This window comes from Neopsephotus bourkii, unplaced genomic scaffold (genome assembly GCF_033783945.1).
Source record: "Neopsephotus bourkii isolate Nb327-2 ecotype Australia unplaced genomic scaffold, CSIRO-AGI_Nbou_v1 NB_107, whole genome shotgun sequence".
In the NCBI taxonomy this organism is placed as follows: domain Eukaryota; kingdom Metazoa; phylum Chordata; class Aves; order Psittaciformes; family Psittacidae; genus Neopsephotus; species Neopsephotus bourkii.
The window spans coordinates 16,677,881-16,799,776 of NW_026900624.1; the positions used below are offsets into that span (position 1 = coordinate 16,677,881).

Consider the following 121,896-nt stretch of genomic DNA (forward strand, 5'->3'; position numbering starts at 1 on the left):
ACCCAGAGCCTGCCAAAAACACAGCACCATTTTAGAGACTCCCACAACAGTGCTTGTATCATAAAATCATAGAATGGTTTGGGTTGGAAGGGACTTTAAAGATCATCTGGTTCCAAACCCCCATGCCATGGGCAGGGACACCTTGTATGCAAAGTTTGTTGGCTGTTGTGGACTTGCAGTGCTTTTGGGTTATTACAGCCCTCTCAGGATCACTGCAACTGCAGTCAGGAAGCACAAAACATGGTCAACAACTGGCAGTCAGTGGGGCCACTCTGAAGGCCAAATACACACCAGCCACAGTAAAGAAAAACATCACTACTACACAAAGCAAAAAGGACTAGCACTTTACAACTCAGCCTGGAAAAGTGGGATGGCTTCTTATCTGAACTATTGAGACAAGCACTGTGAACAAGAGTCTAAGAGCTGAGGGATATATTAATTTATCTCAATCAGACATAAAATTCTGACCTCCTCTGCAAGCTTCCCCTGCTCAGAGCAGGGGAGGTGGACTAGAAGACCTTTGAAGGTTCCTTCCACCCCAAACTATTGTATGATTCTATATGGATTGCGTAACATATTATACATCTACGCTGAGAACTCTGTGGTATCTACAACCATCCAGACACAACACTAGAAAACAGTAGGGAGGGACTGATACACTGTCCTGCAAAATAGTTCTGAGAGAAAGGGGTTAGGTCTGTCAGCAGAACAGCATTCTTGCATCAGTAAACATAACTACACAAAAATCCATGTTAAAGACTATGGCTTGATAATGCACGCTGCATGCTCCAAAACCCAAAGATGTTACTCTGCTGGTCAAGACTGGGATTCTTTCCTTCCCATTTACAAGGAAAGATATAATTAAATGTTATCTTAGGAAAGTTTTATTCCTTCCTGGCACTGGGAACTAGGCATTCCAAACAATCAAATCCCTGCTCTGAGATCAATACCTAGGATAAAACAAGATCTTACTTTAATGCAGGGCATCCGGACATAGAATCACACAGTCACAGAATCATAGAATGGTTAGGGTTGGAACAACCTTAAGATCGTCTAGTTCCACACCCCCTTCATGTAGGGGATACCTTTAGCTATCTTAAACAGAGCTGTTAAGGATTACAGTCATAAGCCCCTAAATCCCCTATTGTTAAGAGAGATCCTTTAATCAATTTTCTTCAACTACAAATGCACTATTCACATGCATTTTGCTGTGAAGATGCTCAACCTCCATTTCTCAGAAACAAGTCCAGAATTAATTATATGCTGTACACTACACACAAATGGAATCTGTGAAGATAACACCTTAATCCTCCTTACATACGCTGGTATTACTTAACACTGAGATAGGCAACCACTGAGCAAACAAGCTGCAGAGATGATGTCTGGTCCCTCCGCTATTTCATAGCACTAGTGATTCATGACAGTGTTCCCCAGACAGCATTTATGGATCTCCAGTTTCTAAAACGTTAAGAACAAATGTGTGTAATTCTTAGGATGCATTCACTGTTTTCATGCAAACAGGCAAGGAGCTATTTTACAATTACAGGGCAGTGTGTATAGGGAAGCTGCAGAAAGAGAGTATGCAGCTGTCATTGTCACAGTGGTGGTACTCACAATGCAGCTGTACTCTTCGTCATCCATCTCTTTGACTTTCAGGCAGTAAGACTTTACAGAATTTAAAACAGAAGGAAATATTAAAAATTAGAAGTGATTTCGTCATCACCCATAGCTATACAGGTGTACCATTTCAAGCCTTCCTTCAATGCTACAGCTAGGGGCACTGGGGAAAGCACAGTGGGATCAGAGTATATTAAACATCCCTAGTGGAAAGAAAATCTGTTTGGAGAAAGATGAGAGAAAACGGTGGGGGGGAAAGAAGGTGCTTAATATTTATATTACAGAAGCAACTACTTTAGATAAGTATACCCTAGTAAGAGAAAAATCCTGTGCTCATCTACTGTTTGGGAAAACACAATACCAGAAAAGTATGAGGAGGGAGTAAGTAAGGAGGGAAAAAGGAAAAAAAAAAGATGAATTGTGGGAAGGACTGATGTGGGAAGAGATGCTGCCATATTCACTTGCCTTAGGGCTGCAGCTCCAAATACTCCTCTCAACTGGTGAAAGAAAATAGATTCCTACAGTTATAGAACAGATGCACAACCCCATGCTTTTTGGGTGCAGAAAACACGGGGCAAGTAGAAGAGAAAAAATAAAAGGCATGCTCTAAATAAAAGCAATTATGCCTTGACAGTTACTTACTTTAGCTAATGAAAAACAATCTAAAACTATCTGAAAAATGAGGACTGGAGAGCTTTTTTGGGGAGTCCAAGAGGTCAGGCTATGATTCCACAAAACTTCATTTCAACCAGCATTTAAAAAGCAAGCAAGCAGCTCACCAAATACTCAAACTTGACATCCAGGTATTTTTTGATAGTCAGCCTTGTGTCAGGAATGGCTTTATTCAGATACGTATTCAAGTCAGTAAGCATCTGCAAGGGAAACATCCTGTTGCTGAATGTATGACCAAAAAGCATGACTACATTTTATCAAGTACAACCTTCGAATCAGCACAGGTCATGGGATTGCCTCGAGTTAACTCTTTTTTTGAACTACAGCACATCTGAAAGAAAATGTCTGATCTTGACTCAGAATTATCACAGTCAGAGCATCCATTATTGCCACCGGCAAGTAGTTCAAGTCTCAGAAATGCATGCCTAACTTCCAGCCTGAATTCACCTTCTTTCAACTCATCTTGTTTCAACTGGTCCTGGAAAACACCCTCCCTGATTCAAAGGCCCACTACCCAGTGCTGTCCATTCAATACGGCACTGAAAATGGTGCCCAAATCAACATCTAATCCTCTACTAAAATAAGTGGACAGATCCCCTGGAGACTCTAAATTACATATACTGATCAAAATCCTGAAGTTATTACTGGACTGTTTACCTAAACTCTTTTACATTTAGTGACATCTTTTAAGTATGGGTACCAATATCAGGGAAAGGGCTCTAGAGACTACACTGATCAAACTACCCCCTCATCCTCAAAAGAAAAGGAGAGGAATACACTCATGTGCAAAAGTCAAAGGGACAAGATTGACATATTCACTACACTACCTCTTAGGTTCTTTATGAAGAGAGTTCCTTGAAGGAAAGCAATGACAGCTTTTCCTACAATGAATGATCTTTAAGATCACACCTTCAAAGGCAGGCTTCTGTCTTTCTAGGTTCCCCTCTTCCCCAGACCCTGTACTCCTATAGTTATATTCTTTACCGGCTTAATTGTTTTTAGCAGGTGAATCCCAAACTTCTCAATGTTGCGATGGGCATCAGCAAATTTCACAAAGGCTTCACTGGCAGCTGGTTGCGGCTCCCGTACACCAATGACAGAGAAAACATCTCCAAATGCTGGATGAGGGTAATAAATAGAAACACATGAAGGAAGAAGCTGACCCTGGAGAAGAATCTTGCCTCCTAAAGACCAGAGGTCTGCAAGGCATTATTTCCATGTCCCATGTGTAAGACTGCCAATGCCAAAGAGCAGCCCTTCCCAGCTCATTTCCACAACACTCAGTTTTCTTTGAGCAAGGGAACCATACATCTATGTACTGGCTAAAACTCCTGAAACTAGAGCCAAAGATTTCTGCTCCTTTCACTCAAGATTCTTTACCTCTGTGCGTCTGGGATAGTTCAAAGAAAGCCCTGAGAAGACTCTTGGTGTGCTCTGTCAAGCCTGTGCCAGAAGCCAGAAAAAAGCATTCGAGTCATTTCACTGCAACATAACTGAGGTATCCCTCTCCCCCCTCTGGTGTTTAATGGAAGAAGCTGTTTACCTTTGTACAACTCTGCAGTCCTTTCCAGTTCGTCTAACCTCTTCACTAGTCCATCTAATTGGAAACAAGAATCAGAATACAGAATTAGAACAGTCAAATCCATTGCATGGTTAAGACCTGATCAACTGGAAAAACAGTTTCATGCCTCTGGTTCAAATTTCCCTCACCTTTTAATGCCTGTCTCCTGGCCCAGCATGAGAAGCTTTTAAAACAACTGCAAACTTATTTTACAGTGTGGAGTCATCACCTATTGGCAATCGCTAAGTGGTTCCCCACTTTAAATTAATTTGACCCTAGCTAGCATAAGTGGCCCCAGTGACAGGATATATCACTCAGGATGGGCAGAGGCAATCACAACAGTGAGGCAAAGCAGAAGAGAAGAATTATGAAGGAATCACGTGGGCCATTCAAGTAACAATAAAGAGCAGGTAAGCACAATAGGGTAAGTGTTTCCTTAAGAAAATGTCCTCCTGGACAATACTTACCATTGCAAAGTATGGCTCGGCTTAAGCCCAGGGCATCCGCTGTCCCTGAGCTCATGTTCTCTACCAGCCGGTGCTTTACCTTCTTCAATACTAAAGGCCAAAAGAGAGTTGCAAACCAGGATCAGGGTCATTTCCATGGGCATGAAAAGCTCACTAACATACTTCACTGGTTTCTCAGGCATTGAATAAACTGTACTTAACTCACTATTGAGGTAGCAAGCAAAAAAGAAAGAACCCAACCCACCTACATAGAAACTAGATTTTCAATCCAGCTGTGTATAGCACATCTGCTGTCTTGTCTATCTGTTCTGCTCTCACATCCTATATACTCCAACCAATAAAGCTCCAGCACTTCTTTTGGAAGACTATTCCAGTCAATAACTTTGCTATAAATCACCTATCATGATACTTGGAACTAAACTTTGCTTATGCTACTTGCTGGTTTACTTAACTGAGGTCAGGAGACAAGGCTGAAAGCAAGACAGAATTCATGGATCAAAATTAGCCCTTTGTTTGCTTTTATCTTTTGGATCTCAGTTAAACCCTTTTGTCACCTCCTGATGGTGCAAATTACTAGAGACAGTTAACAACCTCTTCAGAATCGGATGACTTAGCTACATTTATTTAGAGGCAAACTTGCAGGGGTGCCAAGTGCCTGCAGCTTCCAAGAGTTCGGCTGAAGCCAGTGTTCAGCATCTCTGGAAAATGCCACATTTTCACCACACTTCTGTTTCCCCAGAAATCCATCTCACTCCTCATGATTTTCCTGAACCCCTGCAATTCATTAGCACCTTAATCACCATAAAAAGAAATGAAAGCAAAAAGAATAGATACATTTATTTTAGGAAAGCCAGAAAGGTGACCATATAAAGGAGACAACCGTGAAGACTTAGTTCAAAATACACGCTTTGTTTTAGAAATAAGCCTCTCTCCTCTCCTATAAAGTTTATGGTTGTACAAAACTCAGTGCAGATAGGTGTGTTTCACCACTGTCTTCCAAGGTTAGAAATTGCAACCAGTACCTTCTGACAGACACATTTCTGCGTACCTCATTTCTGTGAAAATCTCAATAGTCAGCATGACTTACAGGTATTAAAAATAAAATTATTACCTAGTTGAGTTTCACCATCCATGCTAACCACAGAGAAACAAGCCTCCTGTAACAAGTCATGCCTCACCTTTCAAGACTATTCCAAGAAGAAAGGCAAGGATTTTTTTTTCTAGACCTGTAATTCTCTTTGACAGCATCCACTTCAAAATGACTGATTTAAGAGGAAGAATGGAACCAAAGGTTTACTCTGGTTTTAGCTTGGACCAGTCTTTCACCCATCCATGTAATTTTAACACTATAAGGAGAAAGAAACCAGTCTTACCAATATCCAAAGACTTGCCCTGCTTTGGGTCGGCCTGCAGTTTGTTGTAGTGTATTGTCACTTCTCCCTGTAGAAAGAGCAAATCCCAAACTGCTGTGCTGGAAGCAAGCAGCAGTGGATTCTTTTACCAATGGACAATAAACTGTAAACTATGACCCAGAAGCTCCCTTGGCCCCCTCCTACCTCTCACCTTTACCATCTGTATCATCTTGGCCACCTCCACCTTGGTTTTTCCCTTGACGGACTTCCCATTCACTCCTGTGATTTCATCACCAGCTGCTACAGTGCCATCTAAGGCTGCAGGAGTGTTATCAAATACCTGGTGGAGAGGAGAAAGAGCACAGTTAGGCTGGAATCAAGAGGAAGAGCAAGGTGAATAGAGGGCTACTGAACAAAAACCCAGACAATTACATTCCTCCTATTTAACTCAGTTGTATTTTGTGCATGGTGAAGCTGTAGTTTTTCCCCTTTCATAGTAAAGAGGCAGGCTGGTAATACAGTTCCCTCAGGAAGTTCTTGTCTCCAAGACATACGTCGTCAAGCATACGACTTCTTCACATTGAGAAGGTCACACTGTTCCCCCGTGAATTCTAAGATGCTCTCCAAGAAGGATAATTTCAGAAGTCTCTTACATACCCATTAGGTACTAGGGCAAGGAAATCTTATTCACTGGAAAGTGAGATGATGTCTCCCATTTTGAGGAAAACAAATAGTATGGGACTCTCCACGCTTTCCATATCTGAGATGGAAACTGTTTTACACAGATGGTTTATTCATCCTCCCTGAGTGCCCACCTGGACAATGTAGAGACAGGGGCAGTACTGTGCTCCTCCCCCAATGCTGATCCCAATCAGGTTCTGAGAGTCCTTCTTCAGGGTCACTGTCCCAGGTACAGTGGGAATCCCCCTGTAATGAGAGAGAGGGAAATGAACAACTGAACATGGTAGGCAGAGCTGCATGTGTATGAAACAGCTCTGGTTGATACAAACTGAAAAACTTATCTCTTCCACAAAGTCTAACAGCATGGGCCATAGTGCTAGAGAGAGAGGAAGACTTGCACAGCATAAATGAAATGCAAGACAAGTGCTACACATTAAATTCATTGCTGATCTAATCAAACCTTTTACTTGCTCAGGGAATGCCAGTGGTTTTCTCTTTACAGACCTAAGAAGTCCCAAGTTTTGTCCACTTCTTCTTGCCTCCTATCCTCCTTTATAGACATTTTTCCCTCTGGCAAAGGCCACTAATTTCCAGAAGGTTTTTCTGCACTGCTTTGCAATCAGGAATGCAGAATAGTTACCCCAGAGCAACAGAACACGTTCTCCTTTGCTCAGCAGCACAGCAATGCCCATCCCCAGTCTCCAGGGGAAGCAAGAAATCAGGACTGAACAGCAAAACTGACTCTCCAGCACAAAGCATCAGGAGCAGGTAAATTTATCCACTCCCGTAAGGTCTTGGTTGCAAAGACTATTTCTAGTGTTAACAAAGAACAGGGAAAGATAAGCAAAATACTCACAGCTTATCTTCCTCAATATCATAGTCCAAATCTGCAAACATTGTTTCGGTTAAGCAGAGCCTCTTTGTCTGAAACTGCTTATTCCAAACTCCCTGGGAAGAAAGAACAGAATAAACCCCAGTAAACCAGTGACCTCAACAGAAAACTGCAGAGAATCAACCATCACCCTTGCCAGCGCCCTTCTTCGTTTGTCTTTTTTTCAATGTCACACCATGGCCTCTGTTCTTGTACCAAAGCTGAAAAACATGTCAGGTGTCTCTGATTCTCTGCTCTGAACGAAACAGGAGAAAGTCCTCAAGTTTGAATGACACCTGCTTCAAAACCCACATATGTGCTTTCCGCACAGTGTTTCCAAAGCACAGAACTAAATGTGGTCCTTTCTGGAAGCTGCTTCTCCACACACTCTACCTGCAACACAGTTGCTAAAGATACTTAACAGTTTTATCCCCTTCATCATTACACATCTCAATTTTGTTCTTGACTTCGTATCAATTTATGAAGTCTACCTGATGTTCTACTTTCTGGCATTCTCCTCTTACCTTGGGAGGCTACACAAAGCTTTTCCCAAGTTGTTTTCACAAAAAGCCCCATGTGTAAGTGGCTGTGCTTAAAACCCATCTGCCATCCCATTCAGATGGGTATGTCTGTGTGCCTTAGCAGCACCATTATGGAGACTTGTTTTCCTCACGGGCTTTTTGGTAGTGTGACTGGGATGTTGGTGCCAACAAGCAATGATGGATGGGGCTTGGAGCACTCTGGTCTAGGGTGAGGTGTGCCTGTCTGTGGCAGGGGGCTGGAACTGGATGATCTTAAGGTCCCTTCCAACCCAATCCATTCTATGACTCTATACCCCCCCCCCCCCAAGCCCCCATTTCATTTCCTGTCTAATTTGGGCAGTAATTAGCAGACACGCTTTGCTTCTGCTCATCCTTCGGCAGCATCAAAGCGCCGGTGACGCCGCCCCACACCGTTGCAGCGGTCTCCGGAGGCAGTTACCACCGCATCCAACCCCACCGGCCGCCAAAGGGCGAGGGCTTCACCGGCACCACCCCGCCACACCGCACCCCTCCTGCCAGCGGCCTCGCACCTCTCACCGGGCCGGGCTGGTGGGCAGCAGCGGGGTCTCCCGGAGGCCCGACACCTCTGCCCTCAGAGCGGGGGAGGAGGGTACACCAGGCACCGGCGCGACCATTTAGGGGGTGTCTCCCTGGCAGGGCTCGGTGTGGGGATGAGGATCACCGGCACCACCGCTGGTACAACGGCGGGGCTCGGCCCTGAGAGGGGTGCTTGTGATGGGGGGGGGGTCCCCGAGCTCACCGGAAGTGGCCGCCCGGCACGCGGCCCCCGCCGCCACCTGCCGCCCGGTGCTGTCACCCCGCCGACACGTCACCGCCGGGGCCAGCCCGGAAGAGCCCGCTGTAGCCCCGCCCCCTCCGCTTGCGCCGCGTTGCTATGGAGACGGGGACCCGCGGCGGCGGGGCCAGCCCGCTCCTACCGCCATCTTGGGAGCGGCGAGGAATGGTGGCGGTGGCGGGGGCAGTGTGGTGTGAGGGAAGGCGGTAAGGGGAAGGGGACAAGGGAAGAAAGGGGCTGGCCTCTCTCCTGCCAGACATCCTCCTCTGGTGCGGCTGGTTCAGGGAGCTGCTCCTCGGAGGAAGTGTCTTCCGGTGTGTCGTGTGTCCCCTGGAGGCCACAACAGAGCGGAGAGGAAAGGCTGGGAGCTCTGGTGGAGCCGGGCCTGCAGCCGCCAGCTCAGGTTTTGGGCTGTATCCAATTCCGCTTTAGGTTTCTGAGTTACCTATAAAATCGCAGAATGGTTTGGGTTGGAAAGGACCTTAAGAGCATCCAGTTCCAGCCCCCCTGCCATGAGCAGGGACACCTCACTAGACCATGACAACCTCTGTCCAACCTGGCCGTTAACACTGCCAGGGATGCAGCATTCACAACTTCCTTGGGCAGCCTTTTCCACTGCCTTACCACCCTCACAGTAAAGAACTTCTTCCTTATATCTAACCTGAACTTCCTCTGTTTCAGTTTGAACCCACTACCTGTTGCCCGATTGCTGCATTCCCTGATGAGTCTAAACGCAGGGAACTGTGAGACAGAGCCTTTATGTCAGTAGGTGGCAGAGGGGGAGCTGCAATGCTGGCAGCAGCTGAAAATGTGGATGGGAAGTGCTGACTTGAACAGGTTTTGTGGCACAGCATGAAACAGGAGTGTCGTGGCTTGTCCTGCAGCTCTTATTAGTGGATCTTGGTGAGCTGTCAGCTGTTCAGTCACCAGGAGGGGCATCCAAAGTGTGCCCACCTCAAGGAAAAGATGCTCTGTTGCACTTAGTACTTGGAAGGAGACAGAGCTGTTGTTTAGGGAAGGTGATGTACCCTGCACAAATATGCCCAGTACCCAAGGAAGGGAGCATTTATTCATAAAGACATTTGTGAATGTGAACACGTCCCAGACTGATGATTCAGTTGACAGTGGGGACACAAAGAGCTTTGAAACTGGTTGGCACAATCGCCTGTACTGCTGGCAGGCCAGCGGTGAGCTGTGGAAGCAGTGAATTGGAAGCCAGTCAGCACAGCTGTGTGCAAACCCACTGTGCTGCGATGTGTATGGCAGGGTCACCAAGCTTCTGCATGGTTTTCTCCTTTGCAGTGTGTGATGGGGTTGTGGCTAGGTGTTTGGATGAATTGTATGCCTCCATCAAGATAGCACCATGACTGGGAGAATGCTTTGATTTCCCAGAAGAATGTGATCGCCTGTCGCATTATGTGTCATCTCTTGAGTTGCTGCTTCTGAGCAATTACCCGTATGCCAAGTCTGGCTTACTGACACAGATATAAAAAAGGGAAAAAAGAGAGAAAATGGCACTCTTTGAACTTAAAACTCCTTCATGACCAGGAATAAGGACTGGCAGATGACAATAACTTCACTTGCTGACTGAGAGGGTGGTTAGTGTTTGCAGCATGCAGCTCCATGAACTGTACGCATCAAAACCGACTGAAGCTACCCACAGTGCTGACGTACAAGGGCAAGAGCGTGTTATTAATAACTGCTTTGGAGTGTTGGGTTTAAGACACTTATAAATAAATGGGTTTTCATAAAACCCATTTATTTATGAAAGGAAGCCAAATGAGAAGCTCATTCCTTCAGGTGGGAGCTCTCTGAAGAGACTGTCATCCTGACCCTTGATGCTGACAGGGGTTTTACATTGGTGAAGCACTAGAACTGATGATCCAGACCCTGATCTCTGCAAATGAAGACCTTGCTGGGGCTCAGCAGTGTAACATCACTTGACTATGACTGAAGATGATGCAGAGAGGACAGCGCCAGGCTCTTCCTGGGACTTTCACACAGCAAAAGGCAAGAGGCAAGAGTTGCATGTTGCAGCATGAAATTCTGGTGCAATAAAAGGAATAAACCCATCACTCTGAGGGTGGGAAAGCACTGTTACAACAGCCCAGAGCAATGGGGGAATATCCATTCCTAGAGACAGTGAAAATTTAACTGGACAGATTCTACAATGCTGTGGTCTCGCAACACCTGGAAACATTTTCCTGTGTAATTCCTGGATCTCTTTCAAATTATTGGATCAAAACAACTGTCCATAACTTTCTTCCTCTTAGAATACTTACTTTGGAATGCATTTTAAAAAATCTCTCCCCTGGTCCTCCTCAGAGCGTATAAGTTTGCCATTGACAGCTAGGAGTTAAGATATTTGTGATACAGTTACAGTGCAGCCCCCTCTGAAGTCCAGCCCCTGGCTAGCTGGACACTTCCAAACACTGAGGAAACCCTACAGAACCCTCCCCAAAGCTGACAGCTGTTACAGACAAGAGCTGATAAAGCCAATGTCAAACAGCAGATCTTCAGCAGAGGCAGAAATCGAGACTGCCGTCTGTCCCGTGCCAGGGCAGAATGCTCCATGCACTGAGTTAGAGGGCCTGGGAGTCCCACACACAGTCCCTGTGCTGTCTCCTGCTTCGTGCCCATGAGCTTTGCAGGATCACCCCGAGGAGATGACCACCAGGCCAGTAGTGAGCTGGGCTTCATTTCTGAGACGGAGCTCCACCGTGTGGGCGCTGCTGAGAACTTCTGCTGCAGGAAGGGAGCCTGGATTCAGGTGGCCTGGGTTTGCAACGGTGGGATATTTCTCCTATTTTACTGCAAGACGAGGCGGGAAGTTTACCCCACGTCTAGGAGAACACCTGCGTAACATAAATCAGCTGGTTGTGCCCAAGGGGATTGCTCAGAGCCTTGTGGATGACTGGGCAACATTAAAACAAGCCCTGGGACCTCGCTCCTGTGTCCTCTTCTGCTACTAGAGCTGGGGGGGAGAAGAACAGGCAGTGAATGACTCCTTTCCTGGCAGCTCCTGCCATTAGAGAGAAATACAACAGGCAGAATTGGCCTGAGATGATAAAAAAAGCCCAGGCCTGCTGACACAAGGCCCAAACCTATAGGTGTGATGTGCCTTGCATTTGTGCTGCTCCATGTGTGTGTCCTTCAGTATCTTCCCTGAAGCATCGGCCTTTGTATGCATGTGCTGACCCTGCCTTTTGTGTACAGTTGCACTAACATGTCCCAGATTGATTGGATTCTCTTTGTGTGAGATAGAGAATGAATCTGCGTGTGCCCTAAAGCCATGTCTGTCTCAACATTGGAAATCCAGCCAATCACCTCCTCCCAAAGGAAGAAATCATGAATTACTGATGAAAATGGTTATCTAAAATTCAAAAAACTAAGGCTAGCTAACCTGTAAAAAAGAAAAATAATCCCAGGAAGCTGTTAATTTTCAAGAATAGGTCTGATTAATCATTGCATCAATAATTTGAAACACAGCTTTATCCTGGGCTCACTGCTTTCAGTCTACCAACACAGCTTGGATAAAGAGGGCTCAGTCTGCAAGTGCAGACACTTTTCCACCCCCCAAATAGACAACCCCTGCAAAGGCAGCCGAGGCCCTGCTACTTTAACTGCCTTCTGCTTGTCTTTCATCACATGTAATAAGGAATCTGTGAGCAGATCACACATAGCATGACTGGTTAGCTTCTTGGCACTCAGGTGCATCTCTCTGTACTGGCTCTCTGCTGAATCTTGTGTTTCTGGCTGCTTTTCTGCTGCTGTTGTCAACGGAACTAACGCTGAGCTGACAACATTCTCCTTGACTCCTGTCCCTCCAGCCATGTTGTCTGGATTTGGGAGAGCTTTCAGTGGCTAAGTATGGGACTGTATTCCCTGCCCACCACTCCACAGCCTGCCTTCCGTGTTGCTGCTCCACTTCTGCTGGGTGCTCCAAACTGCTGCAGGGACCTTTATATGGTGTAAGTGGAAGATGGAGGTGGTGGCAGCCTCACTGAGGTGGAGTAGGGGACAGTCACACAGGGGTACACAGGGGTGGTTTATCATACACCAGGGTGGGTGTTGGCTGTTAACACTTGTATCCTGGGGCTACCAACTCACAGAGGAAGGGGTAAGAAATATTGAAAACATGGCTACAAATGACCTGACTGCTTGTTTCCCAACCTGTACATCATATCACTGCTGTATTCAAACTCTTCCCAGAATGAGATGAACCTTCAATGCATTTGGACACTGTGGAGATATCCTTCCCCATGGGGGCACCAAGCGCTGAACATTTGCCCTATAGAGTTTCAGAGAACACAGTATTACTGTCTTTTGGAATTCAGGCTGACTTAGTGAAATTTCACATCTTTCCATGTGAAAAGCAGGGTTTTTTTTTGCATTATTTTTTTTTCTTTTGCACTTCCCTTTCCCATCCTTCAACACCCCCCCCCCCCCCCCCCCCCCCAATGTGTGTTTTTATTGTCCTTCCTCTGAAATTTCCCCCATTTAGGATTATAAGAAGCTTATCTAGAGGGAAGAAGCCTAGTGAAATGGACAATATTCCATGGTCAATGCACTGTATCCCACAAAGAATCATAGAATGGTTTTGGTTGGAAAGGACCTCAAGATCATCTACTTCCAACCCCCTGCCATGGGAAGGGATACCTTCCACTAGACCAGATTGATCAAGTCCATGTCCAACCTGGCCTTGAACACTGCCAAGGGATGGAGCAGCCGCAGCTTCCTTGGGCAACCTGTTCCAGTGCTTCACCACCCTCACAGTAAAGAACTTCTTCATTATATTTAACTTAAATCTACCCTGTTTAAGTTTAAACTGATTATATGCACCAAACACATTTGATTCCCCCTTGACTTTGTCCCCACAGATTTCTCCTAGTTGAGGAGATAGGTCTCAGGAGCATCTTTTCTTACCTACCACTAATATACTGCTTAGTGCTGTCCCCCAGAAGGTCCAGCTTGCACCTATATGAAAGTAATACATGCAAAGGCAGCATTTACAGCCTGAAAAAACAGCAGCTTAAAGCCTGGCGGGTTTTCTGAGCCGCTGCAGGTGGAAAGCACGAGCCCTGGCTTGGATTTAATTTTTAAGGCAACTTTCAACTTTTTCACATGAGGGACATGTCCACAGGCTATGGCCCATCCCATGAGGACTACCAGTCTGGAGAGGCAGTATCAAATCTCGTAGTCCTTGAGTTTAGCCCTCAGGGTGTTGAGCCCCACAGTGGAATATTGAGAGGGACCACATCTCCTGAGCAGTGGCAAAGTGGAGGGTGGGAAAGAGGCAGAGATTTGCCCTCATTATGCATGGGTCTAACATGCCCAATTACCCCATCCTCTCCTCACCTCCATAATGTAAAAGACTCTTGTTGAGAGTGGTCATAATTCACGGTGAACACTCTGCTTCCCCCTTACTCCCTTCACACCCACTGCTCTCCATTTTCCTTCCAGAAAAAAACGTGTCTTTGATGAAATGAAATGGCTCAGTCAAAGAACCCCTCAAATGGTTGGGGACCCCTGCACTTGGCCACCCTTGCCCACTTCCCAGCTCTATTTCTGGCTGAGTTTGGAGTTTAAGTGGGCTGACCTTGTGCCCTGACTGCCCCGGGGGTCAGTGATGAAAGCGGATGGAGGCTTCACAGTCAGGTCTCTTGTGTGTGACTCTTTTGTTCCCAGGACAAGGGTGTGCAGTGCCTGGGACAGTGCTTAATTGTTCAGGGGGCATTGCTTTACCCGTCATGCCCTTCCCCGGGTGGCCCCAGCCCTTCTTGCTCATGAGTGGGAGGGAGGCAGCTTCCCCACTTGGGGTAGGGAGCAGGAAGCAGAGTCTGAGTTGCTCGGCATCCTTTCTGGATCTTTATCAATCCGTGTAATAAATTTTGTGGAGTGCCACAAAGCCAAAAAAAAAAAAAAAAAGGAAAAAATATAAAAATAACTTCCTTACAATTTGTGACTCTGGTCTGTCACTTGATGCATCCTTCATTGTCCCACCATGCAGGCAAAAGCAGTATCAGCAGGTCTCAGCCAGCTCCTGCATCCATCCGCTGTGCTCCCTGGGGTGCACTCTGCTACCAAGAGCTCCCTCTGCCCTTTTGCAGGTGTTTAATGAAGAAACCTTCATGTGCCAGGGCTGAGGCAGTGTGCTTAGCTCCATTGGAGGCGATGGGTTCACACCAGAAGCTTTGGTTGGGGCATATCAACCAAGCTGGGCTGTAGTGTAGGGAAGCAAGCCCAGAGATGGATGTATTGAGGCTTCTGGAAGGCTTTGTTTTCACCTGAGCTAGGCACCCCCATCTAGAAATGCCCTGAGGACACATAGAGGAGGAGTGGGTTTACTGTCGATATAAGAGGGCAGGGAAAAGATGCTAGACAACCTGTGGGTGTGGTGATAAAGAGCTGAAGGTTTACAAAGGTCCCTGATGGAGGTAGGTCAGCAGAGCTCAATGTAAGCATGTGGGAAGATTTGTACTACTCAATACCTCTTTGGCTGCCCCCTCAGCATCTTTCTTCTCTCAGTGGGTCTTTCATGTGCTTTACATCTTCATTACAGCTGGAGGCTGGGGCAGGAGCCTCCACAGCACGCCCTCACCTCTCCTGTTTTGGGAAGTGACTGCGCAGAGGAAATGGATAAAAGGAGTGGAGGGTCAGGGTTTAATTACCCCATTGCGTGCAGAGACGAGTGATGGACAGAGACTGTCAGTGGGTCACTGATTAGCTGCCATGGAGCAGACAGAGGAGGGGGAAAATGTGATGAGCCCCCAGGACAGACCAGTGTCAGGGAGTCATGAGGTACAGAGATGGCAGCTTGTAATGGGAGACACTTTCTTCTAGTTGTTCCCCGAGTCCTTCATCCCCTCCTTGTTCCTGATCTAACAGGACCAAAAACCTCCTGCTGGGCCCTGGCTGCTTCACTGGTTAGGGACGAGGGCTGTTGGGGTGGAATGGAGAAGAAGGTGGTAATCTGCAGACTGTGTTGAGCTCTTGTCTTACTGTGGGGAGGCAGTAAAGAAGGATGGAGGGAGTGAGGGAAGAAGGGAAGGAGGAACAAAAGGGTAGGAGGGAAGGGAAGGAAGAAGGCTTAAGGAAAAGGCTGCTGAGAGGTGAGGTATAATACACACAAAGTGCTCCTCTGTGCAGGTGTGAAGGTTTCCTGCACAGAGATCAGCCCAGGCAAAGTTGAAACCAGGCTGCCTGTCTCCAGCCCCACTGCCTCATTGCTGCCTCCCTTGGACATGGCTGAATGCCTCAGGTATTATATCTTTCTCCCTGTCACATTCCTATCATCTGTTTGCTCTGGGGGTCTGAGAAACCAAGATTATTCTCTTGGCAGATTTGGTGACCTGGTTTTGTGTAAGCAGAACCTCAAAGTAACAAGTTTCAGTAAGTCGTACCCCTTCTGCTCCCAGTCCCATAGGTGCTTCTCCCTCCTTTCCTTCACACACTCATATTAAGTCCTTGTTCCTCATCCCACCACACTGTTTCTGAGTCCAGCCCCCCATTCCTACATACTTGATAACTCAGTCAACTCTTATCCCTTACCCTGCCCTCAGTCCTTCCATACAATGTCACACCTAACCTTCTTCCACCAGGCCTGTTACCCTTTATCTCAAGACTTCTTTTTCTTCTCCTTTTCCCTACAGTCCCTGTACACATCCTCTTTTGGATTCTGACCTTCAGTTTCTAATGCCATCCACAGTTGCCCTCCAAGGTCCTGCTTCCCATATCCCCTCTCCCTGTTACTCGTACCCTTTCCTCTCCCTTTCTCTCCTTTCCTCAATCATTCTTTACCCCTCTTCCTATCCCCTTCACCCCTCATCTCCCAAGGTTGTTTGCATAATCGTCTGTGGAATCATGAGATCACTGTCTTTTTCTGTCTCTGTCAGTGGGAACATCACATTAAGGAGCGTGGATAAGTGACCAGGGGCCATTGGGGTGACTCTGGCACCCCCTCTCCCTGCACTCCCTACATCCCTCTTCTTCTGTATCAAAGGAAGCTTTATTGTCCAAAAGCAGAAAAAGAAAAGCAGATAAAAAGGCGGAACATGTGATCTCATTGGCTTTATTTAGCCATCCAGCTATCCCTCCTCTCTTTACTTGATTCATCCAGAATTATCCAAGAATCCATAATCCATCCTTGGGCTTCTCATCTGTGAAAGAGATGGTGGTAGATGCTTTTTTCCAAAGGGACTTCAACAGCTGACCTCTTGGTCTCCACAGCGTGCAAAGACGACCCTGATGGGGCTCTGTAGGCAGTGTAATGCCTTTGACTAGATTAGTCTCCACTGCAGGACTATGGGATCCCACCCTATGAAGAAGAATTGGAACCAGGGAGAAGCAAATCCTTTTCCTTTTTTCACCATTTCTAAATGGGGGTTTCTAAGGATGCAGCAGTGCATTGCTTCATCAGGGGCACTGCTTGGTGGGGAGGTTTATGTAGCATTAGATGAACATTAGAACTGTTGAGTTTCTGGGGTAACATTCTTCATCTCAGGCTGCTTCGGTTGTCCTTTGTGATGGAGGTGATCCGTGTTTACCTACTGATCACCTTTAAGTGATCAGTAGATACTGATTTAAGGCTGACTGTACACTTCTGATGATCACCTGGTATGACAGAGCTACTGTGGAAGCAGTGAGGCCCAGCTGGGATTGCACTGAGGATCTCTGTGTCTGTGCTGGGATTCATTTAGATGCTATCAAACCAGGATGCAGGAAAAGGATTATTGTGTATTCGTTAATTGTTACATATTAGATGGTTTTTGATGCTTTACAATGAAAGCTGCTCTGCATGCAGTTTCAAAACAGATACGGTTGACTTAGCACAAATCTTCATTGTGGGTGCAGTCATATAAGGAGTTGGCCAGTGCACCGTTTTCATGACGGTTTAACCAGCTTGGTTAAAATCCACTAGACAAGAAAGCCTTCTAATGTGGGAATATAATGGCCCTTTTATCTGTATAGTCCATTCCCCTTCTCTACAGGAATAAAATTTCTGCAGATAACGCCTTACATCCACAGCTTTGTGTGCATGTGTGCGGGAAGTCACTAAGGCTGCAATCTGAAGATTGTTTTAAGGGCCTTTCAAAACAGTTGAGGCACTGGATGGGAGAAGAGTGCAGAAAGCTTGGCAGATGGAGGCAGGAACCTTACGCCGTGTTCACCTGAGGCACAACACAGACTGAGATGGACTTGGGACAAAGGGTAGTCAGAAGAGTAAAAAGGGTCACTAGAGAAGAAGATGAGCAGAAGGGCAAGATTTGCTTCAGGTGAGACCAAAGAATTTTGTTTTCTTTCAGAAGGCAGTATCAGTGAAGAATATATCCGAATGCTGTAAAAGGTAGGGAGGTGGGAATTTGGCTGGGGAATTGTTTCTGTTTCAGAAAGGTCATTGTGGAAGTTGCAGTGACTTTAGTGTCATGTGAACTTTTACATATCTATGTACGTACGTGTAAACTAACTCGGTGAAGCAGTATGTTCAAGGAGAAGACTATAGCTAGAAGGATGCCTGTGGGAATGCCTGATATATAATTTTAATGGTGTGTGAGAAGACAAGATGTCCCACGGGGATTTGCAACAGCTTTTTTGTGGTAGGAGATCATGCACAAAAACATTTACGTCAATCGTGTGGAGAAAGTAAAGGCATCACAACCCATCCAACAAAGAGTGTCTGCTCCAGCCTACAAACAGCTGAATCAGTAAATGTGGAGGCAAGAAAGCAACTTTTTTGTGCCTCCCATGTGTTTTTTAATAAATGCAGAGTTCCTATAAGAATCTAGAGCCATTGAAGCTGCCACTGGAGTCCTGCCAGTTCTGGGTCCCTATCATTTGATTTTCCCAAAACAGGCACCATGACTCTATTCGCAAGACATTTCCATTAGAATGTTGGGCTGATTTGACTTATATCCTGCCCTGTTGTGTCTGACTCATTTTTCCCCATCTCTAGGAGAAGCCCGAGGGAAGGCAGAGGGCCCTTCACATAGATGCTCAAGGTCTCTATCAGATAATAGCTGAAGAAATATTTGCCATGACTGCGCTATGGTCATTTTTTGCCATTCCTTAGTCACTTGGCAGCCAATGGAGGGAAGAGGCAGAGCAGGGTGGGGGAGAGTAAATGAGACAGAGGGACAAGAGAACAAAAGATTCTTTTGTGGTACAGAGAGAAAGAAAAGGGAAAGCATCACCAAATGCCCAGAAGCCATGTTTGTAACAAGAGACCTATTCTCTCAGCTACTTGGAAAACAACTTGGAGTAAAAAGCCCTGGTTGAATTAACCCTTCATGGAGGCGATGTACTGAGCGTGCAGGAAAGAGGCATGGCCATGGGAGGCGTAATCTGTGTGGTGAAGTAGAGATGCTGGCTCTTGGGCAATTTAAGCTAAGGATTTATTGTCTGGGAAGAGGAGGTAGGAATGACGTTTGGTGGTTTGACCATACCAAAGTCTTAAAATGTCAGATGTCCTTTTTTCATAGGAGCTTTGGTTTTGGCAAAGATCACCGGAGGCTTTTTTTGCAGCATATGAGGTGATAAATCTTTTCCATAGACATTTTTATCTAGGGACACTGGTGTCTCAGGCTGTGAAGAGAGAAAACACCAACCATAAAATGCATTTTTTACTGCAGCATTAGCTTGTCCCATCACAACTTCTGTTAATTCAGTTCCCACTGTTGGACTTCAGAAACTGTTCTCACACGCTTGCATGTCTCTTGCTCACGTCTTAGACCTCCCTTTGACTGAGAAGAGCAATTTTATTTGATATGGGGTTCTCTCTACAAATGAGTTGAAGGTAGGTGAAAGTCTCCACTCCCAAAGAAACAAGCAGCTTTATTTCACTGCGAACACTCTCCCTTACCCTCTTCTCTCCCCTTTCTAAGGAGGCTTCCTGTTTTATCGAGCGAACCTTTGGGTGAAAGAGGACTTATGTGATGATGATAAGAAAAAGTTCTACCCAAGGGAAGAGAAGCTGCCCCTATTTGAAGAACAAAAGTGGGGTATCAGCATGCACCATGTCGGTTTCTACCTGAGCTTGCTTCCAGGTGCTCTGTAAATTAAAAGAAGCAAGACAGTCAGATCTGAAATCAAAGCTTTTTCTCCCCATGACAGTACAGAAAGGACAACACCCTGCATCTGGAGCCTCCTCTCACAGAGCCAGGCAAAGGGAAAGCAAAGAGCATTTGGAAAATGGAAGATGATCCTCCTCTCTGCTTCCCCACCTCGCCAGGACAGGAGCAGTGTCCACCCATCATGGGTCACCCATCCCCCTTGGCTGGATGGCAGAGATCGGGAGGGTGCAGGGGGGGCCCATGGAACCCACAGTCAGGTGGGCTGCCGAGCGGATGTGAGATGCACACAACATTACGACTGTGCTTTCATAAGTAAGCAATCACATGGGACTTGTGCTTGTGTGTTAAGAGTAGTGCTTTGAAAACAACCAGGAAAATCATGTGGCCACAGAAGCCTGCAGGCTTCCAGCCCTCCCCCATTCTCCAAACTTTTCCCTCCTGTTCCTCTCCTTTCTATCATCTCCCTTTTTCTGGCTTATGGAGGTGGTAACCACAAAGGCTGGAGCTGAATTTTGCTCCTTCTGGGGCTTTGGGATGTTTGTGTTGGCACCTGTTCTTGGCTTCCAACCTGCCTGTGCCACTCAGACCACCTGTGCTGTGTGATGTGCCCTGCAGCCCTGCCAGGGCACATCACACAGTGATGTTCAAGTTCAGTCTCCTACAGGGGAATGCTAAATACAATTAAACCCGTTGCTCAGTGGGATTTTTCACTATAGCAGCTCCAATTCCATCTGAAATCGACTTTTTTCTTGGCACTATGGTTTTAATACCTGACTGGCACTTACTGGAGTCACTTGTAAAGTCAGAAGGGCAAGTCCTGGAGTTTGAAATGAAGTTGGGAAACTAAGAAGGTCAAAGTTCTCCACTGCTCCCTTACACAAATCATTCACAGTAGCACAGCAAGGCAGGAGTCTTAGAGCATTAAGATCTCAGTTGAGCTAAGATCAGGTGGTGTTCTGTGTGGAACAAGTGCCACCACACTAACAACAAATACATGTCTTTGAACCTTGGCTCCATTAACAGACTGCTATTGTCACTGAGTTCTTACATCCATACAGCTACCAACCTTGCTCAATGAGGAAGGAACTCTGGGATATAGTGGGCTGTGCCAGGTGAGGCTTGACCTGTCCCACTGTCCTACCACTTGGCTGGTGTTGCCACCTACACCTTCTTCTACTGTATATTCCTCTGGCTATCACTTCTTCCAGACTGGCCTTTCTTAGCTTAGATGCTCAGAATCTTAGTCTCCAGTCCATAAGACCTTCAACTTTTCCTGCATTACATGATTCCCGAAACCCTTCCCTTCCCTCGCTGCTCTCTTCTCCCTCTTTTCCTATCTATTCTTAAAAGAGATGGAATAATTTCAAAACAAAGTCCTTTTTTTTTTTTTTGCAAGAGATCCATCTGGATTCGAGTCAAGAGGATCTGCTGGAGGCAAAATAATAGGGCACAACATGTGAGAAAGAACTGAAGAATGGGTGCATCTGTATGGGAATGGTGTGCAGGGTGTTTCAGGGGGACCGAGGCTGTTAACCTGTTTGAGATCAAGTGCCACAAGCTCTTAAAGCCATGATGATCTCTGTGAGATACAGACATTTCTACCTGAAGACACAGTTCAAGTGTCTCAGAGCTGAGCTTCTGTTGCCTTGCAGCCGGCACATCCTGCGTTACCCTCTTACTGGGTTAGACTTTGAGTGCAACTGGACAGGCTGGACTATACTAATCCCTGAATGGAGCATGGCTTGAGTTTGCTCAGAATGGCCTGGGTATGGCTGGCTTGGCCTGAGTTACACTGGCTTTGATGTGACTGAGCTAAACATACATGGACTGAGTGCAATCTGAATGCAGGTTTGAGATGGCATCGATATGGGCATGTTCTGGGTAGGCTAGACCTGATGGGATTAGCTGCCTTACACTGTGTTGGACTTGGAGATGAAAACAAGACTGCTTTGAACTGAGTTAATATTCATGGTGGATGAGAGTGGGCTGATGGGAAGAGTTTGCCTGGATACAGTGCTGCAAGTGACTTCGCTGGTTTAAAAGCCTCATTTTGCTTTTACCAGAACCTGTTGCACCATTTAGGAATCCATTTGCTGGACCAACTTTCCATGGGTAGGAAAAAGGTTATTCAGCAAGTGCTGAAATAGGATCCCCAGAAGGCTGACAAAAATCTTTAGCTTCTCAGTGTCCAACAGCTCTGGGCCATCTCCTTCTTCTACAACCCGTGAGTGGTTCATGCCAGAACATCTGCATCTTCTTCCTGAAGAAGCCTTAAAAAGGAAAATGCTCGGAGAAATTCCCAAATGAGGGATGGCTGCTGGTGTTTGGAGTGAGTTAATAGGACCTGAAAACCTCACACATGAGGTTTTATGAATGACTGGGTTGCCTCGATAGTGCAACATTTTGTGCAATCTAAAATAGTGTGTGTAATGCATTGCCAGTGTGACTTACTGAAGTGATAACATAAATACTTGGACACAGGATTAAGCCTCAAATAAAGGGAAATTCGGGCTGTTTCCCAATAAACAATGTCTCAACATAAAATACTGTACGTGAACGACCTGGCGAGTCAGTCTAGGTGGCAGTGCTGCCAAATCCCTTCCCTCCCCACTTGTTCTGCCTCTGCTTTTATAAACCAGAAATGTGTAGTGATGGGTAGGAGATGGTGTTGTCCCAGGGAGAAGCAGAGCCCCATCTCCTTACACAGCTAGCAGAGAGTGGAGCAGGAGAGCGGAGGGTAGCACAGCGCTGTACAGCTGCAGGGCTGCTCACAACAGGGCAGAGCTCCCGGAGAATGTGCTCTTTGTTCCCTGCCTTTAAAGGGTAAGAGAAACACTTATGCATGGCAAATTAGCCCAAAAATGTATTTCTCTAAAACACCCGATTGTCTGGCCAGCTCTGCAGCTGCAGGGAAGTTCCAGGGAGAGAAGGGGGAGGCGGCGGGAAGGAGAAAGAGGGAGGCAGGGAAGGAGGATTTTGATGGCTGTGGGGGAAAAGGCAAGATGATTGTGTGGATGAGGGACAAATTCTCATGCCTCGATTCAAACAGAGCTGACCAGTGAGCAGGGGACCCCTGATGGAGGGGCCACATTGGTGGCCAGGGGACCATGGATGCTGTGTGGTCTTCTGGGGGGGTAGGGAGGAGAGGGGACAGAGGGGACAGGAGGCAGCTGTGCTCCAGGCAGTGCACTGATGCAGCCGGTGGTGCCGGGGAGTCCTGGTGCCCATCTGGGCCAGGATGCTCAGCAAGCAGTGCCATGCTCCTCTAGTCACCGTGGCCTGCATCCCAGGGGGCAATGGGTTGTGACCCCTCTGCTTCAGAGCAAAATGCACAGGGTGCAGCCCTCTGTGGAGGTGCAGGGGCTGTGCTGTTCCCAAGATGTGGCACGTGGGTTTAAAATGCCCTGAATGTACTCTTGATTAGGAACTTCATCTGGCCTTGTTAGGAATGTCCAGCCTAATGTTGATAGTAATTTAAAAACTCCCAAACCATCACTGGCGGACAAGTGATGCCTTGAACTTCCCTGGGGTTCGGAAAGCAAAACCTAATGGTAAGATCCTTGATAACCGCTCAGACAGGGAAGTTCATGGCGAGTGCCACTGTCCTGTCTCTGCCCCAGGGGATGCCACTGATAGCAGAGTCAGGCCCACCATGAGCACAGCGGAGATCTCAGTGTCTGAGGAGAGTCTCCCACACTGGCTGGGATGAGAGGTCCTCCTCGTGTGCATGATGTGCATGATGAGGATTTATTTTCTCTTCCATTATCTGTTGATGTGGAAGGAGAGGTGCTCCCTGCTGCAAACAACAGTGCGTTGCAGGCACAGCCTGACCAGTCCTCATTACTACCTGCTGAATGCTCTTGAGGTCATCTATGGTGTGATCCAGATGCTGTTCTCTGGTGATGCAGCTCAGGCTAGTCTTTGTCTTTGAGGACACTCAGGGATGCACTTGCCTGCTGTATATCCAGGTTGCAGAGCTCCGTCCTTTCTGTGATGTGACATGGCCTACTCTGGGCAGACAAGAGCATCTCCTTCAAAGTCACCAGTGCCACCTGCTGTGGGGGCTGGTGAGACTGGTAGGTAGCCTTAGGTTAGGCAAAATTTAGACTGCCTACGAGGAATATAGAGAGATGACAGTCTCAGAAGAGGATTTGGCTTTGATATATCCCTGTGACTATCCAGCTCAGGTGTAGGGTTAATGGTGCCACCAGTTCAAGCTGGCACAAGCAAACTTTACTGTTTCCAGTTGCTAAACTCATTGTGTGAGGAGATTTTTTCAAGGAAAACCTTATAACTCTTTATATTTGTAACCCAGAAGTCCTATGAAGTCCCCTGGCACTGGACTGGAGGAAAGGAAGGACAAGTTGAAACTGGCTGTTTCATCTGAACAAGTAGTGATCCTGACTGCTGGTAGGAATTATTCATTCTTTCTTTTCAGAGGTTACATGAAGATGCTTTGGATGACATTGGGTATGGAGGTACCTGTTGGATATCTGACTGAGGGAAGACAGAATTAAGTCTGGGAACTTCCTATAGTGGAGAAGCCAATCAGACTTGTGATAGGCAAAGAAAGTGGGGAGCTGAACGCTCATCTCTGTGTGGCCACTGGGGTGGTTCAAGCTCTCATTTTGTGTTTACATGGGAAAAGAGGGCCTGAAAAACATTGCCTTTAATCAAGTCAGCAATATTTCTCAGTTTTGACACACTGTGTTTTCCACTCATGTGAAAAGGATTGCCATGCATCCCTGCAGTAAGGGAGAATCTGTCCCATTCCAGCCCCTCCTTTCACTTCTACAGCCTCAGACCTTCACAGCCCAGCTCCTTACATGTCCCTTTAGAACCACCTTAAGCAGCAGCCACACAAACGTGTGACCACATTACATGAGTTTAAGCCTCTAGTTTTTAAGGACTCAAAGCTAGAGCTGTGCCAGTGCTGGGCTTCACACCTGACCCTCAGGGAACGGGTGGCACAGGCTGATGGCAGGCCTGCCATGGGTCCTGACATCACTGGAGGCAAGGTGGCACTTGGGGGAACTAAGGATCCAAACACATTCCAGCACCTTGTGGAGACCCTGACACCTCCCAGAGATGGCAAGGATGTGGCATCAGCCGAGGGTAGGAACGACTGGTATGGGGGAAGCATTTATTGGTAAATGATTTGCCAAGAAATGGGTCTTCAGGGGAACGAAACCAGTTGCAGATCCAGGCCAAATTTAACAAGTACTGCTGGCTGGAATGCAAGTGTGGGAGGGGGACGTTTAAAATATTAAACAATTTCATTTCAAGACAATCTTCCTGAGTTATTCTGTTTTCTAAATGCCAAAATGTTGTGAATGGACATTTTCAAAGGAAATTCCTGAAATTTTATTTGGAACCAGCATTTTACATGTAAAACTTGACCCAGGCTGAAAGATGAGAGGTCAGACACAACAGCCTAATAACCACCAAATAAAACCTGCCATTTAAAGTTCAGCAGAATGTTTCAATCTCTGAGCTCCTGTGCATGTGTGGTGCCCCCCATGCAACAGCTCTAAGGTGATGGACACACTGGAGCAGAAACGGTTGGTGTGGTTGGGTTAAAACCAGTTCATCCTGAGATGAACTAGAAGAGGTCCTTGAGCATCCCAGATAGAATTTTACTCTTATCTCAATAAATATCACTCTGATCTCAAAAAGGCTGTTTATGGTGGGACGTGCACCTCTTAGGGGTGTTTGCATCCATTCAGCTCCATGGGTAGCAAGGCAGAGCATGAGCTGTGGCTATGTCAGTTTTAGCTGTGCTGTCATCTGTCTTTAGGCAAAGTAGTGACCGAAGTGCCACCATCTTCCAGCACTGTCCTGCTGCTCCCTATGAAAACCAGTGGAGCTCTCCAGGGGCACGTGTCCACAGGCAGCTCCAGAAGAAAAAAATGCAAGTGTAAGCAAGATCTGGGTGCAAGAAACTGGAAGTTTGGGAAGGGGCACTGGTACTTCTCAAGATGGGTGGGTAGGTTGGGGGATGATGACCAAGTGGGATGAAGGATGCTGTCAGTGCTTTGAGAAGATGCTCTGCTCCCCCAACCGCCTCTTCTGTACAAAGGCAGGTTCAGACCCAGGGATGTGAAGAACAGCTTTCCTTCCCCTTCCCTACCATCCCCAGCCCCTCGCTCCTGTGGCATGTGGTCCCCGCTGTTGGCCCAGGTGGGTCCAGCCTGAACCACTGGGGCTCGCAACTCCCAACCTGAATAAGCAGCATAAAGGCACAGAGCAGACCCGTTGTGGCTCCATCCCGACCCATCCATCCTCCCCAGCTGCGACAGCATCCGCTGCAGGCCCAGACTGGCCATTCTTACCAAGTCCTTCTGTGCCGTTTGTCTTTCTCTCCCTCTCTCGTCTCCCCCCTCCCTTCCCCCTCTTTTTTATTTTCTTCTTTTTTTTTTTTTATTTAATCCCCTTTTTTTGAACATATCATTACAGGAGCAACAAAAAAGATGGGACAATACAGCCATTGATGAACTGCTCTCGTCCTCCCATCCCGATCCCCCCCACTCCCTCCCTCCCCTCCTCTGGTGCGTGCCAACACTCTTTCCACCCGCCCAGGGCTGGAGCCAGCGCCAAACAACCTCTGCTAATAAACAAGAGGAACCAGATAAACCAGGAACACAATAGAGGGATTTGTTGCACTTTAGTGATGGTGGGAACAATGTCAACTCCGTGGCGCAGCTGCAGGGACCCCCTCCCGTCCTCTCCCCCCACTGCCTTGCGCCCCCCGCTCACTTGCAGCCCAACACTGTGATTTATGAAAGGCCAAAGGTCACTGTGCATTAAAGAGCTCCTTTCTTGCATCATTTATTAACCCCTCTACGACAAGGCACGCTCATTGTGGCGGCAGCGGTGATGGTGGTACCGGGACCAGGGAGGGGACAGAGGAATCCATCCCAGTACCACCATGCATCTCTTAGAGGATGCTGAGATGTGCTTACAACTGGTTTTGCCCTGACCTGGTGTGCGTGGGGAAGAAGGGAAGCTTTGGTGAGATGCATTTTGGCCAGCAAAAGCAGCTCGTGCACTCCAGCATGGCTCTGTTTGCATCTCACGCAGGTGTGTCTGCCTGAACTGAACTCACTGCCAGGCTGGTGAGCTCAGATCACACCCCATGCGGCAGAGCTGAAGGCCCCATTGTCCATATCCTAGGGTTGAACATGTACAGCACCAGAGCCTTGGGTCATCTTGTGCTACCAGGCGTAGTTAAGCGGGCCTTCCGTGATGCAGGCAAAGAGGAGGTCATAGGACATAGACTCCAAGGTCTTCTTCTCATCTCGTAGAGATGTAGCCAAAATCTCTGCATGTCTCACTGGGGCTGATTGCCACTACAGGCAACACTGCAGTGTCACCATGCAGCACTTTCAAGCCTTCCTGTGTGGCCGTGAAGCAGCACCATGAACCATTAGTGTGGTAACTCCTTGACCTGATCTTTTTCTCCTGAAATTGCAATGACTGAGTTAGTTTGGGCAAGATGATCCAGCAGCAAAGGCTTCAGCACTGAACTTTGTGCTCCCCTGAGCTACTACCCCACGTCCCCTGCCGTGTTTGAGGGCTCCCTGGAAATCCTTTCCATGGGCAAGCTTGCTTGGGAGGACAAACCCCATGGTCATCACAGGCTGGAGGCTGCAGAGGGGGTGTCTGCTGGAGTTCATATCCACAGTGAGCGCAGTGGGGTTGTGCTGGCGCCTGGTTGCCTGGCCCAGCCCTCCAGGCTCAGCGGTGGTGATGGGTTGGGACATCTCCCCCCTTCCCAATACAAAGTGATGGGTAACAAGGAACAAGCTTAGGTACTGATGGAAGCCCTTCGAGAATGGGTGTCATGGTAAGCCCCTGCACAGGGCAGAGGGGACATGGAGGCTGGGGTGAAGGGGTCCTGCTCCCCAAATGCCAGCCGGTAACGCTGGTTACCAGCCAAACTGCTCCTGCCCTGGCTTTGGTGCCTCGGCCTCGGGCTGTGCTCCCTCACTTGCTCTCCCTCACATTCCTCCGGGAGCTGATCAGGGCTTGAATGACACCCCAGATGACTCTTTGCTATTAATTCCTGTGAACAGAAAGGGCTCCTTGTTCTCCCAGTCCTACTCTCTGGAGGAATTACAGGGGCCAAGGCAGCAGGCTGAAGCCTTCCTGACTTAACCCTTCCCCCGGCTCCCCAGGAGCCTCCCTGCAGCCAGAGAACTGGCAGAGGGCGAAGACCACCCGGGTCTGCTTCAGCCACCCATTGGGGTCACTCATTGCTGCTACGGCCACAGGTCCTGTCGGGAGGGTCCCCTTTTCTGGTTGTTCTGCCCTGTCTTGTACAATTCCCTTCCTCTCCCCTCTGGGCATCTCTCCTCTCTCATGCACACCAAGAGCACCCTCCATTACATCACACAGGATATGCCAGACTCCATGTGAGAAAAGGCAAACCCCATCCATCCTCTTCTCCCCCAGCTTCCCACCCCTTCGGTGCTCACTTTTTGGGGTCCCCTTGTTGGAAGTACACCTGGCCTCTCCGGCAGGAGACGATGGGGTTAACGGCCAGGGAGGCTCGTGCCACCCATCAAAGGAGGTAGCAGACAGATACGCTTGCCCCGTTCCTCTTTGATCTTCCCAGGCCAGAGTAATGCAGGAAAATTGTCCCATTTAGCCACCACAAGCCCTCACCATGCTCATGAAACACTGGGCTGGCCAAGAAGACAGGACAGGAGCTGCCTGGGGTCTTTGCAATGCTCAGCAGTGATTCTTCTCTCTCCTTTTCACAAGGTTTTCTCTGCAGCTCTCCGAAGCAGCTGGCACCATAACCCACTGCTTTAAGAGCACAGAATGCTACTGAACAACATCTCCTGCTTGGCTGCATCAAGGCACACACACCAGTGGCAGAAGTGCTGGGGTTCCCTGCACCTGCATCTCTCACCATGCCTTCTTTGGACAGGGAACAAGGTTTCTCCTACTCCAGAGGCAGGTGGGACTCTGCAACCATGTCCCAGTCCCAATCCCAAACCGGCTTCCCAAGGACTCCCATTCCATGCTGGGGTGATAGGAGCACGGGGTCATGCACTGATCGGCATCACCCTGTCGCACATGGGGATGATAACCCCTGAGGAGGGCAGCCACTGCAAGGCTTCTTTAGCTGTCCCATGCAGGACACTGGGTTGGCAATCACACTGGTCAGGTAGTAACGGACTCCAGGCATCTCCTGCCTTTTGCTTCCCCTGGTACCCCATGACAAGAAGTCCTGCACACCCACTGCAGATGGCTGTCCTGTAACCCCACCGACACAGTGTGGTGCTGCCAAACCCAGCTCTTTGCTTTCCCTGAGGGACCCCACAACACTTTCTCCTTGTGCTGCCTCATGGGCATCCAGCTCACATCTGGCAAGGTGTAGGACCCCTACTGGGAGCATCGGTGAAAACCAGTGAGGTCCCTGGGCCCGTCTCCCTGTTGGAAGGATGCCTATAGCACAAGGCAAATTGAAGGGTTCTTTGGAGATCACAGCTGCCACAGAATCATGGAGGGTAACACGAATATGGGCTCTGGGCACTCTCTGCTCCTCCTGATCATGTAAGCAAGCTACAGGCTGGGAGCCTGGAAGGGCGGTCGTGACGTTGGATTGGTGAGGAATTTGAAGAGAAGGGCATGAGGAAGTGGCGGAGACAGGGCTGGGCTCGGGTGTTCCAGCAAAGGGTACGTACTGGTCCTGACCTCTCACGGGCTGCTATCAGTGATGTCCCATGATGTCTCACGAGTGAAACCAGCTGCAGACCCATAGGTTTTCCAAGCATTATGGTGGCCTCTCCCTTGACTCCTCCCCTCTTTTCCTTGGAGCATCACCCGCAGGCGATCTTCAGATGAAGAGAATCATCTTTCGAAACCTTGCTATTTTCCCAGTTCTCTCCTGACTTGCTGTGTGGATGGTTCAGGCGGTCACGTGGCCATACCCTCACGAGCCTCCATTTCCTCCCAGTAACCAGCTTCCCAGCTATTTTATGGTCATGCTGGTCAAGTGTAATAGGGCCTTGTGGCATCTCCTCACCAAAGGGGGCATGCAGTCCTCACTGGGGGTGTTGGATACACTAACTCTGGCCAGGGCAGCAGGACTTCCAGTAAGGGTCAACTATTGCTGCCAACCTTCCCATGACTGCCTGGGTTGCCCTGTCCTCTCCCTTTCTCACTCCTAGGCCACCATGGGACTGAGCAAATCCCTTCAGCTCTCCCTGCACCACGGCTCGGGCAGGGAGACATTCCCCCTTTCCATCAGGAGGGCTGGCCACCCTCCTCTTCCTCACCAAACTCTCCCTTCCAGCCTCACGCTGGTGAAGATGCAAACCCCACGTGGGAGCCAGCAAAGGCTGAGGGCTTGGCTTTGGCGCTGGAAATCCATCTTCCCTCCCCATCAAGGAGACAAGAGGAGACTTGTGCACCTCCCTCTCTGGCTTGATGTCGGGATGGTCCTTCCCAAAGCATCATGGCCAGCGCAAGCCCCCACCAGCCTGCCCAACACAGGCAAGTAGGCCTGCGTAAGACCCCCTCCAGCCCCCCAAATCCAAAACCTTGCCCCCCTGCCCCCCTCCTGCCCCTCATAGCCTCGCATGCCCACCTCCATGGGAAGGGGATTTTGCACAGAGGCTGCGGTGCCTGCTCGTCCATCCCAGTGGCTGTCCCCATCAGGGCCACCGCTGCCGCCTCAGCTCCTCCTGGCCCGGGTGTCCTCTCCCGTCTTTGGGTCTGGAGCAAGCTGGACGCTCTTAAAAAGCCTGTTTTTGTGTGTGTGCATCACATGATTGCCGTTCACCTGTATCCCGAACAAAGACGGCGCACTGTTTGAGGCCCAAACAAGAAAGAAGGAGAGGGGAAAGGGGGGGAGGGGGGTGTTGGGAAAACTGAAGGGGCCGTTGAGAGAGCGGGCACGCGCGGGAGAAAATCCTTATCAAACTCCCAATTCATGGGTCTCCCTTTCCCTCAGCACACTGCGGGTATTGTTTGCCGGGGGGGTGTGTGTGTGTGTGTGTTTCTGACTGTCTGTGCCGTTCCCCCCTCGCTCCCCTGCTCTGACGCTGCTTTACTGTATGGAAAGATTTCACAGGGATCCCCTCCCATTTTCCCAGGCAGGCCTGGGACAATACCAGTGCTGTGCCCCCGGGCTGGGCAGGGGACAAAAGCTGGCCCTGGCTCTCATGATGCTGGGGATCCTGCTGCAGACAGGCCTTCCCCTCTCTTACTCCTTACTATACATGCATAGGATGGATACCATCCAGCAAAATCCATCCCCAGCAACATCAGTGATCCCACCATGGTGGTGAAGGTGTCCCACCAATGTGGTCCCCTCATTGGAACCCCACCTGTCCTTGCAATGATGCAACAGCCAAGGCACCTTTCCTATTGCCCTATGAGCAGTGCGGATGCAGGGGCACCGCACGTGGTGGGATGCTTCCACTTCCCACACACATTCACCCCTCCCAGTATGGCTTTATGGAGGAGAAATCGCACACTAAGGCCCAAAGGATTCATTTCACTGACGTGTCACAGGGAATTTGTGGCTGAGCAAGGTCTCAGGCTCATGAACCACCCTCACTGGTAGATTCTCCATCTGCAAAGGATTGTCCCTTTTTATGAACCTGGAGCACCTCATCCATAGAAATATATGTTGAATAGAAGGGCTGGAAACCTGTTATATCAGTATTTCCCCAGGGAACAGTCATTAGGAAGACTTGCATTTAGAATGGCCACTTCTGCAGTGTTAGCTGATGTGGCCAGCAGTGGCTCTTGGAGGGTCCTGGTCTCTAAAGAGGACTCCCAAGGGAAACTGAAGGAAGAGACATGCCACAGCAGTGATTCCTGAAACAGGGATGGTCTCTTCTAGTTCCCCTCTGTCTCCTCACCTCAACTGCGGAGAAAGCATCACACCTCTTCCTGTGGCAATAGAGGTGCATTTTCCACAACACTCTCCTGCATCTACCTCTTCGTTGCACAAGAGAAGAGATGACACGTGGACAGAAGAGACTTGGAAAAGGATATACAAGTAATCAGTGCTGTGGGAGGGAATGGAAACAGGGGAAAAGGCACTACAGGGAAAGAGCACAGAAAGGAGGCAAAAAGCGAAGGAGACACGAAGCAAGAACTGGAGAAAGGCAGAATGAAGGGAAAAACCCTTCCTTGCCATCTAAATGTGAGGAGACTGAGGCTGCAAATGCAGAGGCTGCGTAGCCTGTACAGGGGCTGTTGAGGATGTCCCTGTCTGCAGCTCTTCAACATGGCATGAACAGGACCTGGCTCCTGCCTAGCAGTTGGCAGCAGCCCCTGAAGGGGATGATGAGCAGTGGGACAAACACCGCTCCAGAGCCATGTGGGTTGCTGAAATCCCTCCTGGGTTTGATCCCATTCTTGCCCCCATTGGGAGTGGTGAGTCAGATGCATCTGCTCACCCAGATCCTGTGGGCAAGCAGGAAGATGTGAGCCCCAGCACCTCACTGTGTTACCAGGGTCAAGCACTGTCTTGTTCTCCCTGCAGTCTGCCAAGAGGCTGCTGCATTGGAGTACGACTGAGCAGGCTGGGAAGCTCCTCTCAGTGCCCTGTGGGGCTCCTTTATCTCCTGATGGGGATCTTCTCCATCAAAGTGCAACCTTTAAGCACCTCTGCCTGCTGGATGCTGATGGAATGAAGCCATTCCCTCTCTGCTCTCTTCAGTAAAAACTTCTCACTGGGCTCTAGTGAGGTTTTCCCTGCAGACATTACATGGATTCAGAGCTTTACTTACTCCAGACAACAGCAGACAGGCAGGGAAATGGCCAGGTCTGCAAGGACAGCAGCCAGCCCCAAAGATTTGCTGTAAGGGCTTTAGCTCAGTGCTCAGCACCATCCTTTGCACTGATTCCCCTACGCTTCATGTGGTTTTGGTGGGTCCTTCAAACATGAAGTTTCTTGAGAGTAAGCACCCACCACAGGAGTTGAAAACACTCTTGAAATCCCTTGAAGCTGGTTCCTGGGTCACATCCATTCATCTCGTTGTGTTCTCTGCTTTAGCACTGAAGCATCTTGAGGCTGGCTCTCCAGCAAGGAGCTGGGGCAGGAGCTGGGTTTATCTCATTGCGCACTGAGGAGGACCCGTGAGGATCATCAGATTTCTTGTGTGTGACCTCTCATGGTTACAGGGTTGGTACTGGTCTGTGCCAGCCCTGGTGATGCAGGAAAGTGAAGAAGCCAACTACCAGAGGCATCTGGGAAGGAAAGCGAGGTAGAAAATGGAAGATGTGATGACATCCTAAGCCACTGAGTGCTGAGATCCTCTACATGTCCCAGTGCACAACAGCAAGGATGAGTAAGTGAGAGTCCTTCTTATCCAGAGACCTCCCTTTCCTCATGCAAGACCCCACATTTGCCTTCAGGAGCAATTCAGCATGTTGGAGGAAGCAAACCCTTGGAAAGACCCTGCTGAAACGAACACCTGATGAAACCATCCCTTGGGTGCTAAACAAGGTTCAAACTGGTACCCACATCCAGCAGCACAGTGTTTTCCTTGGACCTGATGTCCTCCATCCTCAGGCTCCTTCATCCCCTTCCCCAACCTGCACACTAAGGTGTGAACGAGGATGCCCTTTCGGCAGCATCTTGACCCCAGGGTCCTTGGCCAACTTGTTGCAACACAGCGGGGTCCCTATGAGGCTCTGTGACAGGGACCAGGGCCTCATTTGGCACATGGGGGCACCAGACTCCTCAGGAGCAGCGGGAAGGAGAAGGGAGGGAGAAGGACTCCAGTCCTGGGGTGCACACCCACCTCCCCAGACCACCCCAGACCCCTTCCAGCACCCCACCACTCAACCCCCTGGGGCTGGATCCTCCAGCACCATCCCTTGGGTGGACACGCTGCCCAAGACAAGCAGCTCCCATGAAGAAGCCCACACCAGGGCGAGCGGGGAACATGCCCGACGGCCGAGGTGGGGTTGGGGGCTGCCTGCGTCCCCTCCCCGCCGTCCCCCACCGAGTGTGCTCTGGCTGTGAGGAGCGCTTGGCTCCACCTTCCGCCCTTCCCTCCCCCGGTGCTAAGCGGCAAAGCCAGCGAGAGGCATCCAGCCGGGGTATTAGTAAAAACCAAGCTCCCTCTAGGAATGGCACTTGCCTGAGAGCCTCCCTGCGCCGCACGCCCCGACGCCACCGGGGCTGGCAGGGAGAACAAGGGGGCCATTGGAATACAAATCACAGCCCTCGCAGGACCTGCCCGCCACCCCGGCCAGCAACGTAAGTCCCTACCTGAGCCCGCTCGCACAGGCGCACACCTCCGCTCCTGCTTCTATCCCCCCTGCTTGTACTTTATCCAGTGTCTGCAGTGAGGGTCTGTGCCACCCTCTGGAACTGGAGGGATGGATAGCAACCCTTGCTCTGCTGTTTGCCAGATAAGCCAGAGGCACGCTTCTCTAGCCCTTCTTTTTATCTTTTCCTAGTTTCTTTCTTCTTTTTTCCCCTATTTCTGGATGGGGGGGGGGGAATAGAGAGGCCTTTATTTTTAGAGTGTTTCTTTCTCCAAGGGGGGAACTTGTTGCACGGCAGCAGGGACTTTTAGAGGTGACTGCAGATAGAAGGAGAGAGGAGGAGTGTGTGGGGCAGGCAACCCATAGCCCAGGCTTGTCTCAAAGTTAAACTTGGTTTGTGTTTGTACCTGTAAATAGATGTATGAATGTGAATATGTACATGCAGACATGCACATAGATGGGGGGGTGTGTGTGCAGCGTAGGTGTATTTTAAGCCTTCGGTTTATGAGCTGCAAGAAGAGGGTGAGGGATGGGGTGTCCCCGCAGCCGGGATCAGGCACTCCGAGTGCGAACCCAGAGCCTGGGCTGTTTTTCCTGCCCGGTGCTGCTGCCTGCTCAGCTCCTCTGAAATCGATCCCTTCTGGTTTATGGATACACTGCTGGCGCTCTCCCTCCCGTCCCTCACCCTGGACACTGCGCTGGCATTTCACTGCACACCGTCACAAAAAAGGGGCAATGCCCCACACAAGTTTTGTAGCTCTCCCCCTATCCCACTCCCTGTGGGGAGCTGCACCCAGGCAGGATGGTCTGTGCTACTCTCTCCTCAGGTCCCCAACCCTTCTTATCCCTCTGCCACAGGCCCCTCCGCACGTCAGCTCCACGCGATGCAGAGATAGGGAGTGATATCCCAATTAATCAGGGGCCCCGACCCATCCCAACCCCCATGGATCACGGGTTCTGCGGTGTGCACGGCAATCGCTTTGCTTGCGCTTTTATTGAGTGGCCCCTGCCTCGTTGGTCAGCTCTCCAGAGACCCTGGAGTCCCTTTCACATTTGGTGGTTGCTTCTCCTTTTCTTTCTTTCTACCCCTCTCTTTCTTTCCTTTGTTTTTGTCTTTCTCCCTCCCCTCCCCAGTGGGAAGAAGGACATCAAGAAGGAAGAGGAAGAAGGGTTCGAGCGCAACCATGGCTGACGACCAAGACCTTTCAGAGGTGGAGATGAGCCCCGTGGGCTCTGAAGACCACCACTGCCTCTCGCCAGGACCCTCCATGGCATCAGACAACTCCTCGCACCTCACCGGCTCCGGGAATGGGGACATGGGGAAGGTCAAGAAGGAACAGCAAGACTCGGAGGCGGACGACGACAAGTTCCCCGTGTGCATCCGTGAGGCAGTCAGCCAGGTGCTGAGCGGCTATGACTGGACTCTGGTACCCATGCCCGTCCGGGTCAATGGAAGTAACAAGAGCAAACCCCACGTCAAGCGGCCCATGAACGCCTTCATGGTCTGGGCACAGGCTGCCCGGAGGAAACTGGCTGACCAGTACCCACATCTCCACAACGCCGAGCTCAGTAAGACCTTGGGGAAGCTCTGGAGGTAAGAGTGGGCAGGCAGAAGGGGTGCACAAGGGTTGAGGTTTGGGGGTGTCCCAGAGAGATATTGTGGTAGGTGGAAGGATGGAGACTTAGCAGGGGCTCCTTGGTGGTGACAGGGCAAGAGTGGTGGTTGAATGCATGAAGGTTTCTCCAGCACAGCTCACCTCCATCCTGGGTAGCAGCTCTTTCCATGTGTTTCCCACTAACTTCCCCTATTGTTCCTGATCAGGACGCTCTCATTCGGGTCCTCTCCTGCCTGACTGCCAGGGTAGATCTTGTTTCCTTGGCTCACCCTCTCTGTTGGGCCAAGCCATGCGCTAGAAGGAACCAGGCTGAGCCCCATCCAACTTAACGCACTGGTGGCTGCCTCAAGCCTATTTGAAGCTGGGTCCCAATGCTGGGGTTATTTTCTGCACAGCACCACAGAGCAAGCAGGAAACCAAGTTATGGTCAAGGAGGAAGGGCAGGGGAAGGGAGCCAGGCAGTCAGAGCCCCCCACCAGTCCTTCCCAGGACAGTCCCAGTTCCGGCAGGCAATGCAGGTGCAAAGAGATGGACAAGGAGAGACCCTGCTAGAAGGTGGGGCTGAGGTTTAGCAGGAAGAGACCTGCAGAAGTCCCAGCCTTAGCAGGCTCTCTTGCAACATGCCGGCTGAAACCATCTCCCTTTGCACCCGGTGAGACGGCTCCCCTCTTGCTGGCACACCCACGCTCGTCCTTCTGGCCCCATCACTTTGTTGTGCCTATTTTCATCCCTGGATCTTTTACGTACCCTCCCCAGCCCGCTCCTTCTTCCTCCACAGACCAACAGGCTGCCCGCACTGATGGCAGCCGGCCCCTGGGCGTGCAGACAGCCCACCGTGCCCAAGCCAAGCGAGTCATGCTGGCTGTGCCACTTCTTTCCCTCGTGGTGGTCTCTGCTGATAACCCCACCAACCTGTTACAAACACCTTCTGCTGCAAGTCCCCACCACCATCCCCCTCCTCGCATTGCACCAAGCGGCCCAAACGGGCCCCCTCATTCCCTTTCCAGCCCTGACAGCATCTCCTGGAGGAAGCCCTCAACCTGGGGTGGGCCAAGATGTATTTTTCCAAGCAGAAGCAAAACACACACCCCATCCAACCGCTGATGCCGAGGTCTCCTCCTGATTTCAAACCTCCTTGTTCACAAGGAACTGGGGTCTAACTTCTCCCTCTGCCCGTTTACCCCAACCCGCCAACTTCAAGTGTAACTCCAGCAAAGGGATTTCTTTGTGAAGCAGAAGGCAGGGTGTGATTGCAGATGTCTCATCTGTTGCTCTTTCCTGCTTTGTTCCCCATTGCCTTCCCTTCTCTTTACCACTCTGCTGCCCGCCTCTGGACTGTGAAGCTGTGCTGGAAGGCGTATGTGTACAGGGGGAAACCACCCTTTTAATTCACAAAAAGTGTTATTTTAAGGTATTGCTCCTTTATTGCAAAATATTGCCAGATTTTAGAGCAACGGCCTTGCTCCAAACATTGTATTTCCCTTGAAAATACAGCAGAGCAGTGAAGCTCTCCGTAGGTATTGCATTCAGAGCACAGGGAGATACAGCTCCCAGCCTGCAGCCACATTTATGCACCCAACTGCCTCCCTGCTCCCAGGGCATGGTTACCATTACTGGATGCATGGGATTCGGAGCAGGGGGACAGTGCCGCTGGACAGCAGTCTCGATCCCCTGGTGTTTCTAGGGGAGCATGGGTCAAGCAGAGAAGCTTGCAGGCTCAGGCCTGGGGTTGTTGTGTGCTGCAGTTTGCCACACAGCTGCTTTCACATCTCCTCTCCGAGTGTCCCTAGTGCAGGCTGTGGCTCTCTGAGCTGTCAGCCCCAATGGGGGCCATGCAGCAGAGTAAGCTGGCTTATGGGTACAGTCAGTGTCTGGTCTGGGTAGGACCATGTGCGTGTGTGAGGCTGGGGGAAAATATCAACCAACAGAACGCCGGGAGAGGGGGTCCAAAGGTTACCAGGATAGTAGACCTGTGGTCTTCCAACCACGGTACAGTTGGGTCTGCACTGAGGTTCCCATTGCCCACATCTATGCTGTCCCCTAAGGTACAGCTCCTACACATTGGTACAACTGCAAGCAGATAGGTTTTGCTCTGGACCGTTTAGTCCCAAATATCTGATGAGGGTCCCTGCAAAGGGCCCTGGATGTTTGCATATCCTCACCCTTACAATGCGGCCACCCAAACCCTACACTGCTAGATGCTTTGGAAAATGCAGACAACTCACATTGCCACACGGCTGCTCTGGGCTTACACAGGTAAAGGGCACGTTACTCAGAGGGACAAGTGCTGGTGAGCATGGAGCCTGCCTGCAGATCACCATTAAACCAAGCATGCCCACAGCGATCGGCGCTGGGTGGGGACAGCAGAGGCTGGGAGACCTTGAAAGGCAGTATCAGAGTGATCGATAACCCCAGTGCTGCCCCATTTGCACCTCTGCAAAATGGGCTGCAATGGCCCAGCTTTTTATTGAAACCTGGTATTTCCTTCATCTCTGTGCCATCCCCATGTCCTCCACGGGCTCCAGTCCCCATTGGGAAAGGCTGCAGGACATGCCCTGATGGCCACGCTAGCACCACGTGCAGTGCCTGGGGGCTTATGGCCCCATACATCTCCCCCAGTCTGTTCCAGCTTAGGGTGTGCGAGGGGTGCAGTCGACAAACCGAACGTGGACCAGAAACGATGGTTTCTGTGCTCGGTAGTCATGAAATCTCGCCTTGGCTGCTTTCCTTCCCCGGGTGGGACAGGGAGCAGCTCTCAAATGGAGGCTGGCTGCTGAAAATGTCGGCATGACTCTCAGCCAAGATGCCAGCCAGCACCACCTCCAGGGCCGAAAACAAGAGAGGCATAGGAAAAAGAGAAGGCAGGCTCAGCAGGGAGGAGCGAGGGGACCCAACGGAGGGCTATTTGCTTGGGGATGGCAGTGCCAAGGAATAAGGTCACATCCACAAAATCCAGGGCCATGGACGTGCAAGGGAGCCCGCCTACCTACCTTCTGCTCACAGCCAGCCCTTGCCTTGTCTCAACTCTGATGCCTTACCCCATCACCACACTGACTCATCGGCAGCTGAGTCCCGGCACAGGGTCAGGTCTCTGGGTGCCGTGCCGGTCGCCATGCAATACCAGGCGGCAGCAGGGAAGGCTACGAGAGGTGGGCAGACAGATTTTAGCCCTTCTTTCTCCTCCCGGAGCAGGGCACTGGATGGTTGCCCCTCTCCCCTCAACTCTGGCGTGAGCACTCGGTGTCGGGGAGGGTGGTGAGGGCTCCGTTAAGCCCCATGAAGGGCTTTGCTCTGTGATCCGTAACTTCTCTGCTCGTGCGAGATTCCTTTGCATTACAGCCTGTGGGGTGTGGGAGGCAGGAGGGGGAGGGCAGGAAGCAAGTGAAATCCAAATCCCCCCAAATCTTCTGGCCTTTGCCTGCTTGCACCAGTTTCACTTTGCTAAAGCCGATTTGAGCTCTTATCCCAGCCGGGGGGGGAGGAGGAGGGAGCAGGCAGCTTTGGAAAGAAGGTAAGGGTGTGGGGAGTGGACTTGTCACTGTCCTGCTGGTGCCACTGCCCGTGGCCTACAGCGCTCTTGCTCCAAAAGGTGCCCACGTAGAAAGAGACCTCTCATGCCCAACCACAGCATCTCATTAGGTGTAGCACCATTCGGGTTGGGCATGCAGGAAGCCTTGAAGTGTCCTAGGTTGCAAGGCTGAAGGTTTTGCCTGCATTCTCCATCTCCCGTGAAGATGAGGCATTCTACAAGGATGAAGGTTTTGCCAAGGCAAAGTTGCCTTCCGGTCCACAATGCCTAGAAGGGCTGGCCATGGTGTCCCTTTGGAAGGCCATCTGGAGCAGCACAGGCTGCAGGATTAGAGCACTCTGGGATATGTGAGCACAGTGTATGGTGGCAGGAGGGAGACAGGAAAACTGGTGTTGGATTCTCGGTGGCTCAATTGCTTTAATCTCTGGGATTAAGGCAGTGGAGGAATGTGGTGTGTGGCCATGACCTGTTCAGGCTGCCTGGACTGAATCCAGGTCAGCATCGTTATGGGCTCCAGCCCGTGCCATACACCTCTGGCTGCCAGCTGAGGGGATGCACAAGGAGCAGGGTGAAAGCCAGTGCTTAGGAACCAACTCAGTACTTGCTGGCAACCCTATATGCTCCTTGAGCCATGCCTCCCCTTTGTCTTCTTTCAAGCCAGTTCAGGCCTTTTTCCTCAGTGCTTACAGCTTAACAAAATTGGTCACATTTTAGTGCTAAGGGCTTCAGGGGCATCGAGGTGCTAGCAAAACCCCACTGCCAGGTACTTCTTTTGTTGGGAGAAAAAGGCATGGACATCCCATAAATGGAGGAGGTTTTGCCATCTGGGAGCCCTGCCATTTCTACCGGCTGTTGGAGTTGCAAGTCATGGGAAGACTGGTTCCTTCTGAGAGCACTGGTTTCTGGCTGGAAGCAGGATGACTTTGAGTCATAAGAGTATTTGAGGGGTAAAATCATAAATGAAACTGAAGTGCTTAAAGCTAAGACGCTGCTAGAGGCTTGAATAATGAGGCTGATCTCATCTTCAAGTGCTCTGAGCCATCCTGCCCGCATGTTTCACCATTTCCGTGGAAAGCCCGTTTTAACTAGAGCAGCCCATGACCTGGCAGGAATAGAGAGAAGGAGCTTATGTTTCTGCAGTGCTTTTGATCCAGAGACCAAAGCTCATCTATTTCTATACGCCTAGCAATGTAGCAGCTAAATTTTTTACAACTGCTTGGCTAAATGCAAGAAGGGCTGGTCCTTTGTGGTTCATCCTTTTGCATTATCCATATCTAAGGTGAGCAGGAGCTCCAGGAGCAGCAGAATGCACTAGCTTCCTGCTTTGAAGTTTTCTTCAGTTTCCTCTTAGGATACTGCAAGATGCTCAAAGGCCCAGCAAGCTCCATAGAGCAACATGGGTACGGGGAAGCCAACACCAGTTGCTGCCACTTCTGCTCAGCAGAGCCTCAAACTTCAAGCAGAGCATATGGAGGGGTGGGAGATTAAACTGGAGTATATACAATCTGGGGAAGAGCACGAGACATGCGGGAGGCAGGACCAGAGGTAGCAAGGGTGTGCCACACTGCCTTAGTCCGAAGGATGATCCCAACTGCTCTTAATTTGCCCAAAGTCCTTCGAAACATATCTTCCAGCCTTATTTTACACAGCTATGAAAGGCTGCGCTTTGCTTTTGGGCAATGTAAGATGGAGGTGTTGAACTGACTGAGGTGAGAAGCATCACACAGCTGGAGCAGGGGGACCCAGTGCTGGCACTAACCAGTGTCAGGGCTTAATAATTAACAAGGAGGATGAAAACATTGCCATCTCCACTGAAAACACTTCCAAACTTTCCCTATTGTTCTGGGAAACGCCCTCAATGGTGCAACACCCTGACATATGCATTTACAGTGTCCCACAGTGCTGTGTATAGATGTGGGAGGGGTGCTGACATACCTGCCCTTCTCCTTCCCCTCTTCTTTACCTCCTTGGCCTCTGCAGGCTGCTGAACGAAAGCGACAAGCGGCCCTTTATCGAGGAGGCGGAGCGCCTGCGGATGCAGCACAAGAAGGACCATCCCGATTACAAGTACCAGCCCCGCCGGCGGAAAAACGGCAAGGCCACGCAGGGCGAGGGTGAAGGCCAAGTGGAGGGGGAGGCCGGTGGGGCTGCTGCCATTCAGGCCCACTACAAGAACGCCCACCTGGATCACAGGCATCCTGGCGAAGGGTCGCCCATGTCCGATGGTCATCCGGATCACTCCTCAGGTGAGTCTCAGGTCTCTGTAATCCTACTGACAGGTTACAGCCTACTCAGAGGCTCACAACAGACAAGTCATCAAGGTGAAAGCCTCAGCGATGTGCTGGAGGCTCAGCAAACTGCTGGAGCCAGCGGTACAGGAACGTGCTTGGGCTTCACGGGTGCGTGCATTCCTCTGGCCAGGCAAGGTATTGCTGCACTCTCCTATTTCTTTTCACAAGATTATAGAAAAAGGTTTGGTTTTGGCTGGCTGCTTCTCTCCCTCCACTGAAGTCTCCAGTCTAATGGTTGCTGGCATACTGGGAGGAGTGGAGCTGGGCTGTGTATAAAGCCAGGCCTAAAGCAGTAACTCATCTCTTCTCCCTCTTTCCTCCTCAAAATGTTTTTCAAGTTGCAGGTCAGAGCCATGGGCCCCCAACACCTCCTACCACCCCTAAGACCGAGATGCAGGCAGGCAAAGCCGACTCCAAGAGGGAAGGGCGTTCCCTGGGGGAAGGGGGAAAGCCACACATTGACTTTGGCAATGTGGACATTGGAGAGATCAGCCACGAAGTGATGTCCAACATGGAGACCTTTGATGTCAACGAATTCGACCAGTACCTGCCGCCCAACGGACATGCCGGCCACCCGGGCCATGTTGGGGGCTACGCGGCAGCAGCGGCTGCTGGCTATGGCCTCGGGAGCGCCCTGGCTGCAGCCAGCGGACACTCTGCCTGGATCTCCAAGCAGCATGGAGTCTCCTTGTCCACTGCCACCTCATCGGTGGTGGACTCCAAGGCCCAGGTGAAAACGGAGGGGTCTGCTCCTGGAGGTCATTACACCGACCAGCCCTCCACCTCCCAGATAGCTTATACATCCCTGAGTCTGCCCCACTACGGCTCGGCCTTCCCCTCCATCTCCAGGCCACAGTTTGACTACCCGGACCACCAGCCCTCGGGACCCTACTACAGCCATTCCACCCAAGCCTCTGGCCTCTACTCAGCCTTCTCCTATATGGGACCTTCCCAACGTCCCCTTTACACTGCCATCTCTGACCCTGCACCCTCCGTGCCACAGTCCCATAGCCCCACACATTGGGAACAGCCCGTGTATACAACTCTCTCCAGACCGTAGGGAATGGGGAACAGTGACCGAAGCAGCGACGGAAAGGCTCCGAAGAATCAGCACAGGCAGAAGAGCCTCCGAACTCCGAGGTCACTCAGTGCCATCCAGCCACCAGAACCCACTGAGTATATAGAAGTGCCTTTCTTGACCCCGGCTATCGTTGGCTCACCCGCCTAGAGGAAGGTTTTCCGTCCTTTCGCCCTGTACCAATTCCACGCACGCAAGCCACGTGATTGGCTTGCAACACCTTATTGGCCTTCTAGATGAGGAGGATTCTAGACATGGAGTGACTGGTCCATGGTGGGTTTCGCTGTGTGCACCCTGGACTGTACGATGAGAGAGACTGTCCTTTCCTTCCCCTCCCCAGACTGCTCCAGGGAGTTAGCAAGTGTTTCCAACAGGCCACAATGGCCAGCACTTTCTCACCTGCTGCGGGTGAAAGGTGGTTGCTCAGCCTTGGTGAACTTGTTATGCGAGGAGTAGTGGGGAGGATGGCATGGCCGGCTTCCTTGTGATCAGTGTTGTGCAGCAGTCCTGCCTAAGATTCACACATGCATGAATCTTGAACTTTGTTGGAAGACCAACCTACGCTTGCTTCCCTGCTGATTCCCACAGCTGCATCCTAGTTTTAATTCCCACCTCTTCTCTCCATCTTCTCTCTGTTTAATCCCACACTCTTTCCTGCATGGAAATGTTAATGCCTGCCTGAACAACACATAGGACTCAGGAACCCTAGTGTTACTCATATCACAGCCCGCGTGTTCATGTGTGGAGGTGCAGAAGTGGGGAAGGACCAGTGAATCACTAAGGTGCTGTGGATGAATCCTGCTTTTTTACAGTTACTCTATATTGTTCATTTATGTCTGGCATTTCAGTCTTTTCTCATCTCTCCCGTATCCCAAGTGACCTCTAGACAAACTTTGTCCTCGCTCTTCCATGTCTGACTGTGCACTGCCTGAAACGAAGAGGCACCAAGAAAGTTACTATGCGCTTGCCAACACCCCAAGTCGATTCCAACACTCTCTTTGAACGCCCACTCCAAACTCAGGCTGATGGGCTGTGCATCCCCACGTGTTTGTTCACCATGTCTTCCAGTCAGCAACTCCCTCCTACCTATGCTGAGGATGGAAAGATACTCCTGCAGCTTTAAGCAAGGTACATATGCATCCAACCTTGGACGAGTGTAAGGAAGAGAACCCTATTTAGGCGCAAAGGAATTTGATTTCCCCTTTGGCTTTCAAACTGGAAGCCCCCAGCTCTTGCAGTCAGATCAAGTTCTTGTTTTCAGCCCAACACCTGAGGACAGTCTGCTTACTTCTTTGTCACCTCCAGGACTGGAGTGGTTTGTCATGCCAGGGAGTGAACTGGCACAAAAGTTGCTGCAGGAAAAGATGACTCCTGGCAACTGATCACAGAGACATGTCACGAGACCTTCCAATGGATATTCCAGTCTAGAAAGACAAAATACCCTGACCAAACGTGGACTGTGATCGGTACCACTGTACCCTTCTGCTGACATGACTGTCAGATGCTTTTCCTGCCTCCCTTAGCTATGGATGACTTATCCTTGTGGTGTCTGAAAAGATGTAGAATGTTTGCTCCTTGTACGCATGTAACCTCTTCCAGCCCTGTCCCCTTATTTATGCAAGTAGCACCTTCCTCTCCCACCTCCCTTTCCCCAGTCTTATGCTGTCCTAGCACCATTAACTCTGCATTAAACATATGGAATAATAAACTTAAAAGTTTCATTTTCATGCGTCTGGGTTTTTTTGACCTCTTTCATGCAAGCCTCTGTTTTTTTCCGGTAATTGTATGGATGGGTGATACCACCACCATACGGATCCCGTGCACAGCCTCCCTCTGCCTGTCATGAAAATGATACAGGCAGAGCTCTGCCTGGCTTTACCAGACTCCTTCATGGAGATGAAACTCCTCTTCTGTTCACACCCCAGCTCCAGTCATTTCTTCAGTGAGAGATGTAGTAGCACTCACTTATGTTCTTCAGCTAAGATTCAGCACATGCAATTAGGAAAAGCACTGTTTTGCATGTGTTTAACCCATGAATTTCTTAGTGTGACTGTAATAGGAGCATGGGGTTTCTTGTCTTGTTTCTTTCCTCATCACCGGGCGGCAGATGGCATGCTTTCAAAACTCCCAAACCCCAAACTTCCCCACAAATGCAAATTCATGCATTTTGGAAGCAACCATTAATTTCTCTGTAGAACCTCAACACCGTGGCCTCTTGCCTTCCACAAATGAGAACCTAAATACAAATGCTCATACACAGTATGTCAAGAATAGATGCATACACCTTCTTACTTGTTGAAGAAGACATCCTGGGTGTAAAGTCCTGGGAGGTTATCTGAAGACATTTGGAAAGAAAATGTACAGCAGATTTTAGTCTGCTTAAGAACATCTCTCAAGGCCAATGGTAGCAAGGTAGGATTCCAATTAACACACACATTCCACAACAATCATAAACTGATTGCAAAGAGTTTCAATGCTGATGCATGTGATCCATCCAGTGAGTTTGTGTTCACTGAAGGTGAGTAGAGTAAGAAGGATGTCTAGGAACTGCTGAACACGTTCAAACGTTTTTAAAACTCACAGCACTATTTGGATGAAGTCCTGTATAGGACCAAGAGCAACAGCAGAATAGCTCAATGCATCTAATGAGGGTGATGCCAGCTGAAGAGCTCCATGCCAAATAGGACTGTGGCCATTCACTGGAGAGGAGGATAAACCTCTACCCACAAATTACAGGCTGTGGGAAGAGTCCAGAAGGGAAATACTGCACCCCTGAGCAGGTCAGGAGCATGTGGGGGAAAGAAGGGAAGCCGTGGTGGAGTTAAGAGGTAGGAGAGCTGATCACAAGGGTGGGAGAGAGAAGGAACACGGTATCAGTGAACAGAAGAGTAGGAAAAGAAAGGTGTTAACCCCACACAGGTAGCCTTCTCCAGCTCTTCAAAAAGCACATGAAGAAAGAAGTGAGTGAGTTCTGCCTCAACCATTATCTAATGGAGGGGGATGCCTCCTCTCATCTAGGAGTGTCCTAACAACTAGGACAGGACTGAGCGCTGCTGGTAACAGAGGGGTTAACCACTCCTCTTGCAGCATAGAAGGAGCTGGCCCGGCATCCTTCCCTATCCCTTTAATCGTATCTGATACAGATGCAAGGCTGGGGAGGGGAGGGGAGGCGGGGAGGAACAAAGAAGTAATTTAAAAAAAAAAGTAAAAAAGGACAAGAAAACGACCCCCGCGCTCCATGGCAGACGCCAAAACGATTGCACAAAGGCACCATTTCAGGGCTGAAATTTCACCGCACCAACGTGATTAAAGGATTCCATGCAGGGTGGGGGGAGAAGGCTGAAGGCCACAGTGCTGCAAATTAACCTTTTCTTGGTAAGGATGGCCTGGACCATGAAGCATTTGTGTGTCTCCCAGTCAACCCCCTTCCCACACCTGCAAGCATCTCCACATTCCCTTTGACCTGGGACCCATTCGGCTCTGGCATTTTTGCCTCTAAAACCAGCCCCTCCTGTGCACACCAACAGAGGAAGGATGGACTGTGGTTTTACAGGGAGCAGTAAGAGAATGACATTCATGGTTGGTTATATGAGCCGAGCTCCCAGGCAGGTGGATGTACACTCCCTTTGGGACATGGATGCTCATGTGCAGGCAGTGACTACACACACAGTATGGAGAATGCACATTTTATACAGACACACAAGCTTTAACACAAAGTAGTTGGAAACATTCTTTCTGAAACAGCATAAAGAGAAAAATTAATGTCAAGCAGAAAGCATAGGTGAGGTGCCCAAGACCACTTTTTAATACAGCAATGGAGAAAGACTCGGCCCAACAGCTCAGATCTTCCTCAGGCACAGCGAGAGCCTTGGAGCACACAGATGAAGAAATGAAAACTAGGTAGTGGCTGGCTGGAAGCCCCTGGAGATTGTAATGCATCCACCCAACTCTTGACTTAAGCATATAACCTCTCCGCACATCAGAGACAAGAGTGCAGGCACCTGAAGAGGACAAATGACTGATCTTCCATTATACTACAGATTAAAGGAACTCTAGGATTTAACTACAGTTGTGCCACTGTAAGAGCCACCAGAGTATGAACAACTGAGATGGCTGGAGAGCACCCACACACCCAGGACCATCCGTTCCACCACGTGTCAGAGAAGGGCTGTACGAGGAGCAAGCTCAGCAACAACCTACAGCTGCTGAACTGGTGGCACCGTGAGTGGTGACCACGCTTCCGGCTGGGGCAGTGCCACTGAAAGGGGATCCCCACTTCTGATAAGCAGCAGGAGCAGGGAAACAATAGGCGATTTGATGAGAGCTGCTCTATGATACTCCTGAGAAGCCCCACAGGCAGCCCCAGTCAGAGAGGAAATTGGGGGTTTCCACAGCAACCTGCTGAGGGCACAAAGGCCCAACTGTCTAGAGGGAAGCAATGGAGGTGTCTCAGCACTCATGTTTTAAGAAGGGACGCAGTGGAAGGCTGGAATCTTTCTGAAGCCAAAGTACCTGTAAGAGCACTTTTGTACAGCAGGGGCTTAATTGTCTCTTGGTCCTATAACCAGGGAGGAGCAGTGCTGAAGGAAGAGGAAACAGTTACTGCAGTCCTGAGCTTAGCTAACAGGTATGCTCAAGACTGCACCTTATCAGGTGAAAAAAAAGCTGCACTTGGCTTCCAATCTAATAAGATTAGCATAGCCCATGACACAGAAACAAAGAATGATGACCAAACTGGTAGAGAGAAGTAAGGAAGTCTTCTCGTGGGCATGTAAGACTGAGATGAAAGAGAAGGCGTGAGGAAAAAAACCCAAACACATTTAACTTAAAATAAGGGGGCGTGTGTCATAATTTATTTACATAGATAAAAATAGAAGCATCTCTGGAGAAGGAAAGAACCAAAACAATAGCTGGAGGCTGCTCAGTCTGTGATAATTAACTCATCCACACCCCAGTCTTCGTAGCTCCCATCTGGTAGGTAACGACGGATGATTATGGGGATCTTGCGGGCTCTGAAGGGAGGACAGAGATGTGAACAGAAATGCCAGAGCATTTGCACGGTACCACTTGAGCAGGCAATGGGAACTGGGGTGCTTAGTGGCTTCAGTAAACTCATGAGGTTTAACTGAGAGATCTGTGTAGCAACAGTGATTTGACATTACACAACAGAGGGAAGTCCCAGCAACCGTCTCTCATTCGTAAGTGCAAAGCACTGAGCACTCTTAGACTCAAAACAACCAAAGACCTATGGGTCAGCCCTCTATTGCTAATGCAGGAGTTGAGCCCTGTGATCTGAACCCACTAAGAGGCAGCACCAAGCATCTAATACAGATATGGGGGGAGGGAACCATAAGGGGACTTGAACAAATCCACTTTTTGTTTGATGAAAGATTTTTCCCCACAAGATGCTACAAAAGTATCAGAACTGTGAGAACCTTTGTAACAAACTGGTATTCACAGACTATTTTGCACCCTGAGGGCATTGGTTACATTTTAAGAAGGATACATGCACTAAGGACTATTAAGGTACCAAAAGCTGGTACAGCTGAGGTAGAGCACAGCATCTGCTAACAGTGCTTCCAATTACAAAGCAAGAAAAAGCTAAACAGAATTAAACTTAATAGAAATAGACTTAAGTCAGCAGAATGCCTCAGACAGTCTGGAATCTAAGCAGGGCATCAGGTTTCAACCATATCAGGCTTGCAAAGTGATATAATTTATTTAGTGATCACATTCAGGGCCTCTGTTTTTCCAGTAGCAAAGTAGTTCCCTCATGACGATAATTACAATGGGATTTTGTCACAGAATAGGATGCCACTATACTTTTGTCACACCCTGACTTACTGCTAGAGCTCACGATCAGACAGCGACCAGAAACAACTCTGGGTGAGCTTAGAGATCAGGAATGTGACATGAGTAGGTTTTGGCAATGATAAAGGGAGCTGTAATAGATGTAAAATCTGCAAGAGCAACTGCAATGCACTGAGGCACTGGGGGAGCAAAGGGACAGTTCAGTTCAAGAACAGGGACTTGATCAGTAAACAGAGCCCAGTTGCTCTACTTGAAGGATCCTTGCATGTGATCCAGGTCACTGACCATGCAGGACAACTGCAGGCCACCTGGGAGCTCTGCTGTGGAATGGTGGGCCTGTAAGTAATGATCCAGAAGCTGCCTCTGCTACAGTCAGAAGGGGTTTATTTATCTTTCTGTAAGCAGGGGATGTGCCTCTCCACAATAAGCCAAGTGTACAAAGGTGTGGGAAGAGAACATTCTTAGGAGGGTCTCCACACCATCAGCCCAACCCTTATTTCATTTTTTGCCAGTACTTCATTTGAACACAGGTCTGTTCAGATGGCTGCTTCAAATTAGTTCCTTTCAGGAAATTAAACTGATTCCGGAAAGATGAGGACATTGGGTTCTCATCAGAGAAATAAAGAACACTTGGATTCCAAAGTAAATGAGGTGAAAGCACTCATATTATCACTGCTTTGCATGAGCAACTAGGATGGGAAACCGCAGCCGCAAGGCAGTCCCAAGGTGAAAAAGAGGATGGCAACTGTAGTGCTCACTGTTATAAAAAACAAAGTGTACCAATAGCAGCATTGTTATCAAAATCAATGCTGTCTTGGAATAAGCTGCTAAATGCTGGGATGAGGAAAAGACCACTGGTTTTATGGAATCAATACACTCACCACCAAAGTCTAGGACTTACTTGAGTTCTTTCATGGCAATCAGCAAGGGGTCTGTCTCTCCTTCCAACTCCACCATCACAGGGGCACACATCCTGGGACACAACATCAGTAATCATTAGTTAGAACATCAACAATCATCAACACACGGGGGGGGAAGAGAAACAGCCAAGGCTTTCTTTGGGGGAAATGAGAAGCTGAATTTATGATGCACTCTACTTTTAGGAAGCAAAGATTAAGCGTTTTGCAGAGGGTGGTAACAACCAAGCAAACGTGGGTGACCACATCTGCCCATCAGGCAGCAGCAGCAGCAAAGTTCGTTCACGTTATGTGTGGGCAAGACCACTGGGGGCTGCTGCTGGCCAAAGTTCAGCATTGAAGGCAGAATATGTAGGTGAAGCAGAACCAGGGGCCAAAGTGTTCTGGATTAAACACATGGCACGGGCCCATCTCACCTCCCCCATTTTTCTGGCCTTCCACCAGCGGAAAGAACGCGCATGAAATAGCTTTACAGAATGCACACTGTGCAAAGAGTAGCTTAGCAAAGGAAAGATCTGATCACCACCTGTGAGCTTCTAAACAATGTAGAGGAGAAGCATCATTCTGAGGGTGGATCTAACCAAGATGAAACTCAGAGATGTGCTTTCAGACAAACCTTGCTGTTAATAATCCTGCTCACAAGTTGGTTCTTCAAAAAACAAAACTTTTTGAGATGCATTATTAAAATAAGTCTAGGCAGGTAAACAGATGAAGTTGAGAGCAGCCAGTCTTAGCAGCACTTAGACTAGGATTTAAACGTTACATATTATAAACGAGACCTTAACAATTCAAATACGTGAAAAAACATCAGCTTGTCACAATGCAACTGCACTCAAACAGGTTTCAGGTTGGTTATTTCATTCCCAATTCCTATGGCTGTGTGGTAACAACTGAAGATATTCTGGAGCATCCCTTCCCTCAACACTGGCTGCTGCAAACCAGTTCTCAGCTTTCCAGCCCACACTGGCTCCCTCAGAAAAGCCAGAAACCAGGATCTGCTTGTCACATTCCCTACTCATTTTGCCTATGACCTAGGAAAGTTCACTGCAGCTAGTGAATACTCCCATCTCTATGCACAAGTACCACGCTCTCAGCCAAGAAGAGCTAGAGAGCCTTCAGGTGCAACTAGGAGCTCCATCAAGATGGTGATCTGCAAGCTCATGTAAGGGACCATATAAGACCTGTAAGTTTTTAAGGAAAGAGGATGCTCAGGATACAGAGGGAAATACTCACGCTATCTGGAGGGCACGCGTGCCCAGCACTCTGGCTCGCTCATACTTGGTCATGTAGGGGGTAGTGATCCTCTTCTGGTTCGCTTGCTGCCGCTCTCCGGACGGCAGGATCTCCACGTTCTCCTGTCCCTCCTGCGAGAAGCACACCAGCGCCGCAGCTCAGCTGCGCCTACCACCGCGGCCCGAAGGCGATGGAAACACCCCGAGGCCTCCCCAGCCCCACCGACCGCCCAGACAGGCAGAGCGGGGCACCCACCTCCTCCGCGTTCTCCAGGTCCTCCAGGCCCTCATCCTCCTCCACATCATCGAAGTCGTCCCCGTCAAAGCTGCGGAAGACACACGCACGTCATGGGCCGGGTCGAACAGAGCCTGTTTCCCCCCAGCCTCGCTTCGCCTCTTTTCCTTTCCCGTTTCCCTTCCCCGTCCCTCCCGTCCGATCCCGCTCACTTGTCCTCGTTATCGGACATGTTGCCTCCCCTCCGCCTCCTCTCCCGGCGGAAGTAGAAGCCACATCCGGATACTCGCCATGACGTATTCGGACGGCCTCTTGAGGCGCTGTTGCCATGGCGACGCAGCACGGAGCCGCTCCTGTTCCTCCTGCCGTCCATCCTCGCCGCCGCTGGCCGCTACGGAGCCGTTAGAGCCCGCGGCTAACGGCTGAGCCCACGGCGGCACGGCCCGCAGGCATGCCGGGAGGCGGCGGCCCCTCGGCGGTGAGGGGTGGTGCAGCCGGGTACAGCCCGGGCACCCGGGAGCTGCTCAGAGGTAACGGCAGAGCGGGCTGCTCGGCCTGCCCTCCCTGCGGGGGGCAGACCCACACACCCCCCGAAGTGAAGTCCCATCGCGGTCCCCCGGGAGAGCGGGGGGGGGGGGTGTTGGGGAACGGGGCAAGCCCACCTTGAGTCTTCTAAACCTACATCTGCCCCTTCGTGTTTGGGCTGTGAGGGGGGAGTGCCCCGGGGTGGGTTCCCCAGCCCCTGCCCTGGCTGCCGTCTTCACCCTATGTCATGTTTTCCAGCGATGATGGAGGAGTCGAAGCTGACGCATTTCCAGAGGCGATACCTGATGGAGTGTGTGGAACGTGAGTGGTGCCTCTCTTGCTGCTGTGCTCTGGTGAGGAGCTTTTGCAGCTCACCCTGGGGATGCGGCATTGGCCCACTGCCTGGGTGGATGGGCCCGTGCTGTAAAACAGCAGCATGGCCCTTGCCAACACACAGAGTGAAGGGTCCCCACAGTCAGCCAGGTGCAATGGAGAGGCTTGGACCACAGCCGGTGTGGTGTCAGGGCTCACCAGCAACCAGGGTGAGATGTATGTGGCACCCAGGGTCTTTACTAGTGCTGCTGCAGTGGATCAACAGCCAGATCTGATGGCAGTAGCCCAGGGCCGTCTGTCCATCCATCTATCCATCCATCCAGACTTCATGTTGGTTTTGGTTTATTTTCCAGGAGGAGATACCATGCCCCTCCGGTGCCACCCCACAACCAGCAAAGAGCCAGCGCCTGCTTCCTCCCCACACGCTCATCAGCGGAGCAGGCTTTCAGCTAAACCCCATCTCCGACCTGCCAGCGCCTGCCAGGCGGGAGGTTCCTACATCCGAGAGAAATTCAAGCCACGGGCAACACGTAAGTTGGTAAACATGGCTAATAAATAAATGGTGCCACCCAGTCCCTCCTTTCCCCTTCCATCCATCCCCTGCCAGCAGTCTCAGCAGAGGCAGGAGGGATCTGAATTGCTGTTCATCCTCACACTTTAGAAATGGATTTCTGAGGGAAGATCTATGGTAAGTGCTTGCTGACTTCTGCCTGCTGGATGGTGAGTGACAGGTAATGATGGGGAATGGTTTTAAACTGAAGGAGGGTAGATTTAGATTAGGTATCAGGAAGAAGTTCTTCCCTGTGAGGGTGCTGAGGCCCTGGCACAGGTTGCACAGAGAAGCTGTGGCTGCCCCATCCCTGGCAGTGCTCAAGGCCAGGCTGGACAGGGCTTGGAGCAACCTGCTCTAGTGGAAGGTGTCCCTCCCCATGGCAGGGGTTTAGAGCTGGGTGAGCTTTAAGGTACCTTCCAACCCCAACTTTTCTATGATTCTATGACTCACATACTCTTTGCATAAGATGGGAGCACTATGTGATTTTCAAGCTTGCAAATTTGAGTCAAACCTCTGAGGGCAGTCCGGCTGGCTCTGTATGCCCGTGCAGTGCTTGTGCAGTTCAGTCCGTCGTTAACATAAGTGCTTCCTCTGGTGTCCTTAGGAGGGAAGTGCTGTAGCCAGGCTCCTCTGTGAGGAGGCAGGCCTATGATCATTTTTTTTCTCCTTGGCATTCACAGGAGATTTGGAAAAGGAGAAGCAAAGGCTCCAAAACATCTTAGCAACAGGGAAGGATGTGGTGGAGCACAAGGTGAAGCCAGTGGTGGTTCAGACCAAGGAAGAGGAGAGCCCTGAGCCTGACCGGTTTGAAGAATGTACGTCTTACTGTTCCCTGGAGGAAGGCAGGCGGGAGGCCTGGGAAGTGGGCTCCCTCGGAGAGCTGGGCTGGCAGGCCATGGGGCTGGTAACATGAAGCCCATTGCTGAAGGAGGCACAAAGCCCAGTTTCCAAGAGAAAGGAATTGGTGCTATGGTGCTGTGACCCCGCCATCCTCACTGAACTTACACTGCTGGGAGTTTCAAGCTCCCTTGGTTTGCAAGCCTCTTTGCAAACCTTGCAACAGGTTTGCTGGCAGGTTCAAGCTCTCTGTGCTGCCAGGGAGTTTCCAAGGGATGTGCAGGGAGACCTGGGCGGGAAGCCTATGTAATGCCTGTCCTCCTTCCAGCCAGTATAACTCAGCATAGGCTAGGATGCTCACCAGCCTGCCCATGCTTTGGGCTCTTTTCTTTCACTTCAGCCGAAATGTCAAGCAGAATTTTAAGAAGTGATGGACTTTGGCTGCAGAGTATTCTGGGATGGCAACACCCTTGCCTAATACCTGTGCTTAAATCTTCAATGTGTGTGCACACCCCAGCCAGCCCTTCACTAGCCAGGGCAGCACAGAGGTGGCCAACACTAGGATAACACGTATAGAAGGGGTGCTTTAGTTCCTGCCACAGAGAAGCCAGTCTGGCTGGCTTCATGCCTGCCCTCCATCATCTGAAACTTGTTGCAAGATGAGCATTGTCCTTGGCACATATGAAATACCCATGTGCTTTGTATTGAGCAAGGTTTGGACCAGCTGACTTCAGGTCTGTGCTGCAAAGCAGCAGCTCACGTTCTGTGCCTGTGCTAGGCCTGAGGGCAGAGATGGTCGCCATCACTGGGTGATGTGTGTCAACTAATGAACCTCAACAGCTTTAGGCAGGTTCTGTCTCCATCCACAGACTGGTTAAATTATCCACAAGTAACAGAGAATTGTTGGTACAAAGAAAATTAGAAAGCTCCCATTCTTACAAGATGGGGAGCGGTAAAAGATGGGCAAGGGCAACATTTTACATTGCATAAGGGACTACTGAGGTATTTTGATGACATGAGCAAGATGGGCATTACAGCAGACATCACCCTTCCCCTGCTGGGACTGCTGCTCAAACAGAGCTAGGAAACTGGGGGTTCAGATCTAGGCAGAAACATGTTTTCTAGCTCTTCATCTGAATCCTGTTTCCAGTGTTTTCTCTTATCCATCAGTGGTGAATGAAATTCAGGAGAGAAAGGAGTTCCTGGCAGAGATGGATGCTCTAGGACAGGGCAAGAAGTATCGAAGGATCATCCTCACTGAAATCTCACAGGTATGTGAGGGCCCTGGCGGCACTGGTTGTACAGTACATTATGTGAACCCCTGCTGTCAGAGACCTTAAAGCAGAGTGTCCTCCAATACCTGAGTAGATAAGTGGGCAGAGGACTGTCTCCCTTCATGGCATAGGACAGGCATGAATTTGGGGATGGGGGATAGAGGTCTTCAGGCTTGCTTTCCATCTCTGCGTGTAACTTAATCAGGGAAATAGCACTTCTGTTCTTGGGATTGGCAAAAGAATTAAAAAGCCCCAAAGCTTGCCAGCTTTCTCCCTCCTCAGCCCTTCCCCTTTTTGCTTTGCAGAAAATGCGTGAGATGGAGATCCTTGACAAGAAGAGAAGTGAGGAAATGGAAGAGATCATGACAAAAGACTTCGCTGGTGGGAACAAATCTGATCCCCATGACTAGGCCAAGGGAAAACACAAGTGCAATTTGTTCCCACTTCTTCTTCCCAGACTCTTAGAATCCAAGTCTCAAGGGCTGGTTTGTGCCTGTGCCCAAAGAGGGGGCAGCACCTCCTGCTGCCTAAAGCCAGAAGCAATTTGTACATAACCGGTGCCAGAAGAAAGCTGTTATAAAATCCTGCCCTGGAGCATGATCCCTTACTGCTTAACAATATTAAAGATATGAAAACACACAGCAGCAGCTACCAAATGTGACAAAGCTGAGCCTCCTTTTGCCTATGGAATGCCTCAGAACATGGCAATCCATCGACAGTAAGTCACTCCTTTCCATCCATCCACTCAGAGGTGGAGGTTTCTTGCAACAGTACAATGCTAACACACATATTGCCACCCACATTATGACCTGCTCCTGTCCCCATGACTGGGAATGGCTCCAGGGAAGAAAGATGCAGCCACGTGGCCCTGTGCAAGCACTATCCTCTAGCATTGCTGCAGGTCAGTGTGATTGTGTGCATTAGCGAACTTCTCACTGGCAGCTGATCTGGAACAAAGGTGAGGAGGCAGAGGGGACTTCAGCCCATGCCTGGCTGTTCGTTTTTGTTCCTGAGAGTGCACTATGCAGAACAGTCACCCAGCTTCCCACAGAGCCTGGAAATGGCTGTTTGCTCACCTCATACATAGCCCGCCTCTGCCCCCTGGCAGGCTGACCGTGCCTGCCCTGCTATTCCTGTGTAAATCCCAGCATAAAATCCACCTTCCACTTTTGTTAAGATCCCATCCTCTGCCTCTTAGCAATACTTGTCAGCCATTTCCCAAAGCCAGGCAGCACACCCTGTCCCTGGGACAGCACGAGTGCACAAAAGAATCGGAAACCTAAGCTGCAACCAATTTTTCAATCCAATGTTTCTTTTATTTCTGTTCAGGTGAATGGAAGTCACAGAGTTAGTACAGTGTAATTCCCAAATCAATCCCCTGACTGGGCACAGGGCCGAGGGGCGTCAGGCTGCAGCGATCCCGATGGCCTTTGGCAACAGTGACCTGACAGCAGGCTCTTTGAAGAAGAGTTGTGCTTTGGGATCTCCCCTCCCACTGTCCCTCATCAGCCTGCTGGGGTATGGCAAGAGTGGGATGGCATCACCAGTACAGGGCTGAGCTTGCCACCTCCCAGCCATGGCGCCTATGCTGGCACAGAGGAGGGGCTGGATCCCCCCTCAGGGAGGGATCCCTTTCCAGAATGCTATGGCAGCCACCTTGCAAGGCACTGCTCTGCTCTGAGAGCATTTTGGCTAAAGCCTGTTGGGTTTTGAGAAGGGACTGCAGCAGACTGCTTGGGGCTTGTTATGTCTGGTTTGCAAATGAGAAGGCATGATGAACCAACCACCTGACCAACCAAGCACCCATGAAACTCTAATGCAGACTGATCTGACAATTCAATAAATAACTCCTCGCCTTGGAGAAGGTGGGAAACAAAAATGGAAGGAGGAAGGGATGGTTGGAAGAACACTGCCCCCCATTCCCTCCTCCGATGTACACACACACACAACAAATAAAATAAGGGGTTTAAAAAGCTTTCAGGTGGGTTTGAATTCATCTAGTAAAGGAGGTGTAAAAACCAACGAGCCCACCCCTGCACACTTCTAAAGCATACACAGATGAAGCTGGGTAAAGGTCAGTTGTGACTGCGCCTCTCTCCCCAGCCGCTCAAGGGTGGCATTGGTGGGCAGGAGCACTAGCTCAGTGCCCCTTGCTGGCACTGTCTTGAGTCTTTCCTGCCCTTGCCTGGAAAAAGGAATGTTCCTCCCTCCCTCCCTCCAATGGCAGCAACGTCAGTGGTGTTTAGCAGCAGTGTGGGGTAAGATGTCCTGAGTAGGGCACGTGAGCTATGTCCTAGCAGCTGTACACCATCCCCTTGGGTCCTCTCAGCCCAGTAACGGAGCCCACCCAGCTCTGGTGCTCAAGGGAGGGGACAGCTTAAAATAAAGAGGGCACCAGTTATGGTTTTGGCTGTGGCTCTAGAGCCTTGTGATGTGGGACTGTTTTCCTAACAGTTAAGTTTAGGCCACTAAAACCCAAAGAATCCTGGCACTGATGCCAGAGTTTTCTCCTGAAGTTAGAAACAGGACAGAAAGGGGACAAAAGCAGGCAGGCAGGGAGGGACAGGCAGGCCCAGTCCTTCCCTGGCTGAGGTCAGAGGCACGTGGAACTGTCACAGTTAGAGCGGGAGAAGGGACAGGGAGGGAGCAGTTAGTGCAAGTTTTCCCACAAACACGAAACTCCTTGGCTTGCTTCTCAGTGAATGACAAGAACACGCAATGGGGTAACGTATCTGAAAAGCAAATCCATTTTCTCCTCGCCTCCTTAGCAAGGCTTCACAGAGCGGGAACGGTCATGCTCCTCCACAGCCTTGGGAAGGGGAGTGCTTTGGTCAGAATCCCTGACTCCAGGCAGAGGACGGGCATCTCCCCACGCCAGCAGCTCCAGTGCCTGGGGAGGGAGCATGGGGAGAGGCGAGGGGAGAGGAGGGAGACAAGCCCCCTTCCTGGCATGAATCCCAGCTAGCTGCAGGGAGGCCAGGGCAGTTGGGCAGCACATCCTTCCTGCTGCTGCTGATCCCCTGCTCTAGCTTTTCTCCTTGGGCGACTTGCTTTTGGAGTCATGCTTGTTGCCCAGCAGCTTAAGCACCTTCATGGGCTTGAATTTGCCTTTCTTCTTGCTCTCGGTCTCTGTCTCCTTGTGAAATTCTGGGGTTGCAAAGGGAGGTTGTTATTGCAGGGTGCTGATGGCTGTACACACACATGCACAACAACAGGGGCAAGACAGCCATGAATGAAAGCCCTCCACACCGTGCATAGTTCATTCTGTGATAATAGGGGTGCACAGCACAACTGTGCCCCAGATTTTAACAGCCCTGCAGGAACAGCTCCAGAGTCTACACAGAAGAGATTCTTTCCTGCACAGTTTCATCAATGGCTTGTGCTGCCCCTTGCTGGGGTCAGCAGTGAAAACATTGCTCCGAAGATCTTATCCAGTGTTTCTTACCTTTCCTTTTAATCATGGCTTCCAACATTTTATCTTCCTCCTCTTCTCTGAAAGAAAGAATGGGAAAGAGGTCAGCAATTCAGCCCTGAAAACAGCTGCTCTATTGTTTGAGGCTAGAGAACCTCCTACTTCTAACTCATGGAGGGGCAGATCCATCACTGTTTTGTGAGCGCTTGCTAACAGCAGGATAAGTCTGATGTGCTGCACATACTGCCCTGTCTTTCCCACACAAAACATTCAAACAGGCAAGGATTGGGAAGCTTGGGAAAGACATCAGCAACAGGGACATCTCAGAATACCCCCATAGGCTGAATCAGACAGGCTGTGTTTCTCCCCCTCCCTCAGCCACCCACTCCTCACTCACCTCTGGCGGTCCTCATCGAGGCAGTTCACAATGGCATTCCTCTGCTCAATGATGGTCACCAGCTCCTGCATCAGCACCTTCTCCCTCCCTCGGTCCTCATCAGTCCAGTCCTTCTCTACACAGCCAACCCCCAAGGAACAACAGGCAATTAAATGGCTGAAGGAGCTCTGAAATTCAGAGCTTTGGGGCAGAGATCTCCTAGCATGGTTCCCTACTATCCTGCCATGTTGCAGGCCTGCTTGGGCTAGCAGTGTTATGTGGGAGAGCACTGTAGGTGCCATCCCATGAGGCTAAAAGAAGCACGTCCTTGCACAAGCCTGGGATGGGCAATGAGATGAGACAGTGGTTCTAGAGGCAGCTGATAGCACTGGCATCCCTACAGATCCGTCTCTCTTCACCTGAGGCCCACGTAGACAGGGGAGATGATGCCCGGGGTAAAACAGAGATTTGCTTTACCTGGCTTGTTGAGGAGGCAACGTAGTTCGTACTCCACATCTGATTGCCGCTGCTCCAGATTCTGCTGCTTGAAGCTGCAAGGGAAGGGGTGCTGCTGGGATACTGCCAGCCTCCAGAGAGGCAGAACATCATCCCAAAGTACAGGGTGAGCTTGGAAAAAGCCAGTAAGATGCTGATCTTCTCCAATATAGCCAGGGAGTGGCTGCAGATGATGCTGCAGTGGCTTTGGTGACTCACAGTGGGTCAGTTCTGACCGTGTTTGGATGGATTTATCTGCTTGCACTCCTTCCCTCCCTTCTCCAGGCAAGGAGACTGTGTCAGGCTTCCTCCTGGAGGTAGCTTCAGGAGGGCTGAGACAGGGCTCCCTCCAGGAACACCTACCTCCCCACATACTTACATGTAGATGAGCTCCGATTCATGGCGCACTAGCATGTGCTTCTCATGGATGAGCTTGAACCAGTCCACAAGCAGGCTGTCCTCTGGGCTGTCTGCCAAGCAAAAGGACAATTCAGAGCCATCCTCAGCCCTGGAGGATCCCACCACCCTGCAGCAGGCTGTGCTCTGTCCAGCCAGTGGAGGGGCACTAGAGCAAACCTGACCCAAGCCTCTTCCTGAGCCCCTGAGAGATCTTATCTCTTCTCCCACTGTTCCACCCTCAGGACGTCTCCATGTCCAGGGTCTGGCTGTGATCGTTCCTTGCACCCAGCACAGCCCCTTCTGCCCTTGCAAACCCAGCACCAGCAGGGAGGAAGTCAAAGCTCTGTCTCCCTGGCTGGACAGAGGGCAGTCCAAGGGTCCATCCTGCCCCACACCCACAGACAGCCCACCCCACATACCATTCTCAGCACTCCGAAGCTTTTCCTCCAAGGCCACCCCACGGTGTTCCAGCTGGTCTAGCTGCTGCTCAATGGCATCCATCTGCCCATAGATGTCTTCCTCAGGGATGTACTGATCTGTCTGCACCTGCCAAACCATAAGGCAGAGACTGCCATTATCATCCACATCCAGTTTCCAGTGGTAACCCAAAGGCTGATCAACACTAATGAGGACAGGGGGACAACAGAACACTCCACCTAGACATGGATTCGAGATCCCCACCCCACTCTGGATCAAAGGGAGACCATGGTGTTGCCATCAACAGGGTCTAGCCTAGACACCATCCTACCCAGCCATGTGCTGCAACCCTACCCATACATGCATCAGCAGGGTGCATGTACACAGCTATGGCCCTGGGGGATATAGCACAAAGCTGGCCTTCTCGCTCTGGTTCCCAAGAACCCTTTTACCTTGCGTTTGATCAGAGGGAAGCCATGACCTGGTGCAGGAGGACGGGCTGGCTTGGAGCCCTTAGGAGGTTTCTTTGCAGAGGGGGATGCAGCAGGCGATGGCTTTCGGTTGAAGGGGTTCTCCTTACAGGATGACTGGAGAGAGGGAACAAAAGCAGGTGAGGATCCAGTAAAGGGAAGGGATATAGCATCCCAACAGCTGGGACTGAGCAGATGGGGCAGCCCTAGGATTTGTCCTGCCCCACATCCTCTCAGAGGAGGAACATAGCACTCCACCAGCAGCTGAGCCATGGGGCAAAAACCAGCTGTGCTCTTCTTTGGCATCAGTTCCCCAGTATCTCCCTAACAAGCATGCCGAATTATTTTCCTTCATGGTTCCCCTCCTATTTGCTCTGAACACATGACATCCTGCCTCTTCTCTAGCACATCGGGCAGGCAGAGTATGAGCAGAGACACCATTTAGCAAGCACATGCCTGAGGCTTGCTTTCAGGGCATCACAAACCAAACCTACCGAAGGGGCAAGCCTGGACTCATGATCCCCACTGGGTGACGGATAGGGAAGAAAATCCCCCTGATCTGAATGAGAGGAAGGTCACCATCTCACCTTCAGCTGTGGCTTGGGTGAGGCAGGTGTCTTAGGGCTTCCAGCACCCCCATCTGAAGCCAAGAGGATGGGTGTAGGGCTAGCCCCGGCTGGAGGCTTTGGGGGCTGTCGGCTGGGGCTGGTCTTCAAGCTGCCGGTGGAGACGCTCCTGCTGGCATGCAGGGTGCCGGGCTGCACCTCCCCGCTGCTGCTGGCCAGCTCGCTGGAGGAGGACAGGGAGGAGGTGGTGGAGATGCTGGCTGGGACAGCAGGGCTCTCGCTGGAGGAGACGCTGGCCAGTGGCGTGTCAGTGCTAGAGGTCTTGGTGGCTGTTGGCGTGTGGACAGTGGGCTCGGAGGAACTTTTGGGCACCGAGGCCTCATCGGTGTCACCCAGCACCTTGGCTGAACTCTCGGAGCTGATGCTTTCGAGGCTGAGGGCTGGAGAGGGGGTGGAGGATGATGGCTCAGAATGTGACAGCCTGGAGATGGGGTGGTGGGCTGCAAAGCAAAGGGAGAGCTCAGGGCGGAACAGGGGGGCAGGCAGGAGAGGAGGGTGGTGTGTACTGGAGCGCAAAGGGAACCAGTGCCTGTCTTCAGAGAAGACAGAAGGGACTTTGCAGCACAAATGTCTTGTCTGCAAATGAGGGTAGAGAGCACATGGCTAACACAAGTCCCAGCACAACTATCACTGCATAAAAGCCTGCCCTGCCAGGGTGATGCAGAGGTGCCTGGGAAAGGAGGAGCCTCCAAGAGACTGCACAGGGGGCTGTGGAGGAGGGATGAAGGAGCAGGGGGAAGCTCACCTAGCGGGGAAGCACTGGGAGCTCGTGGAGCTGGCCGCTTTTTCATATTTGGGCTGCTGGTGGGAGTGATGCCATACCAGGGGTGGAGAGGTCTGGCAGCAGCCTCGCTCTGTTCCTGCTCAGGCATGCTCTTTTGGGTGGCAGCGCTCTCCTCTTCTTCCTCATCATCCTCCTCAAAGGGATTGTATGGTTTGGGCTCTATGGCATCAGGCCTGCTCTCCTCACTCCTGGCTTTCCCCACCTCCTCCCCATCCTCCTCCTCTGGAGTCCTGCTCGGGGTCTCATGGCTGCTGCCTGGGGGAGGAGGGGGAGCTGGCTTCTTCTTGGGCTCTGCCTGCACCAAGGCCATCCACGGTGGGTCCTTGGCTCTCGCAGCAGCTCCAGCCCTGGCAGAAGAGAAAGAGAGATTGAGGTGGCAAGGAGCAGAGGCAGCCATGGGATGGCGAGGCACAGGACAGGGACTTAGCCCTCAGGGGAAAGGATGGCTGGAGCAGGATGTCTCCCATGCAGAAGCAGCTTTCTTGTCCAAGGCTGTCCCTAGTCTTCCCCAGACACAAAGGGTCTCATTCTCTGCAGGGCAACCTATGGGCCTGAAGGAAGCACAGTTTTGACTTGCCCACTGGGCCCAGTGTTTCGGTTTCCAAACAGCAGCCTCTAAGACTGAGCTTTATGGGTACAGCTGCTCTCCCCTTCCCAACACTGTTCCCATACTCAATTCTGCTGCCCAGGCTGTGGATGGAGTGGGAGTTGAGATCAGACACCTTCCCTCTGTGGTCATGCTGCCCTCCTACATTTCAGAGGCTGTTTGTCACCTTATCATCTGAGCATCCCAGGGATGGACTTCTCTTTGCTAACTCCCATGGCTAGAAGCACTGCTGCTCCTCTGGGTAGGCACGGCCCACAGCAAGCCCACACCATGGCTCCGTGAATCACTGCTCATCCGGAAAGCTGCCATCACTTGCCATGTGCACCAGCTCCTTGGCTGCTGCAAATGCAGGTGCTTGCACAACCTCTGTCCCAAGAGCAGGCAGGAAGAAGCCAGCACCAGTGTGCTCCTGGGTAAGAGACCAGGAGGTGTAAAGGTTGCAGCCAGGCACTCACAACATCCCTGCACTGGACCTTTCCTGTGACAAACCCTCCACAGGGCAGAAAAGTGCCCCCTTCTCAGCACCCACAAGCAGGACCATTTAAGAAGGCCCCTGGCAGCCTGCACGTGCCACAGAAACATCTTTCTGAAGGTCCAAACTCTCTACAAACCCTAAGAGACAGCAACTCTGGGAGGTATGGACAAACACGGACAGTCTAACAGGGAAAGGACCTGATCATAGCCTACATCCTCATAAAAGCAGGGGCTGATAGAGGTGGGAGAGGGGACCACAGCTGAGATGTACCTGTAGCCCCAACTCACTACAGGGTTTTTGCATGTCGTCTGAGAACAGAAGGACGTACCGATCAGAGGAGCAGGGTCTCCCTCGGGGTTTTGGGACAGGGGGGCTGGGTTCAGGTACCCTACCTAGAAAGACACAGGGTCAGACTGTCACAACACCAAAAGGACATGAAGAGGTAAAAATCAATGAGGCACCTCTTACACATCTCCCCATGGGAGATTCCCACTCTCTGACGAACTCCTGGTGTTTCTCCCACCATCAGTGCAGTCAGCCAAGTTAACCCCAAACATCCCCTTTGCCTTTTTCTCTCCAACCTACCCCAGGAGCTGCACCTGGAGAATTGACATGCCCCTCTGTCCCCATACCTGCAAACTGCCCGAGGACTGCCACCTCCCCTCCACACTGGCAGCACCCCTGGACAAACATAAGGGAGCAGGCAGGCAAGAAACCTAGCATGCTCTCCCCACTATGGGGATGGCTGACAATCAAAGATCTGGTGTCTAAGCCTGAGATTCATGTGGAGGCAAAAAGGTGTCAGGCTGCAGAGGAGTGAAACTCATCACACCTCAGCTGTTAGAGAGGTAAAGGTAACTCCTGCCACCACTGTGCTCTTACCATTCACCATGCCAGGCACACACTCGCTGCCCTCGCTCTGCAGAGTGGACCTGGGCCGAGGGACAGGGTGAGAGGTAGGAGGGGAGAGGGCTGAGGCATCGGTGCCCCTCCTTGGGGCAGGGGTGGGCCGCGTGTCTCTGAGCCGTCCTTCCAGTGAGCTGGCTTTGTCCTGGGGGAGCGCTGTGGGCTTGCTGGGAAGGGGAGGTCTGGGCGGAGTTTGGGAGGTGTGAGCAGGGGGCATCGCTGTCTCTGCTTTGCCCGGTGTGCTGTCCTTCTCCGCTGGGCTAGCTAGCCCCTCTGCAGGCACAGGGGTCTCCGCCGTGCTCTCCAGGGAGTCACCATCGCTCTTCCCCTCCTCTGCTCCTGTGGGGAAGCCATCCTCACCCACACTGCCAGCCCCAGTTTCAGTTCTTAGCTCTGGCGACTGCCGGTCTGGGCTGGGAGTCCTCTCCACCTTCCCGCTCATGGCCAATTTACCACGATGCTGTGTGCAGACAAAAGTCCCTGCCTCTGACCCGGGCTTGTATGACCCAGGGAGCAGCGTGCTGGAGCACTCCTTACACCTGCAATGAGAAGAGAGAGCCCCATGAGATGGGAGGCACCATCCTGCCCCTCAGGGAAGGCAATGCTCCTGGGCTGTGAAGTACTAAATCCTAGTGCAGTCTTGAGGAAGTCAGTCAGGAAAGGAGAGGAACAGAGAAATGACCCCATGACACTGTATGAACCCATGGGGAGTTCTCAACTCAAATACTGTGTGCATTTGGGTTCCTCCTTTAACTCAGGAAGGATTGAATAGATGTGGAAGGGCAGCAGTTGGTATTGGGATATGACATGGAAAAGTAGAAACCCACAGTTTTACTGCTGGTGCTGAACTTGGAGACAGAACTACAAGATCACACGTGGCCCATAAGGGGGACAGGGATCAGTCATTCGTGAAACAGGGAGTATCCACTGGAATAATGGAGCAGCTGGTTCAGAACCAACACAGGTTGGCTATGGGGCTGCCTTGTGGTGGGCAAGGGTCCTGGCTTGGTCTCACATTCACCATGCTGGCCATGGACCCCACCACGGTTATTGCATTTGGCTGGAAGGATAAGGAAATAATGCAGTAGGGCCGTTCTTACACTCTCCCTTGCCTGTTGAAACCAGGCTAAATAGCTTCCTGTCCTTCACTCTCTGCCACACTTCAGATCATCCACTCTTTCCCTGCTGAGCCTTTGAATCCTTCCTAATGAAACCCTCCAGGAGCAAATGTAATACCCAGTGCTGGCAACCAAGTCAGCCCTTTTCCACCTGGGAATGAAGGTGGATAACATCCATGAAAGAGAGCCAAGGGTAAGGGGCTGATCAAGTACTCCCATGAAAACCAAGCTTGGTCCTTCTTGTCGGAATACCCGCTGTTTGCAGCAGGTGACTACATTTCAAGCAGGTAATTTTGGTGAGGAATTCTGCTCTGGGTGCCCAGTTGACTGGGATTTCCTTTGAAATCTAGAGCAGAAGTGTGAGGACACAGGAGCTGTAGAGAAAAGGGGTATGATGAAATAAAGAGGTGGCAAGTTCAGACAAGGGCAGAAAGAGGTTTGTTTTGGTTTTATCTCTGTCAACCCACAGAAAACACTGCCACAGGACACTTCCAACCAAGCAGCACACATGAATCAGCAGGGGTGGGGATGTGTGTGTGGAACAAGAACAGCAGAAAAGCACACAGAGGCAAAACACAAGGATCTTGCTGCTCAATCTGAAGGGCCATCAGCTGTGCAAGGCAGAGAGGACACCTCTGCTATTCTTGGACCTGCAAAGCTCCTGCTTTTGCCCCAGCTGCAGATGGAAAGCTTGATGGGCCCCAGCTCAGCTCCCCTCCTTCAACGTTGTTTCTATGACACATCCCTGGCTGGCTTAGGCAGGTGAATGAGGCCTCCTCTATCTTCCCAGTGGTTCAGTATTTCCATCCTCAGATGCCAGCTGCCCACTTACCAGTTCACATCCCATGGCCCACATGAGATCTCACCCCTTCATCATCAGAGCAGGGAAAGCAAAGTGAAATGACTTCACATGTGCTACAGGTAAGGACCTGCACCTAGGGAGTAACCACAGAGCTGCTGACGCCTAATCCCTCATTCCTCAGTTTGGTAACAATCTGCAGTTCCCCAGATGCTCCTCTGAGTGCTCAGCACCACCCCAGGCACTGTGGGAGCCTGTCTATCCAGTTGAGGATGTGGAGTGTAGGCAGAAGGCCTCACTGGAAAGTGGTGGTGGGAGGCAGATGGTAAAGAGGCAGAGCATCCTGGTTTATGAAAGTGGGAGAAGCACCAGGGGCTGGGATCTCAAGGCAGTGAAGTGGGAAAGTGCAAGAGAGCAGGGGAGGCAAGCAGCACAGAGCTGGATACAAGGGCCAACTCAGACCACTGGGACAGGGGGCTGGCAGGCAAACAGACCCTCTCTAGTACCACCTCACACACTGTCTTTGATGCTCCACCTTACTCAAGGACACGAACACGCACAAAGACAGGGTGGCCACAGAACCCCAGTCTGCTGAGGAGAGTGCCCGACCCCTCCAGGCCTGGTCACAACACACCTAAAGCACTGGCGGTGGTAGAGCTTGCCCTCAGCCAGGTAGCGCTGGACCAGATGGACGTGCTGCTGGCAGGCTGTGCAGGTACTGCTGAGCGTGGTGCGCTGGGACCGCTCCAACGAGTCCAAGGGGGCATCGTCCTGAGACACACAATGCACAGGGAGATCAGGATGGGAGCCACAAGCTGCTCCCCAGCCCACTGCTCCAGCAGAGCAGCTGTTCCTATGCAAGGCCATTGCTGTGTGTTTGTGGCACCGTTCAGGGTCTGACCTCAGGGTCTGACAACGCAAAGAACAGCTGCCCCCAAAGCCAGGCACACGCAGGCTGCCTCTTCCCAAATTAGAGGGGGGCATCCAGAAAGTGCCTTGCCCCTATCTAGGGCTAAAGGACTGTGGAAGGCACCAATCTAAGCCCCAGGTGGAGGCAGGGACCTGCAAGAGGAAGCCCTTCTTTTTGGAAAATGTGCCATCCCAGACATCTGCTAAAACCTGAAATAAAGGGCCAAGAAAGAAAAAGCCATCTTTTCTGCTCTTCTAATCCCAAATTCCTGCTCTTTACTCATCTAAAGCATCATCAACCCATAGAAAGAAGGGTACCTGTGCCCCGGAGTGGCTCAAGGCAATCTGGCACCAATCTGCCCAACATTTTGACTGCCATGGATTTCAGTCCATTGATTTCTAGACAGAAATCACTCTCTCAGCTGGGTCCTTCAAGGAACTGAAATCCCAAACACCCCTCCCACCCCAAACGCACAGGTAGCCCCTACAAAAGATCGATCCCATTGCAACAGGCTCTTATCTCCTCACCTGTAGCGCAGGGAGCACCACTGCCTCAGGCTGGCTTTGAATCAAGAGATTAGGTACCTGTGGTGCTGGGGGACTCTCAACTGCAGCCACGGGCTTCTTGTGGGACAGCAGAGGAGGAGAGGAGTCAGCAGCTGGGAGCTTCATAGGCGGAGGAATGCTGGCTGGAGGCAGAAGGCAAAGGAGGATCAGGCACGGAGAGGAGCAGTGACTCACACCGCCCGTGGCAGGGAAGGGGAGGGGGAAAGAAAAATATCATCGAGCCTTGTGACATAGGACAGGACTTGCCACTCCCAACACTTCAGAGCCTATTTTAGGTGGAAGAGACAAACACAATCTAATAATGGGTCAGCTACGAGGCTGCCAGAGAGGCTGGCCCTGCTGTGGATCCCCTTCTGTGGACCAGGGATACCAGCCTCTCACTGCGGTTTTATTTACATCAAATGCTGCTTGGCTTCCTCATAACCAACTCCCTAAGCAACGCTTAAAGCCCAGAGCATCTCGGGTAGCTGCTGATGTGTTGTTGTGACTCAATGGGCCCCAGGGCTTCCAGGCTGTCAGCACTGCTGCAAGCATCTCCTGCCCATCAGGGCTGGCACTCACACACCAGTTCCCCCCCCTCCTTGGCTGGAGGCCAGCATCGCTGAAGAAGTACATATGCATGGAAGAGATTTATCTGATGCTGTGGCTCAAAAGCAGAGCAGACACCTGGAGCCCCCACCTCCACCCAGGAGGGTTGCCCTGGAAGAGATGTCTCAGAGCAAGACTCAAATCAGGCTGCAGTTGCAAGAGCAGATGAGCTAATCTGACACACTCAACCCTGTTTCCCCTCCCTCTGTCCTCCGGTCCTTTCACACTTACAGATGTGATAAAATTTGGCTGCAATAGGCGGGTTGCCTATCAAGCCTTTCATTTTAGTGGGTTAAAGCAGATCACAAAGGGGTCTGATGAGCACCACGGGCGGTGACCCAACCCAATGGATTGCAGAGGGTGAATTAACCAGGCATTCCTCCTTCCACAGCCTGAGCTGTTAAATCACTCCCCAACTCTTGTGAAACCTCACCCTACTCTACTCCCTGTCCATGGCTTTCCTCACCGGCACCAGCAAGATCCAGGAGAGGCAGGTCCTCCCAAACTCACACGGCTCCCATTTGCCATAGCAAGGAGGAAGCACAAGGTAATACCAGTTTCCTGTACTCAAGTAGGGGCAAACTGGAAGCCAGAGGGGTAGGAGGACACTCACCTTGGCTGGGGTTGTTGAAATGGTTGTAATACTGAGACACGTAAGTCATGATGCTGAGGCAGTCGGGGACTTTCATGGAGACCATGTCATTGGGATCTAGAAGGGCTGGGATGCCCAGCTCCCGCTCTGCCAATTCAAAAGCCTGCAGGAGCAGCAGAGAGAGGCATTAAGGAGAGAAAAACTGATGCTCTCTGAAAAATAACAGAGAAATCAAATTGTAAGGGCCCTAGGAAGGTTAAGTAATAAGCCTATGGCATCCCTCAGGGATCAAGAATCCCAGACATGCCCCTTGATTGGAAAGGGAGCAACAGAAGCAAGGGAGTAAGCTGCTGCAGCTGCTCTTTCCTGCAAGGCATTTCAGCTGCCTGTGCCCCTGCAATGCCCACCTGAAGGGTCCTGGAATTTGGCTACTGCACTGGGACAGGGAGGGTAAATTTCAGGAAGTCTCAGTTTTCACTGGACAAAAACGACAAACCAGTATTTCTTCAACCCATGAAAGTGACATGCCACCAGTGCCCTCATGCAAGACCCCAGCAGAGCCTTGCTTGGCACTATGAAGGGCTGGCAGATACTTGCAGTGACACAGCCCAACACCAGCTCTACTGAGGAGTGTCCCCAGCCATTCCAAATGCTCACCCCACAGAACCACTGACTCTGCCCATCCTTTCATGCTCTGGGGTGCCACATCTTTCCCTCTCTCAGTTAACACAGCCACTCCAGCTCAACAGCCAGCAGCCTGCTGCTTGCCCAGCTTGAAGGGCTACTTCAGGAATTTTCTGTCTCAGCAAGTAGAAATGACAAGGACATTGTGATAAGAAGCACACAGCTCCTACAAGTGCATACATGGGTACTTGAAAGGAAGGTGTGAAGGAGGAAAATAGCTGTTTGAGTGCTCTCCGCTTAGCGCTGCATGGATAACTGGTTGTATGCTGGCCATCCTGCTGTTGTGCCAAGGGCAGTGTATCCACACTGATGTCCAAGGGGGACAATATGTGAGACTATGGCAGACACTGAAGAGAAAGCAAGTCAGTAAGGGATGGTAGCAGTGTGGGCACTGAATTGTGAGGTACCAGGTGCAGGGTGTGCATAAAGACTGAAGGTGCCTGGTATCTGGGGCACAGGGTGCTGTGCAGGGTGTGGGATCTAAAGAAAAGAAACAGAGAAATAAATGGAAATGGGTATTTGCAGGAACTGGGGATATAAAATGTCCCCTGTGGACACCCAGCTATGCTCAGCCTCGCTTTAAGCTGGTTCCCTGGACTAAAAGCCTTGCTGAACATGATGCTGCAAGCAGCAAGGAGAGACCCCAGCTTAGGGGTTACTAACAGGACAAGAAACCTATTGTGTGGCTCCTGAATGGGAAAAGATGGCTGCTAATGGCTGAGAGGGGCCAACTGGTCTAGGAAAGGTCATGGCCAAGACACAACTGGAGAGTCCTAATCCTAAAACCTCAGATGACCTAGCTCAATTCAACTTGGGAAGGTGACGGCCCAAGTCTCTCCATGGGCTATCAGATGGAGCCTGCAGCAGTTAGCTCTTTCAGCAAAAGAAAAACCGAACAAGGCTATGGCTAGCCCTTGGAGCTGGGCATCTCCCCATTCCCCCCTGCCTGCTTGTGCTCTTGGCTCTAGCTGTCGCAACCAGGAGGGGAACATTGCAGACCAGCATAGGCCCAGCATGACCTTCCCCTCTGTTTATGCCTGGAGTAAAACTAACTTCCTGCTTCCATTGCCTGCAAGTCTGGAACAGCTGATGTCAAGAAGATGTTGCACCATTTAAGCTTCACCTGAGATGTTGTCTTGGCAACTATCAGGATAACCATCTTATCTTCTCTGCAGTACAGGCTGGAAGCTGATGTTTCACATTCCCTTATATTTCCACAGAAGATCTTGCCTTCTACTTACACGTACAGGTTTTTTTCCTTACACCCTCACCACTGTCACAAAGTCCTCCCACACTCCATGACCTCCATCAAGTCATTCTCATGTCCTTTCCTCCTTCCATGAACTGCATAACAGGGACTTACCAAGCGGTTATTCTCATAGACATCATCCTTGGAGAGAGAATCAAAGTCTCTGAAATGAGAAAGCACAAGAAAGTCACATGAGATGCAGAGGAAAAGGGCCCCAATGCCACCACACGCAGGTTCTCAGGACAGCCAACCTTACAACAACTCAACATGTAACAGCCTAAATAAACACAACCTTGGCAAAGCAGATCTTCGGGTTGTAAAGGGATAAAGAAACCAAAGGGGAATTGCAATTAAAAAACAGAAAGCAAGTCCCAAATGGGTGGTGACCAGGAAATTAAAATGTCATTCTGGTCTCTCTTTACCCACTTGTGATTAAAGCTGCAGAAATACCAGGGCCACATTCCGATGAGCACCATGCACTGCTGCAGTGAAGGGCACACGACATCACCCCAAACTGGCCCTTCCAAGGCCTCAGGCGCAACAGCAGGAGGAGGATGGGGAAGCAGATTCCCCCACCTCAAGACAAAAAGCTGCCTGTGCCAGATCTCCTTAGATAAACCTCCCTGCACAACCTTAGGGGGTCTGGGGTCCCCCCAGGATTTGGGGTGACACAAAAGGTCTTCAACAGCGCTCTGTCCTTGCTTGCTCCTCAACACCCGCAGTACATGGCAACCTGCCTGTGGCCACAGCCTTTTCAGCATGGCAGCTTGGGGTTCCATAGAGAGGAGCCCCAGAAGTTCCCAACCTGGGCATGTTGTAGCATCACTTCATCCCCTGGATGTCTTCAGGGGATCGAATCAGCCTGGCCACAGGGACTGATCAGCTGCCTTCGTCAGAGGAGCAAAGGGAAGCAGGTTAAAGCAATCTGCAGGTTTTCAATAGAGGGGGAGAAATACAGGAAGGAGTTAGTTATGCCTTCTGCATGTGTGTGTGGGTATAATGTGTGAAAACAGCATCACACTAAATGGATCACAGCCCCTTCCTGCCAAGGATCTCAGCTTTGTCACTAAAAAAACCTCCTCATGCAGCAGCTTGGTGTGACTGCAAACTGGATGCACAGAGGAGGACATAGCCCTGAGAGGTTCTGGGTCAGGGAAAGCCACTCCAATGGCCCAGAGAGACATGCAAAAGAGAGACCAATGCAGAGGGACGACTGAGATTCAAGGGGAGGAATGTATCCCTCACCTCAACTGCGGTGAGCAGGAACTGTGCGAGACAACGAATCCTCATCCATGTACCCACAGAGAAGGGATGCGGGAGCCTCTCTTGCTCCATCCCCTTTTGAATTTTACTGCCTTTTCCTGTAACACCAACTCGGCTCGCTCCGGCACCGCACTGCAGAGCAACCAGCCCCTTCTTGAAGCCCCTCATGTGCTTTCCCAGCACTGCAGAGGAAGCCCAGGACAAGCTCTGGAAGATTTCCCAGCTGCCTGCACCACCATAAAACCACACTTCCTCCGTTCAAAGAGGCTGCTGGTGCAGTTTCCTCCCAGACAGATGAAACTGCAGCCACTTGCTGCTGCGGGAGCAGATGCAGTGGACAGGCAGAAGATGGGCTGGATGTTTAACTCTGTGTCAAGCACCTTTCTGACAGCTCATGCAAATGCATGCACAGAACGCAGCCTCTTCAACATACCACAACTTTTTCCTCTGTACACACTGGTGAGAAAAGGCTTCAAGTTGCAGCCTTTGCTTTGATGTTAAAACTACTGCCTTCTTTATATTTATGACTACTTTCCACTGGGAAAGGTTTTTTCCCAAAGTCATTTTTTATTCCCTAGAGAACTCATTTAACCTTGCTGCATTTTTTTTGTATGTTGTTGCTTTGGTTGTGGGTTGGTTTTTTTTACCTTTTAAAGAAAATACCAGTTTGGGAACACAGGAGAAGCGATGACAGCTAAGTTATCCATCAACTGCCTTCTAAACATTCATGACCTTCATTTTGAATACCCTCACTTTCAGCACACGGGAGTGATACAGCTGGAAGCTTGAATGCTCCTTGGTGACCTGGGCTGAGAGAGTATTTTTTGACGGATGAAACATCATGTCCATTCCACTCTGCCCCAGCAAACTAAAGCTGGTTTAGTAAACCAAAGCAATTCTGCCTGGGAAAGCAGATGCCAGCACAGAGGACACGAAGCTCAAAAGGTAACGGAGGGGGGGCTACCAAGCAGCAAGGGAATAAAGTTTTCCACTAACGTAGGATTGCAGACTCCCAGCTTTTACCCGAGATACTGAAGTCCATCAGTATAAGCTCTGAGGCATCACAGTGTATTCAGTTCCTCTCTGCTGCATCTCCCAGCTCCCGCTCCAAACAAGCTAAGCAGGACTGCACTGATCTCCATCACTCCTGAAATGAGCACTCCCTCATGGTGCTCTGTTGCATGACATCCCTGCAGCTCTGGGCATGCTCCCTGCATGGCTTCTCAGGCATGGGGGAAAGTCACCCCAGATGTACCCCTCCCCTCCACATGTGGATGTATCAGGTTATTTCCTTGCCCTGATCTCAGCAGCCTTTCATCCAGCCCCGCTCAGGCTCCTCTCCTGACAACACAGCAGTCCAAGGGATTGGATGTAAGAACAGACAAGAATCTGGCTGTCCCAGTTAAACAACTGTCTTGACTCAGCAAAGCCCAGCATAGTAGCATATCCTGGAGTAATATTTCCATGCAAATAACATCCCAAGCTTTTACCTAATTAGATACATGCAGAGCCACTAAGCACTCTGGGGTTTCGGGCAGCTGCCAGTGAGCACAGCAGACCCAGGGAAGGGGGAAGGGTACAGCTAAAACCAGAGCTAATTCCTGGATTCCTCAAATATAAATAATAACGGCAGTGCCGCATAATAGGCCCTTCAGCTTTCCAGGTCTTGCATGGAAATGCAGGCAGTACTTGGGAAGGAACAAACGAGATCTGTGATCCAGCCTGTAACCGAACCCACAGCTCCAGGGACACAAACCAGCACGGCTCTCATCTCTTTCCCTCAAGTCTCCATCTCTTTCAGCACTTGAAAGGCACATGCCATGTTCTCTCAGACTTCTCACCCCTGAATGCCAAGAACATTCCCTGAGCTTTGGGGAGGCGGCGCTGCTTGGGACGCTGAAAGATGATTTCTGCCTCACTAAGCTGCAGTAAATGCCTTGTAAACACTCATTTAATGCTTCAGATTTCTACAGCACTGAGCAAACAAACATTAATCCCCACAGTCCACTGTCAGGTTGGCCTGGATGCTCCCAGCTCAACTGACAAGGGAAAAAGAAGAGATTAAATGTCTCGCCTTGAGATCACACAGCCAGCAGTGCAGCCGGAGGATAAATCCAGGTTTCCCATTTCCCTGATTAGCACAGTGAGGCAGTGAATTCAAGTGAGGTGTGTACAGGAGCAGAGCTCGACTTTCAGCTTCATGGTCAGACAATCGGGACACACCAACAACCACCACAGCAGTGAAAGAAAGCCTGAAGGATCAGGGCGCCAGAGCAATGGTGCCATACAGGTAGAGGAGAGAGCTCCAGCTCAGCTCCTGTGTGGATATGAGCTGCTCCCCTCTGCAACCCAAGGGAAAGCCAGCAGGAAGCAGGAAGGCTGAAGTTCTGTACTCAGCTGCTTTGAGGAGCAGCATGGCCATCTCACATGGGCCAAAGGAAGACCACACAGGTCAGAAATGCACTCACAAACCCCTGCCAAGTGCCATTACTGGGCTGAATGAAAGCACTTTAGAAGACAAGAAGGGAAACCACTTTTCCTCTGCGGCCGGATTTACTGACTCTGATCTGATCTACCCACTTCCAAATTGGGACAGGCTGAAGAAGCTGGAATCAGATGAAATGATGCTGCTCTTCTGCTCACCCTCTGAAAATCCCTCGACAGCATGCCATGTCCTTGTAAGGCCCTGGGCTTTGTCTCTACAATATAGCAGAGGACCTGTGAAGTCAGGACATCAGTTAGGACATCTGCCAGGCGCAGATTTAAGCCCACTGACAACTTAAGAGAGCGGCTGCTGCCTACTGGGATGGTAAATATGATTAATGTGAAAGCATCAGGTGGTTTTAGTGGTGTTCATTGTGAGCTTTCGCTGAAAAGCTTTTCAGTTCCCAGTTACTGTGCCACTTACACTAAAGAAATCATTCAGAAACACAGTAATTGTAAGTGCTCCTGTCCGTAATTTGCCTCTTCCCCTCCAACAGCTGGTCAAAGCAAGCCCCAACCCAGGAGCTGCTGGGACACAAGAGCATGCAGCTCCCTCAAGGCCCAGAGTGATGCAAAGCCATCATACGGTTCAGCTCTTGGTGGTTCCTGAATGCCTCACTGAGGGTTTTGTGGCAGCCACCTGAAACATAGCAGTTTGGTTCCTAGCCTACCTGTTCAGCTTCTGCTTGTAAGAAGACAGGCTGGTTTTACCCTCTCACAGACACTGCAGCTCCTCAGCAGAGCCACTGTCAACCCTCTGCCTGTGAGAGGTTGCTGTGACAAAAGGCCATCCCCCAGGGGCAACTCAGAGAGAAGGATTTGATCAGTTCGGGCAGCCTCAGAGGAAGAGCCAGCAGTCCTGGAGCAGAACGTGACAGGGGACACACCGCCAGCCTCTGCTGACAGGTGAGGAGTCAAAGCCGAGCAATGCCTACCTGCACTACAAGGGCTACCAAAGACTGGAGCAGACGGGAGGCGGGTCCCCAGCAGCGCTGGGGCAGGCACAGTTATGGCAGCAGGTCGGGGCAGATTCCTTCCAGTAGCTCAGCCAGTTCCTCCAGCCTGACACCATGCCCCCAGGCAATCCCAAACGCACCAGCTGCCTCCTGAAACTCACATTCCCCCTCAGAGCCACCCTTCGAAAGGGGGGCTGATGGAGGAAACTCAACTCGGAGCCATTTGCTGAGGGAGGCTAGCAAGGCTCGATGTCCCTGCTGGTATTTGCTACCTCCAGCTTTCACTGCGGCATCCATAGAAAACAAGCTGGAAGGGAATGCAAGAAGCAACCTGGTCCAGGGCTCTGCATGTTTCAGAGTGATTCCCTCCGGCAGCTGGGAATATCCCTACGCCAGGCAAGCCTCTGGTCCTTGGGAAGTGGGAATGCCCACCTCGCACAGGGACAAAACACTCCATAGCCAGCTGCAGGCACTGCTCCCACCTCTGCACTCTCCCCAGCCTTAGCCACACGACTCTGCTAACCCTGACCTTGACGGGTCTGTGAGCCCAGGTCAGAGGGTCGCTCTCTGAAGCACAGCACTCTTCATCCCGGTACCAATTGACTTCGGGAAGCAACAGAGCCCCTGCTGCTCTCCCTGCCCCTGACCCCCCCCATCCATGCACATGGAGCCTCAGTCCCTCCCTGCCAGCCAGCCTGGAGCCACTTCCACCGGCGCCTGCGCCTCCCCAGCTCCCTGCCCAGGGAGCCCCAGCCCAGCTCCTCCAGCCCCACCTCTCCTCCAGCCACCAAAGACCGCTGGCCGGAGCCGAGCCCCGCGGCACCACGTCCGTGGCCAGGCCGGTGCGGTGCGGCGCGGCCTGTACCGCGGCCGCTGCACACTCACAGGAGGTCGGGCCGGTGCCGGTGGAGGATGGCGCAGAAGGCCAGGCCGTCGCGGAAGGAGGCGCTGAGGTCGCGGATGTCCACGCCGCGGTACCCTTCGCACTGCCGGCGGCACCAGGCTTGCAGGGCGCCCCGCGGGCCCGACATGGGGGCTACCGCTATCACTGCCGCCGCCGTCACCGGGAGCACAGGGGCGGGGCGGGGCCGGTGGGCGGGGCTTGTCGAGGGGGGCGGGGCTTGTCGAGGGGGCGGGGTCTGGAGTCCCGGGGCACGTGGCTGCCGGTGCCCGCTCCTGTTCCCGGTGCCTGCCCGGGTCCACCGGGAAGGGAAGAGCGCTGCGGGCTCTCTTCTGAGAGGAGGGAAAGGGTGGGAAAGGGGTGGTAGAGTTAGAGCCTGAGCAGAGAGGAGAAACACGGGAGGGAGGGGGATGGAGCGGTCCCCCAGGAAGGGGGAATCCCAAGGTAATTCCTGCTTCTAAGTTAGGGCAGGAGGCTGGGCAGAGGTATTCGCTCCACTGCTCTTCCCAGCTCAGGGAAGGCTCAATTATCAGATAAAAGCCCTGAACAAAAGTTGCAGCCTGTTTTTTTTCCACACAGAGAATTCCACGAGGGAACTGAAAACAGTTGGGACTGAATTCAAGCTTAACTTCAGCTAAAGAACAAAAGCACCAGGCAACCTCATTTCTGGATCTTCTTCAGGCTCATCCATAAGGCTACTCCAGGAGCAAGCAGCCCTAGAGACACAAGGCACAGCAGCAGAGGACATGGAAACATAAGGCAGCAGAGTACGGGTGGGGTGTAGGTGACTCCAAGGGTAGGCTCCGTGCCAGGAAGGGCTTTGAAGATGAGGACACTTGGAGTTGCCAGCAGCACTTCACAGGAAGCCCTGAAGAAGTGGAGGAAGAGCAGGATACAATCTCAGGAACCCACGACATCGAGGAGATGGATTGTCCCGGGAGCTGGCTTGCACGCTCAGTTTGATGGTCGGACAAGGGCAGAGGGAAGCATGCTATTAAACTTCATTTTGCTGCACACTGTGTTTTTTAGGCAAAGGTGGGCTACCTCTGAAAGACCAATCCATCACACTGGTGTTGAGCTTACTGATGCCCGCGCCGAGTCAGCAAGAGTGCCCTTTCTCCATTTATTCATTTTTAATGGGATGTGTATTCCTTCTCCAGTCAGACCTCACACTTAGCACGCCCCTTCCTCTATTACACTGTTACATTCTATTGCCCCATTGCCCCAGAGCTTTAACAAGGGAAAACCAAATTCTGTCTGAATGGCTTCCACAGCCTCCCCCTTCAGTGCCCAAAATAAGCTGTGGTGTAAATCACAAGAAAAACTACTATGTAGGGAAAAAGGAAATGAAGCATTGTTTTGGGTTTGTAAGGACCGAGCTGGCTGCTCAGCGTCCCCCCAGACCTGCCCGACAGCATCTTCCTGACGTATCTTAAGGGACAGCTGGATCAGGGATGTTTTCTTGACTGTCTTTTCCAGGGTACATAATCACACTCGTCCCCTCCACAACTATAGGTCAGACAGAGAGCAGATAACCCTGTGCTGTGGTTCCCTCTGATAAAAACTGTTTTGACCAGAACCTCCTGAGAACGTTTCCACTATCCAAACCCTACTGCTGCAGCAAAGCTGCAGCATGCCTGCCCAGCAGCGATGGGGCTCTATTGATGCTGCTGAACACCCTGCACTCCTTGAGCTTCAAGCAGTGCCAGGCACCACAGCTCGCCGAGCCCATCTTCCTGCTCCGCGAGAGAGCTGCAAGCTCCTCCTGGCTCCGTTCCACCAAGTGCCAGCCTCGCTCCGTTAACCTTCAGCAGCCCCTCAGACAAGGCATGGAGCAAGGCAGACCGGCAGATGGTCTCTGCATCATTTGGAAGAAGCTCTGGCAGTCACAAACACAAGCAGCAGGATATTCACATAGCTGGGAGCAGTCTGTAACCACTGGAGTGTTTTAAGATGATACATATATGCATTAGAAGTCTGTAATTCCAACATGTCAATCATAGATTAAAAAAAGACTAAATCCCAGTAACATACTGGATTCCTTTGCTATATGTGGTGAACTAGAACTGATCACAGAGATCCTGCCCTGCCAGCAGTTTTCCTGTTGTATATCACATGTAGCTGAGCACACGCTCTGGGGAAGATTTAGGCTTTCGATAACAAGAAAGTAGGAGAGTTGCTGTTGACAGCTATGCTCATTGTGCTGCTGTTGGTAAATACACACAAGCAGGTGCCAGCCCTAAAAATAAAAAGGAGTGGATTTGCTTGCTATGAGTGCAGCTCCTGTGCAATGCAGTGGCATCTTAATTTCTTAATGAAATGGTTGCCTCAAACCCTTCAGAACTGGAAGCAGTAAATCCTTAACAGCCACAACAGTAACAGCAGCAGCCAGAAGGCCAGCAGGATCTGCCCATTTAATCTCACTCTGCACTGCTTGTACCCTGCCAGCCTGAGTTACACCACTTTGTGATGGGAAGGAAACAGTTTACTTCTGAGCTGTATCTAGGGCACTAGAAACTTGACCCTCATTCAGACATGGCATATAATCTAACAAAGGCTAATTATTCCTGATTTCTAAACAGAATCACATATGAAGCCAAGCTAGCCTGCCAGGACCCCTCTCTGAGTGGAAAGGAATGAGAGGGAGAGGTACAAAGAGCCAGATGGTGTGTGTGAAGCACACTTTGTGTAGCTGTCCTATTACACACACAGGTTTTCCTCTCGCACCTGTTTCTACCACTCAAACACCAAATTATTTAAAGCTAGCAAAAGGAGAGGGGAGAGAGGGTGTGGAGGGCAGATGAGATGCAATTCATTCTTTGCATTCTCTTCCCCAGTATTTGCAGGTCCTTGATTCCCCTTTTCTTGGGCTAGTTTTCTATTTCAAGGCATTGCAAGTTTGCCTTGAAGAATCCAAAGAGGCTGGAGAGCTGGGAAAATTAGCATTTAAAGGGGTTTAATAAATGAAACACCCTCAGGGAGTTTTCTAGAGAGAGTGAACTCCATTAAATTAAGGTCCAGGACTTGGGCATCACTTGTGCTAAAACAAAACACAACCTCCAGCAAGGAAATCTCAGTAAATGACCAAAGTTAATATTGGTTTAATGTTTACAAAAATCCTCCCCCCCCCCTTCCTCTAAATCCACGTCAATCCACTTCGGAGCATTTCTATTTAATAGCAACTAAAAAGAGGGTAGGAAGGCAAAAATGTATCCACCTAGGGCTTATTCCTGGTGTGGTGCAAGAGCTAAAAGATACAATGATAGCTTGTATCTCTTCTTATATCCTGTGGAAACACTGCAGAACAGCTCATTTTGTCCCTGTTAAACAGTACTGAGCCCTCCCTGTTTGCTGTGCACAGTGCCTTTAGGAGCATGGAAAGCCATCTCCCCACTGCTGCCTACAACAGCATGGACCAAAGACAGCACACACCAACAGCAGCTGCCTGTGTCTCCAAATGCAATTATAGTCTTCCATGGAGGAAAAATAAATGAGTACATCAGATACTGAATGCTCACCAAGAAAATTCCACTCATTTATTAGATGTCTTGTCCTTTATAGGGTAACTTGAGCCAAATGATCCTGCTTATTTAAGTACAAAAAACCTTCGGTCACAGGAGATTCCAGAAATGCCAGAACCTTGAGGTCCCCTCCCTTGCCACAGGGACAAAAATCTCTCCCAGCCACTTCTCTGCTCAGCCCGATCACTGCATGCACAGAAGTTCTACGGTCTCTGGCCCATCTTCTTCAGGGTTCGATTCAGCTGGAATTAGAGAAAGCAAAGGTCAGAAAAATACACAGTGATTGTTATACACTACTGCTCCCCTCAGCAGCCTTTATGCAATGCCTCGCCTCCTCCTCTCCAACTCACTGACAAAAAACTCCCATGCAAGTGCAGGCAGTGTGCAAAGCAGACAGGGAACCACTGAAACTGCCTTCTCCTCTCCACAACAGCAGAGGAGGATGTGGGGAGAAGAAAGGGTACAAACTTGTAGCAGTGGTATCGCGACCCTGTATTGCTGGAGTCCCTGCATCTCAGGTTGTTTGCTGCTACGTTTCCAGCATGCATCAGCTTTTGGCAGGACTGCGGAGCAGTGACAGAACGTCACCTCCTGGCTGAGCACAACACTGAAGCCATCAGTGCTCCAGAAATCTTTAAGGCCACTTCCTAGAGCCATAGTTAAGAAGGTAGGGATACAGACTTGGTTATGTTACTGATAGGAACACCACGGTTTTCTGGGGATAACAGTCCATGCCCTTGGAAAGCAAACCCCTCCTGTGGCTCAAAGGAGCACTTCTCACACAAAGGCCAGCAGCTGCTGCTGAAACCACCTGCCTTTGCCAGTGCCTTGAGAGCTGGGGCTCACTCCAGCAAGGCATCACGCAGCTGTGTCACACAAGTGTGGCTCCTCCAGGGGCTGCACAGCCCAACACTTCCAATGCTCACCCCACTCCTCCTACACAGCTCTCCTGCTCAGGCCTCACCTCCTCAAACTTGTGGATCTGGCGGATGAAGAAGTCCCCATAGCGTCGAGCAACCTTTGTGTCCGCAATATGGATCATGTCCTGAGAAGGGAACAATGAGGTCAGGACTGCAAAACTTGAGGAGCAACCAAAGAGGCTTCACTCCAGCCCTGGCTCAGCACCACATGTACCTGAGCTGTGCTAGTCCCACAGCAACCACTCAGTTCTCTGCGGGCTGCCTTCCCTATACCTATGCCTGGGATGGGTACCGAACTCACATTCCCACATTCTTGCACACTGCCTATTTTAGCCTGTCTTTGCAGCAGTGTGGCAGCCCCACCCCCAGTTCATGCTCTGCTTTCCTTCACCAGAAGCTAAGAGTCATGCTGTCTACCAGGAGAGGTAGGTTGAGACATAGCATGAGACCTTGCAGGAGGAAGTCTGCTCTAAAGACCATTAAAACAAGGAGCAACTTGCTCTCCCTCCTAGAAGGAAACACAATGGTTACTGCCATTTTATTTGAAAATGAAGTCCTAAAAGACTTTTTGCTATGCTTCCTGCTGCCTGGAGCTCCAAGGGCAGGATGGTCACAGGGCAATACCCTGTGTTTAGATTCCTCCTAGAGCAGACAGAGCTAAATGCTGCTCCTGTGAGAACCAGACCCATAACATGACCAAGTTAATCTTTGTCAAGTAAAGATATGGGGGAGACCTACAAAGCTGACAGTCCCACTTAACACAATGACATGTTGGGAGGGGACCCAAATGTCACCTCCTGAGAACACTGACAAGCAGTTCCCTCTATCCTGGGGAAGATATTTAGAACCTTTGTTTTCTGGATACAATGACTACCAAAGGTGCCTGTGACATCCCATCACTGTTCATCTACTGACACTCCTATTAAGCATGGCTGTGAATTCACTGTGGGCAGCCAAGCCCTTCACATGGCAAAAAAGGAAGGGATGTTTCCCACAGACTGGAGCAAAACAGGGTGCTGCCACTTCCAGAATTTCCTGGGTGAAGGAATTTCCTAGCCAGCAAGGGGCAGATACCAACCTTGTCAATATAGAAGTCAACCTCAGAGGCAGACTGGAACTCCCCATCCAGGGCAGATATGCCACTGGTCCATACCAGGTTCTTCATCTTATGCTTGAAGACGAGCAGTTGGATACGAAACTCCTGTTCTGTAAGGTCTAAGAAGCCAGCCAGCTTCGCCACAGGCATGGTGGTGTAGAGCTTGAGGAAGCTACGGATGGTAGAGAGCTGGGCCTGCTGCTGAACCTCATCAGCAAAGACCTTGAGCTGCTGCAGAAAGGGCTCCTTGTGGTAGTTAGGGTGCACATTGTCGTAATTGGGCACCACAGGGGAGAGGAACTTGGGGCAGGCGTAACTGAAAAGCTCCTCATAGACTTGTGCATCACCCTTCTGCATGCGCAGCATCTTATCGCCGTATTTCTCTCGCAGCTGCAGGTGGATGCTCTCATCTATGCGCATGGGGTACATGGTGAGGGCGATGGCCAGCAGTGCATGCATCTGCTCGTTCTGCTTGTTGATCTGAGACAAAGAGAAGAACCTGTTAGTTATCAATGTGTTCAGGCTTTACAGTGCCAGAGGGAGCTGGGAGAGAGAAATAGACCCTTTTTCAGACAGACCCTTTACCCGGACCACCAATAGTCCTAATGGTCAAGGGGGTCAGCATAAAGAAGCAACGCCTTTGGGCAAAGCAGAGAGATGAATGCCATATCAATGCTCTTATCAATGAAAAAGAGGGCTGGATAGAGTGAATGTACCAAGAGCCATACAGAACCTGGATGGCCAGAACCATGTTTGCTTTGGTGCGAAAAAGTGCAGAAGGGAAGGCACAGGGGAAGGGAAGGCAGAGTTTAACAACCATCTCCTGGCAAGGGAGGTATCAGAGAAGCCAGTGAAGAAAAGACTGAGAAGGAAGGTTTATGTGAGTTTGGGATGAAATGGACAGCTGTGTGGCTGAAACAGACATATGAAATTTTTGAACTGAGAATGGCAGGATTTGGCTATGCAAAAATGAAATGAATCATAAGGGTGAAAAGGAGACAGCAGCAGCAAGGGGTAAAACAGGCACCAGAGACAGCTTAGGTTGAAAGAAAAAGGAGCTTTGTTTCAGCTATGCTGAAGTAAAACAGTCTGTGAATGACTGACTGACAATGGAAATACATATGAGTGGCTGTAATCTGAAATGCAGGACTGGACTAGGAACAGGACTGAGGCTGAAGAAGCATCAACAAGAATATTATTGTTAATGATACTCATTAACAACACTGCATGGAGGGAGGGTGCAGATGGAACCAGAGCAACTGTATGGTGAACAACCAAAGGAACTAGTAATGCAGCTAAGAGAAAATATTGCCACACATGGCAAAGCAGTTTAAAGGATCCCCAGGCACCATCACCAGCACAGTCCAGGAAAATAAGGCTGATGTAAGTTATCAAGTGACAGAAGAGGCAGGAAAGAAGAAAGCAGCTTTTTCTTTTGGGAAGTCTAGACCTATTCTACCTCTTACCATCTCATACTTGTAGGTTGTCCTCTGAAACATGCTCTTGGTCCTCTGGATGTAGAGGAGAATGTTGGCAAAGACACGGATGGCATCCTGGTAACGTCGCATCATCAGGTACGCAAAGCCCACGTAGTAATATGTGGTTACTTGGCATTCAGGCACCCGGGAATACATGCTCTGATAAGGAAGGATGAACATGCTATGTTAGAGAGAAGACAACCACCTTTGATACAAACTGCTCAGAATCCAGCCACCTCTGCTTTCACTCCCATCCCAAATATAGGAAGGAGAGGGTTAATTCAGGATACCTCACCTCCCACACATCCCTGCAGCAGTTTCCTCACTTTTTATTAGATCATCCCATTTCCTATGTTTTCCAGTTTCAGCTTCCTGCAAGCAGAGGACTCCTGCACTGTGCCTAACACTGCTTTGCTCAGCTCCCTTTTCCCCTGTTTCACCCCACATCCTGTGCCAGACAGCACATACTTAGATCTGGGCCAAGCCTTGGGCTAAGCCTGTGTTGCAGCTGGACTTTTTTTGCCACTGTTATCATACATAGCACCCAATTCTAGGGCAAAAACATGCATAATGGGAAGGGGCACAGTGAGAACAAGGGTCAAAAATACAATGAGCCACAGACCAGGGTGGGAACACTATGCTCAGCCAGCTACCACTCACACTTCAAATAATATTCCCTATAACAATACTGACTTGCATAACACAGCAAACGTCCTAAAAAACTAGGCATTTGTGCTGCAACAGCATCAGGCATTATCATATGGCTTGATTTAATGCCAAAGCTCCAGCTGTGTTCAACTACAAACTCCTGACAACAACAGCTACAAACAGCTCCTCGGCTGGAAGATTCATTATGGCAATCTTTCACCAGCATGTTTGAACAGAAGCATTTAGAAAACCACAACAGAGGATTTAAAACACAGAGTTTTACCTTCTTGTTGAGCTCAATGTTCTCCAGAACCTTGATTGCTTGGTAGTAATCCCCCAGCAGAGAGTGCAGACGCAGGAGCCCAACCAGGCTGAAATAGCCCAGCATCTTGTAAAGTGAGTGGCGACCATATTCACCAGCCACACTTTCAGGGTCACCTAGGGAGAAAAGGAACCATGATGCCTTCTTCCAAGGAAGCCAACTCCCATTCTAACATCTCTATGTTTACAAGCAAAGGGAGCAAGACCTCAGGTGTAATCACAGAATCATAGAATGGTTTCGGTTGGAAAAAAACCCTTAAGATTATCTAATTCCAACACCCTGCCATGGGCACAGATGCCTCATACTAGACCACGTCACCCAAGACTGCCCAACCTGGCTTTGAACTCTGCCAGTGATGGAGCATTTACCAGTTCTTTGGGCAAGATGTTGAAGTGCCTCACCACCCTCACAATAAAGAACTTCTTCCTAATATCTAACCTGAGCTGCTTCTGTTTAAGTTTGAACCCATCACCCCTTATCTTATCACTACAGTCCCTGATGAAGAGTCCCCCTCCAGCATCCTTTCCGATACTGAAAGGCTGCTATGAGGTCACCATGCAGCTTCTCTTCTCCAGATTGAACAAGCTCCAACTTTCTCAGCCTGTCTTCATATGGGAGGTGCTCCAAATAAAATAAAAAGTGAAATAAAAGCAGCACAGACAGAGGTCTTGCTTGGCAACCCCAGTTACCTCACCTCCACTAGTATAGACCTCCAGTTGTCGGTTGATGTTGGATTTGTCTACCAGAGAGTGCAGCACATTAAGGACACTGTGGACATTCCAGATCTTGGGGTTGGAACGAAGGAAATCAATTTCCTCTTCAGACTTCTTGGCTGTTTTGCAGCGGTACTGGCTGAAAGACTGGAACTACAGGAAAAAGCAGAGATTCAATGACGAGAAGCTATTCTGGAGATGTTCAGAAAAGTGCACTAAGCTTACAAGTTGATTGCACAAATGCACTACAGTAAGCTGCAAAAGTTCCATCTGAAATCACCTGGCGACCAAAATGGGAAATACTACTACCTTTGAAGCACCTAGGGAAAAAACTATACAGTGCAGAGGGAAAAGGCCAGAAGACAGAATGAAGCCGAGAAGGATTTGCTGTCTGAAAAGGTAGCAAAGAGAACAACCAAGTCGTAAGATGTATCTGCACACCCACACATCTTTTCTATATACACACAGTGTTTTTCAGCAAGACTGCAACGCTCAAGGAATTCCAGGCAACTCTACAACAAAAAGTACAGAGAAAGGAATCTATAGAGAAGAACCAACAGCATTTGAGATCTGTACTGCTGCACTCAGAATAGTAAGATCTTAGACCATGGATTATTTCAAATCAGGTCAGCAATCTTTCAGTGCAAGCATAAAGGTCCTAGGAAACACAAAACTACAGTAAAACCAAAGAACACATAAAATGAGCTTGAAAATGAGGCTGAACAAGTATCTTCAGAAGGTTTTTGTGATTATAGCAGCCTTCAGTCAGGCTGCTTTGCACAAATCAGGCAGAAATGAAGGTTACTTTAAAAAAATCCCCTAAGCAGCAACTGAAACATAAATATCAACAGAAGTCCAGGACTTCCCCAAAACCTCCCTGTAACTTAAAAATCTGCACGTTTACAACTACTTTATCTACCTGGTGACCCAGGAGTAACAATGCTCACCAAAGTCTTTTGACCTGCAATGGTGTCCAAGCTATGAAAATCACAGAGAGGGACAAGATGAAAAACAGCGCCTCATAGAGGCAATGCGACCACAATGCCCAGTCTTCCATACCTGGTATATGAATTCATCGATGATATCCCAGAGCCACTGGTTAGGCAGTTCCAGAGGAGCAGGGCCATCAGCATCTGCAGAAAAATGCAAGTAATAGATGAGAGGCTTAATATCTTGAGCAAGAACAGTGGTAGAACTGGAGGAATAGACAACTGAAAGAACACAATTTCCCTGCAATGGGAGACGTAGCATCAGATGAATGAAACTTCCAGAAGGGCAGTGATATGTAGCTCTGGCTACCTCAACTCCTTCCATTTTAAAGAATAAGAGAATGTATGGGGTTAACCTCTAGAGTGCAACTGCTCAGTAGCAGTGATACTCAGAAGCTGCGTACAGGGTGTAGGGTTTTACCTCAGCTGATCTTTCCTCCACAAGAAGCCTGGCAGGGAGTCACAGACACTAAGATTTGTTCCAAGGGGAGTCAACAACAGTAACCAATTGTGAAACACTGCAAGTTTTCTCTAGCTTACGGCTTCATTTTGCTTTTTAAATAAAAAGACAGGTGAAATAGTTCTCAGCAAGGCATAAAGCTAAATAAATTTTACTATTTACGGTATTTCAGAAAGCACTGGAAAATATGTATGCCTTTTGTGGGTTTAAATGCATGGATGTTTCAGTGAACAAAAACTCAAACACGTGGAAAGCTCGTAGACTACCTCTCCCTCTAGGTTCTATAAACAAACATTGCAGTTCTAGCCCTCCTAGCTCTGCCCTCTCCAATATTCACAAAACAGAAAGGAACTGCAGCAACTCACTGAGGATGTAGTTGAAGAGATTGCAATAGTTGTAATAGGATTCAAATCTCTGCTCCAGTGTAGGTCCCCCCTGCAATGAGAGGTCAGCACAGCCTACTTAGTTTCAAGCAAGGCAGGGGGGAGTTTATGGGCAACAGGATATGAAGGACAGTCAATAGTCAGGGCAGTATAGGGTCTATTTCAGAAATGTTAGGAGCCAGTATTCAACTAGGACACCCACCAGCACCACCCAGAAGATCTGATATTGTATCACTATTGTCCCATAGAATAGGGCTGGTTTTTCATGTAAAGAGCAACCAAGCAATCAAACCTCCTGTGAATAGGATGCATTAACCCTCCTTGTCCTCCTCTCTGCTGTCGAGACTGAAGAGCTTCCCATTACCTTTAACAGCTTTCCTTCCTTCTCCCCTGATGAGAAACCTTTCTAAATCAACACCACTACTTGTAGACAGTATTTCTAAATGTTCTGAAAGACCAGCAAACACAGTAGGGAATCACTCTCTTCTTAGAATGATCTTTCTTGTTTCACCTGGAGGCAACTCAAAGGCAGCCTGAGAACAACTAATAGCACAGCCTGAGAAACCAGTCTCTCCTTTTAGAGCCCGACCTGGGTTAATACAGCAACCTTTTTAAAGTGCTCATTTCTCCCCCCTCTGGCCCACACCAAAACTGCAGTTATTTATTTACTCGAAAGTGATGCCTCTCTTCAGCTTCCTTCTTTAAAGAACCAAAACCAACTGTGATTTTCTCCCTGACTTCGAATTAGCTTAAGAAGAAAAAAAAAAAGTTGGGGTTGTTTTGTTTTATAGAGCATTATTCTTTCCATTTCTTTCTGCTGTATCCCTTATGATGCCTGTGTCCCTCTCCATAATGCACTCTTACCCCACATGGTTTTTTTTAATCACAAATAATGCACCTTTCTCTTGTGACACCCCCTCTCACCCACCTGCTAATCTGGAGAACAAAGAACCACAAAGAAACACACAAACCCAACTGATCTATAGGTCTTGGCAATTACAGCTCTATCAGAAGGAAAATTTAATTACCCACCAGCACCTCCTTCTTCCATAACTCACTAACCACTACAGTAACAAACTTCTACATAATAGCCTCCTGAAAACTCAGACCAGGTCTTCTGATTCATACAGGCTGCCAAGGAGACCTGCACACTCACCACAACCAAGCTTGAGGAGACCGCTAATGAGCCTCAGAAAGACAGTCAAGTCTTTCTTGCTTTTCAGCAATTAGTGAACCCCTACTACAAAGAAAGGACAAGAATTTTAAGCTTTCTTAACTGCAACCTGACTTAGATCTCATAAACCCACCCAATCCTGCCTTTTAAAAACCACAAAACCACTGATGCTGTGGTGGGAGCAAGAATTGGCAAGTTTGATGGCGTGGAAAAACCAGCACGCAACCAATAGGGAGACACAGGACAAACACTCACGCTGACTTTGGCATAGATGTGCCTGTAATACAACTCCTTGTATAGGATGAGGAAAACAGCATCTGAAAAAAAGATGACAGCACAAGACATTAGCAAGTCACAAAGCCGAGGCAGCTGGATCTCTTAGATACACTAGTGGTGCTCCTCCTGCCACAGTAATAAAGGGAGTTTGACTTCTTGCCAGGCATCTGCTGGAGTTGCCAGAGTGAACAAAGATGAACAACTCAGGCAGCAGCAACACTGGACACCTGCTCACTAATTTAGCAAATTCTTTCATTCCTTCTCTCTCTGACAAGCAAAAAGAAAGCCAAAGACTTACCATTTCCAACCTGAGGGGCAATGGCCTCAGCCTCTGGCCATGGGGTATTCTTAAAAAACCTTTCTGTCAGCTTTGTCCAGCTGAAAGATAGACACACATGTGGCATTATGAGCTCTTTCTTAGTATAACAGTGCTGGAATTAGAGACTGACATATAGAGGCCTTGGACAAGAAAGTGGATCCCCACCTCCTTGTAGTAAGTCCAGTGTTGAGTCAAAGAATGAGAATCACAAACTGAGCAATTAAAGTCTTCAATTTACCCCTGAAGTATGGAACAGTTGTGTTACCTTCATATTCCCTTTACGTCAAGGTGACACAGCTACAAGCAGGAGGGAGTATATGCAGGGAACAGACACAACCTCGTGGCTTTTTGCAAACTGCCTAACTATTACTACTGGGGTCACTTTTGCTGCCTCCACACGCACTAGGCACAGGACTGGGATTTTCCTTCAGACAAGTCACAACTTACCTATACTCATGTTAGCTTAATGGTGTGGAAATATTGAGAGTTTGGGGTTTTTTTCTGCTGTAATCAAATCAAACCTCCCACTGTATTTTAGAGAAAGCCCAAACACCACAGGCAGTAATCACCCTTCATTTTTAAAAGCAGTGTGCACTTTTACCACATTTTAAAACAGTGATTGCCCCTTTGTACCTGTTCTCATAGATGTCCTGGATCTCATACACCTTCTGGTCAATAACATCACTGGACACACGGCTGGCCTGGAGCTCGTACACCTTCTGGTCGATGAGATCCGACACTGTCTTGTGAAAGTACTGAATGAAGTTCTTGATCACTTCGGGGATCACCTGGTAGGTCTGCTGCTCGTACTGGCGCTCGTAGGCCAGGTCCTGCTTCGGGTCTCCTGAGAGGAAGGAAAGAGACGCAGTGAGGCAGGCGGCCGAGGCCTACAGGCCTAGCAGGTTCGGGGCACGCAGGGGCCACCGCACTCACCCGTGTGCATATCATAGTCGTTGGAGTAGGCGTAGGGATCGTAGGCGGCCTGTGGAGAGACGGTAGCAGCTAATCACCGCGCCAGTACGGACACAGTCACCCCGGTCCCCTCCCGCCGCCCCGAACCCCCCGACTCGCACATCGTTGTCGTAGTCCTCCCCCGGGTAGGCCATGGCTGCGGCGCGGCGCGGCACCGAAAGGCCTCCGGGCGGCAACGTGGACCAACGAAGACAGGACCAGAAGACCGGGGACAGCCGGCCGGAAGGCGGAGTGAGGCTTCGCCCTCCTATTGGTTGAAGCAACTGCCTGTCTGCTGAAGCTAGTGGCCCGCCCCTCCCATCTGATTGGGCAGCATACCTGTCCGTCAGATTCGCCTCTCCACCTCTTCCCCTCTATCCACTCGCCTCCCTTCTATCCGCACCCTCTGCCTTCCCATTGGCTGCACGCCCGCGGTGCGGCGCCTTCGATTGGTCGAACGGGTACGTTCCGACCCGTTGCTATAGCGACGACCCTCCCATCCCGGCCCGCAACCCGCGCTGCGGCCCGGCCCGTGAGGGGATGGAAGGGGGCGGTGGTGCTGCAGCTGAGCCCGATGCGAGGCTGGAGCAGGAGCCGGAGCAAGCGTCAGAGCCGGCGCTGGGGGCCGGGTTGACGCTGGGGTCAGCGGCGGGCGCTTCCCTCGGTTACCTGCACGTCCTGTGGCAGCGGGAGGAGCCCACGGGCAAGATCTCGGCCCGGCGCCTCCGCAGGGCCGCCCGTCTCCACCGCTGGCTGGGGCCTACGGGCAAGGAGACCCACGGTGAGTGGGGGGACACAGCAGCACCCTTTCCGGGGTCGGCGCTTCCTTCGGCCGCCCAGGCCTCAGCGGGGTGGAGAGCCTCCGGTTTAGGGGAGCCGGTAGAGCTTCGGCTTCCCCGTGTGAGTGGCCTCCGGAGAAGGTCGGATCTGCTCGGCGGGCGGCTTGGGAAGGTTCCCTTGCGCCTGCCAGGGGAGAGTACCGGTCAGGAGAAGGCAAGGAGAGCGCTTCTTACCTGGCATCTTGGATCTTCTGCTTCCCCTTCTGTGAGCCGAGACAGCACCAGCGTGGTTTGGGCCCCGCACCAGGGCTGGAATGGGATGGATGTCTCAGTAGGAAAGCACTCAGTTTTCCTCCGTGCTTTCCAGTAATTTCTTTCTCTTCTCTCTAGCTCTGAAAAGGTTGCGTGAAGCTGCCAATAGCAATGACTTGGACACAGGTAAGAATTCTGCCAGTCCTACTTGGGACCCTTTTCTTGAAGGGAGTTCTGTCAAGGAACTTCATTTTAGGAGAGGATGAGATTGTGGATAGTTTGTGGACATGGTGCTTGGGATGCTGCAAATCTAGCAACTGCTTTTCTGGAGCCTCGTTTCACTCTCTGAGCAGAATGAGGCTGGTTATAGTAGTCATTTTTTTCACAGGTTCATAGTGTAGGCAGTTTCCAACTGCCTCAAGTTAAATCAGCACTACACCATTCCAGCTTTTTTTGCTATGTAACTTTTACTTGTAAGGAGCAAGGGAGTAGTGTTTTGGTAACCTGGAAAAGTTAGGATTATCTAAGCCATACTCTGTGTGATGAAACAGTGTGACACAGTAGATCAGAACCAGGACCAATGCTGGACTCTGCCTCTCACAGTGACTTCAGGGAAGGGTCGTGGCCTGTCTGTGAGTCCCTTTACCTCTCTGTGCTGTAGATTAGGTGAGGTTTGGTACAAAGTGTCTAGAAGCAATACTGGTGTGTATTATGTGCCCTTTATTGTCCCTTCTCAGACTATACCATCCCTTCAGTTGTGCTGACCTAACTGTTCATCAGGCCATTCTGTGAGCAGAATAGGAAACCAGTCTGACGTTTAGAAACTCCCAGAACAAGAGTTTGTTTGGTGTGGTTCACCCTTTGGCTCCACGATACACCTTGTTTTATGAACTGATGGATAAATTTCACCCGTGAGCTGTCAGTACAGAAAAGCTTGGCTCCAGTCACTAAGTCAAGTGGAAGAATGAAAGGATCAGGCTTTATTTAAGTCTTTGTTTCAATCAGTTTTAGAGTTTTGCAGCTGTATTCAATACATTGGTTCCCCTGTTTACAATCCTACTGCGTTTTCTGTACTCTGCAACTTGAGGAAGTGTCTGATGACGAATTTATGCTTCATCAACAAGTAAAAATCTGTGCTGTTTCCTGTAGTGGCACTGGGTAGGAAAGATTATGTCATTTGCTGCTGGACCAAGTAAAGCATCCCCCATTAAAGGTTCTCACTGGTCTTTCTTCTGGAATATCAAAAATCCATCTTTTCAGGTGTTCCTTTCCCTTCTTTACCACACCTAAACCGGTAGGTGTACAGGAAGAAATTCAAATGTGACTATAATTTGATCTCTGGAAGCTGAGATGAGTGGTGACTTGCAGTGGTCTGAGCTATCCAGTTTCTTGGCTCCAGTACGGGTTGGTCTTGACTGTTGCAGGATATGCTATTAAAGATCTCAAAACAGCAAATCTGTCAGTGTTGTTAAAAGCTACAAAGCGAGCTTTTACACACTGATTACTGTATGAGGAGTGCTCCAAACAAGAGTACTAGGCCTTATAGTTGCCCTTTCACACAATGCTACTTTTGTGTCCCTGATCTTTTCAGCCTTTACTCTTCTCTTTGCCTTTGCTATATTTGTACATACGCTGAAGAGTCATTTGTACAATGCTGGAGAGTCATAGTAGTTTCTCTGTTTTTCTGTGTGAGTAGATTTTTTCTTCTTACCTGAGAACAGAAGGTAGTTCAGATTACAAGGATTGCCAGTGGTGGCGTTGAAGAAGCAGCTGGGTGCAAAAGCAGGGGGAACAAGTGTTAGTAGATGATATGGCTCCTTGAGTTCACTGTCTAACTTCAAGACATGGCCTCCTAAGAGTATATTTGCACTGCCGCTGGCAGGTTGATGCACTCACCTGTCTGCTTCCCCATCAGTAGCCACACAGTAGTATGGTAAAACTTAGGAGTTTGGGATTAATCTAGCAAGGGGCATACCCAAAACATGGATGAAGAGGTGGCTTTTCTCACTGCAGGTGGCTACACTGTGCAACTTCTTGCCATGGGTCCATGTTGATGTGAAAAGTTTACACAGATGCAGAAAATGACCATGGAAGTTTATGGAGAAAGCTCCTGCAGGGATAGTAAGCACAGGATGCTAATTCTAGCCTAGCAGGTGCCTAATGATACCACAGAGATAAGCATTGCATGCAGAGAGGTGAGATGAACACTGCCTTGCTGTTTCTTTCCTCCACATCCTTCCTCTTCCCTGTGCATCACAGTATGCATCCTAAGCTTAAAGGACTTAGAAAGGACTCTTTGCATTTCACAGAATTGTAGAATGGTTTGAGTTGGAAAGGACCTTAAGTTCTGACCCCCTGCCATGAGCAGGGATGCCTCACACTAGCCCATGTCACCCAAGGCTCTGTCCAACCTGGCCTTGAACACTACCAGAGATGGAGCATTTACCACTTCTCTGGGCAACCTGTTCCAGTGCCTCACCACCCTCACTACAAAGAACTTCTTCCTTATGTCTAACCTGAACTTCCTCTGTTTTAGTTTAAACTGATTACCCCTTGTCCTATTGCTACAGTCCCTGATGAAGAGTCCCTCTCCATCATTTCAGTAGCTTCACTCTCACAAAGGTTTAAGGGTCACCCAACTACAGGCTGTGAGAGTTAGCCTCACATCCTTGCTATGCTTGTATACTTTTCTGTAGGCTTTTGTTGCTGATTATCCTTGGAACCTGAACATTTGGCTGGGTGGCAGGGGGTTGGAACTAGATGATCTTTAAGGTCTCTTCCAACCCAAACCATTCTGTGATTCTATGGACCCTTAGTCATTACAGCTGAGTACTTCCAGAGGGTGAAGGGTACGCTGCCTGGGCTGGTTCTGCTGAGCCAGGATGCTGGCTGGAGCTGGTTCAAGTCCAGTTGACTTGGCAGCTGGTAGAGTGCAGTATTTGCCCACAGAAGAGCAGATCCCTTTCTGATCTGGTGCACCTTCAGCTTACCTGCTTTCTTCTCCTCCTTGGCACTGTCAGTGCAGCAACTCTTGGAGGATGGAACTGACCCCTGTGCTGCGGATGACAAAGGCCGGACAGCCCTGCATTTTGCCTCCTGCAATGGCAATGATCACATTGGTGAGTGGGGAGGGGGAGTTCTGTGTTCCAGACTCTCCGTGGCACAGATTTTGAAGGATGCTCTTTATTTTGATCCAGCACATGACAGAGCCAACTGTTTCCCATGAGTTTTGTGGCAAAGTTGCCAACTGAACTCTGGCTTCAGGGCTTGCCATGTCCCCCTGCTGAAGGGGGAGCCAGAGCTCCCAGCTTTAGGACTGTACTGGTGCAGAAGGAAAGATGTCATTAGTCCCAGTTCTTCCCCTCAAGAGTCCCAGGGGCAGTGGTACTGCCTGACTTTGTACTGGGTCCTTCTGCATTGCTGCACAAGCCTCTGTCCCCTGTCCCTGGGATGAAGCTGAGGAGCTGAGCAGAAGCACCTGCAAGGCAGCCTGGTGGCTGCTCTGTGTGCCTGCAGCATGTGTGGATCTGACCTGCGGGGCAAAGGGAATGGGCTGATGTGGCTCTCTTTGCTTGTTTCCAGTGCAACTGCTTCTGGACCATGGGGCTGACCCAAACCAGAGAGATGGCCTGGGAAACACCCCCTTACACTTGGGTAAGTGCCACATAGATGAGCTTTGCATGCAGAGAGGTGAAGTGAACATCACCTTGCTGTTTCTCTCCTCTTCACGTTCCTCTTTCCTGTGCATCACAGTATGCATCCCCAGCCTTAAGGACCTAGGACGGACTCTTTGCATTTCATTAGCTTCACTCCTCATGAAAGTTTCATAGAATCATAGAAGGTTTAAGGGTCAGAATTTGAGAAGATCAGTTTCACTCCCTCTGCCAGCCCCAAGAGTGCGAGATCTGTTCCAGAGAGGGTACTCAGGCTTGAGTGTGAGGTTACCTGTAGCAGTTGGGCTCCTTCTCTTTCCCGTGGCAAAGAGCCATTTGGGAAGCAGCAAGTTCCACACTTGAGCAGAAACTCCTTTGTTGTTTGCTAGTACCTCTGAGTTGTGTGTCCTGTGTTTTCCCTCCCCAGCTGCCTGCACGAACCACGTTCCTGTCATCACCACACTGCTGCGCGGAGGTAACATTTCCTCTATAACAATCACAGCCTGTCCCTTTCCTGCCCCACCCCTGTTGATGACTCCCCATGGACGCTAAGTCTTGAAGACAGACCTCACTTTCTGTCTTTGCTGATGCATCTTGCAGGGGCCAGAGTCGATGCCTTGGACCGAGCTGGCAGAACACCGCTGCACCTTGCTAAATCAAAGCTAAATATCCTGCAGGAAGGAATCTCCCACAGCCTGGAGGCTGTACGCCTTGAAGTTAAACAGGTAAAAGAAACAGTTCCATGCTGTGGTAAGGTGGTGCAGTCTCCTTCACTCTTTGTTTAAATACTTGCCTTTAGGCTCTTAGCTGCTCTGGGGAGAATTTGACTTTTTCCATCTGTTTTCAGAGTCCTTCCTTTTTCCTAACCACTACTCTGAATTTTTACAGGACCTCTCTTGGCTCTGGTAGGCCAAGGATATATTGAATGTCTTAATTCTCAGGCTGTATGGAGCACTTCCTTTCCTTCAACTACCATGTAAGACAGATGTCTTGTGGCAGGAGAGTGATCACAGCATGGGGCTGCAGCTAGGGTGCACACATGCAGGGACTTTGCATTCCTAGCACAGTCTGCCCTGCTCCGATATGTGGAGTCATGGAATATTAAAGCAGTCACAGGGCTGTATCACAGGTGCATGAGGTGTGGGCCTCCCTTCAAAAGTCATATAGGAGTCTCAAGGACTTTCATCCTTATCTCACAAGCAGATCCGGCTGGGGTGGGAAGTCCTTGCTTCTCACAGTGAGGGAAGCTAGCTAGCCATAAAGAAGAGCTTGGTGCTTTCAGGGCAAGACTTTATGCTTCTTCAGCTGGGCCTGTTTTCCCTTTTCTTAAACCAGGCACAGTGCTCACGACTAGTCCCATCTGTGGCTGATCAACACCTCTGGTGACTCACTGGGCTCTGATGCTGTCATTAGTGCTCCTCAGTTGCTTTGCATTTGTTCTTCTGTATGGGTTAAATACTCTGCCACATAGAGCAGCGTCAAGGCAATTTAACTGCAATTTATTTTTTCCTGTAAAACCACCCCAGCCTGGTGCAGCTGTCTGAGGTTTGCCTCTTTTGCCTGTTGGTTTCAGATTATCCAGATGCTACGGGAATACCTGGACCGCCTGGGGAGGCATGAGCAAAAGGAACAGCTGGATGACCTCTGCTCCAGGTTACAGAAGACTAGTACAAAGGAGCAGGTAGGCAGCTTTGAACTACTGTGATTCGCTTGTGTTGTGACTTCAGTGTTTAGGAGAATGCAGCTGCATGAGCAAGGTAACACGGAAGACATGTTTATGGAAATGTTCTTGCTCACACTGGGCGCATTACGTGATGACTCGTGTACTCCTTTTGGTTGGGATTAAAAATGAAGAAAGCATCGCTGTGCCTCACAGCTTAGCAGAGAAGCTGAAGGTCAGATCAGCATTTTAAGGCCAGGATCAGCACAACCACACAGGGTTGTGGGGCCTGTTTGGTTTTTTCCTACAAAAGACTGTCCCTTAGAAACAGGTTTAGAGGAAACAGCCTTGATACTCTTGTTGAGTTCTGAGTAATGCAGCAACATGCTTCTATGTTAAGGACTAGTTAACCTGCATGAGGAGGTCAAGCACTGAGCTCCTGAGGAATGAGGAGGAGCTCCCATTGCCTTAGGTTAGGACTTGTTTGATCATGAGGATGGGAGCCCTTCTGCAGATTGTGGGACCAAAGGAATCCTGTCCTGGTATAAGCTCAGCACGGGTATTACTGGCAGTCCTGGTGGAAGGGTGGTCCCTGCTGCACAGGAGTTTCTTCTGTGGTGGTGGTTCAGCTGCACAACTGCATTCCCCTGCCTAACAGCCACCTGTATTCTTATGGCAGGTGGATGAGGTTACAGACCTCCTGGCCAGCTTCACGTCACTCAGCCTGCAGATGCAGAAGATGGAGAAGAGGTAATGGGCTTTTAAATCATGTTCCTGATGCAGCAGGAGAAGCCTTAGAGAGAAAAGGAAGCTGGAGCTTACTTCCCAGAATGCTGAAGAAACATTGCTGCCAGTAGCCATTCCTGCCAGATCTACTGTCCAGTGGTGCTCAGACTGTTCCTGTTAGTGCCGCCACAGCTGCCTCATGGGGAGGCAGCAGACTTTGGACAACAGAGACCACAGAAAGCAGAGTGCTGCATCTGAGACTTTTGGGAAAAAAAAGAGCTGCTCTTTTTATCAGATGGGCTGGCGCTGAATAGGAAACCCCTTCCAGAGATATTTTGCCTTACCCTAAGCACTTCAGCTTAATGTAGGTGGTGGCTGATGCCATGTGCAGTCACCAGCCCTGACTAGTGCTCTCAGCAGCTGGCCAGCGTCGTAGAAATGCTTGGAAGAGGCACCTTTTGCCATCTCTGCAGTACATGGGAGAAAGTAGATGCCTTGGAAAACAGAAGGCTTAGTGCCGGGAGAAGAACACACACTGGATTCTGCATGCTAGCAGCTGAGCAAACATACTGCCTTGAGAAACATGCACTGAGGCTTAATCCTAACCTTTCCCAGAGCCTGCGGTCAGAGGGCAGAGAATCTGCTTGGTCGCAAATGGGATCTAGAGCTTTTCATCGCTAGACTAACAGCTTTCACTGTTAGTTTTAAATCACTGGCCCCAGTTCTTAAATCACTGTTCAGAGTTAGTGGCTAAATACTACAGTGAAACATTTGCAAAGAATACCCAGGTAAGCAACTAGAAGATCAGAGCTGCCCTGATGCAAATAATGAGGTTTGAGGGGTGGCTTAATCCTAGCACAAATATAGGCAAACACCTGCATCTTGCAAAAAACCAATCCACCATAACTGACTTTTGTGTTTCCTGTCACTGGCAGTCTCGGACAAGAGGTCCAGTTGTGACAGGAGCTGTTGTGTATTCAGCTGTATTATTGGGCTGGGATGGAGGTGAATTTACAGCTACCTCAGCAGCACCAAACCTACAGCTGACCCACACTGTGTGCTTTTAACCATGGAGATTTGCTCCTCCAGGAGCTTAAGTAGAGTGTGAGAAACGAGCTCTGACCTCTGCTGGGAGTCTGAAGTGATGCAGCGATGAAGGATGCAGGGAATTGCTCTTGCTGCTCTCTAGCTTCTGCCCCACTGTCGTTAGTATTTAAGATTTAAAGACCTTTGGTTTGGAGCAGGGATCCATGAAATCTTGCTTGTAGGGTGCCAACAGCAGGAGTGACAAGAACATGCTCAATAGCAATTATGAGTTCCCATCTGTGTACCACACCTAAATAACATGGTGTGCTGGTAGCAATACCCATCCCACAGCTTGGGAATCACTGATTTGGAAGTGTTCATTCTTTAGGATACAGATTAACCATGCAACAGCCACAACTTGGAGCATTCTTCAGAGACTTTCAGGTCAGCATGTTCTCTAATACCTCTTGTCCACGAAGAGGCTTAGTGGACTCCATGCTCAAAGCTGAGATACCAGCAATATGCATGGCTTTTAGACAGGTTCATCCGTGAAGTGCTTGGAGGCCAAGGCTGGGATTAATAGTCTTGTGGTTTGGCTGGAGCTATCACTGTGAATGCTGATACTTCATTACAATGCTCTGGATGAGAAGAATGCCAAGGGGGTGGGAGACAATCTGAGCTTTTTGTATTTTAGACATCAATAAAACCCTGTCGCCTTTTCAGAGTCCTCAGCCAAACTCTCTTATTTTTCAAACAGCTCTTTCCTCTTTCTTTAAGTGTGTTCCAGACCCCATGCACAGCACAGCACAGCACATGGGAACTGCTACTCTCATACCTGGTATGGAAATCAGAAGTGTCAACACGAAGTTGTTTGAATTCAAACACCAGTCTGTTTGCAGATTGCAGTACACAGTTGCTGACTCACCTGATATGGACTCCCACAGCATAGAAATCCAAACTTCTAGTTAGCTGCTGTGAAACCATACAAACAGAGGAAAGAGAATCTCAGTAGGATTACTTCAAGCTGGAAGATGGCAGTATTTTGCAAAGAGGAAAAGCAGCCTGGCCCAGTCTGCCCTCTTGCAAATGTGTGGAGCTGGTGGAGAGAAGGTGGCTGGACTCATGCCTTGCCCTGTGCCAAGTAAAATGGCTGTGCTGTGAAGAGACAGCAAGGGAGTGGGGGCCATGGAGGGCCATCTGGGCAGGCAGAGAATTTCCAGGATGGGCCCTGTGTGAGGAACAGTTGACCTTAATGTCCATTCTTTACTTGTCTTGTTTCTTCCTGTCTTCACAGCCTAGTCTTGGTGTCCACATACCCCTGGCTGTCAACGCTTCTGCACTCAACAACCTTGTTGCTGAGGAGACCATTAGGGTGCCAAAAGAGCAGGCAGATGAAATGCTCTTTACTGCTGCAGTTACCTTAGTTGCTGATGTTGTCTGTTAATGAGGCAGAGCGTGGAAGCTTTCCTCAGATCCAGGAATACACTTCACTGGGACTCGGAACAAAGCTTTCAGCCTCAGCACACTTGATATTACCGTCCATGGCTTTTCAGGCCTTTGTCTTGCCTGGTGCTGGAGATTTTCATAGCTGCTCCTGATGCTCAGAGGGGAAAGGTGGGGGCTCTGCAGCCAACCAGGAGCAATTGCTTAGCTTCTTTTGGAGCACTGCTCTGTCCATGGGCAACAGGCACAACGAGCTGAGGCAAATAAAACTAGTAGGCTTGTAGGAAATTTTGGCACTGCTTTAGTGATAACACCAGGCAAGAAAGAGAAAAGGGTATCTGGTTTTCAGTGGGGGGAAAAATGCATCATGTAGGAATCATTCTATGGATTTCCACAGTCAGTTCTGCTTTCCTGACTCAGGGATGAAGCACTGGGCTGCTGGGAACCATGTCATGTGTTTGGCACTGGACTGGGAAAAGTTTTAGGCTTCTTTGTGTCAGCTGGTCATGTGAAAGTCTTGACTACCCTGCCATGCTCAGCAGCTGTGCCTAGAAAATGGGGTAGGGGCTGGGGAGGGAAAGAAGGGAAAAGATTCAGGGGAGGAGGAGTACGTGTTTTCTTCATGCTGTGCTGAGAGCTGTCCACTGGCACTGTCCTTCTTTCTGCCGCTCCTAGCCAAGAGTCTTCAGCCTCTCCCAGCAGCTCTCCTGCCTGGCCTTGCACCCTGGAACACAGATTTCCCTACACAACCCATAGCTGTGAGGTTGGTGACAGCTTTCTGCATCTCCCAGAGGCATCTGCTGCAGTAATGGGGAATGGAAACTACAGCACAGGTTTCCTTCTGCTCTTTATTTTGCCATTGAACTTAGTCCAACCTCCTCATTTTCCTTGTGCTACACCATCAAACACACCTTCCGGGTCCATTCCTGAACAGTAGTGATCCCCCTCCTCAGGGCCATGATGTCAACCAGGACTTAACCCAAGGCCTTGCTTTCCCCTCACCACTACCCAACCTGCAAATACACTCCATTTCCCCCTCTCTCAGAGCACGGTTCTGCAGTGACATACTTAATCCCCAGCTGCAGCTCTTCTGTACTGTAAGATACAACCAAAAGCAGCCAGGTTGAGGGTCTGGCTCACGCAAGGAAGCGAAGGCTGAAAACCTACTTGTGTCTCACGAGGGACCTACAGCAACAGCCCCAAAGAAAGCCTCCCAGCAAGGCTGCATGGATGTTACTAAGCAAAAGACCTTTTGCTGAAGTGGCCACTCACCCACACAAGCAAACACAAGGCACACACACTGCAGCATGTGCAAACACCAGGAACCTGTTCAGCTCTTCAGCAGCTGAAATAATTAAACTCCAAGGTATCGAACCAACATCTCAACCCTGTGACTTCCTCCACCTTTGCTTTTCTAGCAGAATCCAAATCGATCTTTTCAATTGTTGGTGCTGCTAAAGAAGATTCGTGAAGCATCCCTGGGAAACCTCCCACCCTTTCATCTGCTTTCTCCACTCATTCTGTGAGCGAGACAGATCTCTTCTCCTTGTCATGGTTTAACCCCAGTCGGCACTTAAGTACCATGCGGCTGGTTGCTCACTCCCTCCCTGCGGTGGGATGAGGAGGAGAATCAGGAAAAGGTAAAACCCGTTGAGACAAAAACAGTTTAATAATTGAAATAAGGTAAAATATAATAATAATAATTGTAATGAAAAGGAAGAAATAGAAGAATAAAACCCAACAAACACAAGTGATGCACAGTACAATTGCTCACCACTTTCCCATCCTCAAGCAGCAATCAATTCCTTCCTGCCAAATCCCACAGTTTATATACTGTGCATGATACTCTATGATATGGAATATCCCTTTGGATATTCAGGCCAGCTGTCCTGGCTGTGCTCCCTGCCAACTTCTCGTGCCCCTCCTCACTGGCAGGGCATGAGAGACATACAAGTCTTTAATCGAGGCAAGCACTTCTTAACAACAGCTAAAACATCTGTGTGTTATCAGCATTGTTCTCAGACTAAAGCCAAAACACAGCACTGTACCAGCTACTGGGGAGAAAGTTAATGATATCCCAGCCAAAACCAGGACGTTTCCATTACAGAAAGGTACCTGTAGAAAGATGCCTTCCTCATGCACTGTGCCTGGCCAGCATTGGAGAGCAGCCTTGGGCAGCTTAGGGTGATGGGGTGACAAGGTGGAAGAGACAGCAGTTTTGATTAGAAGCTGGTAAAGGTGATATGGCAAATAGCATTCCTCTGTTTTTCTGTGCAAGCTCTGAGAGGGGAAGAGAGCACATGATTGTTGGAAGAGTTAAAATAATTAGCTGGCAACCTGCTAAGGCTGGTCATGGATTAAGAACCAGCAGCTAAACTCAAAAGCATATAACTGGAATTCCCTATAGTTAACAGTACTACATGCCCTGACCACCCATCACACTGTTACTTCTCTGCTTGCGAGCTGCCTTTGTAGGGCTGTCCTGACTGCTTGCAGAGTGGCTCTGTACAAGGTCCCGTTCCCATGAGCACAACGGGCCACACAAGCAGCACTTGAGCCTGTTGCTCTGACAGGGTTTCAGACAGCTTCCCGTCTTCCCCAGACCCTGTCTCTGCAGAGGGACGCGCCATGGCTGTGCTCAGCCAGTGTGGCAAAACAGCCTCTGCAGGATTAAAGCCGAGCTGGTCAGGCCAAGTGATGACAAGCTGGAAAGAAAATGCAAGCAAGGAGTCATTAATTAAGGTGAGAAGCTGGGAGCGGAGACTGCCAGCATGTTAATTGGTCTGGAGAGGAGGTTGCGTGGAAAGCAGCAATCAAGCTCTTTTCGGCTTTAATTAAACCTGTCTCTGTCGAGGACATGGCACCTTTTCTTCACCTCTGCTTTTGAGCTGAGAAACCGGTTACAGCCTGTGTGCTGTTACTGGGCAGACAGGAATTCCCTCCTGACTCTGGAGCCTCCACAACCCAGGCTCGGCGTCTGCCCTTCCCACCCACATGCTCCCCAACACTGGGGCTTAGCACCAACCAGAGGTTAGAGATGGGAGCCAGTGATGGCAAATGTTTGCAGTGCTTCAGTGCCTTCCCCCAGATCTTCTCTCTGTCCTGATGTATTAAGGTAGGCTTTGCCCCAGTGTGCAACGGTCAGTCCCAACCCGATCTGCTCTCTTTGCAAGCTGGGACCAGGAGGAGCAGGATTAGAAGGAGCAACAGCCTGGCTGCTTGTGGGCAAGAACAGGCAGTGTCTGACTGTGCTGGCATCACTGCTCCTGACTGCTGTTCCCTTCTCTCTTCAATGCTTTGGTCTCTTAAGTGAGTCCTCATGCACAGACATGAGGGATACACATTTGTGTTACCCAGAGGCTGCTTGAGGCCATGAGAGCTGGCCACCAGCCACAGCATTGCATGCAAAGGGTGGCTGCAGGACTACCCATTCCCAGAAAGATAGGCAGTTGCTTCCGAAAGACACTGGCCACAGGGGAGCAACAGCCAGCATGGAGGAAAGGAGCTGGAGACACCATAGAACTGGTTTGTCTTGGAATGGGCCTTAAAGCTCATCCAGTTCCAACCCCCTGCCACGGGCAGGGACACCTTCCACTAGAGCAGGTTGCTCCAAGCCCCATCCAACCTGGCCTTGAAAACTGCCAGGGATGGGGCAGCCACAGCTTCTCTGGGCAGCTTGTTCCAGGGCCTCACCACCCTCAGAGTGAATGACTTCTTCCTAATGTCTAATCTAAATCTACCCTCAGAAACAAGGCTAGGAGGTGAGGGAGTCACAGAGTGCAGAGAGCAACATTGAACACTTGAATGGAAAAAAAAGATCATTCCCAGCGCAGCGCTTTAGCTGGCCTCTGCATGGGAAAGGAGTGTCGTTATTGCTGAGCTCTAGCAAGGCATGCAGCAGCTTCAGCAAAGATTAGAAATACCATGTCACCTGGGAATTTTAAGAGTGAGCAGGACAAAGCAACATGGGAATATTACACAATCAGGAGCAGGGGACGGAAAGAGAAGAGAAATAAGGGGGCTCATGGCTCTGCTCATGCATATCACAGCTCTGCAAGCTCCTTGCTGCCTGATGTTCAGGGCATCGTAGGTGCAGATCTGCCTCCGCATGAAGAGTTCACACTCAGGAGCCACACAGCACTAATTAAATGCCATATGTAATTAAGGAAAAAGAGGGTTTTTGCAGTCATGTAAAATCTGTAAATATTGAGGCGGGATGGTGGCAGGTCTGATGATTTGTGGCTGAGGCGTCTGAGCTGCTGCAGCATTGTGGAGGAGGTGGCTGAGGAACTCTGCGGGACTTGAGCTTGGTGTAATGGGTCTGTGTGAGTGAGCTCATCCCTTTCACTGCCAACAGAAACCCGTCTCAGTGGGGATGAGGTGTGGGCCTGATGATCCTGGCCTCTCCCATAAGAAAACAAAGCCCCTGAGACATGGTCAGAAAGCGTGATGCTAACAGGTATCTATCTCGCTCACCTCTCACCATGGATGACCTTCCATGGGCTGTTCCCTTGGAACCAGGTCCAACGAAAGCAGTTCTTTTTGTCCCTCACTGTCTCTCAGGTGATCTTTGTCCCCTTTCTAGGCCTTCTTCCTGCTCTTGTCCTACGACATCATCAGAAAGCTCTCAGGCCACAGGACTGAGGCTCAAACATGGCAAGGATCTGTTCTGCTTGCACCCACAAGCCAAGTGGCATCACACCGCTTGGGTCCCCATGGCGAAGCTGTCTCGTCCCACAGAGGTGGCTGCAGTGACCTGCGGCACATAGGCTTGGGACACTGGGGAAGCCGAGTATCCTACTTGGTTGCCCTCCCCTCACCACTCATGTCATGACAAAGTGACCAAATGGGAGCTGCATGAAGGCAGCCACACGCCTGGACCTCAACATTGCAGCAGTGCAAATCCCACCGGCTCCCTCGCTACACTGATCAAAGGCCTTGCTTGGGTGGTGCTTTTCTGGCTTCTTTGGCAGCCTGATGATGGAGAGAAATGCTGGAGAAAGCTGTCTTGGGACTATGGTCCACCACAGCCAAGTGATGCTCACCACAGCTCTGGAGCAGAATGACAACAGAGGGCGAGGAGAAGGCTTTTGCCAAAACTCAGGTGCTCTGCCAGCACACTGCTTCCCACCTTCCTCATGCCCCTTTGTCCTCCCTTCTGCCCTCTGCTTCTAGCCCCTCGCTTTGCTCTGCTTTCCCACCACTGCTTTCTGTCCCTCTGGATGGCTCCTCCCAGCCCCACACATTTCTCGTTTATGTTACCCCCACCCCGTCATCTCACCATCCATCCTTTCCCCTCTTTCTGCTGTTTTCCTCTCCTATGACTTTCTCTTGAACACTTTTGCTTATGTTTTTGAGACATAGGTATTACAACCCTCAGCTTTTCTTCTTCCATATACATCTGCAGTGCCTGTGAAGTAAAACACAATAAACGCTGCCCTGCTACTAAGCTGGGACCACCAGACTGTGGTCAGACAGCTCACACAGCCTCCACCACCTAGAACCCAACCTGCAGTGCCCCGTGCCAGGCAGAGTTTGTATCCAGCACACAGCAAATGTGGCAGGAGGAGGAAATTACCAGGGTTTATTAAGGTCAAGCAGGGGAGAAATTCCAGCACCTTCAGATAGAAAGGGGTGCTAAGGAGACAAGAACTAAGTGCACATGGGTGTTACGGGCCTGTTTCTTTCTCCTTTGCCTCACCACAACTGTCCCCTGGCTCCAAGGCTCTTTTTGCAGCCTGGCCACTACCTTCTGCTTTGGTGACGGCCATTGTTTCTCTCACAGTCGTCATCATCACATGGAAGGAAGTTGTCTGGCCACACACATAGGGCTAACATCACTGAATAACCTTACTGCTCAGAGAGCAACAGGTCCTTCAGCCCCAGAAGGAAGGGATGAAGCTCCGAGTAGCAAGCAAAGATCAAAGCGGAGGCAGCAGTCCCTCAGGAACCTGCAAAAAGCAAACAGAAAGTAAGCAGAGGGGCAGATCAGATGGAGCAATGTAGGGAAAGGGGGAGTTACTTGGTTTGTTTAGGAAGGAAATACGTCTGAACTGCAAGTAGCACTGTGAACTGGGAGGGTGTCCTGCAGGATGGGCTTGCAAGAGCTAAAGCCATGTGGGACAGAGCTCTAGGAGACAGAAGCGTCCTCCAGCGACTATTTCTAGTGGGGCAGGGTGGAGAGAAGAGGCTGGACAGATGGTCTGCTCCTCCTTGAACTTCAGAGAAGCCACATGTGCAAAGGGGAGGCACACAGAGGTGTCAGCACAGAAGCCTTTCCATCCTTTACCGGCTGTGGCATAAAGCATTTGAGTATGACTAATGACTGCTGCAGAGTTTGCATCACTGAGCTGTTGGCACAGATGGCTGACTTCCTTGTACATCAGCCAGTGTGGCAAAGGTCCTTTGATCTGGATGCAGCGACTAGGGAATGGGATGGAGATAGACAAGGGTTGCCCATGGGAAAAGAAGGGGGTGTGGGCAGGGGACAGCATGTCCCTGCTTGGGGCTGCCAGGATAGAGGCTGGCAGCTACCCTATTAACACTCAGGTCCCCATGCACTGTCTCCATCCTTCCCACCCATGCTCTGATGTGCCTTTAACAGCCTGGATTTCCTACCAGGATGTTTTCATTTTGGTTGCCTCCCTCTTAGAGTTCCAAGGTGCTGCACGAAATTAGCAAGTTAGGAAGTTGGGGAATGGAGGCCTTAAAACCTGTTGCAGGAATGCCACCCAGGTGCCACATTAACATGTCCCTCCATTCTGCATCTGTACGTATGGATTGTGCCATTCCTATGCACGTTGGGCCTGTGAGCGAAGGTGAGTAGGGACAACAGGTTAACCATTGCCATAGGATCTTTCAGTGCTGCGTGCCTTCCCCTCTGCCTGTTTGAGAATGGAGTGGCTACTCACTGGCTGGAAAACGGGTTTCTTCACTTTGTTCATCTGTAGTGAACAGTCAGAAACTCCTGAGCTCCTCCTGGGGGTCACAGCTAGGGGATGGGCAGCTGTTGCCAAGCTTTCCTCTTCCAGTAGCTCCTTCTGAGCAGAGAACACAGTATCTTGTAGCTGGTGAGTCCATGCTCTGGTATGACTGGCACCTTCAGGGTCCCTCTTCCTGGTGTTCTCCTCTGGGACCTGGGCCGCTTCATTGTTGGCTCCATAGAAACCTCTGGTGCTGCTGCTGAAACCTTTGCCCGCGTTAACCACATGGACTTTCTTTCCAAATCTCTTCTTCTTCTTCTTCCTGGTCTTGTTCTGGAGGAAGAGGCAGGTGAAGACGTGCTTGAAACGCTTGCGGAAATGCTTGGAGATGAGGGCATAGACAATGGGGTTGAGGCAGGAGTTGGCATAGGAAAGACAGTGGGAAGCCAGGCGGCAAACGTAAGTGGCTCGGTTGAAGGGGAAGTGGCCAAACCAGAAGCACAGGATGACCAGGTGGTGGGGCAGCCAGCAGAGGCAGAACAGGATGGCCACAGCCACAATCATCTTGGTGACCTTACGCTTGGCCTTCCGGGAATCTGAGATCCTTTCTATGGGATCTACGGAGGTCCACAGGAACTTGATGGTCCTGGCGTATGCCAGGCTCACAACGGTCACGGGCAGAAGGTATCCAAAGACAAACGTGAGGATGTCCAGAATCTTCCGGCGCTGGTCCTCCCAGATGGGGACACAGATGGGCACCCCGTGGTAATGGACAATCTGGTAGTAACTGAGGTAAGGCCCCGCAAAGAGCAGCGACAGTGACCAGATGGCTACAATGGCCGCCCCTGCGTTTCGGGAGGTGCGGAGGTCTCGGGACTTCAGTGGATAGCGGATGGCCAGGTACCTGCCGAGGAGGGGAAGGAGAAGTGGCACAAACACAACAAGGGTGACATGAGGTAACACTCCTGCCCTGTGGAGCTGTGCATCTTTACCCATCTTCCCCTCTCCCCGCCTCTTAGTAGGTGAATAGAGATCGGGGTCATCCCACCAGCAGGTGTGGGATCTCCATCACACGCTCTGCTGTGCTAGCTTGGGAAGGTCACACAGCATGCCTCTTGAATCAGGGAAAAGAAGGATAGGAGCAGGACCCAGAGCCTCTTTGTTTCTCCTGTGGTGTGTTGCTGCCCTGGGGCTTTTGTTGTTTTAGTTTTACATAGTGGACACTAAACCTAAGTATGTGCTTGCACTTCTTCCCAAGTGAGAGCTGCGTAACCAAGCCAAGAAGCTGGCTTGGTGCTGAGAGAGGACATGGGGAGCTGGGGATGCTGGCGCTGCTGGCCCTGCCTCTTGGGGACACCCTATGTGCCTTTTACAGGACATTCAGCAGGGTAAGGACTAGCCTTTCTCCCACCCTTTAGCTTAGGGGTGGCAAACACATTATCCCTGAGCTGAGGGATTCACAGGGAAAGGGACACTTACCTGTCAATGGAGACAGCAGCCAGGGTGAAGCTGCTGGCATACATGGTGAGGTAGATCAGGAAATGCACAGCCTTGCAGGCAAAGGCCCCAAAAAGCCACCCATCCAGGGTGTAAATGGTGGCCTGGAAGGGGACGCAGCAGATGATGAAGCACAGGTCAGCCATGGCCAGGTTAAGGATGAAGAGGTTGGTGGTGTTAATGACTTGGCCGTTGCGCAGCAGCACGGCCAGTACCAGCCCATTCCCCACGGTACCCAGGAGGAAGATGAGGGAGAAGATGACAGGCACAATAATCCCGGCTGCTTGCAGCTCTGGACTGTTGGAAGAGGTGTTCCATCCCCCTGGCATCTGCCCATCTGACCTGTGCAAGGAGAAAGGGAGACACAGCACCTATACACGGGCATAAGCATGTGGGTGCCTGTCATTGCTGACCACCGTGGCCACCAGCCTTTGTTTGAAGTCCACATTTCTCCCAGAGATGCCAATCCCAATCAGCTGGTTAAATTATGACACCAGGATCCTCGTGATGTCTCCAGTAGATGCTGTTGGGATCAGTCAGCCCATATCTGCCTGGTTTGAGTGGAGCTGAAGTCCTTTTCTCCGCCCAGACACCATCATCACAGCATCTTCTTGCTCCCACAGCCTCCCCTACATTTGTCCTATAATCCCAAAGCTGCTAAACCTTTTGGGATTGTTTGCTTTGGCAAATCTGAATCCCTGCTGCTGTTCCACATGCCATGGGGAAGAAGGCTGCTGTGGGCAGTGAACGGTCCTGGCACACTCACCCCAGGGCTGTGCCACCTCCAGCAGCAGGGACCTGATGCCTGTATGACACCCTGCAGCAGCAGCACCCCATCACACTCCCAACCCCAAAGAAGCTCCTTAAACTGGGACCACCTCCACCCTGGAGCTGGCTGCTCCTCATTCCCTGCTCAGTACTTGTGTTTCGCAGAGGAGAAGCAGATAAGGGCACCTTTTCCTGATGCTGAGGTGTGGTCTCAGGTTGGATGGTGGCAGCTAGGAGAGGATGGGGTCGGGGAGGGAGACCCTGGAGCCGCCTGAAACGCAATGTGGTGATCATTGTGAAGGAGCAACAATCAACCGCACCGATGAACAATTACTGCAGCTCAAGATACTGTGGTTTGCTGCAAAACTTCCTCCAGCCCTAACACCGTGCTCAGACTGAGAGCTCCGACAGCCTACCTCCTAGCAAGCCATGTTGTGCTATCATTAGAACAAATTGTCCTTGGCTGAGCAGCAGCCAAGAGGGAAAGACACCATTATCTAGCACTGTTGACATGCAGTTAACTCTCTTTTGGACCACACAAGCTCCTTCACCCCATGCTCTCCCATCCCTTGGCTCCCACCATTTCTCTTTCCCAGCTACGTCTCCTTCACACCAAAAGATTGGCCCTACCTCTTTGGCTCTGCAGTCCCCACTGTCCTACTGGTAACTACCTATCTCCTCCAGCCGGCCCCGTGGTGTCTCCTTGCCCAAGCAGAGGACCCCGACCCCCCTCTGTGCACGCACCTTGCGTTGTGTCCCCCCTCATGGAGCCGGAGCGCACCTCTCGTTCTGGGGAGCTGGCACTCACCTCTGAGAGGAAGGGCCTGCAGCTTCGCAGCTCGCTGGGGGAAGCTCCAGTCCAGCCCAGCAGCGGTGGCGGGGAGGATGCAGAGAGTTTGTCCCGGCAGCGCCGTCCCCCTGCCCGCCGCCGGCTCTGCGCTCTCCTCTCCCGGCTCCCGCACGCGTGTCTAACCTGCTGGAGCGCCTTCCCTCTCTCTGTCTCCCCCCCTCTGCTCTCGCTGCTGGTCCATTGATCTCTGTTGAGTGTTTTTTTCCTTCTCCCTGAGGTTGGGTTTGGAGTTAACTCCTCTCTGCCCAGCCTTCCGCAGGCTCAGCTGCTCTCTGCTCCACCGGGGAGGGGACAGTGCAGGAAAAGTCTGATGCTCTCTGGTATGAGAGGCAGGATGGAGGGGAGCAGGGTCCCATGGGCCCCGGCAAGCCTTGCAGGCCCCCCTCGGTGCTGGGTGTTCAGGACATGTTGCCCAGCACCTCTGGGAACATGAGTATCACCTCGTCCTTGGGATATGGGTTCAAACCCTCTGGAACACGAGCATTAATTGCTATGACTAGCTGTTACTAATTCATTGTTAGTAGCACAGCACAGAGGAGACCAATTTTCTCCCACAGTGCCTGACCTGGGGAAGGAGGGGAAAGCAGGCTTTGGCTTCCATCCAGCCCAGCTCTGCCATCCACCAGCATTGCCCAGACACTGCAGTGTGAGGAGAGAGGAGAAGCCCTCCAGGGGGGCCATCTCCAGAGGTTGAGCCCTACGACAGCACATGTGCTTGCTGATGTGCTGAGAGGCACAATGCCCCACCACCTCCTGCCCTGCCATCGTGTCTATGCCCCCAATGGACCTGTGCCCTGCGAACTTCTAGGTGTGCTGAGGGCAAGGGCTTGGTGGTCCTTCTCCAGCAAGACCTGAAGGCCACCAGCTTCCCTTCACTGGGAAGTCTTTTCAAATGATGGAGCAGGAGGCACTGACCCTTTCTCCTCCCCAGCAGCCCCATGTCCCTGTTGATGGCATCCCTCTGCTAGCAAGAGGAACAGCGTGACCTCTCCTCCCCGCCTGCCCCTCCGTCTGGAGGAGCGAGGTGTCCCTGCCGGCTCGCTATCAGCCACTGTAACCAGGGAAAAGGGGAAGGCCATGTCTCAGGATAACGCAGGGGCTGCGGTGGAGTGCATCCTGCAGCACAGCCTGTCGCAGTGCCGCTCGCCATGGACGGAGCACACCAGCGCTGCCTCTTCCTCCTCCTCCTCCTCTTCCTGCTCCCACAGCCGAGCATCCCGGACCCGCCGCCACCTCCGGATGAACCCCAGGAGCCGCCGCTGCCGCCGTCGGGCACCGCTGACCCCAGTGCCCACATCCTGCGCGGCCGCCCCTCGGCCCCGGTGCGGCCATACAGCCTCTCGCTCTCACCTGAGGACTACCACTACTACCCCAAGCCGCGGCACCTGCGGGCCGGGCACCTGCGCCGGCTGCTGGGCTCAGCCTTCGACCCGTTCTGGATGGCCACCGCCGAGCCGCGCCGCCGCAACAGCAGCGCCGTCGAGGACACCCTGGAGACCCAGAGGCGGGACCTGGCGGGGGGAGCCGGGCGCTACCGCCGCAAGCTGTGGCGAGAGGCGGAGGGGCTGGAGCTGCCCGCGCTGCTGCCCCCCGGCCCGGCGCTGTCCCCTGAGCTGCGGAGCGCCGTGTCCCGCAGCCTGCGGCAGTGGCTGGTGGAGCAGGCTGCCTGCCGCCTCACCTCCACGTGGGTTCACCTGGGAGCTGTGTTCTGGCCGCGCTGGGTGCGCCACACTGCCTGCGAGACCGGGCCCCGCAGCTGCTCCTGGCCCCCCGGCATGGGCTGCCGGCCCGCACAGCTCACACACATCAAGCTGCTGGCCTGGCACTGCTGGGCCGTGCAGCACCCCGGGCCCCCGCGCTGCGCATGGAGGCAGATCCCGTACCCGGTTGTGGCCGCCTGCAAGTGCTCCTGCCGCTGAGGGGGTGCAGGAGGACACCTCTATCACCGGGCCAGGGACACCTCAGCCTCAGGGCCAGGGAGCTGAGGGGTAATCCCTGAAATGGAGAAATAAACCTCCGGAATGAAGTGGGATCAGCTGTGGTCATTGCTGTTTCTCGCCGAAGCCCCTGGACAGGGCTGCTTTTTCCCTCACCTGCCAGCACAGGCAGGTAATTACCACCCATGCGGGACCGGGGCATCGAGGCACCCGACAGCAGGTTCAGACCCTGTTTCCATTAGCCCCAGTGGACTCGGTCCAAGCTGGAGCATCAGCAAGCAAGGGCAGAGGGATGCCAGCGGGGAAAGGGTAGAGGGAACTGAGTCATGGATCAGGGTGGAAATGGTGTGGATAGGGGCTGGGCATCACTGGGAAGGGGAGCAGGTTCAGGGCTGCAATGAGGCAGCCTGGTAAGGGTGGAAGAAGTGGGGGGTGGGCAGAGACCTACCGCTGGAAGTGGTTTTGGGGGGTGCGTATGGAAACTGGATGGGATAGACAGTGCCCTGCTTTGAGCTACAATGGGTAAGATACAGGGATCCCACACCTATCCCTGTACATGGTGTAGAGGGTGATGGCTCAAGACCCAGGAGGAAGCCTGGCAGAGCAGTGTACAGGGTCTGGGGTGGGTCAGCAAGCCCGGTGTGGGACCTGCATCCTTGAAAAGTGGCATCTGCTGCTGCATCCCACCCAGCAAAACACCCTCTGCTTTCTGGGCTGTGCTGCACAGAACTGTACCTCAGCCCTTCGTTGGGAGGCCTGAAGAAATAAGGAGCTGGAGGCTTTGCCTGGGAATGTGGTATTAACATGGTGCCTGCAATCAGTGGGTGCTGCATTGTTTGTTTCCCATGTGCCATCATCCGAGCCTCCTGCCTTCCTGCATCCCTGTGTCATGCAAACCACAGTCTGCTGCTGAGCTTGGCTTTGAAGCCAGTGGAGAGGGAGATGGACAATGGGGGGGACCTGGAAGAGACAGAGAGGAGAGGGAGGCAGAGAGGAGGCAAGAAGCGCAGAGCCCTTGTGTGCACACAAGGACAAGTGTGTGTATTGCAGTGAGGGAGGCTGCTGAGCTGAGCGGTGAGAGACATCTGTATGGCTGCTCTCCAGTGAGGACTTGAGTGCTGGAGCAGGGTTAACAGCTTGGGTTGGCTGCCCTGAGTGCAGCAAAGCCATCATCAGGGCGACCAGCAGGAGGTAGGGAGGTGGGAGCATGGAACAGGATTGCAAAGGAGGTGTGCAAGTAGGGGGGAGCGAGATGGTGCACATGCATGGGCTCAAAACAGTGGGGGCTCAGGCTGGGCCCTGCCCCAGAGCCCATCTGGCTGAAGCAAGAGGGGCTTGAGCACAACCTCCTGCTGCTTCCCCATTATATTCCCCATTCCCAAGATACTGCCTGTTGATAAGGGGGTAGGGTTTGCAGCACTGCTGTTATGCAGAGTGAGCTCTATATTGTACTTATCAGCAGGCTGAGCTCAGGGTCCTGTGGAGATGGAAAATGAAATAAAACCAGCACACAGTTGTGCTACCAGCTGCTCTAAGAGTCTGGTGGCAGCCCTATGGAAAAGGCGATTTCCCCCTGCCCTCTACATCCCATCAAGCCCTGCAATCCTGGATTAACATCTGTGCTCTCCGGCAGCTGCTTTGGTTCAGGTCAGACGTGTTACTGCCCTGTAGCTCGCTCCCTGAGTGCCTAATGGCAGGTAGCATTTTCAGAGCAGGGCTTTGTTACCATGACCCAGTGCTTGGGCACCCAAGCACAGCTCAACCTCATTGTGGCTGGAAGCTGTCCCTGGCTGCTGGGGAGGCAGCTGGTCCCCAGCTGAGCACGTGGGCAGACAGCAGGTCACACATGATTTCTCATCCGCAGCAAAACCGATGCAAACAAAGCAATCCTGAGAGATGCCCAGGTCCCACTTAGCTTGAGTGCTAAACTGCCACCCCAGCACGGCTTGCCGGAACAAATCCAGCAATCCCAGCCTGCAGCTGATGGAGGAAAATTACAGGTTTCTGGCACCTGCTCTTCCCTCAGCTTCAGCCCCAGGCAGACACAGTCTCCCTCTCCATGCTGCTGGCCTCTGCCACCTCGGCTTGCCTGCTGCCCAGCAGCATCTCTGGGACAAGATGCAGCACCCGGATCAGGTTTGGGAGCACCGTAGTGATGGGTAAAGAATTAAAGCCAGCCCCAGGGACTAAGCAAGCCTCACACCTAGGACCTAAGAGTGAGAAGGGGAGAAAGGAGCACCACAGTTTCAGCTGGCCCATGTCCCGTCTCAGACCAGTTGCTGGTAGCACAGCTTGCCAAAGACTTAGGAAATCCCTTGCCTCATCCCTTGCCAGAATTACAGCTGGCAGATCTACCAGGGTGATGCTACTGGGCCTGCAGGAGGGCACAGAGGAAGCAGGTGACATCAGGCACAGCTACATTTCCATCAGCAGAAGACAGCATGAGCTGTAGTGCTTCAGCACCAGGACTGAGGCTTCCAGAAAGACACAGCAGAGCATCCAGCCACAGCAAGGAGAAGATGGGGATGTACTGCAGCTCCTGGGTGAGAAAACAAGAGCCAGACAAATACCCGCTGCACTGCAGGACACCTTTAATGATGCAAGAGCTGGCACTGCAACAGCCACAGCTTCCCGCACACTGTGATGCCCTGAGGATTGGTCCTGCTTCTGGCAGCATGCTCCTCAAGCCTTTTCCCCTGGCACAGGCACTTGGTCATGGGCAAGGACAGCGTTGCAGCGGGTGTTCGCTGGCCCCTCAAGGTATCGCTCCGTGTTTCCGTCCCACCTCGGTGAAGGCTTCCACACAGCGGTCGATATCCTCATCGCTGTGTACAGCCGAGATCTGGACCCGGATACGGGCCTTTCCCTTGGGGACCACAGGGTAGCTGAAGCCAATGACATAAATGCCTGAGGAGGAAATGCAGGGAGAGTTAGAACTGGCTTGCAGGGAGGGAGGCTGAGGTGGTATTGGGTGATAGAAGGGCTTTTGGATCACCCTTCCCCTCTCAACCATTTCTAGGCTTCAGAGTTTTCAGGTGGCATCTGCTCCCAAGCATGGAAATGAGGGTTAGGGCCAGTGGTGCGGATGGAGTCCAGCATAGCAGGACAATAGGGCTAATGTAACCCTCCCAACGGAGAGGAGGTGAAGTCAGCAACGTCTGGGGGAGACCAAGAGGACGTTTGCAGGTGGAGGCTAAAGAAATAACAGGTTTCATGCAGGAACATCGTCTGCAGGAGGGATGGTAGCACTACCACCGGCTGTCCTTTCCCTCAGGGCATGTGTCCGCATCTAGAGCTCCCTCTCTGGCTCACCTCTGTTCAGCATGTCCTCAGCCATCACTGCGGCCAGCCGAGCGTCCCCAAGCATGACAGGACAGATGGGGTGGTCTTTCCCTGAGATGGTGAAGCCAGCTGCCGTCATCTTACTTCTGAACCTGGTGAAGAGAACAAGAGGATGAGGCAAACCTCATCACCCCTACTTGGGGGACCACTGCCTCGCCTTCTCCTGGGAGCCCTGGCCACCGAGGGCTGGATGTGGTGCTGCTCCAAAGCGCATCTCCTATGCAGGGAAGGGATCCCTCTTTTTGGAGTGACCTCCAGCCATTTCCTGCTCAGCTCCACGGGACTGCAGCTGCTTGAGGGGCAGACTTATCCCAGCACACAGAGCATCCACACACCAGCACATCCTGTGCTTTCCCCCGAGCACCCCCTGGCCATGACTGGCAAACCACCTATGGCTGTCACTGAGGGGTGAATAAACACACATGCACAACACATTCCTAAGGAACCCCTCCCCTTGCTCCCACCCCAGTGTGCCCCCCTCACCGTTGCGTCTTGGCAGCCATGGACTGTGCAATGGCATTGCTCTCCATGAGCAGGTCCAGGGCCTTGGATGCACAGCCCACCACGGCTGGGGGCAGGCTGTTGGAGAAGAGGTATGGGCGGGAACGTTGTCGGAGCAAATCAATGAGGGGTTTGGGGCCAGTCGTGTACCCGCCTGCAGAGGGATGAAAGACAAATGGACAAGGAGCACCAGAGTAACCTGTCACCTACAGGAGGGATTTCAGTACAAAGCAGGCCTAAAAACATCACAGCTGGTGCCTTTTACTAATATTTTCCACCTTGATCCTATATGCAAGTGGACAAGGAAGGTGAAAGTAAAAGAAGCACATGGCAGGACCTCCCATGACCCTGCAGCAGGGTCCCAAACTGAGCCTCATGCCACCAGTAGAAAAGGACAACATGCGGTTGTGACTCTATCATTAGGCAGAGGAAAGAAACATCAGTGATGCTGTGGAGCTCTTTAGGGTATGGAGAACCTTGGTCAGGAAATGCCTTCACCTGCAGCTCCTCCAAGAGCTTTTCCCAGGGTGGAATTGATGATGGTGACTTTGTCCATCACTCCCAGGAGCTCATCGGTACCCCTGTAGTAGAAGGAACATCACATTCTCATCTGTGCTAGCACGCAACAGGGAAGCTGCTCTACACCTGAGGGATGCTTCGAGGGAAACAAAGTGCCACCAGCCAGGTCTCTGCTAAAGGAATGACACCCCCATGTGGTAGTTCAACCTAGGTGTTCACCTTCTCTTCTCCTCCAGAAAGGCTAAGCTAGAATCTCCCGAGATAAGAGCATGGGGTTTTCATCCCTTACAGACAGGAGAACACTCAAACTTCCCACACAGATGTTTAATAGTCCAAACAGAGCACTAACAATGCAAGCATGTGAAGCATCTCTTCTTGGCAAACACCTGCAGCCAAGTGCACTGCTTGTCACTTGCAGGATCTCCAGGGGATGGAAGGAAAACCTGCCCTGAGGGAATTAATCAATCTCTACAAGCTATCTCCACAAAGGCCCCAAGACCCAAGCATTTGAAAGTGGTATCTTAGAGGTGGTTTTGGAAATCAGGAAGTCCAACTGTCTCCCGTATGGAAGCAGATGAGATGGTCACACCATCCCTTACACACTGATAAGCAGCCGTCATGTTGGGATGGGTCATTGCTAAGGTATCTACCTTCAGGTGCCCCGAAGGTGGGGTGCAAAACCTTCAAGCAGTGGTGACCCCCTCACAAAAATATGTTGGTTATCAATACCCTTGGCCTTGCTTCAGAGGCTACTGGGGTCAGTGGGAAGAAACACGGTTGAAACGGCCACTTACCGGCCATTGGGTCCCAGGAAGCCTGTGGCATGGCATTCGTCAATGAAGACCAGGGCATCATACTTCTGGGCCAGCTGGCAGATCTCCCTCAGGGGTGCAATGTCACCATCCATGGAGAAAGCACCATCAGTGGCCACCAGCCGCAGACGATGTTTCTATGGGAGGAAGAGTGGTGCCTCCAGGGGTGAAGATGTCACCCTGAGGAGAGGGGCTGGCGAGGAAGACTGGGACATAGTCCAACTCCTGTAGGGCATGGATGTATCTAACTGAGAGAGGGGGGTCTGCATTGCAACCAGCTGCTTACCCTCCTTGCCCATCCATGCCTACCTGTGCCTGTCGACAAAACCGATGCCTACTGCATGGGAAAAGGTAGAGCTCACCCTTTGGGGCTGGTTATTGTAGCACAGCTAAGCTCACACTGGGGTGGGAGCAGACCTCCGTACCTGTGCATCCTGCAGCTTGGCCTCCAGGTCCTGCATGTCCATGTGCTTGTAGCGGTACTTGTTAGCCTTGCACAGGCGGATCCCGTCAATGATGGAGGCATGGTTCAGCTCATCTGACAGCACTGCATCCTCTGGGGTCAGCAGGGCCTGGTCATGCCAAACAGAAAGGATCATCCTTTGCTCCAGGGCACCACCTCACCAAGATCTGCCAGCCTCTCTCAGGGCAGAGGACAAGGCTGTGTCTGACTGCAGCTCCCACGTCTCTCCTGGCACCGCTTAACTTTCCACTTACCTTCCCAGCCACTTTATCCCCTTATTTCCTTACGCCAGGCTCTTCCCTGTGGCTTCTGAGCTCAAAACCTCCCTCACCTTTCCTAGGAAGCCTGGGGGATCACGTCTTTTCCCTGCCTATCCTTCAAAGGGGAATACAGACCTCCCACAGAATGGGAGCCCTCCCCAAAAGCTGGAGCCTGTCTTGAGAAGGGGGAGGTGAGGCTGATTAAACACCTCCACGTGGCTTCCCCAGTCCAAGGGTGCCAAGCTGGGGTTCTCCACCACCAGTCACTGCCATCTTTTCTGTGGCACAGAGCTCACATCATAGCCTCTGGGAGGCACGGCAGGCCCATTGCCATCACCTCCCTCCCGCATGCACAACACAATGAAAGCCCTACAAACCTCAAAGATGCCAGCGTTGGCATCAAAGCAGCTGGGATAGAGAATGGCATCTTCCCGCTGGTGGAAACGTGCAAGCTTCTCCTCCAGGTCCTTGTGTATGCTCTAAAGAGATGAGAGGAGCAAGCGTCACTGGCGGGGCAGCACAAGTCCTCGCTTGCCCACAGCCGTTAGATGCTGACTGACTGCAAGGGGAAGAAACAGACAGGTTTTATCCAGAAAAGGTGTGCGTGCATGGCAGAAATTAGTTGCGATCAGCATGTGTTTGCAAACACAGGCCTAAAATGCGGTTATGGGTTTGGACACCACAAGCACAGCAGAGACTCCAAACTCCCCACCCATGGGGGGAATTTTCTTTGGTGGGGATAACCCAGGCTGGGTTTGATAGAGGCAATTCAAGTCAGGCTGGCTGCAATTCTGACCCTTAAGGGAGGGGAAAATATACCGATTTTTCTGAATGTCTTTCAAACTTAGGGGAGATTTAGATTAGATGAAAGGAACAAATACTTCCCTGTGAGGTTGGTGAGGCCCTGGCACAGGCTGCCCAGAGAAGCTGTGGCTGCCACGTCCCTGGCAGTGTTCAAGGCCAGGTTGGACAGGGCTTGAAGCAACCTGCTCTAGTGGAAGGTGTCCCTGCCCATGGATGAGCTTTAAGGTCCCTTCCAACTCAAACCAGTCTTGGATTCTACGGTTCTATGAATTCAGAGGGGTGTTTGGTTCCATAGTTCTCTGAGGGGTTGTAATGTTTTAAGTTGGCACATTTCCATATGTTCAGCTGATGCGGACACAGCAAGCTCTTTTCCACCTGGCCACGTGTAATTTAGCACTGCACATACACGTGAGTACTGAGGGGGGAGTCTGAGAATGGCTACCTTAGAGAAGGGGATGCTGCCCTGTACCTGCGTCCCACAGATGAAGCGGACAGAGCTGAGCCCAGCGCCGAACTTCTCCAGGGCCTCCACTGCAGCGCGGATCACCTCGGGGTGGCTGGAGAGCCCCAGGTAGTTATTGGCACAGAAGTTGAGGATCCCTGCGGGGAAGAGAAAGAGAGAAGCACTGAGCGGGGGCGAACGGGGACAGAAGCCGATGACACCGACCGCCTGCCCCATACGCACCGGCTCCTCCGCCCGCCAAGCGGAGGTGGGGGCCTTGTCGGGAAGCGATGACCCTCTCGCTCTTCCAAGTGCCGGCGCCTCGGATGTCCTCCAGCTCGTTCTCCAGCAGCCGGCGGAGCTGAGCCGAAGCCGCTCCCGATGCGGACCGGGGGGTCCCGGCCACGCCGCCCCGCAGCACCCGCACCGCCGCACAGCGCCACATCTCGATGCCCCGCCCCTCCTCGCCGGCAGGGGGAGGCGTGGCCCCGGCGGCCAAGCCATTGGCCGCCGGGGCCACGCCTCCCCCTGCCGGCGAGGAGGGGCGGGGCTAGGGGGTTGCTTGGCTCCGCCCCCCGCGCCCCTCGCGCTTAGAGGCGCCGTCGCCCGGAGGTGTTGATGCAAGGGGATCCGAACAGGGTGGATGGATGGGCTGTGGTCAGTGGTATGAGGTTCAACAAGGCTCAGTGCCGGGTTCTGCACTTGGGCCACAACACCCCCATGCAGTGCTCCAGGCTCGGGGAAGAGTGGCTGGAAAGCTGCTCATGGAAAAGGACTTGGGGTGCTGATTGATGGAGCTCAACAGGAGCAGTTTGTGCCCAAGCAGCCAAGAAGAGCAACAGCATCCTGGCCTGTATCAGCAATAGTGTGGCAGCAGGGCCAGGGCAGTGATCAGCCCCCTGTGTTGGACACTGGTGAGGCTGCACCTCAAACACTGTGCTCAGTTCTGGGCCACTCACTACAAGAGAGACATTGAGGTGCTGGAGCAGGTCCAGAATGGAGCTGTGAAGGGTCTGGAGCACAAGTGTGATGGGGAACAGCTGAGGGACCTGGGGGGGTTTAGTCTGGAGAAGGCTCAGGGGGAGCTTATTGCTCTCTACAACTGCCTGAAAGGAGGATGGAGAGAGGTGGGGTCGGTCTCTTCTCCCAAGTAACAAGCAATGGGACAAGAGGAACTGGCCTCAAGCTGCTCAAGGGCAGGTTTAGACTGGATATTAGGAACAATTTCTTCACAGAGAAGGTGCTCAGGCACCGGAACAGGCTGCCCAGGGCAGCAGTGGAATCACCACCCCTGGAAGTGTTCAAAAGCCGTGTAGATGAGGCCCTCAGTGACATGGTTTAGTGGTGGCCTTGGCAGTGCTGGGGAATGGTTGGACTTGATGAGCTTAAAGGTCTTTTCCAACCTGGTTGGTTCTGTGATTCTGTGTTGGGGTTGTTCAGCCTGGAGGAGACTCCAGGGAGACCTTGTTGTGGTCTTTTAGTTCTTAAAAGGGGTCTACAGGAAAGTAGGGGAGAGACTTTTTAGCAGGGCCTGTTGCAATAGGACAAAGGGTGATGATTTTAAACTAAAAAGGGGGAGATTCAGGCTGGATGTGAGGAAAAAATTCTTTACACTGAGGGTGGTGAAACACTGGCACAGGGTGCCCAGAGAGGTGGCAGGTGCTCCATTTGTGGAGACATTCAAGGCCAGGCTGGATGTGGCTCTGGGCAATCTGGTCTAGTTGAAGATGTCCCTGGATTAGATGAGCTTTGAAGGCCCCTTACGACTCAAACTATTCTATGGTACTATAATTCTATGTACTATGTCCCAGAGGATTTTGGAGCAACAGGCCATGCTGGATCTTGAAGGTCAACAAGCCCAGGAGCATTAGGTGCTCCCACCTGAGGGATTTGGGGTGCTCAGCACAGGTGACTTGGATCCTCACTTCTAGGTGTTGTATGGGTGTCCACCATAGAGGGTAATGAACCAAAGGGTCTGTAGGATGTGGGTGCATTCAGCTGAGGTGACCAAGGACCTACCATCTGAAGGAGATTTAGTGCCTGAGCCTAAGGGATTTGAGCACCTTTAGTCAAAGTGGTTTGTGACCCACAAGTCCACTGGGTTTAGACACACAGAGTCCAGACAGATCAGGCATCTCCATCCTCCACTATTGCTGACTGGGGAATCCTGAGGCCAGGGTGGTGTAGGTCTGTCATGTCCAGGAGGATTAGGCACCAGGCTCTTGAAAAGAGCGTAGGGTCTTCAGCCTAGGTAGGCTGGTTTGGTCCGAGGATCTCAGGAACAAGATCCCAAAGGGATTAGATGCCTCCTGGCCAAGGATTTCAATACCATGAACTACAAAATTTGGGATCTTTGATGGCTAAAATGCTCAGGCACCGTCTGCCCAAGTGATTTAGGATCGTCAGGCCAAAGGGTCTTTGAGTGTGAAGATGCTGGGCACATGAGATTTAGGCACAGCAAGCCCAAGGGGACCGGGCACCCACAGCACGGAGGATTTTGGAGCTCCTGATGTCTGTAGCCAAGGGGGATCAGGCACCTCCTGCCTGAGGCTCAGACCCTGCTATCAGGAGCATCCAGCCCTGCCTGGGGAAAGGCTCTCTGTGGGGCCAGGCAGGCCCTGGAGTTGCGCCAGCCCCCCTGGGCAGAAAGCCAGAGCCCCGGGGTGATAGCGGGGCCATGTCCAGCAGACCTGCCTCACCCTGCCCGCCCCAGCCTGCCTGCAGAATTGCTCACTGCCATGCTCGGGCCCATTCCTCCCCATAGATCATCCCCTTCCCACTTGCTGGACACCTCCAGCTCCTTGAAAACAAATGTGGACAGCCCCTGGCCCCGCTCCAGCTCCCCCATCCCATCCCTGCCACCACCACCCAGATGAGGCAGGCAGCCCCATCACCCTAGTGGTTATCTCCAGCACCCAGCACCATCTCCAGACCTCACACACAGCACCCTCACCTCAGACCCATGGCGGGGACCCGGGGAAGTGGAATAAACCCCTTTTCCTCCTCTGGGGAAGACCGTGGCTGCATGTTCCCATTACCCCTCCAACACAGGCAGGCTTTGCGTGGCGCCAGCAAACACACAAGCCCCAAGGAGCTGGGGCAGGATCAGTAACTGCAACCCTGTGCGGCCTCGACAGACACACTGAATCACCAGCACTCAAACACCCAACAAGCAGCCCAGCAGTACCAAAAAAACCAAACAAGACACACAAGAAATTTCTGAGAATTGGAAATAAAAACCCAGACCAGTAACTCTTACAAATGGGAACTCTCCGTAGCAAAGGTGTTCCTTTTTCCTTTCATTAACTGCCTTGTTTTAGCTATTGCCACACAAGAATCGATCAATTCTTTATAAAATGTGGTAAAAATGGGTAAAAATAAAGGCAAATGTTATTTACAGAAACCAACAGGGAGAGTACCGAAACGCCTCTTGGCTTCTTATTTCTTCTTGGGTGATTTCCGGGCGCTGGACTTGGCCTTGGGTTTTGACCGCTTTGCCTTCTTGGGCCTGGACACCTTCCGTGACTTGGCTCTAACAGTCTTTGGCCTCTTGGCTTTCTTCGGGCTGGTCCTCGACTTCTTCCTGGCTCTTTTGGCGGCAGACTTGGGCTTCTTTGCCGGAGACTTGCTTCTCCTGCGCCGAGCCGCTTTCCGGGGCGACGTGGATCTCCTGGCCGCCTTCTTCCTCTTCCTAGACGGGGACCTCTTCGCCTTGTTGCCCTTGGCCAGGCGGAAAGAGCCGGAGGCGCCAACGCCTTTGGTCTGCTTGAGGACACCGGTGGTGACGAGGCGTCGGATGGCGAGCCTGATCTGGGCATCGGCGTTCTGGCCCACCTTGTAGTGGCTCTTCACGTACTTCTGGATGGACTGCCGGGACGACCCGCCGCGGCTCTTCTCGGCGCGGATGGCTGCCGCGATCATGTCCGAGTATGTCGGATGAGCCGCCGGCCGCCGCGCCGCCCTGGCCCGTTTGGGCTTGGGGGTCGGAGCCGGGAGCGGGATGGGGCTGTCCGACATGGTCAGCGCTTCGCGATGCTCGGCGATGCCCTGCTCGGCGGGAAGGCTCGTCCTGTCCCGCCCTGCCGGCGCCCCCGCCCCTGGGCGGGGATTGGCTGGCGGAGGAGCGGTGGGTGAGGACCGCAGCAGAGCCCGGTGCCGCTCCCGGTGCTGCCGCCGCCGCCTCTGCGGCCGCGCACGGTCCGGTCACCCTTTTAAAGGCGCGGTGCGGACCGCGGGGAGGACTGCCCCCCGCGCGCGCACCCCGCGCGACCTGCCCGCCCACCCCCGCCACCCGTGTCCCCGGGTGTCCCCGACCCGAGCCGGCGGGACGGGACAGGGATGGGGAGGGACACTGGGGGACACGGGGGATGCTGCGGGACAAAGAAGAGCATCTCGGGGGACACTGAGTGGGGACAAGGGAAAGCACTTGGAGGGACACTGCGTAGCAACAAGGAAGAGTGTTTGGGGGGACACTAGGTAGGGACAAGGAATAGCATCTGGGGGAACAGATGGGGACAAGGAGGGACACTGGGGGACAAGGGCAAACAGTTGGGGGGACACTAGGTGAGGACAAGGGACACTGGGGAACAAGGAAGAACACTTGGGGGACAGTGGGTAGGGACAAGGAGGGACAATGGGGGGCGCTTGGGGACACTGGAAAGATAAGGAGGGACACAGCAGGGACACTTGGGGCAACATCAAGACATGTTGAGGGAAACTTAAAGGGGATGCTGAGGGTCAGGGAGGGACATTTGGGGAGGACAGAAGGAGCAACACAAGGAGAAACATCAGAGACCAAGGAGAGAT

At 51.1% G+C, this 121,896-nt stretch overlaps 11 protein-coding genes and 1 long non-coding RNA gene across 22 annotated transcripts in view; 5 read left to right on the forward strand and 7 right to left on the reverse strand.

The window, feature by feature from the left end:
• The window catches only part of PICK1 (protein interacting with PRKCA 1), a 10,759-nt gene extending 2,202 nt beyond the window's left edge, over positions 1-8,557 (reverse strand). The window contains exons 1-12 of one of the 3 annotated variants that reach the window (XM_061364447.1): positions 8,524-8,557; positions 7,207-7,298; positions 6,485-6,596; positions 5,881-6,009; positions 5,691-5,757; positions 4,318-4,407; positions 3,833-3,886; positions 3,670-3,732; positions 3,274-3,407; positions 2,397-2,489; positions 1,615-1,665; positions 1-9 (exon numbers count right to left, since the gene is read on the reverse strand). The exon at positions 1-9 is cut by the window's left edge and continues 136 nt beyond it. In XM_061364447.1, coding sequence (XP_061220431.1) covers positions 1-9; positions 1,615-1,665; positions 2,397-2,489; positions 3,274-3,407; positions 3,670-3,732; positions 3,833-3,886; positions 4,318-4,407; positions 5,691-5,757; positions 5,881-6,009; positions 6,485-6,596; positions 7,207-7,247 — 843 coding nt within the window. In that variant the 5' untranslated portion in view covers positions 7,248-7,298; positions 8,524-8,557. Of the gene's footprint in view, positions 10-1,614; positions 1,666-2,396; positions 2,490-3,273; positions 3,408-3,669; positions 3,733-3,832; positions 3,887-4,317; positions 4,408-5,690; positions 5,758-5,880; positions 6,010-6,484; positions 6,597-7,206; positions 7,299-8,115; positions 8,259-8,300; positions 8,335-8,523 lie in introns of those variants that run through there. The other 2 variants (XM_061364456.1, XM_061364437.1) reach the window with 2 other exon arrangements.
• Positions 8,558-15,515: 6,958 nt separating this feature from the next.
• On the forward strand, positions 15,516-26,559 carry LOC133218356 (uncharacterized). Of its 2 annotated transcripts, XR_009727109.1 has the most exons (4): positions 15,516-15,820; positions 21,025-24,038; positions 25,426-25,545; positions 26,088-26,559. It is a non-coding gene; the product is annotated as an uncharacterized LOC133218356 (long non-coding RNA). The 2 variants fall into 2 exon arrangements; XR_009727110.1 differs by lacking the exons at positions 25,426-25,545; positions 26,088-26,559 and having other exon boundaries at positions 21,025-21,957; positions 23,875-24,181.
• Positions 26,560-33,334: 6,775 nt separating this feature from the next.
• On the forward strand, positions 33,335-44,110 carry SOX10 (SRY-box transcription factor 10). 3 transcript variants are annotated; one of them, XM_061364407.1, is made up of 4 exons: positions 33,335-33,864; positions 35,010-35,469; positions 41,001-41,266; positions 41,650-44,110. In XM_061364407.1, the coding sequence occupies exons 2-4, from the start codon at positions 35,060-35,062 to the stop codon at positions 42,369-42,371; spliced, it is 1,398 nt and encodes a 465-aa protein (XP_061220391.1). In that variant the 5' UTR covers positions 33,335-33,864; positions 35,010-35,059; the 3' UTR covers positions 42,372-44,110. The 3 variants fall into 3 exon arrangements, with proteins under 3 accessions (XP_061220391.1, XP_061220383.1, XP_061220397.1); XM_061364399.1 differs by lacking the exon at positions 33,335-33,864 and having other exon boundaries at positions 33,876-35,469; XM_061364413.1 differs by lacking the exon at positions 33,335-33,864 and having other exon boundaries at positions 33,876-35,469; positions 41,656-44,110.
• On the reverse strand, positions 43,564-50,919 carry POLR2F (RNA polymerase II, I and III subunit F). 2 transcript variants are annotated; one of them, XM_061364665.1, is made up of 5 exons: positions 50,797-50,919; positions 50,606-50,675; positions 50,351-50,481; positions 49,102-49,173; positions 43,564-43,760 (listed from the first exon to the last, which is right to left on the reverse strand). In XM_061364665.1, the coding sequence occupies exons 1-5, from the start codon at positions 50,814-50,816 to the stop codon at positions 43,685-43,687; spliced, it is 369 nt and encodes a 122-aa protein (XP_061220649.1). In that variant the 5' UTR covers positions 50,817-50,919; the 3' UTR covers positions 43,564-43,684. The 2 variants fall into 2 exon arrangements, with proteins under 2 accessions (XP_061220649.1, XP_061220642.1); XM_061364658.1 differs by lacking the exon at positions 43,564-43,760 and adding an exon at positions 47,209-47,401.
• A 48-nt stretch (positions 50,920-50,967) lies between these two features.
• CUNH22orf23 (chromosome unknown C22orf23 homolog) lies at positions 50,968-55,565 on the forward strand. 2 transcript variants are annotated; one of them, XM_061364619.1, is made up of 6 exons: positions 50,968-51,114; positions 51,368-51,430; positions 51,796-51,972; positions 52,676-52,810; positions 54,003-54,103; positions 55,436-55,565. In XM_061364619.1, exons 1-6 carry the CDS (start codon positions 51,036-51,038, stop codon positions 55,466-55,468), a joined length of 588 nt encoding a protein of 195 aa, XP_061220603.1. In that variant the 5' UTR covers positions 50,968-51,035; the 3' UTR covers positions 55,469-55,565. The 2 variants fall into 2 exon arrangements, with proteins under 2 accessions (XP_061220603.1, XP_061220598.1); XM_061364614.1 differs by lacking the exon at positions 55,436-55,565 and adding an exon at positions 54,412-54,741.
• On the reverse strand, positions 55,562-75,368 carry MICALL1 (MICAL like 1). 3 transcript variants are annotated; one of them, XM_061364276.1, is made up of 16 exons: positions 75,168-75,368; positions 69,694-69,742; positions 67,668-67,809; positions 66,485-66,588; positions 65,625-65,761; positions 63,050-63,612; positions 62,496-62,559; positions 61,047-61,432; positions 60,263-60,681; positions 59,658-59,792; positions 59,208-59,334; positions 58,769-58,859; positions 58,372-58,445; positions 57,916-58,030; positions 57,552-57,598; positions 55,562-57,253 (listed from the first exon to the last, which is right to left on the reverse strand). In XM_061364276.1, exons 1-16 carry the CDS (start codon positions 75,311-75,313, stop codon positions 57,132-57,134), a joined length of 2,721 nt encoding a protein of 906 aa, XP_061220260.1. In that variant the 5' UTR covers positions 75,314-75,368; the 3' UTR covers positions 55,562-57,131. The 3 variants fall into 3 exon arrangements, with proteins under 3 accessions (XP_061220260.1, XP_061220251.1, XP_061220269.1); XM_061364267.1 differs by having other exon boundaries at positions 60,263-60,741; XM_061364285.1 differs by lacking the exons at positions 62,496-62,559; positions 63,050-63,612 and having other exon boundaries at positions 60,263-60,741.
• Positions 75,369-78,697: 3,329 nt separating this feature from the next.
• On the reverse strand, positions 78,698-88,644 carry EIF3L (eukaryotic translation initiation factor 3 subunit L). The gene is made up of 13 exons (XM_061363679.1): positions 88,556-88,644; positions 88,416-88,464; positions 88,116-88,326; positions 87,462-87,541; positions 87,143-87,204; positions 85,696-85,765; positions 84,941-85,014; positions 83,863-84,034; positions 83,130-83,284; positions 82,187-82,357; positions 80,703-81,200; positions 79,669-79,749; positions 78,698-78,946 (listed from the first exon to the last, which is right to left on the reverse strand). The coding sequence occupies exons 1-13, from the start codon at positions 88,586-88,588 to the stop codon at positions 78,908-78,910; spliced, it is 1,695 nt and encodes a 564-aa protein (XP_061219663.1). The 5' UTR covers positions 88,589-88,644; the 3' UTR covers positions 78,698-78,907.
• A 164-nt stretch (positions 88,645-88,808) lies between these two features.
• Positions 88,809-97,249, forward strand: ANKRD54 (ankyrin repeat domain 54). Its single transcript, XM_061363690.1, has 8 exons — positions 88,809-89,214; positions 89,603-89,650; positions 92,485-92,583; positions 93,047-93,118; positions 93,545-93,592; positions 93,718-93,842; positions 94,691-94,798; positions 95,457-97,249. Exons 1-8 carry the CDS (start codon positions 88,974-88,976, stop codon positions 95,529-95,531), a joined length of 816 nt encoding a protein of 271 aa, XP_061219674.1. The 5' UTR covers positions 88,809-88,973; the 3' UTR covers positions 95,532-97,249.
• Positions 97,250-103,795: 6,546 nt separating this feature from the next.
• On the reverse strand, positions 103,796-108,083 carry GALR3 (galanin receptor 3). 2 transcript variants are annotated; one of them, XM_061363701.1, is made up of 5 exons: positions 107,969-108,083; positions 107,347-107,431; positions 106,375-106,734; positions 104,884-105,799; positions 103,796-103,923 (listed from the first exon to the last, which is right to left on the reverse strand). In XM_061363701.1, exons 3-5 carry the CDS (start codon positions 106,719-106,721, stop codon positions 103,894-103,896), a joined length of 1,293 nt encoding a protein of 430 aa, XP_061219685.1. In that variant the 5' UTR covers positions 106,722-106,734; positions 107,347-107,431; positions 107,969-108,083; the 3' UTR covers positions 103,796-103,893. The 2 variants fall into 2 exon arrangements, with proteins under 2 accessions (XP_061219685.1, XP_061219688.1); XM_061363704.1 differs by lacking the exon at positions 107,347-107,431.
• Positions 108,084-108,913: 830 nt separating this feature from the next.
• On the forward strand, positions 108,914-109,953 carry LOC133217896 (noggin-like). The gene has a single exon (XM_061363719.1). It carries the CDS (start codon positions 109,159-109,161, stop codon positions 109,927-109,929), a length of 771 nt encoding a protein of 256 aa, XP_061219703.1. The 5' UTR covers positions 108,914-109,158; the 3' UTR covers positions 109,930-109,953.
• A 2,610-nt stretch (positions 109,954-112,563) lies between these two features.
• GCAT (glycine C-acetyltransferase) lies at positions 112,564-117,578 on the reverse strand. The gene is made up of 9 exons (XM_061363733.1): positions 117,334-117,578; positions 117,118-117,248; positions 116,222-116,323; positions 115,547-115,693; positions 115,104-115,258; positions 114,289-114,371; positions 113,773-113,944; positions 113,260-113,381; positions 112,564-112,854 (listed from the first exon to the last, which is right to left on the reverse strand). Exons 1-9 carry the CDS (start codon positions 117,533-117,535, stop codon positions 112,703-112,705), a joined length of 1,266 nt encoding a protein of 421 aa, XP_061219717.1. The 5' UTR covers positions 117,536-117,578; the 3' UTR covers positions 112,564-112,702.
• A 2,765-nt stretch (positions 117,579-120,343) lies between these two features.
• LOC133217909 (histone H5) lies at positions 120,344-121,292 on the reverse strand. Its single transcript, XM_061363744.1, has one exon. It carries the CDS (start codon positions 121,105-121,107, stop codon positions 120,529-120,531), a length of 579 nt encoding a protein of 192 aa, XP_061219728.1. The 5' UTR covers positions 121,108-121,292; the 3' UTR covers positions 120,344-120,528.
• Positions 121,293-121,896: the final 604 nt, after the last annotated feature.

Excerpts from the sequence above, each read along its gene's own strand:
- GALR3 (XM_061363704.1), bottom strand. The coding sequence starts at position 106,721 with ATGCCAGGGGGATGGAACACCTCTTCCAACAGTCCAGAGCTGCAAGCA. Across the intron at positions 105,800-106,374 it reads GCTGCTGTCTCCATTGACAG|GTACCTGGCCATCCGCTATC; the intron begins GTAAGTGTCCCT and ends CCTCCTCGGCAG. Across the intron at positions 103,924-104,883 it reads AGAAACCCGTTTTCCAGCCA|GTTCCTGAGGGACTGCTGCC; the intron begins GTGAGTAGCCAC and ends TGCTTTTTGCAG.
- POLR2F (XM_061364658.1), bottom strand. The coding sequence starts at position 50,816 with ATGTCCGATAACGAGGACAA. Across the intron at positions 50,482-50,605 it reads ACCTGGAGAACGCGGAGGAG|GAGGGACAGGAGAACGTGGA; the intron begins GTGGGTGCCCCG and ends TGCTTCTCGCAG. Across the intron at positions 47,402-49,101 it reads ATTGCCATGAAAGAACTCAA|AGCCCGCAAGATCCCCATAA; the intron begins GTAAGTCCTAGA and ends TCCTCCCTTCAG.
- LOC133217909 (XM_061363744.1), bottom strand. The coding sequence starts at position 121,107 with ATGTCGGACAGCCCCATCCCGCTCCCGGCTCCGACCCCCAAGCCCAAA.
- GCAT (XM_061363733.1), bottom strand. The coding sequence starts at position 117,535 with ATGTGGCGCTGTGCGGCGGTGCGGGTGCTGCGGGGCGGCGTGGCCGGG. Across the intron at positions 116,324-117,117 it reads GCTTCATCTGTGGGACGCAG|AGCATACACAAGGACCTGGA; the intron begins GTACAGGGCAGC and ends TCATCTCTTTAG. Across the intron at positions 114,372-115,103 it reads TTCCTGGGACCCAATGGCCG|GGGTACCGATGAGCTCCTGG; the intron begins GTAAGTGGCCGT and ends CTTCTACTACAG.
- LOC133217896 (XM_061363719.1), top strand. The coding sequence starts at position 109,159 with ATGGACGGAGCACACCAGCGCTGCCTCTTCCTCCTCCTCCTCCTCTTC.
- CUNH22orf23 (XM_061364614.1), top strand. The coding sequence starts at position 51,036 with ATGCCGGGAGGCGGCGGCCCCTCGGCGGTGAGGGGTGGTGCAGCCGGG. Across the intron at positions 51,431-51,795 it reads CCTGATGGAGTGTGTGGAAC|GAGGAGATACCATGCCCCTC; the intron begins GTGAGTGGTGCC and ends TTTATTTTCCAG. Across the intron at positions 51,973-52,675 it reads ATTCAAGCCACGGGCAACAC|GAGATTTGGAAAAGGAGAAG; the intron begins GTAAGTTGGTAA and ends TGGCATTCACAG.
- MICALL1 (XM_061364267.1), bottom strand. The coding sequence starts at position 75,313 with ATGTCGGGCCCGCGGGGCGCCCTGCAAGCCTGGTGCCGCCGGCAGTGC. Across the intron at positions 67,810-69,693 it reads TCTATGAGAATAACCGCTTG|GCTTTTGAATTGGCAGAGCG; the intron begins GTAAGTCCCTGT and ends CTGCTCCTGCAG. Across the intron at positions 59,335-59,657 it reads TCCCTCTGATCAAACGCAAG|GTGCAGACAGATCAGTACAT; the intron begins GTAAAAGGGTTC and ends ATGGTTTGGCAG.
- ANKRD54 (XM_061363690.1), top strand. The coding sequence starts at position 88,974 with ATGGAAGGGGGCGGTGGTGCTGCAGCTGAGCCCGATGCGAGGCTGGAG. Across the intron at positions 92,584-93,046 it reads CAATGGCAATGATCACATTG|TGCAACTGCTTCTGGACCAT; the intron begins GTGAGTGGGGAG and ends GCTTGTTTCCAG. Across the intron at positions 94,799-95,456 it reads AGACTAGTACAAAGGAGCAG|GTGGATGAGGTTACAGACCT; the intron begins GTAGGCAGCTTT and ends TTCTTATGGCAG.
- EIF3L (XM_061363679.1), bottom strand. The coding sequence starts at position 88,588 with ATGGCCTACCCGGGGGAGGACTACGACAACGAT. Across the intron at positions 85,766-87,142 it reads ACATCTATGCCAAAGTCAGC|GGGGGACCTACACTGGAGCA; the intron begins GTGAGTGTTTGT and ends CTCTCATTGCAG. Across the intron at positions 85,015-85,695 it reads TCTCTTCAACTACATCCTCA|ATGCTGATGGCCCTGCTCCT; the intron begins GTGAGTTGCTGC and ends ATTTTTCTGCAG.
- SOX10 (XM_061364407.1), top strand. The coding sequence starts at position 35,060 with ATGGCTGACGACCAAGACCTTTCAGAGGTGGAGATGAGCCCCGTGGGC. Across the intron at positions 35,470-41,000 it reads ACCTTGGGGAAGCTCTGGAG|GCTGCTGAACGAAAGCGACA; the intron begins GTAAGAGTGGGC and ends TGGCCTCTGCAG. Across the intron at positions 41,267-41,649 it reads TCATCCGGATCACTCCTCAG|TTGCAGGTCAGAGCCATGGG; the intron begins GTGAGTCTCAGG and ends ATGTTTTTCAAG.